The 144179-nt window shown below is 37.7% G+C and overlaps 2 long non-coding RNA genes across 2 annotated transcripts; both read left to right on the forward strand.

Annotated features, from left to right (window-relative positions):
- Positions 1-4184: 4184 nt before the first annotated feature.
- Positions 4185-89907, forward strand: LOC144377232 (uncharacterized). Its single transcript, XR_013437997.1, has 2 exons — positions 4185-4282; positions 85467-89907. It is a non-coding gene; the product is annotated as an uncharacterized LOC144377232 (long non-coding RNA).
- Positions 6250-51538, forward strand: LOC144377233 (uncharacterized). The gene is made up of 2 exons (XR_013437998.1): positions 6250-6693; positions 50339-51538. It is a non-coding gene; the product is annotated as an uncharacterized LOC144377233 (long non-coding RNA).
- Positions 89908-144179: the final 54272 nt, after the last annotated feature.

A 144179-nucleotide genomic window follows, 5' to 3' on the forward strand; every position in this document is an offset into this window, starting at 1 on the left:
GTTTTTTCAATTTTGTTTGCAAACACCCCTTATACTTATGCACATTCTTGATCCCGCTTATTTTAATCCCATGGGGTCATATTTCATGGGCCTCTTGGATTAAAAAAGTTCACCCCCTTTCTTCTGAACCACTCTCATTCACACTGAATCCCTAATTCACAGCCTACCTCACTTGTTCTCAATAATTGAAAAATACAAGTCATAAAATATGATACAGGGACAAATTTATTCTTTTAATTCTATGTACTGCATTATGAAATCAAATTTGTGTTTTGGGGTTATTTGCTAATGTCATTGCTCAAACAGTTATATATTTTGAGCATTTGCTATGTTTAGGTGCTATGATAGGTAGTTTAGGGAAATACAAATGATCCTTGTCCTCAAGACCCTTGTAGCTAATTGAGTAAATGACTACCTTGAACATAAATAGATATTTAATTATACACATCAGTATGTGATATGGTAACTTGCAAAATATTACAGGTATTCAGAGGAAGGAAAGATCATGGTTGGTTGCAAAGGTCAAGGAGAATTTAAATCTAGAAATTTTTATGTTCGTTTGGTGTGAAGCCAATTTCCTTCCACACCTTGGCCCTTCGGAATGCTGTCTGTAATGTGGCTATCCTTTTTATTTTGGCATAGAGTATATATCATTTGCATAAAACTGGTATGGTTGCCCATCTCCAGCATTCTCTATGTTGTTAGCAGCCTTTTGTCATTATAGAATTTACTTTCTAGATGTAAAGGAAAATCTTCTGGCCAATTCCAATAAAAACTGTGCCAACAAGAAGCATATTTCAGCTTGTTCTCTCATTTCCATTTCTAGTGTTGGTGCAAAAATTCTTTTTAATACAACCATCATTTATATGTGAGGCATGGTTTATAGCTAACCACTTCTAATGCAAATGGCGCAACTTTGGATGGAGGTCTCCGTTAAGCTGATTGGGAATCTCCCTTAAATCCCAGAATGTCGGTCCACATTCCACAGTATACTCCACTTCAGTGCCACTCTCCTTCCTGTGGAAAAGGAAAGAGAAGTGAACACTGACTCTCTTTCCCTTTCCAGACCATGCCATTGTTCTCAGGAACAATTAGATGATGTCAGTGATGACCTGGAGAAATATCCCTGCCACCTAGTTGAGGATTAAAATAAAAAAGAGAATGATGAAGGGTTTAATGATGCTGCTGCTGTAAAAATTGCATGGTGGCTCAGAGAGAAAGTTTACTCTGCAGCATGATCTGGAATGTTCAGGGCAATAAGGAACTGACCTTGTAAGTGGGCACTATGCCACCTGACCAGATGGTCTGGGGCACTGAAGTATCCAAGAGTGTCTTCCTGATTCTGAAGCGAATTTGATGGACATGCCAATGCACTTGTCATTTGGACAGGTCTGAGTTTCTGCCCAGGGGTCTGGGACAGTTCTGAGTCTCCAAACAGATTAATCACTGGGTAGAGGTGAGTCAGGACTGATGTTCAGTGGTGTGTGTGTGTGTGTGTGTGTGTGTGTGTGTGTGTGTGTGGAAAACTGTCTGTCTGGCCATACTGCTCAGTTTCTTGCAGAGTCCCTCCTTCTCTTATCATTTCTCAAAACATTAACAGCATAATGCCAGATTGGTAGGAATAATAAGATAAATAAGACACAGTTATTCATCTCAAGGGACTCTCAGGCTAGTTAAAAGAGAGACAAATAGAGAAATGTAATTAAGCATGATCTCAAGTTTTATGTGGTGTGCTACTATAGTTGCCAATAGAAGAATGTACAATAAAAAAGGAACTCAAAGGAGGGATGGTAAACCAGGGAATTGAATAGTTCGCAGAAAGTTTACTCATAAGTTGGTAAATGCAAGAGAAGTAAGTGTATTTTAGGAAAATGTAGGGTAGAAAGTGCAGAGGCAAAGGGTGGGTACAGCATACATGTGAGAACAGTCAGGGACAATGAGAGAAAATGGCAGTGTGACAAGAGGCCAAGCTGGAATCAGTCCATGCCACACATTAATTTTCTCTTGAAAATAGAAAACAGAGTAACCTAATGAAGAGAGTTTCAGTGATGGATCAGGTGAGTGGAGAAAAAGTGATGGTGCAGAATTATTTGCTAATAAGGATTGAGGGCAGGCTGAGATTAGAGGTCATGCTTTTGTAGTGGTGCAATATACATTGTTGAGTTGTTTTCTCCTGAGATATTTAGTGTCCTCAATATAGGAAAGATACAAGCAGGAGACTGGTAAATTACCATGTTGTGAGTATCAATGTAGATGAAGAGAAGTAAGTGGTTAGAATGTTGACATCCCCAAAGGAAAGGTGCTAAAATTGAAAATCATGGTGTCTAGGTGTCATAAAAAGGAAATAAAGCCAGGAGAAAGATGAAAAATTGTGAAAACAGGGTTTAGTGATCTGGAAGTGGAGTGAACAAGACAGAAGAACAAAGGTTTGTGGTTGGAGATTAGGCCGTTGGCTCCTATGTTAGCTTCATCTGGCTGCTCTACCAAATTGCCACCAACTAGTGACTTACAGCAACCTAAATTTATTCTCTTACAGTTCTGGAAGTCTGGAATGAGTTGTCAGAGACATGCCTCTTCTGAAGGGAAAATCTGTTTTCTTGTTCTTTCCAGCTTCTGGAGGCTACCTTTGGCTCATGTCCCCACATTACACTGATCTCTGTTGTCACATCTCTTTCTCTGACCCTGATGCTCCTGTCTCTGACCTAAAAGTTCCTTTATTATTATACTGGGTTCTCCTGTACAATCCAGTATAATTTTCACATCTCAATACCCTTAACTTAATCAAATCTACAGTTTTAGCCAAGTAAAATTACAGAGTCACAGGTGCCGAGGGTTAGGTGCAGGCAGGCAGCGCTTGGGAGGGAGCACTACAGAGCTTAGGTAGTTAGATGTTTTTGATGATTAAGTCTGGTTGTGGCCAAATAATAATCTCCCGAAGTAGGTTCCAGATAATGTGTTAGGCTTGAGCAAGGAACGTTGCGTCTGCATGTTTGAGAAGGATGGTCTTCCAGAGCCTGGAAGTCATGTTAGGGAGGATGGTGATCTTGGGACAAAGGTTCTCAACGAATGAGAACGACCAGGAGGTTGAAGGACGATGAAGTAAGCGTAAAAGATGCTGGCAATACCAACACAGTAGGAGGAAGTTTTCTATGAGTCCCAAAATGAATGATCTGAAGGAAACCCTAGGATGTTGCCAAGAGCATTTCCACATCTTGCCTTAGACACAGTGATGGGGAATAAACGGCCACCAGAGGGCAGCAGAGAGCACAGCAGCTTAAGGGGACATTTGCCTGGGGCTTGTTCCTCTGCTCCTGAATTCTTACTTTCATCTTATTCATTCGACAAGGATGAAGCTAGTTATTAGGAATTCAAAGATAGTCTTTATATAGTTTCTTTTCTGAATTCACAATCTACTATTAGAGGTAGATCTTGACACAATGAAAAAGTAGTATAATAGAAATATGCCAAAATGTTGCACAGAAGAGATGTCATTTGAATCGGCCTTGAAGGATGGGTTAAATATCCTATGAATAAGAGAGGAATGGGTCATTCTGGGAAGGAGGAAAACATTTGGAATTCTGCATAAGCTCCTGTGTTAGTTTACTAGGGCTCATAACAAAATTCTACAGACAGAGGGGTTTAAACATCAGCAATTTCTCACAGTTCTAAAGGCTGGAAGTCCAAGATCTAGGTGTTCATAGGTTTGATTCCCTCCTTGGCTTGCAGGTGATCACCCTGTCACTGTGTCCTTGCAGGGTCTTTTTTCTCTGCACAGGCATTTCTATTGTCTTTTTTCTTTCATAAAAGTCATGTGGGTTTATGCCCCGATCTTATGACCCTGTTTAACCTTAATTACTTTTTATGTGTCTCATTTCCAAATATAGTCACATTCTGTGCTGTACTGGATGTTAGGACTTCAATAAGTGAATTTTGAAGGAACAGGACTCAGTCCATAATGGTTCCTTTCTAGTTGTGGGTGTTGTGAATGACCATGTTTTGATTATCAGAGTACTGTAAAAAAAAGATGATAACTTAGTTTCCAATACTTGTTTTAAGAGATCTAGGATTAACTTTCACACTAGGCCTTATAACTTATTAAGTTCCCTGGATGACCCTCCCACTAAAGAACAACTAGGTATTAAAGATTAAACACCTTGTGATGAATTAATATATTCATGAGAGGATTCAAAGTAGGCAAGGAGTCCAAGATACACTTATCTTATCTGCAAACAAACCTGAACAAGACAGACAACCAACTCTGAGAAGAGTGGGAGAGGGAATTGTGAGTAGTGAGTAGTGGGCAGATGAAAGGGTTAAGGTGGCCCCAGGGACGGATGCCTTACCAGAACCACAATCTGCTCTGAGGCTTGCTTTAGCAGGGGGAAAGTGTAATTAAGCTCCTGAATTCTATTTTGAGCCACAACCTTGGGTTGGGGGTGTTGAAGAGATCCTAGATCGGTGGAAGCTCCTGAAATACATATAAATCATTTCTGGAAAAAAATATTATTTTAAGACCATGAAATAATACAATGTGAACTACAAATTCAAGGTCTTCAAATATATAGGAAGGCAAGCTAGGATGAGTGAGAATTAGGAAAAAAATAAATAAATAACAGATTTAGACTACCAGGACCCTGGATATAGAAATTGTCTGATACTAAATATAAAAATCTGTGTAAGAACTCCAGAGGAGTAAAACTCAAACAGGACCTAGCATTAACAGCTTGCCAAAGATAGCCAGACAGTTTCAAAATGTAGCCAGATGGAACCTCTGTAAATGAAAATATGACTACTGATATGAAAAATCTTAATAGATATTTTAAATAGTTGATTGCATATGGAGGAAGAAAAAAATTATTGACCTGGAGTTTTGGTTGAAAGAAATTACTGAGAATGTAGCTTGCAGAGCCAGGGGATAGAGTATATGAAAGACAAATTAAGATAAATGGACAATAGAATAAAAATTCTAATATATATATAAAAGAGATTCAGGGGGAGGTAATAGAATGGATAAGAAGTAAACATTTAAAATGTTTTTGGCAGAGAATTTTCTAAAATTAACATTAAAACATAAAATCACAGATTTGGAAAGCATTAACAATTTAAAGTAGATCAACAAAACCAAAAGTTGACTGGTTTTTAAGAAAAGAATTGAAATTGATTTGAAGTGAAGTGAAAAAGAAATTTGATAAAAATATTAAGTCTGAAAACATACATAATTATATATACTTAGATTAAAAACATAACTTTATGGCAGCAAATTTAAACTCTAGATAAAATATAAGTATTTTTAGAAAAGCATGTTATGAAATAATCTCAAGAAGAATTGGGACATCTGAATAAATATGTGTCAATTAAGCAATTAAATAACATTTTGAAAATTAACTGCAAAGAAAATACTAGATGGTTTTTGACAGCAAATTTTCTCCAACTAATATTAAATGGAATAAGTCATTTGAAGTTTGTACAATCTTACATAAACTCCTTAAGGGAAGAAAAAAGTAAATATTTTACAACTCATGAGCATATTGTAAACTTGAAGTCAAAACTAGACGAGAGAAAAGGAAAGAAAATTTGTTGGATACCCTTTCGCATCAATTTAGACCCCAAAATGTCTTATGTGGAGTATTAGCTAATTAAACCCAGTTTTGTGTGTGTGTGTGTGTGTGTGTGTGTGTAATAGATACTGTGAGGGTGGCTTAGCATTTAAAAATTCCATAATCATCAGCTACTACATTACAAGAGAAAATTCTTATGCTATCTCAGTAGATATAGGAAAAATATTTATTACATTCAATATCCACTCATGATTTCATTTATAAACGAACAAACCTTATAACAAATCTGTTTTAGGAGAGCATTCCTCACCTTAAATATCATTTGAATGAGAAACATTACAAGCACTTTCTCCATTCAATTAGTTTCTTACACTTACATATTTTAACAGCTCTATTATACCTCTACAGAGGTATAATTGACCCAAGATAAATTGTGAATACTTAAAGTGCAAAATTTTGTAAATTAGTAATTTTTATACATGCACGTGTACACACACACAAACTCATTAAACCAGCACAACAATAAAGATAACAAATCCATTCTCTTGATTTGCTTCAATTATTTTAATCCACTTTAAATTAATTGGTACTTTCCTATTATGGCTTGGATGTAAGGTGTCCCCCAAAAGCTCACGTGTGAGACAGTGCAAGAAGGTTTAGAGGAGAAACTATTGGATTATAAGAGCCTTAATTCAACATTGGATTAATCCCTGATGGGGATTTCCTGAGTGGTAACTGAAGGCAGCTGGAGGAGATAGGTCCTGAAAGGCCAAGGTTCGGTTGTTGAGATTAAAATGCACACACACAGATAGCAGTGACAAAGATGAAGCGCTTTGTTGCGAACTGCTGCTAGCTTATATAGAAAGTGAAAGTTACCTTAGACCAGGAAGCTCCAGGGGCCAATCATAGTAAAGGTCAGGTCATGCATATCCGCCCTGCATAAGGTTCATGGAGATCACTAACTGTTCACGAGCACGGAAGACCGGGAGGACCAATTAGTGAATTTTCAAAACAACTTGTTATCCTCCCACTGGCAATTTGCCCGCCGCCATGTTTGAAAGGCCGGGGAAGTTCTCAGGGAGACTCCCAACAGGTCCCTGCAGGGAGTGGCCTTGGGGCATATATTTTGTATTTGGTGAGTGGAGTCTCTCTCTGTTTTTTGATCATCATGTGAGCCACTTCCCTCTGCCACACTCTTCTGCCATGGCATTCAGCCTCACCCTGAGCTCTGAGGAATGAAGCCTGCTGTCTATGAATTGGGACCTCTGAAACTGTGAGCCCTAAATAAACCTCTACAGTTGTTCTGATTGGGTCTTTTAGTCACAGTGGCAAAAAAGCTGACTAAAACATTTTCAAAATGTTATGTGAATATATTTACACACAACGGACTTTCTCATGTCTGTGTCTGACTCCCTTCACGTGGTGTAAATATTTTGAGATACGTCCATATTTTTGTGTATCAATAGTTTATTCCTTTTTATATCTGAGAAACATTCTGTTGTAAAGATATGTTTATTCTTTCACCTGCTGATAGACATTGGACTTTAAAAAATTTTTTTTTGGCTATCACAAAAGCTGGTATGCACATTTTGTGTGTAAATTTCCTAAGATATTTTCTCTCGGAAAAGTACCTACCAGTAAAATGATTGTATTGTGTGGTAGTTACATCTTAAACCTCGTAAACTGTTTTTTTAATGTGATTATACCATTTTTACATTAACTCTGGGATTGAGGATTCCAGTGTCTCCATAGTATTGCTAACTGGTACCTACTCTCTCTTTCTGTCTTCTTAGTACAGCCATTTGGATTTTAAACATTACAATAGATGTGTAGGGTTCTCTGTTGTGATTTTTATTTGCATTTTTCTTAATAATAAGGATGGTAACACCTTACAACATACTTATCATATATATCTTTATAGATGTATATATTAACAATCTTTTGCTTAATTTCATTTATTTATTTTATTATATTCTTTCTTTTTTTGAGAGTTGAACCCACAGACACTTTACCATTGAGCCATATAACCAGCCATTTATTTATTTATTTATTTTAAAATTTTGAGACAGGGTCTCCCTAAGTTGTTCAGGTGGCCTCAAACTTGCAATCCTCCTGTCTCAGCTTTCTGAGGAGCTTCAAATATGTGCCCCCCATGCTCAGCTTACTATTGAATTTTTCAAAGTTCTTTTTACATATTGGTTGGAAGTGCTTTGCCAATATTTTCTCCAAATTTGTGGCTTGCTTCATAGTATCTTTTCAAGAACAAAAGTTCTTAATTTTGAAGAAGTCCAATTTATAATACCTCTTCTCAAAACTCCTTGTCACCAACTTTCCAATCATGTTCCAATCAAGTTCTTGAATCTCTACCAAATCACTGACCACAGTCCCCATGAGTTGATATATAATCATATCTGGCCATTTTCTATCTCATCAAAATGCACAACCAGGTGCACTGCTTGAAGTTCTGCCCACTGGGAAGATTTCCCTTCACCACTGTCTTTCAGGAGTGTCTCAGAGAGGGGTGCAGTGCTGTAGTTGTCCATTGGCACATGGTATTTGTACATGGTGGAGCACTATCTGTGAACCAAACTATGTTTTCTCTCCTTCTAACCACTGATTTTAAGGGACTCCACAAGAGGCAAGTGAAGGCTGGGAGAGAGACAGAAAGCAGGAGAGGAACCACAGAGATTTGAACAACTTCTTTATGTAACTTGTACCTTTAAGTTCTTCTCAGGCTCAAGTGTGTGTGTACCTCTTCTGTTTGATGATGGACTGCTGGTGTGCATGCTCAGCTTTATAGCTTGCTGAATCAGATAAACCAATTCATGGGCAGCTCAGGTTGCCTGGTAGACCATGGAAAAATATTCAGTCCCTGCAAGGACCCAACATTAAGCCAAAAGCTGTTTCTCAAAAGGACAATAGTTGTCTGCACATGATGAAAGGGCTTTGCTCCAAAATCCTAAGGCTGTACACTGTGACTTACCTATTAGAGCCAGTTAAAGGCCCCTGTCTGCACCTGTATCTGTACTGACTCTTGAACCACCTTTGGATCTAACGGATGTTTTGGTTCAAGTGGCAGAGCAGCTTGCATGTTAGTCTCCACCTGTTACAGAGCCTTCTCTTCTTCTTGGTCAACTTATAACTAGCAGCTGTTTGGATGTCTTGATAAATAGGTTAGAGTAACACATCTTCTAAATACAGAGTGCCACAGGCATTGTGCCTAAAATATCTAGAGCTATCTTGACATGTGCCACACCACTTGATCCCTAGAATATTTTAAGGATTTGAAGACTCTTGAATTTTTGTCTGATTTTTTGCCATCCTGTTATAGGCAAATGTCTTTCCAATCAATATAGTTGTATCTACCTCTTACTCACTAGGTCCAATCAATATAATGCTATGAATGTCATAAATGTAACATATCCACATGATATCTTGTGGAAGGGAAAGGTGATCAGGATCTCTGTTAACTAAATTTTATGATCTAGGTCAAGAAAGTTCATGTCCTCCTGAAATAAGACAGGGAGAGTATATTGCCAGCTGAAATAAAATGACTTCTAGTGGTCTTTAGTAACAGATATGGAGGGAAAAAAGGATTTGTCAGCTCAATAGATGCATACCAGGTACCAAGGGATATGTCAATTTGCTCAAGCAATGAAACACATCTGGAAGAGCAGGTGTGATTAGAGTCATCACCTGGTTAAGTTTATAATAATCCATTGCTTTCTCAAGACCCATCTGTTTTCAACTTTCCAAATAGAGAGATTGAACAGGGAGTGGTAGACATCATCACCCCTCCCAACTTTCAGGTCCTTAAAGTGCACCAAACCATGAAATGCTGCCAGGGATCCTGGAACTCCATCCAAAGTTGTGATATTACTTTTTGTTTAATATTTTCCTTGATATAGGCAGTTCTAGGGGTTTCCACTTGGCCTTTCCTACTCTAAGGTGACTAAACCAATTTGGGGATTATGACAGTTGCTTAGTAAGTCTATTTCAATGATACATTCCAGAGCTGGGGAAATAACCACAGTATGGGCCCATTGTAAGGTGTACCTGAGCTACAACTTCACCCTATCTCCATAAACTCTTACTCTAACTGGTGGGTCACAATGACATTTTAGGTCTCCTGGAATTAGTGACAGTTGAAAGTCTGTGTTCAATAATTCTACAGAACTCTAGTCATTTCCTTTTCCCCATTCTGTAGTCATTCTGGTAAAACTGGCTCACGTCTAGGAATTGAATAAGGAGATAGGGCTTTATTTTGGTGACTCAATTTAGACTTTTGTTCACTTGACTAAGAACTCTCCCACTTAATTTAGGAGGCTGCTCATGTATTTCTTTTTAAAGGACAGTGATCACTAGTGATATCATTGATCTCCATGAGTTAGGCTATTCTTATTGCTCCTTTTACCCTACTGTCTATCATGGTAGCAACCCCTAACTCATCTTTGGTGAATAAGTGCCACCACTTGACTCTTTCTACCATATAATCTAATTATTTCTATTGCATGTAAGTATTCTACTTCTAAGCCAGTAGTTCCCACTATAATTTCTGGCCAACAGAAAAGAGTGACCTCTTAAAAGGGTGCTAGGACTCCTTTTATAATTTATTTCTCATAGTTGTGAAAGACATGTTCCTTGGACCCTCTCAGGGTAGATGAGAAAGTCTTGTATGACAAATTAACTCTAACATTATAATCTCTTTAAGTCTTTGATAATTTCCTCTATGTATGGCAAGGCAGTTCTGGCATTTTGACCTTATTTACTATCAGCCAACTTTTGGTCCTTGCTTCAGACAACCAACCAAACTACTGTTAAAGCACTTTCCAAATCCTATATATAAAGTTATAGCTTTGCATCTACTTAGAAAGCCCATATTACCTTTGGCCTGAAGCAATTTTGTGTTTCTTACACTATTTTCCAATATGCATAATATCCACTTCTACACACATTACCCAGATTTCTAACTATATAAAATTTTAAAACCATCTAGTTCATTTGGAGTGTAGCCTACTACCTCTTCAATCATACCTTGTTCTTTACCTTTTGGGGTCTGCAGGGTCTTGGATCAAGCTACAGATCTGGAATCAAAAAAGTTAGCTGGAGTGGATCTGAGAAGAATCATCGTGTTTTTCAAGCAACTCCCTCAAGGGGTGATATTATATCCCTTAGGAAAAGTAGGGTTAATCTTTTCATGTATCATGGAAAGGCTTCTTCTATTGGCAAAGAAGATTCAGCAGAATTTTAGGGTTCAAAATCCCAAGAACTCATCAAGGTTTGCATATAAGTCCCCATTCCAACTTTTAGGATTTTATTCTTTCCCAACGTTAACAGAAGACACCTTTGAGGTTAAAAAATCAATTTGTATTGTAACTCAACCACTTGATGGATTAGACTCTGAGCTTAGTGTTCAGCAATCTCAGCTTTGTGCATACAGAAGATAAGGGGTTCTTTCAGTGATGACATAGACACTTTCAGCTTATTTATACTGCACTTGAATTAAGAATTTGCAGCCTGAAAATCAAGCTAATCTTTTTCTTTTTCTATTTTAACGGTACAGTTAACATCAACCAACTAATCTTTTTATACTTGTTAGTTTAATTAAAATATTCTAAGGATAAAATACATGGTCATACAGAATCTTGCCTCTTATAAATACAGATATGCATTTTTTAATAACAGGGATATATTCTGAGAATGTGTTGTTATGTGATTTTTGTCACTCTTCTAAGACAGCTATGATAGCACCAGGTGATACAACCTTATGAGACTGCCATCATATATGTAGTCAATCATTGACCCAAATGTTATTATGTTGCTCCTGACTGTGTTTGGTTAGAGATACCCAATGGTGATATTTTACATATTTCTATTGCCACATCATACCAAGGTCTATCTGTGCCGTTTTTATCATGGGGAATAGAGTTATTAAGTACCTCTAAATATTGTCAGATTTTAAAATCACTTCCAGAAACTCCAGAAGTGACTCAAGAAACTCACTGCTACAATTCTGTTCCTCCAGAATCATTCATTTATGTCAGTCTGGGTTCTCCAGAGATACAGAACCAATAAGTTATATATGTGAAACAGGTTCATCTGTACTGGTTAACACTTCAGCCAACTGCATCTTGGGCTGCAAGTTCTACTATTTGCACCAGTCTGGTGAGACAAAACACTCATACACCTTGAGCAAAGCAATTTTGTTACTCACAGATAGGCATCAAAGGACAGTATAAGCTTAGGACTCAGGGTATACTGTTCCTCCAAGTCTTAGGAAAGCTTTGCAGGGTGGAAGAAGTCTTGTCTGTTCAGGCCCAACTTTGTACCACGTCTGAAGGACCACAGAAAGCAGCCCATAAATGGGTTTTAAACTCTAGGGGAAATATGAAATGTAGGTTAAAGCATTTGCTTAGAAGGGATGGGAATAGAGCACAGTATGTCCTGGCCAGTTCTTCTTTATCTAGTGATTTTGCATGGCCAAAACATTCTTGAGAAATACAATAAAGATAGTGGGGAGAGAAGTGAGCAATTCTTTTCTTATAATGTCTTTGGTTTGGATATCAGGGTAATGCTGGCTTTATGGAATGAGTTGAGAAGAAGTTCCCTATTTTCAATTTTCTGCCATTATGATTTATGATGTTCCTATTGCCCCTAAATAGGCAGAGTGTCACTTTCAAATTGTGTTTGAATTTTTTTTGATTTGTGTTAGAATGGTATTTAGTTTTCCATGTGTTTACAATATTTTTTTTAAAAGAGAGAGTGAGAGAGGAGAGAGAGAGAGAGAGAATTTTTTAATATTTATTTTCTAGTTCTCGGCGGACACAACATCTTTGTTGGTATGTGGTGCTGAGGATCAAACCCGGGCCGCACGCATGCCAGGCGAGCGCGCTACCCCTGAGCCACATCCCCAGCCCTGTTTACAATATTTTTATTATCATATTTCAATTGGGTTTTTATAGGTAGCTAATAGTTTTTGCTTTTTATCTAATATGCAATTGCTGCCTTTTAATTATTATATTTAGTTCAGTTACATTTATTATGATTATTTATATGCTGTGTTTAAGTCTATCTTACTATTTGTTTTCATTTGTTCCATCTGTGCTTTTTGTCCTTTTTTTGTTTTGATTTTATTCATTTTCTTGTCAAACATTTTAATGAAAGTTTCTCCTTTGTTGTCTAATTTGCTACTTTTTTAGTATTTCCTTTAGGGTTTATAGAGTCTGTCTTTATTTTAATGGAGTCTCCTACCATATGATATCATACTGCATTATATATATAGTTTAGGAGTACTAAAACAGTTTATATTAGTTTGCTATTTCTGGTTATTATATTATTTTATATACTTAACTTATGGTTCTTTTATAAACCATAGAATACATTATTTTTTTTTTGCTTAACAGAGGTTTAAGTAATAAAGATACATTTTCTATTTTTCCTCATAGTTACCATGTCTAGTGGCTCTTGTTTTCTGTATTTGTAGATCTGTTTTGTTCACAGGACTTTCCTAACATTTTTTTGTAGAATACTTATATTGGAAATAAAATCTTATATGCCTGAAAAATCTTTACTTTATCATCAAAATATGTATTTTGGGTATAAAATTGTAGGTTGAAATTTTTTTAAAAAAAATTTTTAGTACTTTAAAGATATTACTTCACTTTTTTTCTGGCTTTTTTTGTTTCTGACTAGGAATATGCTATCATCCTTAGCTTCATTCCTCTGCATAAAATATACCTTTTATCTCTTGCTGCATTAAGAACTTCTTTTGAACTCTAGCATTAGGTAATTTGATCATGGTGTGCCTTCATGTAGTTTTCTTCATACTGCTTGTGCTTGGGGTTTATTGAGTTTTTTGGATCTGTGGATATAAAATTTTTATCAAATTTGCAAAAGATTTGACTATTATTCTTCAACTACTTTTTTCTGTCACCCCTGATCCTCTCTTTTAGCGACTTCAAAAACATATTTATGAGGCACCTTGCCAGAAAGCTCACTGATGCTCTCTTTATTCACATTCCTTTGGTCAGTGCTGGATACTACCGCCTCTAATCCTTTCAAGTGTGTTTTTCTCCTTCCCCTTCAGTAATGTCTTTCTGGACTGCCCCATTAGTACTCAGTTGAAGAATTTAGAGATATTCTCTAAAGACATTCAGAGTTATCTTTCTGACTTGTCTTCAAGTACAGAACAGAGTACCCTCTGAACTCTATCTACTCTGACATTAGACTTCCAATCTGTCTTCTCAACTCAGGGAGACCTATTTTTGCTTGCAGTGTGGACTGATAACTCTCCTCCGGCCATTAGCAAGGAAATTATAGAGTTCATTTTATTATTTATACATACAGCAATACTAGTTTCTATTTTATCCTGCTGCCCTTCCTATCCCCTCTCCTATCCCTCCCTCTCCTCCCTTCCCATCAACCATTAAATAATGCTGTGATGAGTATATTTTCCGTATAGACCTGGGGGAGAAAATGCCCAGTTACCTCTTCATGATCTCTAAGTGTTCTTGTGTCCTCTTCTTTCTACGCATAGAGAAAAACTCTTCTCTAATGACTTGAAGCAGCATTCAGTAAATGCATTTGTTTTAAAATATAGGGTATCAGGGTGATTGATGCTTGTTTGACTCCCAGGTCTTTTAGTATCTTATTATAGTTTACAGATGAACACACAGAAGGCAAATTCATCCCAATACTTTACATCCCTTCATCCCAATTCTTTACACTCAATATGAGATGATAAATTAATATGACTGCTAATTGTCTCCAACAATTCATTCTCCCTTCTTTTCTTTTCAGTAGCAAAATTTCAGATAGGGACATGACTGATCTCTATAGACCACATTTTCTAAAATTCCTTACAAGTAGGTGTGGACATATGATCAAATTTAGGTCGATGTTAGATTTGTAAAAGTGATGCATGCACAGTATGTGTTCCAACAAGATACACAGTTAGGATTTTCAGCTAACAAGAAATTGATGACAAATAGGAACCAGAAATAGAAGCCAGAGTCTGTGTTAAGTTAACTTTGGTCAGGGATGGATACTACTTCCTCTAATCCTTTCAAGTGTGTTTTTCTCCTTCCCCTTCAGTAGTGTCTTCTGGATAACAGCTTTACCCTGCCAGCATTAGACCTTGGGTGGCCTCTTGCAGTCTACAGTCATTGGAATATTAGTTCAAAATGAACTTCCATTTTGAGATCTTTTTGCTATTACATCTTAGCCTATATCTTTACTAATAAAATAATAAGTAGGTAATTATAATCAGAATCACTGTATGGAGAGAAAACAATAAAAAACATGAGGAGTCATCAAATCTTGCTTGGCCCGAACTGGGAAGACTCCCTGTTCAGGCAGTAGGGCCCTCTCCTTTCCTTGCTTAGCATACCTGGCCACCTGTGAGTCTGCTCTCTGGAATAAATCAATTGTTCATTGTTCCTTGCTGTTTCCTGCTGTGTGTTCCTGCTCTTTTCATGATTCTCCATAGATGTATCTGGAGTAGTGTTGGGAATGTGCGTTTTTAGGGGCTTAAACCTACACTTAATCCCTTAAACCTACACTTTTTGTGTAGGTTTAAGGGACTTGATTGTGACTTTAGGGATTGAGTCCAGGGTTTTTGTTTGTTTTGCACTCACATTGCACTTTACAAACTAAATTATTTTTCATTTTTCTGTTTATAATCAGTTCCTTGTAAAAGCAAACATATCCAATGATCTCTTCTGGTTGAAACTTTTACATCTATCAAAACTTTCTTTCTTTTTTTAACTGCCTTTTGTTTTCAGCTCATGACTCTTTAGTCATGGTAACTATGATGAGGTTGCTTGCAAAGATACTCTGGATGGGACAGCATCATACTTAATCTGATGTTTGCTCCATATTATCTCCCAAACTCTGGCTGGTAGGAACAGTTAATGGGAGTTGTTGAGAAAGGCTCTGATAGTAATCCCATTACCATTATGTGGCCACACAAAATCAGTTGGCTTTTCCTATATTGCCAGATTAAGTCTTAGTCAATCAGATTTCACCCATCTTTAAGGTTCTGATGTGGAAGTTTCAGTCACCATGTCTGCTTACACCCTTTCTCATCTTGGCCATTTGGTCACACTTAGTTTCAAGGTAGCAATGATCCCAGCTAAAATTCAAAGTATTCTATTACTAAAAAAGAAGAAAGAGATAAAATGTATTGAAAGAAGTTAGCAGCTTCAGTAATGCATACGGATTGGAAATACACTTATCCTTTTCAGAAAAAATTTCTTGTCGTTAATTTCATGATGAAGTATTAGAAATAATGAAAGGATTTATGTGCCAGACTAAAGAATAATACATATGCCTTTTTCACATTTTTATATATCATCAATAAAACTTTAGAAATCAAATTTATAGTAACAAAACATACACTTAGTTGCCAATCTAATCAAAAACATGTAATAACTTTGTGAAGAAGTTGATACAATTTTATTGAAAGAAATTCATGTTCAATTGTTCATGGAAAGAAAGACTCAATGCTATGAAGATAACAGATATCTGTAAATTGATTCTAATGCAATTCCAATAAAAGTTGCAGCAGTGTTTTGAGTGGAACATGACACATTGATTTTGTAATTCATATGGAAATTAGAAGGGCTAAGATTAGCCAAAATGTTGAGAGAAAAATAGGATAGAAGGACTTGCCCTACCACATATGAAGATTTATTATAGAATTGTAATGATTAAAACTATATAGTATTGGTGCTAGAATAATTTATCAAATGAAACAAGACAGAGAACCCAGAAACAGACTGTTGAATATGCATGACCTAAGAGGCTTTTAGGTCAATTGGAGGAAAGGAGCAACTATTCAATAACAGTTCTGGGACAATTGATTTTCCATACCAAATAGAAAAAGAAAGAAAGAAAGAAAAATGATATTAGATCCCTACTGTACAAAAAGCGCAAAATTCAATTCCAGATGGATTAAGGACTTACATGGGAAAGCACAACTTTAAAACTGTTGTAAGAAAATGTAGGAGAATGTATTTCAGACATCTGGTCAAGGAAATATCCCTTATGAAAGATAAAAATCACTAACCAGAGTAGAAGAATGGTTTAATTTTGTAATAGTATAACTTAGAATTTATTTTCACCAGTAGTCTTCATGAAGTAAATGAAAAGGTAAGATACATACTACCAGAAGTTATTTGCAGCATATATAATTGAAGATACATTCATATCTACAAATATAAAATCTATAAACTAATTGGAAAAAAATCCAAATAACCCAATCAAAGATTGGCAAAATAAATGAATAGGCATTGCAAGGAATAGCAAATCTAGGTGATGAATAAATATTTAAAATTATTTTCAAACTCATTAGTAAGTCCAAGAAATATAAATCAAGACTTTAATAAATCCACTTATTAAACAGGCAAAAATCAAAAAGTCTAAGAATACCCAATGTTTAGAAAAGATGTGACTTGGTAGAAACAGTTATGAACTCTGGTGGCTGTGTGAAACTTAAGCTACTTTGGAAAATAATTTGACATTGTAACATTCAACATTTATGTTATTTATTTCCCACCAATCCAACTCCTTGGTGTATATCTTAGGAAAACTCTTCACTTGTAGGAGACACATAAGATTGTTTGTAACAGTATTTTCATCATTAAAAAACTAAATTCATTTTAAGTATTCATTTACACAATTATGTTTTCATGCACAACTTGAATAATTCTCTGATAAGTCTTTAAAGCAATGTTTCCCAAACTTTAATATGCATACATATTTTTAAATGATTCTTATTTGGTGAATGTTTTGATTTGGTTATGAGATGTTCCTCAATGTATCCTGTGTTAATGTTGGAAATGTTGGGAGGTGAAAGGATTAGACTATCAGAGCTATAATCTAGGCAGTCAGTCCTGGTTTGAATGGACTGACTGGGTGGTAACTGTAGACAGGTTGGACGTTGCTGGAAGAGAGGGTCATTGGGAATGTGCCCTGGAAGTGTTCATCTGCTCTGCAGCTCCTTCCCCCTCTCTCCATTTCCTGTCTGCCATGAATGGAGCAGGGCTCCTTCACCACATCTTGTGTAATGACGTTCTATGTCGCCTTGAGCTCAGAGCAAAGACTCCAGCAACCATAAAGGCTTCCTTTAAATGTGAGCTAAAATAAACTTTTCCTCTTCTAAGCTGTTCTTGTCAGGTGTTTTGCTTATGGCAATACAGTGGATTTAAACTGATACCTTCATATTCTGCATGTCTAACAAGCTTTTGGGTGATGCCATTGCTTGAATACAATCACATTTCAACTACCAAAATCTTAAGACTATATATAGTATATTACTTCTTTATGAATCTCAAAAGAAAAAAAAATAATCTGGGGTGTATTATTTAGATGAACTATATATAAATATGACATGAACTAATAAAAATATCAATCATATTATTTAGGATGTAGTGGTTACTACTCAGGGGAATAGGACTGGGAAGAGTGATTTATATTAGATACAAGATATTGTTAAAATTATAGTTCATAATTTGTATGGTAAATCATGGATTTTGTTTTATTAACTGTCTCTTTGTCATCTTTCCTTTTTTAACACTGATTCAAATTCAGTTAAAAGACAGGATTAGATTAGTAGGCAATTTTAATTCTCATTATGCACCACAATCACCTAGAGAGTTTTAAAACACCACTGTCTAGTTTCAATCTTCAGAAATTCTGATTTAATTGGTGTAGGTTGAAACATGGATACTGGTGTTTACTGAAAGGTTGCTATGTCATGCTAATGGGAACTACTACATTTTGGGGAACCACAGTGAAAAAACACTTCTAAGGTTCCTCCTCCCAATGCCAAGTAGTCTGTGATTTGAGTATAAAAAATTGCCTTTTTTGGTCTTTTAAACTGGTTTCTTGAGAAGGACTTCTAGTTCAGTTTAAACACCATGTTCTTCTTCTTTTTTCTTTAGGAAATAAAATAGAGGCTTTTGTGAGCCTGGGGATTGAGCCATAAAGCTCACTATTGTTTTCTTGGTATCTGGCACAATGACTAGTAGATTTGTCACTTAACTGCATATAAAGGTAATCAGGAACAGTGGCTAACTGAGCTCTGATTTACTGAGTATTAGTCTTGGTCCCCTCCAGCCAGTTTTCATCTCTTCTCTGGGCTCCCACAGTGACTTACCCTTTCTCCCTTATGCCACCACTACTTTGTGCAGCCATTTGTTTGCAGGTCTGACTTCCATACTATGCTGTGAACTCTATTATTTAGGTTCTATGTTCAGGTTATATTATTTTTAGTTTCCCCAGACTCAATCCAGTGCCTCAAAAACTGTTTAGTGAAGCTGTAGGTAACTGACTTTTGGAAACTTTTCTACAATGTGTTATGACCCTTTGCTGTTTTGATTCTCGTAATAATTTAATTTCCCAGGAGTCGGGCCTTCAGAAGCATCAGTCTGCAGAGAGGTTTTCACCACTGAAGATCTGCAGATGCATATAGAATAAAAGATAGGCTTAAATTTATTTTAAAATTAAGATACAGCATAGATTTTTTCCCACAATTTAAATATACTTTATTTATTTTTTAGAACAGGATTTGTTTCATTGCAATATTTAGCAGAAAGTAGAGTTCCACTTTGCCTCCTGCTCCTACCTGCACACCTTCCCCCACTATTGACACCATCCAGTAGAGAAGTACATTTGTTGGAATGAGCTAACCTATACAGAAACACCATTAGGACCAAAAATCCATAGTATACATTAGGGTTTACTCTTGTCTTTATACATTTAAGTTTTTGACAAACATATAATCACATTTACCAATCATTATAGTTATATTAGGAGTAGTTTGAGGTCCCTTAAAATCCTTTGTGTTCTATTTATCCTCTCTCTCCAACATCTGGAAGTTCCTGATTTTGTGTTTTTACCATGTCCATAGTTTTGCCTTTTTTCGGAATGTCATGTAGTAAAATCCTACAATGTATTACATTTTCAAATGGGTTTCTTTCACTTAGTAATATGTATTTAAGATTCCTTCATGTCTTTTGATGGTTTGATAGCTCATTTCTTTTTAGTTCTGAATAGCATCCCATTGTTTGGATGTACTACAGTTAATTTATTCATTTATTCACTGAATGCCTTTGTTAGTGTTTCGCATTCTGGCTATTCTAACAGATGCAGAGTGGTATCTCACTGTTGTTTTAACTTGCATTTTCCTGATCACATATCATGTGGAGCATCTTTCCATATACTTATTTGCCATGTGCATATCATTTTTAGTGTTTGCTAGGTTATTTTCCCATTTGTCATTGGGTTGTTAGCTTCCTTATTGTTGAATTTTTAGAGTTCTTTGTGTATTTTAGATATCAGTCTTCTATCAGATTTGTCTTTAGCACATGTTCTCTTTAAAGCTGTAGCTTGCCTTTTCATTTTCTTGATATAGCATGTTTAAGTGTCATCTATAAATTAGAAACCCAAGTATTTACCTTTTTATGCAAAAAGTGGACTGAATGAAAGAAAACCAGTTAACCGAGGATTTAGGTTGATATTGTCCTTGTTGATTAAGGCTTTATTATCTTTGGCTTTGATAGACAGTGGCATGCCTATTATTTCCCCATCCCTTAAGTTTATGTTCACAAAGAGTGTCATGATCTTACAGTTGTCCCAGCTTAATGCCTAATATCACCCTATTTTACATACATGGCCAAACCATCAATGGCCAAAACCCTAGGTGAATAAGAGGGGTAACAAGACTATTTCTAGTCTCCCATAATCCCCCAGACTTCCAGCAGCTGATAACCACTGAAAACATGTACAGATAGAGATATGTAGACTCAACTCACCACAGGGACAAATTGCAATGTTTATCCATCCTTAGCATCCATCCTAACCATCCAGTGGATAAAAGACATCTTTGGAGTATACACCTTGAGACTTGGTGTTCAGCTCAAAGACAGACCGTGAACATGGAAGGCTTGGGCTGGATCAACAGGTTTCCCCTCCACCCTCCACGCAGAGCCATTTTCCTGCTGCAAACTGCTGCTCATTTTGTCTTCTTCAGCTGTCTACAGTGGGGACTTGTCAGTGGTGAAATGAAAAATTTTATCATTATTTCTAATTTTTCTGGATGTCTCAGTCATGGAAGGTTTTACATTCAGGCCATTTGGGTGTCATCAAAGCATCAGGTTTAAAAAGAAAAGATGATGAATCGTGAATGTTTATGAGGAAACGGTAGCAATTAGAATGATGGTAATGAAGAGTGAAGTGAAGAGATGGGCCTATTGGGATGCTTCCCCTGAGCCTAGAATGGTGGAGGAAAGTGGTCCAGTGGGCTTGGGTATTACCATTGTGCCAAGATGGATGGAGCGTCTTATCCAACAGCCCCTCCAGATTCATTATTTTTTTTAGAAATATGCCTTGTGGAACCAGGTTTGCAAGTTTTACATTGAGTGAACAGCCATTTCTTATGTTAAGTTATTTCAGCTGAAGAATAGAGAATTGTTGAAATAAATGGCTGGAGAATTTGTATTGCATTCATTCTTGACATTGGAACTGACAAATAGCTTCATTCCCCTACTGAAATGGAAAGCTTATTATTCTGAGACACAGGCGGGTTCGAGGGAGAGAGGGTGTCTGCATTTTATTTTACTGTAACTCTTCTAGATGCTGTGATAAGAGTAAAATAAAATGCTTTTCTGAAATCCTGCTGGGATCCATCCCTTGCCTTATTCTGTGCATTTGACTGGAAATAAAACCAATTAAAACAGATTAATCTATAGCCAGTATAAAACTCTCTTTGACAACTGGTTATTATGGTCTGAGCATGGAGTTCCCAGGTAGAACAGAGCTGGTGAGTTGTGGAGGTGACAAGAGGACAGGGTGCCCTAATGGATTGAGTTAGAACACTTGCCAGCCTGAACCCTACCCATCAGGTGCCAGCATCTCCACAGAAGAATGCTCTGTGCTGGGGATCTACTTATTGGATTTAGAGGATGTTTTTGCCAGGCCCTTAGAATGTGTTTACATGAAAATTATAGATTTCTCCTTGACATTGCCTCAGCATTGGATGCCTCTCATCCTTCTGCCAGCATGAATTACTGCAAGGAGAGATACACTGACTGTGGCCTGACACCACAAACACAGGCTGCTACAGGCTGACAGGCTGCTGGGCTGCACTCACCGGGGTGCTCCTGTTGCAGAAGTTTGATTCTTCTGATAGTGTCTTTGGAGGAAATGGGACACATCTGCTCATCCTCTATGCACCATCTCTTCTTGCTCTTAAAGTCCTTGATCTTCCCATATCCTCACCTTGTCTTCTCCAACTTGTCAGAGACCTGCACATCTAACAGGCTTCATGAATTATAACTTGTAGAGTCATACACTGGAGAACAGCCACCCCACTAACTCTGTTGATTTAATGTTGATTACTAATTTATAAAGTCTTCATGAAAGGATCTCCCGAGCCCTGGCATTGTCTGTATGGAAATAGCAGACTTCTTCTTCACACCTTCTCAGAAACATTGCCTTTCATTCTCTGGATGCCCAGTGGAAATCCTCCATGCCAAGTGTTTAGTGATCAGCACAGTCATATGTGTTACTGTTATAGATATTTTATCAGCTATGATAGCTGGACTTTAGGTTAGGAACAGAGCCAAATCTGGGAGCTGAAATCTAAGCATTAGTAGAATTTGAGCCTGACAAAACCAGCACAATATAGCCTAGGGTTTCTGGAACTCCCATTTCCACAAGACTAGAGAGGACTCTTCTGTAGACTTATGGTTCCCAAAAACACCTGATTAGAGGATGTAGGTGTGTCCAGTTTATAGAAGGAAAACCATTTCTTAGGTTAGTTTACCTCAGTCCTTCAATGACTTCAGAAATTGACTCAGTTCTGGTTTCTTACAGAAGCTTTTGAATCTTAATGGGAATATAGACTCCCCTCTTCTTTATCACATTGCAGACAGAACAAGCAATGGCTTCAGCTGGGCCCAGACTCTATCCTCTCCACTCTATGTTCATTCTGATGCTCCTCAGTACAATTTCCTTTTCCATGTTTGCCTCACATGAAACTTCATATCTTCTGATACTATCTCTTTGTATTAGTTTGCTTTTGTTACTATAATAAAATATCTGAGGCAGGGTAATAGATAAAGAAAAATGGTTTATTTAGCTCATAGTTTTGGTGGCTGAAAGTCCAAACCGTATAGCACCAGCTCTGATGAGTGCTCCCTTGGCTACATCACCTCATAGTGTATGACATCAAAGAAGGAGAATGTGCAAGAGGGAGAGATAACATGGTGAGATAAGAAGTCAGAATGTGGTCCTATGAGAACTGTGTTAACCCCTTCTGAGAGGGGATCCCTGCATGAGTTAGAGACTTACCACTAGTCTCCATCTCTTAAAGTTTCTATCGTCTCTAAATATTGCCACATCGAGGACCAAGCTTCCAACACACAAACACTTGAAGGTCACACTTAAACTATACCCATGCCTTAGCACTCTTATTAGAAGACAATTAGGAATCTGATGGCCAAAGAAATAGCAAGTAGGAAAGAGAGAACTGTCCAAGTTGGGACCAATTTGTTACTATCATTCATCTATGCTAGATAGTCCTGAGGTGTGATCCAGAGCACAAAGGCATAGTTTTATGAGACTGCAGAGTATCATGATACCATACCTCATGAGTACCAAGTATGGTTTTGCACATCAAAAAGGATCTACCAGGACAGGAATTTGGTGCAAAAGATTGAAGAAATTATGCCTCCTTCCAAGAATAGTCTAAAAGTGTTAATATTCTTTGGACTAAATGTTAAATGTTGACAGTTTGGTGATACTGAATTAGTGAGTTATTTTCCCAAGTAGCTTAGCTTGCTGCATTTAGATTGCTGCAGCAAAATATCATAAACTAGGTGGTTTATAAACAACAAAAATTTATTTCTTATAGTTCTGGAGAATGGAAAGTCCAAAATCGAGGAATCAGAAGACTTTGTGTCTGGTGAGGGCCTGCCTCCTGGTTTAAAAATTGTCATATTCTTTTTGTGTTTTCACAAGGCAAGAAGGATGACAGAATTCTCTGGTGTCTCTTTTACAAAGGTACTAATCCCTTTTCATGAAGGTTTACTCCTATGACCTAATCACATCTCAATAGCCCATTTACTTATATCATCACCTTGGGGGTTAGGATTTTAATAGATGAATTGGATAGGGTAACATAAACATTCAGACACTACACCAGTAACCTAGTTACTGTTGCTATTGTTGTTTTTAATGTTTAGTGAAAATATTTATAAGAAAAATATTCAAATATTGCTGGAACTAAAATTCTCCCAAGACCTTTAGAATTCAATACTTTAAGAAATGTTGTTAATGATAGCAGTTAAAAGTTTCGAGCTCCTATTATGTGTCAGGCAGTATAACAAGCACTTTAATATTTTGTCTTATTCAATTCTCATCTAATTTAAGTTTTCTACACCCTCATATATTCAGTGAGTGAGTCAGTTCTGCTCATTCTTTTAAATTTGGTTGACATGGCAGCCCGGGTCGTTGACTGCTGATTCCAGATTAAAGGTCAACATTGGTCTAGAATCCAGGACATTCAGAAGAGAGTAAAGAGCTTTAAACTCCTGTACTTTGTCAACAATATTGGAGACACAATCTAGCTTTGTTGACAAAGTGGAAGGAGAAAGTTTTGAGTTAGCATTCATTGTTTGTTAGATTCTGCTGCAGGACCTAGAATTACACAGCAATCTTTGTTATTTGCATTCTTCTCATTACCAGTAAACTGTGAATATGATGGGACAACTCACATGGGAAATGTGCACATGTACTTGGGCCTGGTGGAGTGGATAGAGGGGATAAGATGAGATGAAGAACAAATTCTTCAGCCTGATGGCCAAGGTCAAGGTTAATCCTGATCCAGTGCAATTCACTCCAATTTGATGGTTCTGCATCTGTCGCTGGAGTATTATTTATTTATCATTTTCATCTGTGCATTTGTGCATTGTTCTTCTATCCCTGAATGGTCTTGGTCCTTCATGTATAATTTTTGACTTCTAATCTTAGCTTTGCAAATCCTTCCTAATCTCTGAAGCCTCTCAACCCCAATTCAGACTTCCTTCCTCCTTCTCCCTCTCCTTTCCACTCCTTTTCTCGCCTCTCCTCTCTTCTCTCCTACCTTCTCTCTCTTTGATTTTTATCTGTATCATTAAAATTTTGGTCATCACACTGCCAGAGGCAGTTCAACATAGCAATGAAGTATGAAAGCTTGTGGGTTTCCAATCACAGTGTGAAAACGTGAGTTCCGATGTCATCTCCTCCATTTATGACCATGGGAAAGGCCCTTAACTTCTTTGTACCTCAGTTTCTTCCTCTCTATGTAGGACTGCCACTAAACCTATTTCACAGGATTGATGTTAGCAATAAAGAACTTGCTTGGCAAGTGGTAAACTCTTAATACATTAGCTATTATAATTATGCCACCATTATCTTTTAATGTTTATGCAGTAATGAAAAGAATTTCGTTTCGGTCACAGTAACAAAAGGAATTTTTTTGTAAAGATGCAAGGGGATGGACCCTGACAAGGCATCAGTGTGGAGAAAAGCTTCAGCACTGCTTCTCTTTTCATCTTGGTCTCATGGACTCCAGAACTTCTCAGTTAAGGTATCTGCCTTTTCTCTTTGACTCACATGATCATTAACTAAAGTTCTCTGTATTCTCTAGTGCAAACTTTAGGAAAAGACAGTCTGATTGGTTTGTCTAATTGCTATTACTGCTTCTGGGTAGACCTCTTCAATGCAGGCTATCTCAGGACCACCTGGGATCAAGTGACATGTCTTATGGAGACTCATACATCTCAGAGACCTATGAGAGCATGTGCAGTCTGTCAAATTGCAGTAATGAAGGTGTTGTGTCAGACACTGAGGCCCTAATTGAAGTAAGCTTCTATGGAAAATTCCATTAAAGTGCTTCTGATATTTGGAAGGTATGAGACAGTTCCCATTTGCCTGGTGGGAATCGTTTCTCAACTTTTCCTGATCTAGCTAAATGCAGACATGTTGTTCATTATAACAATTCATAACATAGTACTTACTATACCTACCTGATAACATTGCTACTTATGGAGCAAGACAAACAACACACAGCAATAGACTAGTGGGGTTTTATAATTCCTGTTTTTAAAACACCCTGAAGGGGACACTTCAATCCAAGCACTGCAAAAAAGTCATGTGCAATGTAATGTGTGTCTAGGGAGCTATGTATAGATTAAGATGTCAGATCTGTCCATGATGGCAATGAATTTCCAATGGGTTCAAATTCAAAGTTTGTGCTGGGCATCAACATGGCCTCACTGAAATTCTTGTGTATTTGAGAGTAGTAAGATATCTAAATTGGCTCTAGGACTCCAATATGGAAATTCTATTGGATTTTGAATGGTCATATTATCAAGGAATTTTCTTGAGCACTGAGAGTTCTAAGGCAAAATCTTGAGGCCAAAGTTCTTATAGAACTAGAAAATTCATAGTTGCTTATGGCACAATGACCAGAATACCTAGCTATCAATATGTTTGCACTTTTATGTCATGCATAACTATTAATGTGGTTAATTTGGACATTTCATAAATGAACATTCTGAGGTTCTCTCACTTTCCTGAGGTATACATTGACTTCAAAACTTTTCCATATTCAGACTTGAAATTATAACTAGAAAAGGACATATTGTCTCAAAAGAAATCAAACAATAACACTGTCATGAAGCTGCAAATTTAAAACTTTAAAGGGTAAAATAAAACAGTGTATTGGAATCCCCATTTCTAATAGAAATTTTATAAGGTATGGTGGGATTGTTAGTCAGTGGTTGCCTTTCTTTCTATCCAAAGAAATACATGTAAGAAGGGATTGCTGTGGCCTTCTAATAAAAGTTTATATTTTGCCATTTTGAGTTTTGGCTGTGAAAATAGACTGAAGGCAGATTCCCTACTGGCTGATGGGTAAAGCCGCTGGAGGTGTTCAGGAGTGAAAAGAAGAAGAAAGGAGCTAGGATAGGGGCCACAAGTGTGTACTTACTCAACGAAGATGAAAAAATAAAAAAAAAAAAACAAGGAAAGCAGGGAAATCAAATTTTTAGGGGTGTTAGAATTAATTTTGGGGAGAATTTTATACACACCAGACCCTTCCAAGGCACTGGTAGATTTCTATTTAGATTAAGGCCACAGGAATCGTTGGGTGAAAAAATTATGGAAAAGAAAAATTCAGACAGATTGAACTAGAATTTTTCAGTATATCCAAGATGTTTTCTGTAACAAGTAGCATATTAAATTCCATTAAAAGTTAAAGTTATTTGTTCATATGTGATTGACAACATTGGTGTGTGAATCTACTCAGAATTTTGTAATAGGCTAAGGGTAGTTCTTGAGATTATAAGAAAGAAGTATATAGTCCATGCTTATGAGTCTATGTTGTTTTTCCTCCATTGGTGGAAATAGTGACATAGAACGTGGCTTCATCAGAGCAGATTCCCTCCTGTCTACTTGCTGCACATACCCTGGAGTTTTTGAAGCAAAATTGTTTTCCCGTGGTGTTATATAGTCTGGAACTGGAATGTCCCCCAAAGTATCATCTGCTCAGAGGTAGGGATTTTGGGAAGTGATTAGGGCTCTGACCCTAATTAGGACCAATATCACTGATAGCTTGATGGACCACTAGGAGACAGGACCCAGTTGGAGGAAGTAGGTAACTGAAGGCCTGACTTGGAAGGGTTTATCTTCTTCCTGGCCCCTTCCTCTCTCTGTCTTTCTATGAAGAGTTGAGCAGCTTTCCTCCTTCATGTCTATTTACTATGATGTTTCTGCCTTGGAGCTAGTTGCCCATGGACTGAATCCTGTGAAACTGTAAGCCAAAAATGATGAATCTTTCCTTTTCTAAGTTTTTTTTTTTTGGTACTAGGAATTGAACCCAGAGGCATTTTACCACTGAACCACATCCCCGACCCTTTTTATTTATTTTTTTTTATTTTGAGATAGGGTCTCACTAAGTTGCACAAGGCCTCACTAAGTTTCCGAGGCTGGCCTTAGACTTCCAAGCCTCCTTCCTTAAATTGCTGGGATTATAAGTGTGTGCCACCATTCCTGGCTTCTAAGTTATTCTTGTCAGGTATTTTGGTCATAGTAATGTAAGGCTGATCAACACACATGGGGATACATGTGTTTTATCAGGACTTTGGAAGAAAAGCATTTGAAGATGATTCTTACTTGTGGCCTGTCTTCCTGTCCTTTCCCCATCACACCTAAAGGATCATCCTCATTTTCTACCAGCATTTCATCCCAGCCTTCTGCAGCCTGGGACTCAGAGTACTTAGGAAAGGATCTTCAACAAAAGCCTTTTTAAATTATATACTCTTTTCAAGAGAATTAAAGGCTCTGAAGAAGAAAGACTACAGAGAGAACACTGATGAAAATGCTAAAAATTTAGCATTGTGCATTTACCCACAGAGGGGCTTTTAACTGAGGTATACAGATTTAGCTGAACTGAAGAAATCATTCAACTCAAGTCTGCAGGGAACACTACAGGTAGATTAAGAAATGATTGATAAATTAAGTGGGTAATTATTTCTATTTTTTAAAATCTTTGCTCTAATTGCATTTCCCTTTAAATAGGTAGGATAGAAGTCTTATGCTGAGTTCAGACAAGTTATTGGTTGTTTGGCAAACTAATAAAAAATCTTTAAGGTATAACATGGGAGTGAGAAAATGCAGACTCCCAGGAAGGTTCTCATCCTTAGGGAAAAGAAGCCTGGCTGACCAGCTTGACCTATATTAAAAGAGAGACTTGGGGCCTGAAAGGAGAATAATTCTGAGTCCACTGTGGTGACTGCCATTCAGGTCTGTATTTGCACAACTTTATGCCTTTTGACTCTAATTCCTGTTCTGGGCCCTCAGAAGATGAGGGCATAGAAGTAAATGCAAAAAGAGTCATCTCCTCCCAGTTCTTCAAGCACTTGCTGCAAGGCTTGCATATCACTGACCAACTGTACTCCAAAGTGAAAGTGGAGGCACTCTCGCTATATAGCCTCAGATCACTTTGCAGCATCATTATTGCTTTTTTGAAAAGCAGCTTCATTGAGACATAATTGACAGAGTGAACTGCACATTTCAATTTGAGAATATTATAACTATGAACCTATCATTACAATAAAGATAATGAACATGCCTACACCCCCAAACTTTCCTTGCGCTCCATTATAATTCCTTCCCTATGCCCCTCACAGACCTCCCTTTCCTCAGACAACCATCAATCTGCTTTCTTCAATTGTAGGTGATTTGTATTTTCTATATTGTATTTATTCTATCTCTTGTGGGTTTTTTTTTTTGTGTGTGTGTGTATGGTACTGGGGATTGAACCCAGTGGCACTTTACCACTGAGCTACACCCCTAGACCTTTTACTTTTTTGTTCTGAGACAGGTCTCACTAAGTTGCACAGGCTGGCCTGGAGCTTGTGATCCTCCTGTCTCAGCTTCCTGAGTCATTTGGATTACAGGAGTGTGTCACCATGCTCAGCCTGGCATAATTATTTTGAGATTTATCTAAGTTGTATTATGTATGAAAAGTATATTTCTTTTTCTTGTTGAGTAATATCCCATTGTATGGATGTCCCACAGTTTGTTCAGGTAATCATGTTAAGGAATATCTAGATGATTTGTTGAGGGTAGATATCACAAATAAAGCTATAGCAAGCATTATTTTTAAAATTTTTTATTTGCTTTAATTAATTATACATGACAGTAGAATGTACTTAATGCACTTTGATATAGCATACATAGATGGGATATAATTTCTCATTTTTCCGAGTGTACATGTTAAGAATCATATTGGTCATGTAGTCATATATATACATACAGTAATGTCTGTTTCATTCTACTATCTTTCCTATCCTCACATCCCCTCTCCTGTCCCCTCCCATCACTTCCTTATACCTAATCTAAGGTAACGCTATTCTTCCCTAGTGCCCCCCACCTTAGTGAGAATTAGTATTCACATATTAGAGAAAACATTTGGCTTTTGGTTTTGTGGGATTGTCTTATTTAGGTTAGCATGATATTCTCCAGCTCCAACTATTTACTGGCAAATGCCATAATTTCGCTTTTTTAAAGCTGATCAATATTCCATTGTGTATATACACCACATTTTCTTTATCCATTCATCTATTGAGGGACACCTAGGTTGGTTCCATAGTCTAGCTATTGTGAATTGAGCTGCTATAAACTTTGATGTGGCTCCATTTCCGTACTATGCTGATTTTAAATTCTTTGGGTATAAACCATGGAGTGGGACAGCTGGCTTAAATAGTGGTTTCATTCCAAGTTTTCTGAGGAATCTCCATACTGCTCTCCATGGTGGTTGCACCAATTTTCAGGCCCACCAGCAATGTATGAGTGTACCTTTTTCACCACATCTTCGTCAACATTTATTGTTGCCTGTATTCTTGATGATTACTATTCTGACAGGAATGAGATGAAATTTTAGAGTAGTTTTGATTTGCATTTCTCTAATTGCTAGAGATGTTGAACACTTTTTCATATATTTGTTGATCAATTGTATTTCTTCTTTTGTAAAGTGAAGTGTCTGTTTAGTTCCTTAGTATGGCAAGCATTTAATGTCTGGTACACAGGCTGTATTAATTCAAGTCTTTGTATGGACATATAGTCTCTTTTTTCTTTTGTGTTGTGAAACTTTATTTGATTGAATTTTTTTAAAAAGTCACACTGGATACTGGGAGGCTAGGTATCTAAGGTAACTTGCCCAGGACCCAAGGGACAGAGTTGGGTGGGTAATCTGGCACCAGGACCCATATATATGGCTACTCTCTGATACATGATAAACACATATTGGCTGCCCCTTTAGAGAAGGAATGAGTTCTCCAGTTTGCAAGGTTCACTTCCACTCCTTTGGTCTAGAATGACAATAGATGCAGGGAGAAGTAGTGAGGTCCTTTACACTTGGCCCCATTCACTCCCAAACATAATGTGTCTTCCTACCTCAGCAATATATGTCATCATGGGGTCACTATCTTCCATGGAATCACCCATGCTCACACTTTCCCTAAACTCCCTTTTCCAAACTGAAGAAGTCCAAAAAAGAAGGAACCCTGTTTTTCACCCTTCAAAGAGGTGCACTACAGAGGAGATGGGAGAATCTCCTTTACCATTATTTGAATATATGTTTTCATATGCTTTGGATACATAGTTAGTAGTGGAATGTCAGAGTTACATGATAGGTATATGTTTCACATTGGTTATAATCTGTCAAACTGGTTTCTAAAGCAATTGTGTCTGTTATGGTTTGGATATGAGGTGTCCCCCAAAAGCTCACATGTCAGACGATGCAAGAAGGTTTAGAGGAAAAATGATTGAGTTGTGAGAGTCTTAACCCAATCAGTGAATTAATCCCCTGATAGGGATTAATCGAGTAGTAATTGAAGTAATTGAAGTCCAAGGTGTGGCTGGAGGAGATGGGAATTGAGGGTGTGGCTTTGAGGTATGTATTTTATATCTGGAGAGTGGACTCCATCTCTGCTTTCTGATCACTATGAGAGCTTCTTCCCTTGGCCATACTCTTCTGCCACAATGGAGCTGTATATGATCTGAGATCTCTGAAACTGGGAGCCCTCAAATAAACTTTTCCTTCTCTACAGTTATTCTGATAGGGTCTTTTAGTCACACCAGAGAAAAGCTGACTAAACCAGTACCTTTTTGTATTCCCACCAGCAGTGTATAAGAGTTTTATTTGCTTCATAGCCCCACCAGCACTTAGTACTGTATGTTATTTTGAACTTACATATTTTAATAGATGTATGGCGTGTGGCTTAGTTTGCATTTCCCTAATTACTAATTCCATGAGCATCATTTTCAGAGTTATCAAAATATCATTTTGGGTGAAATTCCTCTTCAAGTCCTCTGCCTTTTAATTATTGAGTTGTATGTTTCTTTATTTGTTCTTCATTTATGATTGAATTTTAAGAGTTCTTTACATATTCTAGATACACGTGCTTAATTAGAAATGTAATTTACCAGTTTTTTTCTCTCAGTATAAATTTTGTCTTATCTTTTCATTTGTTGAATGTATCTTCTGCAGAACAAAAGTTCTTAATTTTAATTAAGTTCAATTTCTTTCTTTCTTATATGGATCACTTTTTTGGTGTTGTATCTAAGAAATCTTTGCCCAAGTCAAGGTAACAAAGATTTTATTCTGTTGTCTTCTAAAAGTTTTATGGTTCAAATTTTATATTTAGTTGCATTATTTATCTTTAATTGAGTTTCACATATAGAGCAAAATATGTTTTGAAATTTATTTTATCCATATGTTATCCAGTTGTTTCAACAAATCATTTGAAAAGTCAATGCTTTTGCATCTTCATTAAAAATTAATTGACAAGGGCTGAGGATGTGGCTCAAGCAGCTGCGCGCTCGCCTGGCATGCGTGCGGCCCGGGTTCGATCCTCAGCACCACATACCAACAAAGATGTTGTGTCCGCTGAGAAATAAAAAAAAAAAAAATATTAAAAATTCTCTCTCTCTCTCTCTCTCTCTCTCTCTCTCTCTCTCTCTCTCTCTCCCTCCTCTCTCTCTCTTTAAAAAAAATTAATTGACAAGATGTGCATGGGTCTGTTCCTAGATATACTCTTCTATTATCTTTATCTATTTGTGTTTTTTTATGACAATAACACACAATCTTGATTAATGTGGGTTTAAAATAACTAACTCCTAAAGACAGCATAAGTTTTCCAACTTTGCCCTTTTTCAAAGTTTTTTGGTTATTCAGGACCTTTGCTTTCCACATGATTTTTGGAGTCAGCTTGTCAATTTCTTCAAAATAATGCCTAGTAGAATTTTAATTATTATTGATTTAAATTCATGGGTAAGCTTGGGGAGAACTGACATCTGAATATTCTTTAGTATTATGGTTCACTAACATTGTATATATCTGTCAATTTTTTCAGGCTTTCTTTAATTTCTACCAGCAATGTTTTATAGTTTTCAGTATATGGGTCTTGCACATCTTTTGATAAATTTATCCTTAAGTATTTCTTATTTCTGAATCTATTGTAAATGGTAATTTTTTGTGTGATATAGTGTGACTAGAGTCCAGCAATAAAAAATTGCAACTAAAATTTTAGTATGTATATGGTTGATGTGTGTGTGTGTGTGTGTGTGTGTGTGTGTGTGTGTGTGTGTAGCTATAGATTGAACTCAGGGCCTTCCACATGCTGGGAAGCATTCTATCGCATACCCTTCACTCCTAGTGTCCATTCCCAATCTTTGATTTCTGTTTTAACCTTGTATCTCATAACATTGATAAATTCTATTATTGCTTTTACCAGTTCTAGTAGATTTTTAAAAATTCCATCAGATTATCAATTTGTTCTTTTTCTGGTCTCATGACACCTTCTGGTGATTCCAGCTGATTAATATGGTGATTATATCTATGGACTCAGATTCTAGCTGATGATATACACATATAATTCTTGTCTTGTATCTGATTCAGGGTAAAGCATCAGTCTTTCACCATTAAATGCAGTGTTGCCTTTAGCTTTATTGTGGATGTCCTTTCTCAGGTTAAGGATGCACCTTGCTATCCCTAGTGTGTTGAAAATTTTTACCAGAAAGGTATGCTGTATTTTTTCAAATATCTCTCTTTTTTCTTTTTTTAGATAATCTATTTTTTATTACATTAATGTGATGAATTAAATTAATTGATTTTTAAATGACCCAATGTGGCCATGATGTTCTGTCCTTTCTTATAAAGAGTTGAATTCAGTTTGCTGAACCACTGTAAGAGTTTGCTAAAATTTTGTTAAAAATTAATGAGCAAAATTGCTACATAGGTTTATTTTGTTGCTATGTTGGTCTAGTTTAGTGTCAGAATAGTATTGGATGAAGATGGAGTTAGAAAATATTTACCACTCTTGGATTCTCTAGAAGAAATTTTATAATTCATATTTTTTGTTTCGTATATGTTTGTCAGAATTCTCCAGGGAAGTCACCTGGGTCTGAAGTGGGATGGTTTAGGCAAGGATTTGAAATTATGCATTCAGTTCTCTAATACACATAAGGTTATTTGGTTTTCCTTGAGAGAGTTTTGGTACTTTGTGTTTTTAGAAGAATTTTTCCATTTCATCTGAGTTGTTGAATTCATTTAGATAAAATTGCACATAATATCACCTATTGTCATTTTAATATACATTTACAGTTTGTTAGTCTGCTTTCCTTCACCATGAAAAAAATAACTGACAAAATAAACTTAAAGAAAGAAAGATTTTGTTGCATGATTCAGAGGTTTCAGTCCATGGTCATTTGTTCCCATTGCTTGGAGTTTTTCAACTTTCCTGTCTAACAGTGTTTTCATTTCATCCTTACTTTTGACAGATATTTTAACTGATACAAGAATCACAATTTCACGTTTTTTTTTTTCAGTACTTAAGATCTTTTTTTTTTTTGCATTGTTTTTAATCAAAACTATGTCCTTATCCTTCATTTTGTTCCCTTCTGTAATATATGTGTCTTGGGCTGTCATTAAGATCCTCTATTTATCATTGGCTTTAAGAAATTTAGCTTACAAGTTTCTTTCTATTTTATTGTGCTTGAGATTTGTTGAGATTCATGGATCTGTGGCATTATGGCTTTTATAAAATTCGGAAAAACTCAAACACAGTTTCTTCAAATATTTTTGTCTGTCTCTTTCATCTCTCCTATGTTGGTAGCTCCAACTATACATATATCAGATTATTTATAAATTTCTTCCAGCTCACTGATGTTCATTTTCCCCCAATATTCTGTATATCTCACTTGGGATAGTTTTGTGGCAATATATTCAATTCTACTATTATTTCACACATTATCTTTTTCTAATCTCTAGAAGTTCATTTTGGGTTTAAAAAAAATTATCCTCCATGTCCCTATTTAACATGTTACATTTTCATCTTGTTTCTTAAACATATGGGGTATAGTACAAAAAACTGTTTTAATGCCTTTGTCTACTAATTCTATCATATTTTTCATTTCTGAGTCAGTTAAGATTTATTAAATTTTCTTATTATAGATTGTATTATTATTCTGCTTCTTTTCATGCCTGATAATTTTTACCTAGATGTCAGACATTACAAATATTACATTGTTGGGTGCTTGATACTTTTGTATTCCTATCAATATACTTGATTTTTGTTCTGAGATACTTTTAAGTTACTTGGAAACTGTTTGATCTCCTCAGGTCTTATTTTTTAAGCTCTGTTAAGCAGATCAAAGAAGCATTTAATCTATGACTGATATTTTTTCACCACTACTTAGGCAAAAAACTTCTGAGTATTATACTTAATGCACTGTGAATTATAAGTTTTCCATTATTACTGGGGGGAAATAGCCATTATTCCCAGTCATATGTAAAGCACATGTTCTGTTTTTTCCTAAACCATTTGGTTGATTCTCTTGCATAGCTTCTTTACTTGCATTTGATGATCATGCTGCTTAATACTTCAGAGGAACCCTGTGCAGATTTCTGGAGTTCCTTCTGTACAACCCTTTCCTTGCTGGTACTCTGCCTGTCTGAATTCTGGTTGCCATGATCTCTCTATGATCTTAACTCCATCTCCTTAATTCAGGGTGAGTGCTGCACCCTGCTGGGATTCCCTGCTGTGCTGTGACTGGATACTTTCTCCAGGCAGTAGCCTGAGGCAATGACAAAAATAATTTTATTAATTTCTTTTTCTCAGAAACCATTGTCTCTTGAATTTTGACATCTAATGTCTTTTAAGACATTATTTCACTTATTTGTATTTTTAAGATGTTTTAGATGGGAGATTTTATCTAGTTTCTTCTACTTCCTCTAGTCTCAATGTTCATGCTTTGAGTGTTCTGGAACACTGATAAAAGGACAGAGCAGAACATCACTCTCCTGGAATGTACTATGTCCCATGCTTACTGAGGACGCTATTCCACATACTGTTTATCTAATTAAATTTAATTAAAATTTATTACATCTCAGTCCACACACGACTCATAGGAAGCCTGTCCTATGAACATCTGTCCTCTTTATCTTCCCCTTTTAGATGGTTCCATGGTATTCTGTTCTGCATGCTAATTTATAGTTATAATTTCTCTTCAATATCTTTCTTCACTGCAGATTATAAACTCTCTGAGGACAGAGCCACGTATTATTCCCTAAAGAATCAAAGTAGGTGCTCAACAAAAGTTTGATGAAGGAATAAATAGGAGGAAATTAAAACTAATGTGTATGGCAGGGGCAGCGGTGCCTGGTGAATGATGGGTACTTAGGACAAACATTAATCATTGCTGATGTGAACCACATAGTAGTTTACCAAACTTACTAACTAGAACATATCTAACTAACTAAGCATTTCTCAAATATGCCCTAAAAATTCCACTAATAGTTCAGGTGTGGAGAAAGGAAAAACTCTATAGAGGATTGATGTCCTTCATACATAGATTGGTGGAATAGAGGGAATCAGTAACATCTGGTTGTTATTACTGTGACTTTATCTGTCTTTATAGGCTGGTGATACTTGGGGATGGTCAGGTTACAGATATTTTACTTATCATAACACATAAAGTAATATAGGGTGAACATGTATTTTTATTTGTTTATAATTTTCCTCACACCCCAAGACATAGACTCTATGACTTTAGATACCTGGTTTATTTAGTTCTCTTTCCTATTTCTATTTGTAGAGCAGTCTTTTTCATATAGTAGCCATTCAATAAATATTGGTCAATCATCTGAATAAACTTTATAGTACTCTATTTTAGTTCTTGTTAAGTAGTATGCTAAACTACTATTTTTTCCTCCTGTTTATTTATTAAAACAGGATTAAGTAGAAATCAAACTACATTCTCTCTTAATTTATCATGCCTGTAGGGATTCTAGCCACAGAGATTAAAATGGTTTAACTAAGACTCCAATGTCCACCTGGTGGCAGCTTAACTTAATCATAGTCAAATTACCTCAGAGGCAATTAGCAGCTTTCCTGCAGCCGAGCTTGACAACTCAAATGTACAGAAGCTTGTAGGCTCTGGGGACAAAGAAATACCATATTAATCAGTGGGGAGACAATCTTAAGGTCATAATAAAGTTATCCTGTAGGACAAGAGACACCCTGCTGAGAGAATGCCAGAGTCCTATCAGAAACATCACCACTTTATCACTTACTCCAAATTTCTAGTACTTATTCTTCCCCAATCAAAAATACCAAGAGGAAGTCTTACTGCTCCATTATGGAGGTTGAAGGGATAAACAGTAGCATGTACAGTGCTGGGTGTGATGGAAACAGAATGGACAAGGATTCATGTTCCACATGAGATCGAGATGTAGACCCTGCCAGGGTCTACACAACCTATAGAGTAGACTGTTCAGGAGGACAAGTTGAGACATGACTGTGGGAGTCCTGCAAGAAATGGCTGAACAAGCAAACCAAGGGCAGGTAGTTTGGGAAAGCATCTGCAGCGCTGATGATGAGAGCAGAGAGAATAGTTTGACATAGGCCAATAGGATGACTTTTTACTAAATTCTACCGAGCAGAAAAGTGAAGCACATGTTAGCTTTTGCTGCCTAGGTATGGGCATCATCTGGCCGCTCCCTAAGGACTATCTTGGCTCATGATAACAGAGAGTGTTCTGGAGGGGGAAGGCTAGACTCTATCTTGTCATCATGGCATTTGATGTGTAAAGAGAAAAAGCCAAATATCAGTGTCATTTGTTAGCCATGGTTGCTATCAGTTTTCAGAATGAAACAGGAACCGCCCTGTGTATATTAAGCATGGAGAAAACTTGTTATAGAAAATTTGATGCTTCAAAATGATTGGAATTATTTACAGAGTAGAGGATTAGCATCATCAAGTCCAAAGGCACAATACCAGACCAGGCATCAATACCAATACCAATACTTTCTGGCATTAGAAAGCCAATGTCTCTGCCCAAATACCTCCTGACATTAAGCTGGGGCTGGGCAGTGGAATGCCACATGTGGCTGCCATTCATGCATCCTGATCTTCACATTTTTAGGTTTTAACCTTCCAGTATAAACAGCAACATGAAGATGGCCTCTGCTCACATCCATCTTCTGTGTCATTCAAGTGTATCCAATTGCCAAAACCTAAACTGGATGCAGAATCTGAGGGACTAGTTTTTTGAGGAACCTCCATAATTCTTTTTAGGTAGTTGCATTAATTTGTAGTCCTACCAGCGATGTATGAGTGTACTTTTTTTCCCCACACTCTCCCCAACATTTATTGTTATTTGTATTCTTGATAATTGCCATTCTGACTAAAATGAGATGAAATCTCAAAAATACTTATCTTAAGGGAAAAAATTGATGTTAATGTATTAGGCAGCTTTCCATTGTTGTGACAAAAATATCTGAGAAAAATCAACTTAAGGAGTAAAGGACAAGTGTCATTGTTCTTCATTGTCCCTCAGAGGTCCATGTGTCCACTTGGCACTTTTGGGATATGGTGGAAACCTAAAGAGATGGGGCTCAATGGGAAGCCTTTAGGTCACTGGGGACATACTCTGACAGGAGACAGTGAGATCACACTCTCTATTTATTTAAATTATGTATATATGACAGAAGAATGCATTTTGATTCATTGCACACAATTGCAGCTCAACTTTACATTTCTATGGTTGTACATGATGTAGCCTTGTACCATTTATGTAGTCATACATGTACCTAGGGTAATGATGTCCATCTCATTCCACCATCTTTCCTACCCCCATGCCCCCTCCCAGCCCTTCCTTCCCTTTGCCCCATCAAAGTTCATCCATTTTTCCATGCCCCCTTCTGCCCCAATTATGAATCAGAATCAACATATCAGAAAGAACATTACACCTTTGGTCTTTTGGGACTGGCTTACTTCACTTAGCATGATATTATCCAACTCCATCCAGTTACCTGCAAATGCCATAATTTTATTCTCTTTTAATGCTGAGTAATATTCCATTGTGTATATATACCACAGTTTCTTTATCCATTCATCTATTGAAGGGCATGTAGGTTGCTTCCACAGTTTAGCTATTGTGAATTGAGCTGCTATAAAATTGATGTGGCTGAGTTATTCTTTTTCTTTCCTTTCCTGACCAAGAGGTGAAAGGTTTTCTCCTCCACACACTCCCCCATAATGTGCTACCACAGCTCCAAAGCAAAGGAGTCAATTTATTATGGGCTGAAGCCTATAAGTCTGTGAGCCAAAATGAACCTTTCTCTTTAATAATTTGATTATTTCAGGTGTTTGATATATAATAGAAAACTGCCACAATAAGTGATTTAGTATAGGTATTCATTATAGGTATTTACCTTCTGAGAAGGTGCTAATGTTTTATTTTTGTCTTGGGTTGTCATATGTATATGTTCTCTTTATTATATATCATTAAGCTGAAGATTTATGGTCTATTCTATCTATATTCTAAATTTTCAGTAAAAATATAAGAAAAACAAAAACATCAAAGAAAATCTAAGAAAAAACATCCAAAATGGAAAAGAAAGAAAATTAAATATTTGGCCATTAGAAATAATTTTATTTCATATATTAAAATTTAACAACACTTACAAGATTTGAGGATCATAGTAAAGCTATTTTAATTATTAAAAATTGGGATTTATGCATAGCTTTTTAATTTTTGCTCCAGTAACTTATTCTTTTCTTGAAGAAATCCCTGAATCACAACTATAAGTATGTCAAATGAGTGATAATGTATAAATATGTATACATATATATAAGATAGATACATATATACTGTCCACACACACACATACACAAAACACATATGTATTTAAATAACTCACCTTGAAGTTTTCTTTTTCTTTATTTCCTTTTTTCTTCTGATGCTGAGTATTGAACCCAGGACTTCATGCAGGCCAAGCAAGTGCCCTAGTGCAGTTTCAATTTGTCTAGTGTCACTCCACAAATTAATGCAAATTTTTGTCTACAATGCATTAAAAACTGACAAAATATATCTGTGTACACATGCTATTTTCTTTTTTTTAAAAACCTTCCTCCTATAAATACATATGATAGATATAAACAATACACACATACATAATCATAAATGGTGCTATTTTCTTTTTTTAAAAAGCCTTCCTCCTATAAATACATATGATAGATATAAACAATACACACATACATAATCGTAAATGGTGCACATTTATATGTGTGTTCCTGAGGAGTAGGCTGTTTCCCTAGGCAGTATGTTTCTAAGGATTAGCCTGGCAAGAAGGCCACCAAAGTTTTATTATCTTTGGGGTAAAATTTCCCATTTTATCTTATGTGTAGAAGGAAATGGCAGATCTTTTTTATTTGTGTTTTGTAAACTGCTCCTGAGGTAGGGTGGGGATTCTGGCAGTCGTGGAATAGGAAAATTTGCTCATTGGGGAAACGGGGAAAGCATTGCCTCTTACTGTTTTGTGCTCACTTTGTGCCCACCATACAGATGGACAGGAATAGGAATACCTCTACAGACTCTCCAAATTGAAAAGATTGAATGGAACTCATGCCAAAATTTGACACAAATGACCAAGGTCCTCTTCTGAAACATTTTTGACATCTGTAACATTGTAGACTCTCTCTACAAAAATGACTCTACAAAAATGTCATTGTTTGATCTTTTTGCCTCCCTGGCTCTTGATTTCCTTGTTATTCCCTAATCTTTGAATATTAGAATTCCTCTAAAAGCTAACAAAAATCATCTTCTTGTTTCACTCCATATGTCCTTTTTCCCCCTAGTGACTCCATGTAGTCCCATGATTTTAAAAGTGTGTGTGTGTGTGTGTGTGTGTGTGTGTGTGTGTGTTTATGTGTGTGTGCACTCAAGTTGTATACAGGTCAAATTATAGCTTTAAGTTTAGTATCTTCGTCTAAGCATTCAGGGCAACTGATTCAGTCAGAGGAGTATAAACTCACAAAAATATGAAAATGAATATGAAGTATCTGAATTACATAAGAATTAATGAGAGATGCACATTATAGTATTTACTCCAGAAAAATACTTAATGGAGCAGAGCAGAGAAAAATTTTAAATAAGCATAAGAAGTATTTTCAAAGAGATAAAAGAAAGATATTGGAAACATAAAGTAGAAGTAAGCTATTAAGAAAAGCCAGATTGATATCAGTGAAAATGTTGAAGTAAGGAAAAAGAAAAGTATACTCTCCATAAAAGCAATAAGTAAACTGGGAAAATTATCAGAACAAACTTTTTATGAACTACGAAAATTAACCAGAGGCTTGCAACAACAAAGGATCAAAAAAGATGACTGAATCTCATAAAAAACTTATGGTGTGTTAATGTCCCATAGTGTTATCCCCTGTTCTTCCTCTTAATGGTAGCCTGTATTTCCAGAAGGGGCATAATAGAACTGGGGTTCTTTCTTTTTTTTTTTTTTGAACTGGGGTTCTTTCAAACATTCATTTCCAAAGAAGTGTTTGATCTGCTAGTGTTTCCTTGGAAGACCCCATTTATCTGACTTCACTGGAACTTTCCCAGGGCTAAAAGTTTCTCCTATAGGGGTGTTTGTTAGATGGTTGAATGGCTGTCTGGGGTGATATATAGAAGCTAAGGAAAATAATAAACAGATGATAACACCTAAAAGGAAAAGCTGAGGCATGAGATGCTCATACAAACTTTGAAGTAAGCTTCTACATTGGGCTCATCTTAAGGACTGTGTGTATGCATCAGGCTGTGTACATGCTTGGGAAAGACTTGAGAAATCTCTTAGCTGTTATCTCTTACCTTGAGACTCAGAGTAAACAGGAAGTGAAGATCGAGGTATCTACAAAGTGTTGAAGGTGGTTCCTAAGCTTGCACACAGAGCACTTAAGTGCATCAATTTCCTTTTCTTCACCCTACTGGTGGTGGAGAAACTTTTATTGTGGGGTTATGTGGTTGAATGAAGATGTAATACCAGACGCTGGACAGCTGAGATTGATGGTAGCTTATTAGTCACATATACACTCAGCCTGAGAGAAGAAAACACCACACGCGACTCAGGACTTGACAGTGGTTGAAACTGAGAATGGAATAAACAAGTTAGGACTGTGGAATCAAGCTCAGTAGAACTCCTGGTTCCTGCAGGAGTTTGTGAATGGCCTTTTGAGTAAGTCAGCGGACTAGTTGGAAACTGAATCCTGCATCTCAGTGATGAGCAGGCATTGCACCTGGTCTGATGAACAGAAGGTTGTTTATGCAAGGGACTTATATATGAGAGTACAATAGTCAGAGGAATTTGAAATTAGACCATTTGAAGTTCCCTCATTTTTCTTCAGATGTCAAGGCACACACAATATTGTGCCTTAATTTTGGCTTTATACTAGACCTGACAAAAACTGAAAGATTTATTGGTTTCAGGCATTTAAAGAAATCTTTGTTCAACTACTTGCTTATCATCAATTTAACAACTAAGCATGACAGATAGCACACTTTTAAAAAATCAGTTCAAAAGACTGCTACTAAACAAATTAATAATAACTAAAACAACAATGAATAAACCCTGGGAGGCTGAGAATCTGATTTCCAGAGTTACCACATTATATTGTTTGAAATTTCTACTTAAAAAAATCATAAGGTAGGAAAGGAATAAGAAAATATGACTCATACACAAATCTGGGTGTCAAATCATCAATGGCATCTGCTGGTGAGGCTGTAGTAAGTGAAGAGTAGGAAGGAGGTGCTAGAGAGAGATAAGCAGAACCTGAGTGTGTTAAAATGTACCCATCTTCGTTTTGGAAGAGGAGATATAGCTGTTGATACACTTAAAAATATTGTAAAGAAAATAAGCATAAAGATGGGTCTTGATAACTAAAGAACTCTCCTTTTATCCAATAAAAGAAAATTTAATTTATCTGATGGAAGACAGGAAAGAAAGTTAAAAAAAGGAAGAAAGAGTAAGCATAGAAGAAAATGTGAAATGATATGGCAGAAATAAGTCCTTATATAACAGTAATTATAATAAATGTAAAAATACTACACTCACTGATAAAAAACACAGATTCTTAGACTACTGTGTAGCAAAATAATATCTAACTATGTGTTTTTTTCTTATAAAAGATAGTTCAAATAAATAATATAGAAGTATGGGGATAGAACAATATTAACATGTACAATACATCCAATGGGAGCTGGGCTTTAGCAGTGAGAAAATGTGAAAGAATATAATGTAGTAAAAAAATTAAGTAAACAACAGCTGAACATCTATGTACAATAATATAACTTCAAATTGTGAAAGCTATATAATGAAACGGTTTAACATTATAGATATATTAGTTCTCCTCTAAATAATATATAAATTATATTAATGAAAATAAAAGTTTTGTTTTTTTAAAAAATAAAATTGATCCTAAAATTTAAGCACAGACCTTTAAGAAACTTTTGAAAAAGAAAAGAACTTTCAACAGATATTATTAATACCACAAAAATAAGATATTAAAAACAGTGTCATAACAATAGGCAATAGAGAAAAAGAGAATTGCAAAATAATCAATAATCAATGTATATGTGGAAAATATGCACAAAGTCAAGATGGCTTTACAGTGCAGATGGAAATATGGGTGCATAGAACATGGTATGTGAGAAACTGGTTCACTATGAAAAGAAATTTTTTTTGATGGATTTGGTTGATGGATTCTTTACTTGTCTTATTGTTACTTAGTCACTCCACCACATGATTCTAACATGATGTGCTGCCTCACCACAGGCCTAAAGCAATGGGCCAATTGATCGTGGACTAAAAGTTCCAAAAGTGTGAGCCAAAATAAACCTTTTCCCATTATAAGTTAACTTATCTCAGTATTTATTTTAGTGATAAAAAGTTGAGTAATGTAAGGTGGGAGTAATATTCCTCTAGTATGTGCTCAATTAAGTGCAAAGTGCTAATTGACATATTTCCTTCTACCCTGGCTAACAAATGAAGCAGGGATTATAAGAGAGAGAGTGTCAGGTGGTAATTTATTGAAGACTGAGAGATTAAATAATGCTGTTTCTTGATAGAAACTCAAAATCTATCTTTTGAAGAGACTGAAGCAATTTGATGGCATCTTTCCAACCAAGATATAAGAAAGGAAAGGTTGAGAGGGAGGGAAGGAGAGAAGAAGGGAGGGAAGGAGGGGAAGAGACAGAGAGAAACAAGAAGAGGGAGGAGGAGAAGGAGAAGAATAATGTGTGTGTTTGGTGTACAGGATATTTTCAAGCCCTGAGTATATTGTGTGGGGGTTGATGTGTCCATACTGAACTCATATCCTGTGAAATCTGGAGAGTTATAATTGAGTGCAGGGACTTGTTTCTGAAGATGGAAATTATGTTGGTGTGGATAATGTCAACAGAGTTTGAAGGTATTGTGGATAATAATGCCTAGGGAGATAACCCTGAGGCATATGCGGAGGGGAAGAGAATCCTGGTAATTCCTGAGGCTCTGTTTAGCGGAATACAGAGACTTGGTTATGGCTCAGAGCCACAGGCTTGCCCAGTTGGAGTCTAGAGGCAATACTGCTTATCTGAATGATGGAACTCCACAAGAGGAGGGACTGAAGTCTATTCTGGTAATAGGGGCTAACAATATGATTATCTTTCTAGAAGATGTAGGGAAGACACTGAAGAATCTCCTTCATGGTGGAGGGGGCCAAGATGAAGGAAAACCTGTCTCAATACAATTTTTTAAAACAGGATCACCTCAACAACAAAGACCACAGACAGCATGAAAAGTAGATATTTGAATCTACTTTCAATTGAAAATTGCATAGTTAGAACCTCCTCTCTCCCTACTGCTGTGTCTTCTGTTCTAAAATGAGATGATAGTTATACTTTCTCAAGTTCAGGCTCTGATGGAGAAGGTGAGGGTAGGATACTGGATACACAGCAATAAAGAGTGGCGGGCAGGAAGACAGATAGACAGACAGATTCAAGAGTGAAGGTTCTAGCTTGAAACCATACATGGTAACTATAAGAATAATATTTGTACTTGACAGACTATTTTCCTGAATCATTCTAACATTTTAATAAGTGGATAATATTATACAGATCATTTGACTGGACCAAAATTTAAACAGGAATACAATAGGAAGAAAATTAAAATATGTGCTTTAGGCATATTGAGTTTCAAGACCAAGAAAAATACAAGTCATTTTGAGAACAAAATATACTTTGTTATGTTTAAATGAATTGAGAACTCTGAATTTACCAAGAAATTACTTCCAGACCAGGCATTAGAAACAGAGCACTGTATAAGTGTGACGAAAATCACTTCCCTCACGGAGCTTACTTTCTAGTGGCCACCAGGGCAGTTGCACATGTTGCATACCTATGTGCCAAAGCCAGGCAGCCTGTGTCTCAGTCTCTAGAGCAGCTTTTCAAATAGAGTCTACTGCAAGGAAGGACATGTGCCGTCTTTTGCTGCCAGCAGAAATGGGTAGCTTGACTGTGGAAGTGAATTTTAAATTTTATTTAACTAATTTAAATTTAAATAGTCATCTGTGTCTAATAGATACCACATTGGACCAACTAACTCTTGAGTTTTAGTGACACTACATAATCAACTTTTATTTAATACTTCCTTACTCTAAGGGACTCAGACACCAATCTACATGATGGTTCAATGGACACTTGAAAAATGAAGTGCATCCTCTCTTTTCAGAGCAGAGAGATTGATAAACATCAGTAATAGCTACTCTAAGATTTATGTTACTTAGAACACCAGTATTGTTACTGATTATATTAAGTCACTTGACCTGTCATGGACTAAGAGGAGCTAATCAAAATTTCTTTTACTTACAGTCTCTGTCAATGTTTTAGCTTCCAAAGTTCAATAACTTTGTTCTCAATAAAACTCTGCTTTCCCATTAATGGCTGCTTATTTAAAAATGAGGGTTATAGGAAAATGTCTCATTTATAATTTTACACTTAATGTATGAAATAATAAGGAAAGAGATGTTTTCCCTTATCTCCTTACAAGGTACCACACGGCCTTGGCCCTTACAGGGCTTTCTAGCTTTGGTAGAGAATACGATAACAAAACAGTAGTAATTCCTTGAAGATAAGACCATAGCATCTGTCTAGAATTCATGTACATACTTTATTTTCTCCATGGGTGAGGCTTGTATAGTATTAGAAATAAATGTCTGATGGAAGTATTGACTGGTTTGATAGAGTCTGGTCACATATCTAATCTCCTGTTCTTCCCTTCACACTTGTTACTTCATGATTAGAGGATGGCTACGAAGATCCAGTCATTATGTCCACATTCAAGGAAGAAAGGTATGGGAAAGTGTAGAAGAAAGGCCTTTTCAGAAGTACCCATCCATTTTACTACAGAAGCATCCTGCATATGTGTTGCCATGAATGTCTGTCATATGGATATTCTGAGCTTTCGGGGTAGAAGGAGAAGCAAGCATTTAGCTTGATAAGTGACACTTCAGACAGAATCCAAGTTCACTAAGCCAAGGGAAGAGGAAAATGGATATTGGATAAGTGAATAGTAGTATTTAACACAGTAGGGATCCAACTTAGTTTTTTTTTTTATATATAGTGAACCAGTTTTCCCAGAAGAGAAAAGGAAATTACTGATTTTACACAGCAATCTTTAAATTCACAGATCTCTCAGCCCATGGAATTGGAGTGTGACAAATGCTAGTGACAGACCCAAGCTCTGCTCAGAATCAGTCTTTTGTTTCAATGAATAGTGTTAATGGGTTGAGCTCATTTCAGTACCTGTAATCTTCCTACCCTAATAGGAGTATTCTCTCAGGAGGCTGCTCAGCTACTCATGCAAATTCATGTCTGTCAAACTCTAACATCAATTTGGCATAGATGTTTCAACATGGCTGAATCCCTGTGGAAATTTTTCAGGTGAAGAGTAGGGCAGAAGGAATGGCATCTCATGAATGTGGGAAAGAGCTGAAAACAGCCAAGAAGTAAAAACCCAGCTCTTTCTCACATTTGTGTGATGGAGAGATTGGTTGGAGAGAGTGGAGGGGGCTGGGTCAAGTAAAGTCCTGCAGTTCAGTGGTAAAGATTGGGGATTTTATCTTAGGTGCAGTAACAAATTGTCGAGATGCTTAGTTCATACACAGGGCATGTTTGGTCTATGAAGTTCACTACAGCAATTATCCACAAGTAGAAGTAACTTGGAGGTGTTCAGATATCTCTTAAGTTGAATATGCAATTAGTCAGCTTCAATCTTTATCAAAGATACTTTGATAAGCATCTTCTCTACGCATCTAAGGAGAAATATGAAGCTGTATGTATCAGAGAAGGTTTTCAGTAGACTTCTTTCTTCCAATTGCACAGTCTTGTAGAATTCTTTGACAGGTAAATATCCTCTTTGAGAGCTCTAATTTATCTTCTGTTTTCTTACGGCTTTAGATACATCTTCATTATCAGTGTGTTATTCAAATACCTGAGCCTGTCATGTCTGTTAAAGAAATTATTGGAGATTCTTGGTCTTGGAACTAATTTTGATTGACTTTTTTTAAAAAAAGAAAATGATATTTATGTATTGAATTCATTAGGATTCTAACTTTAATGTTCTTCAACTAGTTCTGTTACCTTGAGCATACACAGGAAATAAAACTTGAGCAAAGGCTGATTTGGAAGGAAACAGCATGATTTGTGGGCAGTAAGAAAATAGTTTTGACCCATTTTTATGTTGGATTTCACAGAAGACAAGTTTTTTTTACTTTATAAATTTTTTTATTTGTTTTAATCAGTTATACATGATAGTAGAATGCATTTATGCCCTTTGATATATCATTACATAAATGAGGTTTAATTTCTCATTTTGCTGATTGTACATGTTGTAGAATCACATCAGTCATGCAGTCATATTATGTACATAAGGTAATAATGCCCATTTTATTCTACTATCCTTTCTATCCCCATATCCCTCCCTTCCCTCACTCCTCTTTACCTAATCTACAGTAATTATTCTTCCCTAGTGCCACTGCCCTTATTGTGAATTAGCTTCCACATATCAGAGAAAACATTCGGCTTTTGGCTTTTGCTTAGCATGATATTCTCCAACTCCATCTATGTACAATAAAATGCCATAATTTCATTCTTCTTTAAAGCTCAGTAACAGTTCATCAAATATATATATATATATATATATATATATATATATATATACATATATATATATATATAAAACGCATTTTTTTTATTCATTCATCTATTGAAGGGCACCTAGGTTGATTACACAGTGTAGCTATTGTGAATTGTGCTGCTATAAACATTGAAGAGGCCACATTGCTGTAGTATGCTGTTTTTAAGTCCTTTGGGTATAGACTGAGGAGTGGGATAGCTGAGTCAAATGGTGGTTCCATTCTGAGTTTTCCAAGAAATCTACATACTGCTTTCCCGATTGTTTGCACCAATTTGCAGTCCCATGAATGTGCTTTCCCCCCCAAATCCTTACCAACATTTATTGTTTCCTGTATTCTTGATGATTGCTATTTGTACTGGAGTGAGATGAAATCTTAGAGTAGTTTTGATTTGCATTTCTCAAATTGCTAGAGGTATTGAACATTTTTTCATATATTTGTTGATTGATTGTACTTCTTCTTGTGAGAAGAGTCTGTTCAGTTCCTTTACTGGGTTTTTATTTTGTTTGTTTGTTTGTTTGTTTGTTTTTTTGGTACTAGGGATTGAACTCAGGAGCACTCAACCACTGTGCCACATCCTAGACCTGTTTTATAAATTTATTTAGAGACAGGGTCTTGCTGAGTTGCTTAGTACCTTGTTTTACTGAGATTGAGCTCGAGATCCTCCTACCTCAGCCTCCAGAGTCTCTGGAATTACAGGCATGTGCCATGTGCCTGACCCTGGTGTTAAATTTTTTGAGTTCTTTTTATATACTAGATATTAATTCTTTATTTGAGGTGCATGTGGTAAAGATTTTCTTCCAATCTGCAGGCTCTTTCTTCACATTATTGATTGTTTCTTTCGCTGAGAAGAAGCTTTTTAGTTTGAATCCATCCCATTTATTGATTCTTGATTTTGCTTCTTGTGCTTTAGGAGTCTTGTTAAGGAAGTCAGATCCTAGGCTGACAAGGTGAAGATTTGGGCCTATTTTTTCTCTATTAGGTGCAGAAAAGTCTTTGATCCACTTTGAGTTGAGTTTCATGCAGAGTGAGGGATAGTGGTTTAATTTCATTTTGTTACATGTGGCTTTCCATTTTTCCCAGGACCATTTATTGAATAGGCTATCTTTTCTCAGTGAATGTTTTTGGCACCTTTGTCTAGTATGAGATAACTGTCTTTGTCTGGGTTTGTCTCTGTGTCTTCTATTCTGTACTATTGGTCTATGTGTCTATTTTGGTGCCAATACCATGCTGTTTTTGTTAGTATAGCTTTGTAGTGTAGTTTAAGGTCTGGTATAGTGATGCCTTCTGCTTTACTTTTCTTGCTAAGGATTGTTTTGGCTATTTTGGGTCTTTTATTTTTCCAAATGTCTTTCATGATTGCTTTTTCTATTTATTTTTTAAAAAATATGTATATTTTTAGTTTTAGGTGGACACAATACTTTTGTTTTATTTTTATGTGATGCTGAGGATCCAACCCAGTGCCTTATGCCTGCTAGGTGAGCACTCTATCACTGAGCCACAACCGCAACCTGCTTTTTCTATTTCTATGAAGAATGTTATTGGGATTTTAATAGAAACTGCATTAATCTGTATAATGCTTTTGGAAGTATGGTCATTTTGACAATATTAATTCTGACTATCTAAGTACATGGGAGGACTTTCCATTTTCTAAGGTCTTCTTCAATTCCTTTCTTTAGTGTTCTGTAGTTTTCACTGTAGAAGTATTTCATCTCTTTTGTTAGATTGATTCCCAAGTATTTTATTTTATTTGAGGTTATTGTGAAAGGGGTAGTTTTCCTAACGTCTCTTTCAGTGGATTCATTGCTGATATATAGAATTGTTGTTGAGTTATGATCATTGATTTTATATCCTGCTACTTTGCTGAATTCATTTATTAGTTCTAGAAGTTTTCTAGTGAAATTTTTTGAATCTTCTAAATATAGAATCATGTCATCAGCAAACAGTGATAGTTTGAGTTCTTCTTTTCCTATTTGAATCTTTTAAATTTCTTTCTTCTTCTGTCTAATTGCTCTGGGCTAGTTTCAAGTAGATGTTATATAAAAGTGGTGAAAGAGAACATCCTTGTAGAAGACAAGGTTTGGCAGAAGGCCTTGAAAACAGTGTACATAGGAATTCATATTAGGCAGATATTTTGGTAAATTATTTCTCTCTCCCACTGAAAGAGATTTTAGAAAATTATTAAGATAATAGAAAATATTCATATTTCCATCAATGAGGAAAAAAACAATTTTTCTAATCTTCTATTATGGGAGCTTATGTAGATACATATATAAACATTATAATATGATTAATAGTTGAAATAATCCTGTAAAAAATCATTTTATATTGGTATTAACTCTTCCTTGAAAGTCTTGTAGAACTCAGCTGTGTATCCATCTGGTCCTGGGCTTTTCTTTGTTGGTAGGCTTTTGATGGGGTCTTCTATTTCCTTGCTTGAAATTGATCTGTTTAAATTGTGTATGTCCTCCTGGTTAGATCATATGCCTGGGTAGATCATATGCCTCTAGAAATCTGTGTTTTTGAGATTTTTCTATTTTACTGGAGTATAAATTTTCAAAAATAGTTTCTAATCGTCGTCTGCATTTCAACAATATCTGTTGTGATATTTCCTCTTTCATCATGAATTTTAATAATTTGAGTTTTCTCTCTCCTTCTTTTCATTAGGGTGGCTAAGTGTTTGTCAAGAGACTCTATACCTAACAGAAGAAAAAGTAGGCCCAAATCTTCATCACGTTATATTAGGTCTCGACTTCCTTAGGAAAACTCTTAAAGTGCAAAAACAAAATCAAGAATCAATAAATGGGATGGATTCAAACTAAAAAGCTGCTTCTCAGTAAAATAAACAACTAATGAGGTGAAGAGAGAGCCTAATTTTGGGAGCAAATTTTTGCCACACACATGTCAGATAGAGCACTAATCTCCAGGACATATAAAGAACTCAAAAAAGAAAAGAAAAGAAAACAAGAAACAACCCAATCAAAAATGGGCTAAGGACCTGAACAGACATTTCTCAGAAGAAGATATACAATCAATCAATAAATATATGAAAAAGTGTCCAGCATCTCTAGAAATTAGAGAAATGCAAATCAAAATAATTAAGATTTCATCTCACTCCAGTCAGAATGGCAATTTTCAAGAATACAAACAGCAATAATTGTTAGCGAGGATGTGGGGGAAGAGGCACACTCATACATTGCTAGGACTGCACAACTGGTGCAACCAGTATAGAAAGCAGTATGGAGATTCCTTAGAAAACTTGTAATTGAACCACCATTTGACCCAGCTATCCCACTCCTCCATCTATACCCAAAGGACGTCAAAACAGTATACTACAGTGATGCAGCCACTTCAATATTTATAGCAATAGGTAAATTCACAATAGGTAAACTGTGGAAGCAACCTAGATACTCTTCAATAGATTAATGGATAAAGAAACTGTGGTACATATATACAATGGAATATTACTTAGCATTAAAAGAGAATAAAATTATGGCATTTTCAGGTAAATGGATGGAGAATATCATGCTAAGTGAAATAAGCCAATCCCCAAAATACAGGGGCTGAATATTTTCTCTGATGAATGGATACTAATCCATAATGGGGGGGGGCATGGAATGAGTGGAGGAACTTTGGATAGGGCAAAGTGGGGAGAAGGAGGCAAGGAGGTAGGAAAGATGGTGGAATGAGATGGACATCATTACCATAGGTATATGTATGATTGCACGAATGGTGTATCTCTACTTCATGTACAACCAGAGAAGTGAAAAATTCTGATCCATTTGTGTACAATGAACAAAGAGCTTTCTACTGTTATATATAACTGATTAGAATTGATAAAAACATTTTATTAAATATTTAAAGTGATCTGTGAATACTGCTCTTAAATATTCTTCAGAAGATAATTTTTGACAACAGCAAGGTAGTTTATCACAGGGGTATACCATGAATTACTTAACCATATTTTTGATGTTTATTTTAGCTATTTTTTCATTCCCCTAAGGGATTTTATTATTTGCTACTTCTTTTGTGCTATTATAAACTCATGGTCATTAATGTTCATGTACTAAATCTGTAACTGAGAAATTTTCTAGAATTAGAATTATTGATCAAAAGTAATGAACACTTTTGGAACTATTTTGGTAGATATTGCCTGATGGCCCTCAAGATTTGGATTTTTTAATATTCCTTTAAGCAAGTGATTAGATTTTTCTATTTCATTGCCTCCTCTGTAATATTGGAATTAACTTTCAAAACATGAATAATGATATCTCATGACTTTAATTTGCACGTGCTTGGTTACTAGTAAGGTCAACAATTTTTATGTATTTTTTTGGCATTTTTCTCTTAAAAATTAAATCCATTGTTTAGTTTATATTTCTGTTCTATCTTTATCATTTAAGTCATTTTGGACCCTATACAGGGATATAACTAAATAAATGTTTTACAACTGATTGAAAGCCCATATGGTCTTCCACCCAGGAGCCTGTAATGCACACACTTTTCTGTCCCTTTTCTGGTAATGCTCCCAAATTTAACAATGTCTCCTGTGAAAAGTAGTATTCAGAGAAAATGTGATTTTTTCTTCTACTTTTTATAGTCCTAAGAGACTATAAGTTTTTCAGTTGAAACTTTTCTCTCTTCATTTTCACTGTTCTTCATACATCATGAGTAGGAAGTTCTGGGTTACAGGAGGGCAATGTATGGACTGCATATTTATTGAGCTCTAATTGTGTGTCTAAATGAATGCATCAGCCATGGAACTACAAATGTTAAGTCTTAAAAATAATAATTTGCATAATTAGCTGACAGGAAGGCCTGAGCTATTATTTAAGTTCATATGTAACATTATATCATCAAGTGTTAATTTATGCTCTGTTCTTTCCAGAATGATTGAGCTGTTTGGTAGTTTTATTTATGACTCATGCTTAGATTCATTTTGCAGTGCTGATAATGTTGAGATAATGGGAATTTATAGTTAGCTCTGACAAGGGGCCATAAAACAAATGACTGGATGTTTTCTCTATTGCCACAGGCTCAATTTGCAACATAAAGTACTTAATAATTGTTATTAATGAATCCGCTGTGGTTGGTATATAGACACAGCTGGAAATCACATCTGTTATCAGGCAGCCTGGGTTGAGTGAAACACATAAACTGCAGGGAACTAATAACTACAAAAGGAAATGACATCATAGAGCCATAGGAAGTACCCATGGATGTTAGCTGTATGAAGAGACCTGGGACAGAAATGCTTAGAGAAGCTGGTTCTTTGTCTTTACCCTGCATACTGAGCCCACGTGTCTTCAGCTATGAACCATAGTTCCAGGATTAACTCATGCATTAAATATTAGTAAGCTTATATCTTATATTTTAGATAAAAAGAAATAAAAATATACCAAATTTAGACAATCAACTTATTTCCTAGGCTTATTTTCTGCTATTTCTCTTGAAGCACTCTATTGTTCCCTTGAAATTGGTTTGTTTGTTTTTGTCTCACAGACTTATGTTTTCTTGCCTACATGCTTTTCCTTATGCTGTTACCTCCATTTGAGGCCATCTAGCTCAAGCTATTTAAAAAGGGAAAGAGCTATTCGTATTCATTCATTCATTTACTTCATTTATTCCCTTTTGTGTCTGTCTCAACTTCATTCTTGTCACTTACATTGGCAACCAGTCTGAGACATTTGATAGGTACCATTTGTAGTTCTCTGAAGTATGTTTTGTTTTGTATGTCTGTAATTTTAATTTTTGGAAATTAACTGTAAATCTCATTTTATTTCATTTTCTGAGCACTAAAGTTCCAGCCTTGGTACTCGAAACATTCTAGTCCAATTTTCCTGAATGCTTCATCAAATTTGGGGTGTTAAGTAACTCGTCTGTCAGTTTTTCCAATCAATGGTGGACACTCACATTGCTCTGAGCTCTGTCATCATAAACTAGGTTACAAGGACGTTTCTACTGTGTCCCTTGTGGAACTGTGGGAGAAATTATTTAGACTACACAAGGAGCCATAAAGGACATGCAAGTCTGATTTTGACCTAGTGCCCCCAGATAGCTCTCCAGAAGGTCTGCACCATTCTCCCATCAGGAGAGCTTATAGCTTCCTGCGTTCTACCAGTAGTTGAGATCGCTAGTTCTCTATTTTAACCAAATTAGCAAGGATAAGATGATAATTTCATTATTGATTTCATTTGCTTCTGTGATTACTACCGAGTTTGTGCATCTCTTGATTTGCTTATTTGCTGTTAATGTTTGTTCTATTTTAATTACTTATTTATATTTTGCCTTCTTATTCTCTTGGGTTATCTGTTTCTGGTTTACTTAAAAGAATTCCTTGTATAAATTGGTAAATTGTCAGTTTTAGATATTGCTGATATTTTCTTAGAGTCTATTGTTACTCTGTTAACATTATGCTTTCTCTATTAAACAAAAATAGCTAATTTGATGTAATCATATTTAACACATTTTTAACCTTAGGATTTATTCTTCTCAAGTATTTAGAAAATTAACTCTTTCTTAACTCAAGAATATGTATTCTGACATTTTGTTCTGTTGATTTTTTATTTTATCTTCCATTAATCCATCTGGATTCAAGCTTTATATATATTGCTTAAGGACCCAAATCTATTTTCTTTCTAACCCCATAAATAAAACAAAGCAACCTGTTCTATCATCTTTGATTTTGCTATGTATTTTGTATGAATTAAATTCTCACTTTGGTGGCTTCATATATTACTGAATGTGAAAGTAAAAACTTACTAAGGCATAGAAGACCACATACCTTCCTAACGTTCCTGTTGTTGTTGTTGTTGTTATTATTATCATCTGTTATTCTTCCTCCCTGATGCTGAAATATGAAGGACATGTTCCTACATTGAAGCTTTTGTACCTACTTTATCATTGATGTTAAATGTTCTCTTTGTATCTACATGGCTTGCTCCTCCTCACCGAAGCCTATTTAAAATTGTACTCTTTTCCATCCTCTGATTCTTCCTGTCTTGATCCCTTCCTCCAAATTTCTTCTTAGTGTTTATCACCTTCTAATTGTCTATGAAATTTACTAGTTTTGCTTCTTTTCTTTTGTTTTTCCTTATTGAAAGAGATATTGATCTTGAAGATGGAAGAAATATTTGCCTGTTGTATTTATTATGTAATGACCAGTGCTCAACACTTTTGGGTGATTGACTGGAGTCACATAGAGTAATTACCAGTTCTTGATTATTGAGGAAAAATTATAGACATCTTGTATGACTCAGTTGATATGCTAAAACCTGATCTGCCATCTGCCTCAGAAGTAAGGTGACAGCCCTTTTAAAACTACATGAAGATGGCTTTTAAGCGTATACTATGAAATGGATCATAACTCTAAATTATATGTGATCTTATTCCTGGATTTCCAAATGTGGTATGAGTGAGTTCTGGATGGAAGAGTCTGTGTGTGCTGCTTTATAATAAATAGATGAGGAAAAACACGCAGGATCATTATTGGGGCAGGTGAAACCTCTGGCCCCCAGCATAAAGTTTTTTTTAAATATGTAAAAGAAAGATTTTAAAAACTTGATTAGATTAATGACATATTACCATTGCAATAAATTCCATCAGTTCATAAAATATTAAGGAGAAAGTAAAGATCACACTGAAATATCCACCATTAACATTTAGGCAACCATTTCTACTTGCTGTTCTTTTCATAATATATATTATGTGTTATTTTAAAAAACAGACATCATGTTCACATTTTATTGTGGATAAATTTTAATGCTCCTTCCTGCCCTGCATTCTCTTTCTTCCCCTAGCCTGCTCACACTCCCTGAAAATAATGATTGAAAGTAGAACTTTCATGCATAGCTGTCTCCATGTTTATGCAGTCATGTGCAACTAAAATGATGTACACAGTTTTGGTCTTCTTTGTATTTGTCCTCATTAGATGTCTTTGATCATCTTGGATTTATAAGTTAATTCTTTCTAAAAACTACGTATAGGATATTTTTGGTCATTATTTTTCAAATATGTTTTTCTTTCTTTATCACCTCTTCTTTTGGTCTGTATCCCTGTACCTATATGTTATACCAGTAAATGTTTTCCTACATATAATTTAGGCATTTTATTTAATTCTTTTTTCATGACTCAGAATGAAAGTGTTTCATATTTCTGTCTTTAATTGATCCTTTCTTCTGTAGTCTTTGGCCTAGTGTTAAGCACAACTAGCATTTTGTTATTGTTGTTTTTCAAGACACTGTATTTCTCAGTCTTAGTTTCTGTTTGGTTCTTTTTATAGTTTCAGTTTCTGTAATACATGTCTCTATTTGTTGATTGATGATGTTCATCTTTTTCTTTAAATTCTTGTCCTTATTATCTATCTTTAGCATCTAGTCATCTTGGGATGTTTTTCTATTTACTTCTTTTATACTGGGTCTCATTTTCTGTTTATTTCAATGTTTAATACATTTTCCATTGCACTTTGCATAGTGTGAATGCTGTGTTGTAGAGACTTTGGATTTATTTATGTTCCTATGAAGAGTAATGATTTATCTTCTAATAGGCAGATAAATTACTGACTGATCACCTTAAATTTTTGGAGGCTTGATTTTATACTTTGTTAGGAAAAATATGTTTCATGTTTGCTCTTGATCTTAGGGGTACACTCTTAGTTCTGGGATGTAATCATTACTCCTAAAATGGTAATTATGGAATTTCAATTATGGGGTGTTTCTGAGTACTTGTAATTTAATGTGATTCAAACTTAAAATTCTCATTTAAAAAAGACTTTTTATTTTGATGTCACCATTAACTTTCACTACAGGGGTCAGCCGCAGAATTCTCTCCTTGTTTTTTGTCCTCTCCTGGTGCTTTCTGCTGGATTCTTTGAAGTCTCCTTCATGTCCTAGCAGTTCTCGGATCTGCCAAGATTTGAGAGGGATTTATGCACAGGCTTTGGAACTTCCTCCTCTGTGATTCTCTCTATTCTTAGATCTCCTTCCCCCCCCCTTTTTTCTATTGGTTCTTTTTTGTTGTACATGACAGAAAAATTCATTTTGTTATAATTATACAAGCATGGAATATATCTTTTTCTGATTAAGATCCCATTCTTATGGATGTACATCATGGTGGGATTCACTATATTGTATTTATAAATGGACACAAAAAATTATTTCAGATTCATTCCACTCTCTTTTATTTTCCTATACCCTCCGTTCCCTTTATTCCCCTTTGTTTAATGTACTGAATATGTATTCTTCCCCTCTACCTCCCTGCCATTCCACAATGTTATCTAGCTTTCTACATATCAGCAAAAACATTCGACTTTTGGCTTTTGGGGACTGGTTTATTTCACTTAATATGATAATCTCCAGATCCATCCATTACTGGCAAATGCCGCAATTTCATTCTTTTTTATGGCTGAGTAATATTCCATTGTTTATATGTACCACATTTTCTTTATTTATTTATCTGTTGAAGGGCACCTAGGTTAATTTCGTAACTTAACTATTGTGAATTGAGCTGCTATAAACCTCGATATAGCTGTGCAACTGTAGTATGCTGATTTCAACTCCTTTGGATATAGACTAAGGAGTAGGATAGCTGGTTCCAATGGTGGTTTCATTCCTAATTTTCTGAGGAATCTTCACACTGCTTTTCAGAGTGGTTTCATCAATTTTCAACCCCACTAGCAATGTATGGAGTGTACCTTTCCCCCCACATCCTCACCAACTTTTATTGTTACTTGTATTCTTGAAAATTGCCATTCTGACTGGAGTGGGATGAAATCTCAGTGTAGTTTTAATGTGAATTTCTCTATTGCTTAGAGATATTAAACTTTGTTTTTCATAAATTTGTCAAGGATTTGTATTTCTTCTTCTGAGAGTTTAGACCTCCCTTTTAAATTTCTGGTTTCTCTGGTAGCCTTGGATTTTGTCCCTTGATTCTTCATATTGAAAAGATTGTGCTTCTCTGAGTACCAAGTGCTACACACTACATGGTTAGTGCCTGCAGAGGCAAATCCATTGGTAATGGTTAGTTTTATGTGTTCACTTGGCTAGTCTATGGTACTCAGTTACCCAATCAAGTACTAGTGCCAGGGTTGCCATGGAGATATTTTGTAGACATGGTTAACATCTATAGTCAGTTTAAGTAAAAGAGATTATCCTCTATGATAGGGATGGGTCTCATTCAATCAGTTGAAAAGCAAAACAAGTTTCGCTGAGGAAGAACTTTTGCCTCCAGACTGTAACATTAAACACTGCCTCAGGGTTTTCAGTCTCATCCTTAAGGTTTCAGCTTCAGTTGCCACAATCACCTGATCCAATTCTTTGAAGGATTATCATGTGTATTTATTTACATTTATGTAATTATTTATACATAATTTATGTATTATACATATATGTGTGTCTATGTGTATATAATATGCACATGTGTGCTTATGTATACATAATTTATACTATTGCTTCTGTAATTTACACTAAGGTTCTGATTGAACCTTGATCAATATGCCATTTGAACTTGTGTCTCTGTTACACATTTCTCTTCTTTCAAAAAAAAAATTTGATTTCTTCAGTTTCTGCTTGGTTTTTTCTCTCTTTATAACTTTAAATGGTTTTAATATATTTCTTCTAGATTATATAATTATTAGATACATAATGGTTAACCTGATGTGAGCTATTCTGACATTTGAAAAATATGAATTTTTACAATAATATTGGGCTGACCAAGTATTTCTGAGATAAGTCTAATTTGGCTCTTACTATAATATTGCATGTTATTTGTCTTGGTTTGCTAACATTTGCTTTAGGATTTTTACATTGAGGTGCAAAATTAAAATTTATAATTTTTCCTTTTTATATCAACCTTGTAAGATTTGTGAATACAGTACATGCTAATTGTTTAAAATAAGTTGGTGTTTTCCCCCTTTTAAAATAATGTGGAAATATTTGTCTACAATTTTTTTTTCCTTTTCCTTTAATGCTAAGTAGACCTTGCCTGTAAATATGTCTGGTGGTTTCATTGACAAAACATTAGTGACTTTTCCAATTAAAATTGGTTGTAGAACCATTTGTATTTTCTATTTCTTCTTCAGTATTCATGATCTATGTTTTTCTTAGAATGGGTGTCTTTTACTTATGCTTCATAATTTAGTGGCATGAAGTTTTTCATAATGTTTATAGTTATTTTAACATCTATTTCTAACTAGATATCTAATACTTTTTTGTCTTATTTTATTGTTTTTGGTGTTAGTGGTGGGAGTTCACTTTATCTTCTCATTTCATCTTGTTCTAAGTTTGTAAATTTTATTAGTTGTTTTCTGGATTTGCCTTTTAAGCTTTGATGGTCTCCATTATTCTTTGTTTCCTATTTCATTAATGATTGCTTTTAAGCTTAGTATGGCCTTACTTCAACTTGGTTCATATTTATTCTGATGTTCTTTTCTAACTTATTAAAATGGGTGCTTATTTCATGTTTTTAGTCTTTATTCATTTCTGATACAAGGATTTAAAGCCACAATTTTATTCTAAGTACCACTTTAGCTATATCCCACGTTTTGATATGAAGTATCTTTATTATCTTTCAGTCTTAAGTATTTTCAAGTCTCCATTAAAATCTCTTATTTGATCTTGAGTTATCTAGAAATGTTTTATTTTTGAATTTCAAAAATGAATTTGAAAATATAATTTTCTTTTACTTATTGATTTCTTTTGAGTGCTTTTTTTTTAGTTAAAGAAGAACAGGTTTTGCATGTTACTGACTCCTTGAAGTTTGTTGAGACTAATTTTATTTTAATAAAAACTATTTGGGAATTTCAACAAACGTCTCATGGAAATTAGAATTTTTAAAAACCCTTTTTTACTTATTATTAAGTTTTCAGAGGTCAGCCAATAATTATATACTTGACTTATATACCAGAGGTAGCCTCAAGAAGTGAATTAAAATGTTGATGAATGGAACCAAAAAAGTTGCTTTTATTATTAATCAAGATGATTTTAGAGAGTGTGACTGTATTCCTGAGCAATCCAATGTCTTCACACTAAACTTCAAATCAGGGTAGAATTTCCCATCTGGTCTCACAGAGTATTGGGCTGAGGTGCCCTTTATAATAGTGGAGGGTGGCTGCTAAGGTCAAATTATGACATGGGCACTGAATCACATTATATTGTCCCTATCAGAAGTTTCTTTCCAGGAAGAAAAGAAGAGGAAAAGTCTGGTATCTATATTCCGCTACCTGTCCCTGCCCCATGCTGAAAGATCAGATTAATCTCTTGGGAAAGAGTATGTTAGGAATGAAGAGGGGCAAACTGTGTCAGCTGAGTGGAATCCCCACCCCATGAAAAGACATCACATGTGTTCCACTAGCATTACTTTTTATAGGTTCATTAGCTGAATTTTCTAATTGCAGTGTTCATCTTTCAAATATTTATTTCACTTCAGCTCAGCCAAATACATGAAAGATATATATGATGTATATTAAATTATATATGTATTATATATCTTATGTATATGAAAAATTTGTGTATATATACATGTATATGTATATATATTTAAATTTTGAGACAGCATCTCACTAAGTTGTTTAGGTTGGTCTCATCTTTGTAATACTTATACCTCAGTCTCCCGAATAGCTGGAATTGCAGATATGTGCCACCACACCTGGATACATATATAATATTAGTGTTTAGAGGTGTAGCACATAATATTTCACAAAACAAATGTTCACAATTTTATTGTGTAGATTTTGGTCTTTTATTTTGAAATAACTGCCTTGTCTTCTAAAATAGTTTTCATTATATTTTCTGAAATCAACAGGATTCATAAATTCCTTTCATTTTTAGTTTTCCTTAATAATAAGAACATTTTATAATTTCTTCTGAGTACAGTTTCTACCTTTTCTTAAGATTTTGTGTATTTTATTTTACTTTGGGTACATTTTAAAAGGGGAGATGAGGTTAAAATGAACACCAAGGATAGTCTCTAAGACAGAAGAATCGTTGAAGGACAAGGAGCAGTTGGAGAGTTACACTTGAAAGCAACCTCATTCTATTAATTCAGGTAACAGTAGGGATAAAACAATGGAGTCCAGGCTGGGTATATTGATGTGCCACTTTTTGTTTTAGTTTACTTGAATACATTCTTCTCCTGGAACCCTCGTTAGTTCACTTTTTAGATTCTCAGTTCCTGAACAATGACACAGTTCTCTCCGCTCTTCACAACTGTCCTTTGCCTATCCTGCAGGCACAGTGCCACTGAAGAAGACAGGGCTCACATGGTAAACACTTACGTGTTGGTATCTGGAGATATAATTTTGATGGAGGTAGATCTCTTCTCCTGTGTATTCTGTCACTAGAAATGATGGGCCTATTTATCAGGCAATGAGGAAGGGGAAGTGGCCCTATCTCTTTTGGTTCCTAGAAAAGCAAGAACATCAGTTGAGGGAAGATAGAGTTGTACATCTCTAAGAAGTCCTAGGGGGTGAAGTGGACTCTCCACTTCAGGTTATACCTCACACCTTATCATATTTTATGACTCTTAATTAAGTAGGTAAGTGTAGTTTCAGGGATTCAAATATATCTTAAAATAGTTTGGTATATTTTCTGATAATTACTACTAAATAAAACTGGAAATCCTAGGACATTGCAAACAACTCAAATAGTAGAAGAAGGACTTTGAAAGGTAGAAAGATGCCTAACTGGCTTGGGTCTGAGAAATGATATGGTGATGAGTTCCCTGGACTTTCTCCTTCCTCACCTTTATCGCTGGATCACACTTATTTCTAGAGGAACCAGCAATGCAGAAATGCTAGTGTCCACAGAGGGGAAAAAAGTCATAAAGTTAGACACTGCCTAGCGAAAAGACCTAGAAAGGAGAGCCTAGTAAGACAGGAGACTTTTTAGATAGTAACTGCTCTATTTTGGCCAAACAACAAAGAATGAACTGTGGCAGGATCCTTATCTCTACCAGCAAAGGCTGAGTCGGGAGACTAGATACCCACACCGTAAGATGATCATGAAGCACCCAATGCCCCATGGAGGATAGTGTTCGAGAAGACTAAGAAGGGTGCTGAGACACTCATCCATACTGGGTGGTAATGAGATGGCTTCACCATGGTGTCAGTGGTGGCCCTATCTGGAGCCTTGAACTCCAACCCTACTTGGCAGTGGAGGATACTCCTTCATATCCATACTGGGTAGCATCAAAGGAGGACTAGCAGAGAGTCAGGACTTTTATACCACTCACTATCAATAAAGCCATTCTCAGAACAGCACTAATGGATATTATATGAGGTGCCAGAATTATAATACCTGCCAATGCAGATCAAGAGGAAAATGTGGACTTTCACCTCTAACTGCATTGTTATTTGTTATTGTCATTGCTCTAACTGGCAATAACAAGTTGGTGCATAGGTTATTCCCTCACCAGAGCAGAACCAGAGAAAGCCAGTCAAACTGAAGGCTTAAACGAGATCTATCCTCCCATGTAATACAGATATATTAAGGTTTTAATTAAAAAACACCTGTCATTCTAAGAACTAGGAAGTCAATAAGTTCAAATTGAACAAAAAGGCAATTAATATATGCCAACATCAAGATTACAGATATGTTAAAATTATATCTCCAAGATTTTAATATAGTTATGCCAAAAGTGCTTTAATAAGCAATTATAGACTTGCTTGTCATGAATGAAAATATTAAAAAAATTAACAAAATACACAGTAAAGCAAAACAAAGAAATAGAAGATATAAAGTCAAAATGGAAATTTAAAATTGAAAAAATATAATAATCAAAATAAAAATCTCAATGAATGTGTCCAATAGCATAGTGGAGGGGACAGAGGAAGTGAACTTGAAGATATAACTATAAATTGCCTTGAATAACAGATAGAAAATAGTTTAAAAGGAAACAAAGGAAAGCTATAAGTGGAGCCTGAGAGACATGTAGAACTTTATAACAAAAGATCTAAACTTCAAGTGTTTAGAATTCTGAAAAAGAAAGGAGAAAATTACTCCACTGAAGAATTACCTTAATAAATAATGGCTGAAAACTTGGCAAGAGATGTAAGCCTACAGATTTGAGAAGCTTTGATTTTTTTGAGTTCATTGTCATATAGGATGAACTCAAAGAAATCTATTCCAAGACACATTGTAATTATGAAGTCCTAAGAACTAATTCATAGGATTTTGTTGTTGTTGTTGTTGTTTGTTTTTCTTTTTTTAAGTGGGGGTCTCACTGTGTTGCCAGACTGATCTTTAACTCCTGGGCTCAAGTGGTCCTCCAAACCAGCTTCCCAAATGCTAGAACAATAGGAATGAGCTATGATGCCTAGTGAAATAAAAGATTTAAAAATCTTGAGAACAATCATAGAAAAATAAAACTCTAGCTGTGAAACACTTTAAGTTACTACAGATTGCTTTTCAAAAACTATGTTGTTCACAAGGAAGTGGCACAATATTTTTCAAGTGATGAAACCCAAGAACTGTCCACCAGGATCCTATTTTGAACAAAATTATCTTTCAGGAATGAATGCAAAATCAATTAATTACTTTTTAAAAAATATTTATTTATTTTTTAGTTGCAGTTTGACACAACACCTTTATTTATTTATTTTTATATGGTGCTGAGGATTGAACCCAGGGCCTCACATGTGCTAGGCAAGCATTTTACTTCTGAGCCACAACCCCACCCCCATCAATTAATTATTAGGTGAAGAAAAATTAAGAGAGTGTGTCACAAGGGGACTTATCCCTAAAAACTGCTGTCAAAGGAAGTTTTCTAAACAGAAATGAAATGGCAGAAGAGGGAACCCTGGAACATCAGGAAGACAAACAAAGCAAAACAAAACAACAACAACAAATAAACATAATAAGCAAAAATATGAGCAAATATATTGTATTTTTTTCTCTAAAGTTTTCTAAATTTTGTTTTATTATTGAAATATAAATTATAATATTGTTTGATATAGTTCAAAGTATAGAAAATAGAAGTGTTTAAGACAATTGTATTAACAATAGGAGAGATTAAAGGGACATAAAATGAGTTAAGATTTTCAAATGGAAAAATGACAAGTGGATTGTGAAAAGTTATGCATATATAATGAAATATTCACAGAAACCTCTAGAAAACCTATACAAAGAGGTATACTTGAAATGCTGTAGATAAATAAAAATCTGATTCTAAAAACTGTTCAAGTAACTTATGGGGAAAAGGAAACTGAGAAATTTTAAAAAAAGAATCAACACAACACAAAAACAAAATGACAAATTTAATCATTAGTGTTCATAATTATATTAAATGTAAATGATCTAAATCCACAAACTGAAAAACAGAGATGGGTAGAATGAATTAGAAAACTGTGAGCCAACCATCTGCTGTGTGCAAGAAACTCAGATACTATATGTAGATTGAAAATAAAATGGCAGGAAAAGATAAAACACACAAATGTTAATTGAAGGAAGGCAGAAGTAGATATACTAATATCAGATAGAGTAGACCATAGGGCACAGAAAATTATCAGAGAGAAATATTATGTAATAACAATCCCAAGTATATGTGTACCAGACAAAAGAGCTGCAAAATACGACACAAACATTGATATAGAGAAATAAAAATTGACAAAACTAAAAGTAAAAAATGGATAAATTTACAGTTATAGCTGGAGACTACAATGCTTCTCTTTCAATGGTAATATATCTGATAATAGTTATCAGATATAGAATAATTCAATACCCTAACAGCCAATAGGATCTAATTAACTTTATCAAACAGCTAACTCAACAACTGTAACTAAAAAGTTTTTTTTAAAAAACTGCCTGTGGAACACATACCAAGATAGATAATATTTTAGCCATAAAACAAACCTAAAATAATTGTAATTATACAAAAGTTACTCTTTGAACTAAATGGAATAAAAGTGGACATCAAAAGCAGAAATATAGCAGGAACATTTCTAATCACTAGGAGACTAAATAGCATACTTCTAAATGATCCATGGGTCATAAAAACCCTTAAGGAAATAAACACAGACTTTGAACCGAATGAAGATAAAAATATAACGTATAAAAATTTATAGGTCACAGTTAAATTAATGTGGAGAAAACTGAAAGTACTAACATCATACATTAGAAAAAAGGGAAAGTACCAAATCAATAGTACAACCCTCCACCAGAAGAGCCTAGAAAGACAAGAAAATAGACCCAAAGTAAGTAGAAGGAAGAAAATAATAAGGGTGAGGAAACAACTAGCAAATTGAAATCAGAAAAATAATAGAGACAATCAGTGAAACATTCTTTTGAGTTTAAAAGAAATCCCTTCCCTTCCAAAGTGAGTTGCAAGACTGACAAATTAAAAAAAAAAAAGGACAATAACCAGCAACAGTAATGAAACAGAATCTCATTAAAGACCCTAAAGATATTAAAAGGGCAATAAGGAAATGATGAAAACAACTCTACATCTAAAAATTTGACAGTGCAAACTACTACATCTCACCCAAATATGAAATGGGTAATTTGAACAGCTGTATATAACTATTAAGAAAATTGAGTTCATGATTTTAAAACTCCCAATGCATGGGAAATCTGAGGGCTTATATTGTTTCAGTGAATAATTCTGCCTAACATTTAAAGAAAAATGAATACCTTTGTTATTAATTAACTCCTCTGAAGCTCTTTGAAAGAGTTATATAATCTATTTTAGAAAATAAAAGAGAAAGAAACATTTTAAATTCACTTCATGAATCTAATATTACCCGGATACAAAATAAGACCGATATAGTATCAAATAACTACAGATCTGTATAGGTCATGAACACAGATGCAAAAATCCTTAGTAAAATATTCACAAATAAAACTCAGCTACATTTAATAAGAATTCTATATTATAGACAAATATTTATGCACCTCCAAAATTTGCAAGTTGGAATTTAATTGCCAGTGTGATATTAGTAAGAGGTGGGGCCTATAGCAAATTATAAATCAGGAGGGATACATCCTCTTGAATGGAAATGGAATTAGTTCCCAGAGGGCTGGTTTTCCCTTCTATCATGCCAGGATGCAGTGAGGAAGGCACCATCTATGAACCAAGAAATAGGCCTTTACCAAATCCAAACATTCCAACACCTTGATCTTGGATTTTCAGCCTCTAAAACTGTTAGAAATAAATTTATATTGTTTATAAACTACTTAGTTTATTGTATTTTATAGCATCTTGGACACATAAGATACCATGGCTAAGTGTTTATTCCAGGGATGCAAGCTTGTTCAATATTTAAAAATCAATCCATACTTTCCATTATGTTAGTAGGTTTAAAAAAATACATGATCATATTTATTGATGTTTAAAAATTTAATAAAATTCAATTTTCATTCATGATAAAATTCTCAGATAAGAGTGGAGAGGAACTTTTTCAACTTTATAAAGAGCATATACAAACAAAACAAAACCATTATACTCACTCTTGAAAGATAATGCATTCTCTCTAAGATCAACAGCCAAGCACAAGGTTGGGGATGTAGCTCAGTGGTAGAGTACTTGAGTACTCACCTAACAATAAAGACCCAGTTCAATTATCAGTTTAAAAAAAAAAAAAAGAAGGCAACGGATGTTTTCTCTCTATATTTTTATTTAACATTGTGCTTTCTTCTAGCCAGTGAAATAAAGCAAGAAAAGGAAATAAAATGCATACGTATCAGAAAGGAAAAAAATAAAACTCTTCCTATTTGTAGACAACATAATTGACTACATAGGGGGTTCCAAGGAATTTTAAAAATTCTCCTAAAAACTATAAAAATTGATTGTTTTGATATACTAAAAATGTACTAAAAATGAACACTGGATTTGACAATACAATGCTCAAAAAACAGAGAGAAGTGCTTAGGTGTAAATCTAGAAAATCATGTATGGGACTGAAATGTAAACACTTCACAACACTGGGGAACAATCAAAGAAGGCATAAACAAATGGAGATAAACATTATTTTCAAGCATTGGAAGACTCAACAGAGTAAGATGTCAGTTCTTTTCAAAGGGTCATACAGTTTTAATGCAATTCTTATAACAAGCAAGATTTGTTATCAGACTAGACAATAGTATTCTGAAATTTACATACAAAGGCAAAGGAACACTTCTGAAAAGGAATATAATTGATAAAGGTAAACATGTCGTTGAATATAAAAGCCAGTGTCATTTTGTTTGTTGTTCCATTTAAAAACACATTTCTGTACGATTTGAAATACAAGTTCATAAAATAATTACATATTTGTGCTTTAGAGTGCCTATGTTTAAATACGTAGTTTGTGACATCAGTATCACAAAAGAAGGATAGATCTTTATCGGGATAAAGTTCTTACAAATGATGAGAGTAAGTTGCTATCAGTTAAAAATAAACAGAATTATAAGATGGCATAGGTAAGGCCCAAGATAACCACAAATAGAAAACACAAAATACATACAAAATATATGCCATATGCAAAAATTAACTTGAAACAGATAAAAAACTATAAGAGTAAAAAATATAAAACAGATGAAAGCACATTGTTATGACTTTATGATATGGGAGGTGGTGACTTATTGGATATGACAACAAAGCATGGAAAACCAAAGAGAAAAACATGACTGAATCTTTTGTGCACTGAAGGATATTATTAGCCAGAGTGAAAAGGCAATTTAAATAGAAGAACATATTTTCAAATCATATCTCTGAAAAGGCATACTATGTAGAACATATAATAAGTCCATATAATTCCACAAGACCAAGCAACCCAATTAAAAATGGACCAATATCTTAAATAAGCATTTCTCCAAAGCGAAGATGTATTCATTCCCAATAAGCTTTTGAGAGGATGCTCAACATCAGTAGTCATTAAAAAAATGAAAATAAAAAATGAGTCACTTCACACTCATTGGAATGGCTAATATGTATATTCAAATAATACATAAACACACCCCCAAACAGCAAATGTTTCAATGACAATGAAACTAGAATCCCTTTGTTAGTGGGACTATGAAATGATGCAGTTTCTTGGAAAACAGCACAGTGGTTCCCAAAGAACTTAAACATGGGGTTCCCATAGGATTCAGAAGTTCCACTTGAAGGTGTATACTCAAAGGAACTGGAAGCTTATACTCAAAAAGATGCTTGTATGCCAATGTTCTTAGCAGCATTATTAATAGTGAACTCAAGACAGAAATTATACAGATGTCCATCAGCATAAGAATGGATAGACAAAATATGGCATATACACTAAATGGATAAGATTCACCCTTAAAAGGAGTGGCATTCCAACACAGGCTATCATGTGAATGAACCGAGAACATTACGATAAGTGAAATGAGCAATGAACAAAAGGACAAACATGTATATTTCTGGTTATTTGAGGTTTCTTGAGTAGCAAAATTTAAAGACAAAAAGTGTAATTGACACTAACAGGGGCCGGAGAAGGCGAAGACTTTTGAATGGGTACAGAGGTTCTGTTTGGGGTGATGAAAGAGTTGGAAATGGATATGGTGATGGCTGTAAAACAACCCTGTGAATGCACTTAAGGCCACTGAATTGTACACTCAGAATGGTTACAATGACAAATACTATGTTATATAAATATTTTACAATAATTAAAAATCAAAAGATTGGTAACTCATATAGTTCTTTATATGCTTTTGCACTCCTTTTATTGGATTCTATAGGTTATGCCCTCTTGCCACGCCCTTCAAGACCACACCTTAGATTTACCCTTTTATGCCTCCAATCCTGGGGAGCTGTAGTGTTTGCTTATGTTGCCTTTGTCACTAGACTGCAAATTTTGAGAAGGAAGACTTTCTTTATCTTCTTCATTCTTGCCAGAATCTATTATGGTTTCTGGCAAACAGTAGATGTTCAAATATTTCTTGAATGCACTAACCAGTCTCACAGATGTATAAAATGATAGTTAGAGATCTCAGGTCTTCTGGATCTAAATCAAATCCCCATTTATTGAGACAACTAGATATTTCTTAATGGTCTACTTCTAGTACCACTTGCAGTATTCCTACGATTTGAGCCTTATCTCCCTATAGGTATGGATGGTTGTTTTGAAACAGCCTTTGCAATGGGCACATTGCTTTATGTATTAATAGTAAATGCAACTACAATCTTTGGAGCTTTCTTCCCTTTTCACCTACCAGAATATTTAGAATTTCCCAGGGAAAAAAATAGAATTGACTTGTAGTAATACTCCTTCTGAATACTTAGGAAATTATTCACCCATAATCATATTTCTTCTGTAATGTTTTCTCTTACTCTTTATATTGTCTAGTGACACAAAAAATTTCCAGGGGACAATATACCCAAGAGCTAGGTCAACTTAATACCAAAAGCAGCTGTACGTTTCCAAATAAAGCTGCTAATGCCTTCTTTGTAAACATTTTTTCTATTTTGACCTTTAAAGGAATATAAAATTAAAATATAGCTAAGAAGCAAAAAAAAAATTCTGTCCTGGATCCTTGATGATAGAGGGAGAGGCTTAAGAGGTGAGGATATTTGTCCTGTGAACACAAGATGTAGTGGGTGGGTAAGCTATTGGAAATGCCATACAATCACCTCTGTGCTGTTTGGGCTTGTGCCCAGCAGAGGGCGCTGTGGGTCTGTGTGAAGCTTCCTGGGTCCTCCCAGCATCCTTTGATCCTTGCAGTTTTGAATTCTTGCCATTACTTTTGAGATCCAGCTTTGGTGACCTTAGGAAAGCATGGGGATCTGAGATTTGGGCAGTGGTTCAAGGTTTATTTGGAAAAATTGTATTCATCCTCTCAGGATGGAGGTAGCTCTATCCAGTTTTAACCAAAGACCTGGGGACAAGGACCCAAGCTAAAATTAACAAGAAAGCTTTCAAGGCAAACAGCTCCATTTATTCTCCCAGACCCAGCTTCCTGTTCTCTTTGAACACTTGGCTTTGAAATCAGACCTATTTTCTGCAGTTTTCAAAGAAATGTGGAAGCAGGCAAGCCCTGTTTAAGTATGACTTGTCCTGGAGAACTGTGCTTCTCAGACTAAATTAGCTGAGCATGTGAGGAGATGACAGCAGAGAAAGACAGGAGAGTAATATATTTTTCATTCTACAGAAAGCTAAGGGAGATTATTGTAGCTCACAGGAGAACCCTGGGAAATGCCGGGCAGTCATGAATGCTAAAGCCTTTGGGATTCCTGCCAAGGGGAGGTGACTTACATGCTCCAGGCCATAACAACTTCATAGCCAACACCGAAAGTGACAGGTTGGCTTACACTGGAGGTTTTACACTTTGTAAGCTTGAAGGCACTACTTAGCCACCACCTCTTCACTCTTGTAACCATCTCCAGCTCCACAAAGCTTCAAAGTGCTGATATTCAGTTACCCATGTGAGTGCAAAATGGGAGTTTGTGGAAAGAAAGACTATGGTTTCCTATCATAGACAGCTGCTAGGAGGTATTAAATCTTGCATTTCTTGCTTTAAAAGGTCAAGTCTCTTATTAATAATAGATTGCATGGGAATCAGGCTCTCTGGCTGAGAGCTGGGGGATAAAGAGGAAGAATATTAACATTTGCTAACTCTGAATTGTGCCAAGTACTTTTTCCTCCTTTAGCAACTATATTTGTGGTGTTCTTTAGAGAAATGAAGCTAATAGAATATGTAGATATATATTTAATATATAATTTTTAAAAAATTCTGAGATGACTTATTAGATTTGTTTACTTGATCAGAGACCAGATAGTCCCACAATGTCCATCTGCAGGTCACAGAGCAAGAGAAACCAGATGCTCAGTCCAAAAAGCTGGGAGCCTCAGAACAAGAGAGACCAAAGATTTAGCCCCAGTACAAGGCAGAAGTCCTGGGCATTCCATGCAGAGACTTTGGTCAGAGTCTATACTGAAGGGTTGAGGAGGTGGACTCTGATGTCTATCAACAATGGCAGCAGCAAAAGATGTACCGATGCAAGAGGAATGGAGCTCACCCGTGCTGAAGGGCTTCACCCTCTTTCTGCTTTTATTCCAGCTGAACCCTAAGCCTACTGAATGGTGCAGCCTGTATTCAGAATGGGTCTTTCCCCCTCAGTTTGCTGTCCCACATGCCAATCATCTCTGCAAACACTCTCACAGACACACCCACAAGTGTTCTTTACTAATTTCTATGTGTCTCTCAATCCAGTCAGGTTGACTCTCAAGATTAATCATCACAGCAATCTTATAGCTCTGTAACATTAGGACTATTATCTCACCTTTTTCCATATGCTAAACTTAAGAAGATTTAAGTAATCTATCTGAGATCACACTTAGGATCAGAGCCAGGATTATACCAAGGCCTACCTGCCAACAAATTCCTGACTTATTCCACCTGTCAATATTTTACTTGTTGGGACTTTGGAGGATCAAAATATTCCCATATGTGTAGATTAGTTTCCTTTCTAAAAAAATACATACTGTCTGTGAAATGGAAAGGAAATTGTGATTGGGAAAAGGGAGCATGGGAATTACATGCAATTGTATTGCACTGTTTTCCAAGTGTCAAGGGTGAGGCATGGATCAGTTCCCTAAACTCCTTCTCCTGTGGAAGGTATAGACCAAGCCAATGTGGTAGATTAGAATCTATAGAATCTCTGCACCCCATGTGGAAGGTTTTGTGGTTTCTGGAGAGAAAACACTCCCTTGAAGAGTCTTATCATAGTTTTATTCAACTCCCTAGGGAGGAGAACAACTTAGGAACGGTAAGAAATCAATGGGTCAATAGAGCTTAATGTATGGTATTCAACGGTGTCCAACTGACCAGCTTTTCTCAGCATGGATTTAGAGGACATGATTGTGATAATGACAATGATAATTATGGTGCTCTCTAAATAATGGACATACACATGGAGGAGATTTGGATGTTGTTCATAGAAACCAGATGTTCTCCTGGAATGGAGTAAAGTGAGAACTAAAGAGGTGGATAGGTAAGACGCAGGAGGCAGAACCTAGGAAACAGGAGAACCACAGAAGAGAGGTGGGCCTCTGGGTCATGAGCTGCTTATTGTCCCTAAAGTCATTTATGAGGTAGCACCAGAGCCCAGAACTCCTCAGTCATCGGCGAGAGGCTTACTAAGACTCTGTACAGGGAGAAGGTGAAAGTGTTCCCTCACATAGGGTGCAGTTAAAACCTCATAATGGGACTGGCACCTTTTCAAGTCTGCCTTTCTTTGCTCAACTATTGTCACCTCTTGGAACTTTTCTGTGTTAACCTTTGGATCTAGAATGTCTTCCAAAAGCTCATGTGTTGAAGGATTGGTTCTCCATACGGCAAAGCTCAGAGGTGGGGCTTTTGGGAAGTGATTGGATAGTGAAGTGCTAGACCTCGTCAGTGGATTAGTGCATGGATGGGTGAATGGACTACTGGCACGTTGTGGAAATGGCAAGCAAGTGGGGCATGGTTGGAAGAAGTAGGTGACTGGGGGTGTGCCTTGGAGGGTATTTCTTATCCCTGGTGTCTGTCTGTCTGTCTTTCTCTTTTGGATTCCCAGCTGCCATGAGCTGAGCAGCTTTCCTTCACCATACCCTTCCACTGTAATGGTCTGTCTCAGTCCTGAATCAATGGAGCTAGTTGACCATAGACTGAAATACTTCTGACTATGAGCTAAAATGGAACATTTTTCCCTTTAAGTTTTTTTTGTGTCAGGTATTTTGGTCACAGTGACACAGAGCTGACTAACACATTTCCTGTCTTCCATAGCCAGCCAAGTGCTAGTCATTTTTTGTGATCTGCTTGTCACCTTACCTCTCATTCTTCCTCCTCATTGTCAAACACTAGCACTGAAATCACTTACTGACAAAATACAAGCTGAGTTTATTGCTACTGTGGAAAGGAAGAGCACTTTGTTAGCTGGTATGGTCACTTGTTAAGGTGACAGAGTTTTTGTACTGTGTCGAAAGACTGGGGCAAAAACAGGATACTTATGAGGTTGAGAAGTGGAATGCAGAAGTTGGATTACAATTGGGTAAAGATCATGATTGGTAGGCACAGGAAGATAAGGGCCTCGAGGTGTTTAGAACTGATTTGGAACATAAACCATCAGTTGTGGCTATCTGTTGAAAACTTGAGCAATTTTAGTGGATTTTCAAGAATGTTCAGTTGTATCTTCCTGAAATACTCAAGTTGTGTTAGTGAAGACAGTGGATTAGCCAGACCATGTGGGTGAGAGTTGTGTGGGTGTAGAAAGTTTTAGTTCTCACTACTCCTAGAAAAACTACTTCTCCCTTCATAGCAGACAAGAATGTGTTTATTCAAATTCTATTACAGCACCGTCCTAGAGAATTCTAATTATAAATCCCTCTGCCTGCCCTTGTGAGTGAGTTCCTTGAGGGCTACAGCAGAGATTACAAATGTTCAAACATATAGACCTTGAAAATGTTCTAGAACAAATGAAAGAAAACTTTCTGAATGTGTTTGCTATACCAGCAATAGGCTGTGTTACCAATTAACAGACAAATCCTTCAATGTATATTCAATTATACTTCTCCCTTATCTCCCTCTTTCTGTCTTCTATCCTACCTTTTGCTCTCAAAAAAGACAGGATTTTCTTTTATAGTATAGGATTTGGTTTTCATAGTATAGGGGTTATTATCAATTTGGAAAGAGAGAAGAAAAAACTATGAAATTACAACCCCTTGTATCTAACCTCTAATCAGAAATGTGGTTATGTATTTCTGAGATGGGAAAAAGGTCAACTTGATATAATTTAGGTAACCTAGCATGAAATGCTGGCAACATGCTTTTTTCTTCTGAATCGGTGCATGAATTTAAAGCCAGGTTACTCTTTGGCTACAAAATCATGGTGGCTTCATTTTCTTACTTCAGTCTTCCAGATTCCATTAGAATTCAGTGTCTGAGCTTTGCTCTGGTAAATTGCCTGGGAGGGAGATTGGCCAAAATACTAAGGGCATCTCATGATTTTTCTTCTGGGTGCATGGCAGACGTTCGAAAAGAAACATGGCTGCACCCTGCTTCCTCTGCCATTTTTGTATTCAGGCAACAGAGAGCAAGCATTTGCCAGCTGTTTCTCACCTATCCAGGAACCCATGTAGTGATATAATCTGCAGTGTTTCTCCTAAAACAATCAGTGAAAGGAAAAGAGAAGGCGGGTGGGGGTGGGAGCTGAAGCAGGGCAGGATTGCAGTAGTTCCAGATAATAAGAATGTCAATAATGCACTCTGATAGATTCACACTTGCATAACAGCCTCGTCAATAAAGCTCTTTCTGTTCTCACTGAAAAAATTAAAAGGTGACAATAAATTCACTGTTCCCATCAGTTACTTATCTGGGTCGTCTCTTCTCTCCATATGGGATGCTGCTGACCAAACAGCAGGGGTCTATTTCAGCATGAGGAGCCCTGAGAAAGGGGAGAGGGAAATAAACACAAGCTCCCTACACTGACCCTCTGCTGTTGGGAAGAGCAGTTCTAGATGGGAGGTGATGCCCACTGAATAAAGGGTCAGGTGAGGGACTGGGTGAGGCTGGGCAATATCTTGAAGAAGGCAGAAAGGGGTTGCTGGTATGAAGTCATAGCTGAAAAGAATAACATTTACTTAAATAACCTGTATCCATCATCTCACAACGGAATATCACAGAAGTGAAAATACGGGGATCTAGATGTACACAACGGGGATAAATCTACCCAACACAGCTTGGAAAGGAAAAAAGCAAGTCATAAAAGACACAAAGTCACATTGCACCCTGTTTATAAAATTTTTAAAGAACCTAAAACTGAACAATAAATGATTAGGCACATATATTTTAAAAAGAATAATATGAAAAATCTGGAAGATGATTCATACATCATAGTATAAGGGTTATGTCTTTGGGAGAGGGAGGGAAATGAGATGGGTAGGAGCTTGAAGGTGGATGGATATTGGATTTTTATTATATTACAAAGAAGTACATAAAATAAAGAAGACTGCTGCACAGACAAATGATGGAAGTGTGTCACGGACTAACAGTTATCATTAGTTTCAATTCTATTTACCTGAGGCCAAAACAGACCCATACCATAGACAAATATAAAACAAACAGCTGAACAAAACAAATTTGATATTAAGCACTTACCACGGGCAGACACTGGGCTCAGCATGTTGTCGTGTCATCTCATTTATCCTTACGACCACTTTATAACGTAGGTAACCTTGTCAATGCCATTTTACGCATCAGACATTTAGGCACAGAGAGGTAAATTCATTTGCCTGAAGCTCTTCAGACATGAAGTGGCAGAGCCTGGATTTGAACTAAGTCCAGCAGCCAATATCTATTGTTCAAAATTCCTAGTCAGCATCTTCCTGAACCTTGATGATGGTTGAAGGGGCACACTTTAGTCAGCACCCACTGCCTTAGAACCTAGTATGCATATAGCATGGGTCAGACTGCAGGTAGATGGCACCCCATATCTCCTTTAGGCTGATGCTGACTACCTGTGGCCCTGCCTAGGTTAATTGTGACAGGTAGTTGCTGGCTAGATTTGAACACCCACCCACAGTGGTCTAGGCATAGTTGCTGCTGTTCAAAGTAGTCTATGGTGAAGAACTTGACCTAGGAGTAGATAAGAATTAAGCTCATCAGACTTGATCTCTAGAATTTGAATAGTGGAGTATGGAGAAGTCAGGCTAGTGGTTGGAGAATGGAGAAGGCATGCATAGAAGATGTCATGAGAAACCACTCAGACCCTGAGATAGACCATTTTTGAGGGTGCTATTTGCATGGGGCCATAAAACATTCCCTCGCTCTGCAGTTCTCTAGATGTGTATAGACACACTTGCCTAAAATATCATTCATTCTAGTAACAGGTTAGAAAAATTAAGGAGGAGTAATTAAGGATGAGATACAATAAATTCCTTTTTCTTTACAATGTGTGCAAAAAGTTGGTTTTAAATGCATTTGTTTTATCTCAGAGGAAAAACTTCCTTTTAGCCACCCTTTCTTGGGGCTGACTTAGAGGCCACAGACACAAAGGGCCTCTGGAGGGCCCAAGGAAGAAACTAGCAGGAGGAATGAAATTAAGTTGAAAACCTCCTTTGACATTTAAGAAAAGTCAACAACCATCTAAGTGATGAGAGAGACCAGAAATATAACTGGCTGAATGTCAATTTTAAAACTAGAAAGATAGCTGCTACTTTATCTCGCTGAGCAGGTGTTTCTGAGCAGTAAATAACTCACGGTTGGTCTATTAAACTTTAATGCTTGTGATAACGGCAAAGAGCATGTTGACGCCCTCCTAAAAATACATATATATATATATAAAAACAAACAGCAATTTTCAACATTTATGCTTTGCACCATTTTCTTTTCACAGTTGTTTTACTGCATTATCTTTTGCTATTATCTTGGCCACAAGTCCCTGCTGTATGAAGCTGATTTGCAATCGTGGGCAGAACAACCTAATGTAATTAACTATCTGGCAAGTGTACAATGATCATTCCCACATAAAAAAGATTCTCTCCTTCAATGAACACCCTCCAAATAAGGCACTGATTTTACTGCTTGTAAAGCAGGGAATGAAATTTTAGCTTTTCTTTAGGGGGGGTGAAGGGGGGGGAGAAGGCATGCTTCCTCCCTGTTTTCTTCATTTAGTTAAAACTCATCATCTTTGTGAGATTTTTATTGGAATAGTAATTATGGCACTTCAAAGTGACTTTAAAAAATATCCAGGAGAAAAAAATGAAGCAACGTAATTGGAAAAAGCTTAGACACTAAGAGATGTGCAATTTGAATCAGCGAGATGAGAATTATTACCTAATAATGAGGCTTTGCACTCCTATTACACTGGCTTTTGTATCTAAGCCTTTAAAAACCATGAGCTAATGAAGCTTTCTGCCTCCACTGTGACTGGGGTCGCTGTTGTGGCCCTCTGATGAATGGAGAAAATAAGACCAGGTGAACTTGCCTTGTCTTCAGTTCAAACCATTTATTAATGCCATGGTTTGGGGAAGAAAAAAAAAAAACTTGGAAACTTCCACTCCCAGGTTCTCTTGTTTATTTACTTCCTTTCCCTAAAATGCCAAGATTCTTATTCCTTGCCTTACACAATGAGGACTCCAAGTATGGGGAGAGTGGGGCACAGTGGTTATCAGGTTGGGGAGCTGGAATTAAGAGTCTATTCCCAATGAGGCTTAATGGGCCTAGAGGTGGACACTAAATCCGCTTATGGAAATGAGAAGGAGGGAAGGAGAGGGACACAGCTGTGTGTAAGAGCCAATTATTAAACATGCAAGAATTTGCTAGCAGGTTGCTAAACCTATGGTGGGTTGAAGTCAGTCATGGTGGGAATATTTACACCACAGATATCAGTAAACTCTTCGAATCAGGGCTCCCCCACTGCTAAGCTCATTCACCAGCACTGAGAGTGATATAGGAAACTATGTTCTAAGGTGTTGCATAAGCCCTTGAAATCTGTTTTGTGTCCTGCATGGAGAGTAGTGTTTTATAATCATACACCAGAAGGTGAAATGGAGGGAAAGAGAACGTCCTTGGTAGTACAGTAAACTGAGGTTCATGTTGTATTTGTCAATTAATGCTTAAGTTGGTTGTGGGAAAATCAGTCATTGAAACCAAGAAGTGTCTTTCCCTTCGCTGAGTATTTGGATTTTATTTTTATGCCCCCTCCTGGCTTCCTTCAATCTCAACTATCAATAGTTCATTCATTCTGCCAAGAAGTACTTCCTCCCCAAAGAAGTACTTTTAACTGGAGAAGCTGGGAAAAGAGGCCAAAACAGTAAGCTAACATTCAGTCTAACATGTCATGTAGACATTTTCCTTTATAATATTATTTAATCCTCAAAAAACTCCAATAAGTGAATATTGCCACCATCTCTGTTTTATAGATAAGGAAACCTAGGTTCAGCAAGTTTCCGGTAATATGTCTCTGTTTTGGCGGTGCCTGGATAAGAGCTTGCTCAATTAGATTTTAGACAGTAATCTGACAAGGCATTAGGGCACTAATGAAAGTCATTTAAGATACCCTTTCAGATTCTACAGAGGAATGAACACTGAATTATAATTCTGAAGACCTGCCATTCTAGTATTCTTTTTCTGCTACTTCCCACACCTCCCAGACACTATTTTCTTATGGAAATGCAGATAATATCTGCTATTATGTTTTCTTTATATATTTTGGTGAGGACCAAAGTAACAACAAATGGAAAAGCATTTTGGCTAATGGTGAATTGTTTTGCAACTATAAAACCAATTCTATTTACTTCCTACTTGAACCATGCCTTCATCCCTTTTTTTCTTCCTGTCTCTTTTTCCCTAGGGTCTCCATCAATCTCAGAGATTAATTTCTCTTCCAAAGAAGGTGATCTTTTAAGTCATTTCCTTAAAACTGGCTAAGAACCTTGAACTGACAAGCTGTATTTTATGAAAATGCTGAGTTGTCATACCGATGTCCATATTTATGCCTAATTCCTGGGAGAGGGGTCTCAGATTCTCGGAGCAAGTACAGACTCCTTAATTCTGCAGCTCTCCAGGCATACAGGCACATAAACCTATAGATGGAGTACATTCATTTAAACTGATATGGGAAATGCAGAGATAGTTGAGATCAGCCATATGGCAACTGACTCATGCAGCTCTGATGGCAAACTGCAAGTCATCACCTCCTCTGCTGCTCTAGCTTACCGCAGAGAGCAAGGTCACCTCAGTGCAGCGCTCTTCAGTGCCTTGTCTCCCTTACTTTCTTTTGCTCCACCCACTCACCTCTGTCTCTTCAGAGCATCACTGTCCTTGCAACTGCACTTTTTCAAACCAGATTCTAAATCTAATCATCCTCTCGTTCCAGGAGAAGAGCCATCTCCCCTCATTTTGCTGCTCCTATTGCTACCTTGACTATTAGCAGCTGCTCTAAAGGAAAAGTGTCTTTTCCACAAAGCAGACTGAACCAGTAGGGGACAGACAACTTAGGGTGGCAGGACCAGGCTCAGCAAGCACAATGGGTCACTGATGGTCTAAACTTGACTATTGGCTCTTGAGTTTTAACTTTGGCTTTGCCTCTTATTTGTTGAGTGATGTTGGTTTAAAGAACTCAGGCTCAGAACATACATTGTTCCAAATATGGCAAAGAGGAACATGTTGATTAGGTTAATATTTCCTGAGCATTCATTGAATGACAGGCATTCTCCTAGAGGTTTTACAAACATGATCTTCCCCCAATCCATGAAGTCATTATGGTTGTGATTCCCATTTTAGAGTGGGAATAACTAAAACTTAGGTTTAGAAATGTTCCCAAAGTCACAGCCTTCATAAAATTGAAGAGCTGGGACTTAAATTCTCCATGTCTGATGGAGTCCATGTTCTTAAAATCTCTTTTTCTTCCAAAAGTGATTTTGTATATTATTTTTTGTCCCAATGATAATTATAGGACTATGGAAGGCTGAATTCTAAGATGTCTTAATGATGTCCATCCCCTGGTGTCATGACCTCTCTGCTTTAGTGTTGTTGGGACCTGTGACTTGCTTTTAGCCAATGCAATATGGCAAAGGTGGGATAACAATTCCATGATTTTGTTACATTATATAATATTTGTCTTAGCAGTTTAGAAACGGTGACCCTGCTCCTGTCCTGGAAGAAGCAGATAACAGTAAGCTGTCTATGGAGAGCACCATGAGGCAGGGGACTTCCATTGGATTACATTAATCTTGGAATTGGATTCTTTCTCAGTCAGTCCTGCAGATAAGAACACATAGTTTGGCTGACACCTTGATTCCAGCTTCTTGAGACCCTGAGTAGAGGATGTGTTTAAGCAATGCTGATTAAACCACAAGAAACTACATATGAGTTGTTTCAGCCGCTACGTTTGTGGTAATTTGCTATACACTAATGGAAAACTGATAAGGATTAGAGAGTTTGTCCAAGTTCACACCTTGGTAAATTTAGAGCTGGTAATTAAACCCAGGTATATCTGACATAGGAGTCTGCATTCTTAGGTACTTCTCTGTTCTACCTTGTGTTAGTCAAATTTTTGTTGCTGTGACAAATACCTGAGTAAAACAACCTAGAGGAGGTAAGATATATTTATTTGGTTTCAGATCTTTCAGTATATGGTCAGCTGGTTCCATTGTTTTGGGCCTGAAACAAGGCAGAACATCATGGTGGGAGGGAATGGCAGAGAAAAACTGCTCAGTTTATGGTAGCTGGAAAGCTGTGGGGGTAGGGGTCGGGGGGAAGGCAGCAATCACAAGAAATAACTTTCCAGGACATGATGTTGTTGACCTATTTTCTCCTACAGTTTCTATCACCTCCCAGTAGTCCATCCAGCTACCAATCAATTAATTCACTGTTGAAGTCAGAGCCCTCATGATCCAACTGCTTTTTCCCAAAGCCCCAACTCTGGACATGGCTGTGTTGAAGGACTAACCCTTTAACACATGAGTCTTTGGGGACATTCCAGATCCAAACTGTACATATCTCTTTTGAAAGTGTTTTTAAAGATGATTTTATTGTTCAAGTTTATTATTATCTCTTGAATTTTCTTATCCTTGAACAACAGAAACCCATGTCATTCTCGACAAAAAGAGCATTGGAGGAGGCTTCTGATGTTCCTTTCTGAGAGTTCATCTCCTCTTTGACTGTGTTTTTAACAATACCACCAATTGCATATATCATAGTGCCTAGTAATTTTAGAACTGGTAATGTTTTTAACACAATAGTATTTTCAAATTTCAGCATCCACACCCCACAAATCTTAAATTACATAATTTTATATCATGGGTAGGAAAATGAGATCTTTAGGAGGAAGGCCATAAAGATTTTAGATGTAACAAGGACATTTGAAATATTTAACTGGGGAAGGAGAATCAAACACATCAAAGAAAACTAACCAGTAGAAAGGATTCAGCCTTGGATTAGGTGTCAGATTCTTTGCAAAGACTGGATCTTATAACCCTTGCCCTTGAGTCTAGCATATACTTTGCAAGTCCCCTAGTTTAAAAATGAAGGATTTCAAGGCAATGACAGCAGAATATTAAGGACTTGCAGAGTGTGGGCTTGTGGTTGACCACACAGGTTGCCTACTGTGAAGCCAACTCCAAGTCCAGTCCATTTCCACTCTGAGGACCTGGGGGCCTTAGGGTACTTCTGGTTAGACATTATTATTAATAATAATGTTATTATTACATTAACCGTTTTGCTCTCTGTCTTCTTACCTAACCATGTATTCAAAAGAGATTTCAAGCTAATGCCTAGAGACTACTTTGCCTGCCATCCCATCCCTACTGCCATTAGTCACATTGGACTATCTGAGCTGTGGGGTAGGGAGGTTGTAGAGATCAGGAAGTTAAGCAAACAGGGTCAATGCCTGGATCACAGCCACACGGGAGATGGCATTCCCTTAGACTTGCATCATGTTCTGATAGGGTCATAAAGCTAGAGCAGGGAAGATCTCTCGCTCTTTCCTTAGTTTTATGACCCACACCAGCCCTGCCACTCTGGCTAGCACAGTGTTGTGCACAGTGGGGTGGCTCAGGGCACACTGATTGTGTAAAACATGGGTTGGAAGGGACTTTCATGGGGAGAGAGGGGAAGCTGAGCCTTCAGTGAAATTAGCTCTTTTGGGGAGGTGACTTGTGTTAGAAGAGACCAATATTTAGGACCTGACTCCCACCCCAGATTCCGGTCTTTTTCAATTATTGGTTTCTGTCTTCTGTCTCAGGACTGCATGTTTTTATGGTAAGAGTTTATGTCCCTAAGTCCTGGGACAGCTACTTCTTTGAAAATCTCCAAAGGAATTTGGGGATTTAAACTGTGTGGTCGAGGGTATCCGATCTTCACCATTCCATCGGATCACCTATTGTCTGGGTACACTCTACCATGCAGCTGTCCAGGCAATTGTGGACTCGCCTTGAAAGAGTCAGGCAGTCCTTCTCAAATGTGGGCTGCCTTTGTTTTTCGTTAGTCTTTTCTAATTCCTCCGTCCACTATCAGCATGGTAATGTTTTTACAACTCCATTTGGGCATCTTTTTGATTTATGCTCATATTTGCATGGTTATGGTCACCTGTGTGATAAAGTCCAGTTATGAAGTTTTAGCGTTATGAGGAACATTGGAATAATTTAACCCAATATTCTCCTTTCCTCACTAGAAAGAGCAAGATGGTACAGTTTTCAGAGTAATATCCATAACCAGGCCTCTTATTTTCTAATTGTACATTCCCTTCTCTTTCCTGCAAACTAAGCAACTCTTTTCTCCTCTGAGTCATCTGTTATGACTGATTATGACCTCAGGAGCCACCAAAAGCTTTTTTTAATGCAAAAATTTATATCCTCGGATATAAATATCATTCCTTTCTAGTTGTGCTAATCATCTCCAAACAGCATGAGTACAATCTTCCATGTTGGGTTCATTCTCTTTTTCCTCTTCCCTTATTAACCTCATTCTTTATTTACAGGTAGTAGGGGTTGACTGTGGTGGTATATGCTAACCACTTCCAATTCATTCATTCCTTCTCAATATTTCATTTTCATTGACATTCAACCATTAATATCACCAACATTATTTCTTGAACAGTTTCAAATACTTCAGGACCAGTATATCTAAAAAAACCACAAACAACCATTCTCTTCCTGTATTCCCTCTCACCTTCTCTGTCCACTGCTTTCAGGTGACTCTTTGTCCTTGCTTGTTGAGCATCAGTAATGGATTCTGTTCTCTGAGTTTACCTCAAAGTCATTTCCTTTTCTGGTGGAATTTCAAAAGAATGAGACTCCCATTATCTATGAGTTAGATACACTATTGATAGGAATTAAATTAAGTCTTCCAGCTTCTAGTCTATAAGTTTTTTTCCATTTTTTTCCTCCTGTTTCCTTCAAAATCAGGTCTTTGAATGAGAAGGATGCAGAAATATGAAATTGGTACATCACGTTAGATTTCCTGGAGTTCTGTGCACAGGGCACCACAGGCTGCAGATTGAGGGAGAGTCATCTTAGGAAAAGAATGTATATGACTGTCTCTTTTTTCTCCCTCCTAGCTCAGCTAGGACCCTTCTGGGGATTTAGCTCTGCAATTTTATCATCTCGTAGGGTATAATAATATCCCAAGATAGACTTGCCTGGTCAAATGAGTAGCTGTCCCCAGCCAAGGCTGGTCATGTTTACGTATGAAGACTGTATACCAGCAACTAGAAAGGGAAGCATCAATATCACAACTGCCACCTAGATGATGCCTGAAGGAGTAAGATTCTAGGGATCGAGCAAGAGTTGAAGTCAAGGGCCAATGACCAATGAAACAGCTCAATAACTGCTAGAGACTTGTGCACAGAGGCATACCAATCACAACTGGGACCAATAAGAAGGGACTATTTATTCAATGATATATCAGAAAGCTATTCAGAAGTGGCTGATAGGCATTATGCAAACCTTAGTGGTGATATCCTAAATGTTATTGTCTTTAGCTTCCCTATCTGTTGTGACTTAGACCTGAAATGGTCCCCCAAAAGCTCCTGTGCTGAAGGCTTGGTCCCAAGACAGCACTATCAAAAGGTATAGCCCTTAGAAGGGAATTAGATCATGAAAGCTCTGAGATTATCAGAGCATTAATTCATTGATAGATTCATAGCTGAATTAATAGGGTAGTGGTGGAAACTTTAGCACGTAGGGCCTAGTTTGAGGAAATAGATCACAAGGGGTATGCATTTCCTTGAGGAGGACATTTCATTTCTCGCTCCTCTCTCTTTCTCTCTCTCCTTGTTTCTCAGTTTCCATGAGGTGAATGGTTCTGCTCTACTGCACAGTCCCCACCATGATGTTCTGCCTCACCACAAGCCCAAAAACAATGGAGTCAAGTGACCATGGACTGAAACCTCTGAAATTCTGAGCTTAACATAAACCTTTCTTCCTTTAAGTTGATTGATCTCAGGTATTTTATCACAGTGAAAGAAAGTTGACTAATACACTATCATTTTGCATAATCAACCCAAGTTCCTAACTGATTCATCCATATTTTTATTTTCTACCCTACTTCTTTTATTCCTTTTGTATGACTATTGGTCAATGAGTCAACTGGGTGGGACTAGTCACATCTGAAACTTTATTGGGCTGAATATCAATGTGTCCATGGCTTTACTCTGTTTGAACCAAGCAGGCCAGAGCTTGATTCTATAGACTTGCAATATATGAATATATATATATTCATACACACACACACACACACACACACAGACTGCAGTGCAGGATTGGCTGCAAGCCTTTGATAACAAATAGAATAATACTGTTTATATTCACATGGGGAAAGACTTGACTATCAGAGCTGAGCTCTTCACAGCATAATTACAACTTGCTGAGTGCTGTGGCTCTGGTGAACAATGAAGATATAATCAGTGCACCTATTTGTCCTCCTGGATTCCAGCTGCTAAAGCAATTTCTTTTTCACAGAACCGACAATTTTGCGGTTCTTGTGAAAATCCACCGTTTCCCCCCTGAAATCCTGTGAAATGGAGCTCGCCAGTGGAAACACTGAGAAAGCAGCCTGGCTCTTGCATCATCTCCATGAAATTAGGCAGATCATATTTCCAGCACTGCTACCCTGATTGCATGTTTGTTTAAAATGACAGTTGATGTTGTGTATCTCTTTCATTAGGGAGGCTCAACGATCTTGACATTATTAACTAACTGCAGCACTTGCTGCATATAAACACTAATCCGCAGAGACAGCTCAGATAGTACTTGAAGAAAAATAAGGCTCTTTGAATGTGAGGAACCAGCAGAAGGATCTCAGCCATAGGTGGAATTTGGCAGGTGTATTATCAGCCATTCATCACCAAGTTGTTTTCCCTGAGGTTACAACACCAAGATTTTGAGGGCAAACATTGACATCTAGGTTCAAGCACTTAGGAACTGTGCCCAGATCAGGTGGAGGGGAAACTGGGGCCTACTGTTGAAAGAAGGAAGTCCAGAGGAAGATTGATTGGCTTTCTTTGCTCTTGTTCTTTGCTCCTGTGTTGTATTAGGCACCTAACGCCAGATAATGAATCAGATTAGGGCAGGAGTTCTTCTTTGTTTTTGAGATGCTTTAATTGTGTAGGCACACGGAAGTCTTGATGCTAAATGATCAGCGTTTGGTGGACCGGGAGACCCAGGTATGATTTTAGATCTGGGTATGATTTTCTCTAACTACGTAGCCTATTGTTCCTTGAGGGGTTTCTGTCTTTAATGACTGGAGGTGCTAGGTGGAGGTGACAGGATACTCTCCATTGAAGGGCTTTCTGATGGTGAAAGATTCTGTTGACATTTATTTCTCTTCCTCAGTCAAACTCATCTGTGGTTATTCTGACCTGACCTCCTGCCTTATGGCTCTTATTTGTTGACCCTCTGAAGCCCTGCCTTGCTGCTGATGAGATTCCAACTATGTTCTGCTCCTGCTCAGCCCTGCCTTGCTCTCTTCTTACTCAGCTCTTTTTTAGATGAAGCCACTTAGTCCGCACACTGCCTTCCTGACTTCTAGCCACCTGTCTGACCTCTAGTGCTTCCCTGAGAAGCTTACAAGCTTTCTGGATCCTCAAAGAGTTAATCCAAAATTCACTCTTTGCCCACCCCATGTGATCCATTGTGGTTCCATGCAGGTGTGTGTCTGGCACAAGCTTCAATCCCCAATCCATTTCTTGTGTTGGTAATGGAACCATGAGCCAGATCATAATGACTCTTATGACAAGAAAGGGATGAGGCACAGGAATAAAATTACTTTTAGGTCTACCAACAATGGTAGTGATTGTAGGATATCAACATCACTGCTTTCACCTCCCCTTTTTTTTCATTTCCCTCTTTCCCACAGAGGTCATTAATTGCATGTTTTTGATTCTTCTCCAGAATGAGGAATGGGAGAATTTTCTTGCCCAAACAAAAGTTCTTGAAAGGTACATTGCTGGTAGAACTGAAAATTGGTGCAACCACTCTGAAAAGAAGTATGGAGATTCTTCAAAAAGCTAGCAATGGAACCACCATTGGACGCAGCTATCCCACCACTTGGTATATATCCAAAGGATTTAAAATCAGCACCTTACAGTGATGCAGCCACAACAATGTTGAAAGCAGCTCAATTCACAATAGCTAAGCTATGGAGCCCTTGGAGGTCCCCTTTAATAGAAGAATGAATAAAGAAAATGTGATACACACACACACACACACACAATGGAGTATTACTCAGCCATAAAGAAGAATAACTTTATGACATTCAAGTAAATGGATGGATCTGGAGACCAGCAGGCTAAGTGAAATAAACAACCAGTTCCAAAAATTTGGTTTTGCTTGTATGTGAAAACTAATCCCCAATGGGAGAAAGACAGTGGAATGGATGTGAAATAATTTTCCTCTGTACTTATATGAATACAACATCGTGAATTCCACCATCATGTACATCTATAAGAATGGAGTCCTAATTAAAATAAGATATATTATTACATGCTTGTATAATTATATCAAAATGAAATCAACTGTCGTATATAACTAAAGAAGACCGATAAAAAAGAAAATACACCACATGGGGGCAGCAGAGAGTTTATTATAGATGAAGGTGACTAGAGATTTCAATACATTTTATACTGACCACTTCTGGGGGCTTGAATGCACACTTTACTGAGCTGCCTCAAATTCTAATCCAAAGTCAGTATGGGACTAGGAGAACTCAGTTGCAGAGAATTTGCACTATATTATTGATTCACACTGGAGATAGTAGTATCAATCTCCATATAGGAGGGTGACAATATTTTCTGGTTTGCTCAGGGATATTCAAAGTCTCTCTTCACATTCAAATGTATTCTGATTTGGGTGATTTTACTGGTAACCCTTCCCTTACCCCTGGTTGTCTTGGTGTTTTTAATTGTCTTAAATCCCAGATGAGCCCTGCTGTGGAGTGGACATGGATGAGCAACACTCAGGAGCTTAAGGAAAATAATTTTTGCATCTAAATGAAATGGTTTTGGAAAGTGCGTTTGGCCAGAAAACAGGTAAAAATTCCACACACATCCCATCCCCTGCAAAACAACAACAACAACCCCAAAAGTATTAACTGAAGCAAAATGCCTGAGGAAGAAAAGTGAAACAAACCAGAATTTATCGGAAAAAAAACTTGGAAAGATCTCTAGAGGAGTCAATAAATGAGGAAAAGATATTATCTCAGGCTTCTGGCCCTTGGATGAGATATCACTTGGAGGAGGGGTTTGGAAATTATGGTATTCAGGAATCAGGAGCCTTTGATCCTTCTTCCCAGATCCTTGTCCCTTAAGCTGTCTTAGGGTCTTAAAGGTACAGAATCAACCAGGACCTTTGCCAAAGGAGATGAAAATATATTTTTTCTTGTTTTCCAAAGTGCTCTTGTGGGAAGTGTTAATTTCTGAAACCTAAGAGTTGAACTGGTGTTCGATCAGACAAGGGAAATCCACCATCTGCCAGAGGCCCTTTGTCCTTCTAAAAAATGACTGAACTGTGGTATATCAAAACTATACACAAACAAAAAATCAATTGCTTGAGATTCCAATTCTGACCACAAAGTCAATAAGAATGACAAGGATAAATTTGTTTTTCCCCTAAATGCTCTAGGAACACAAATGGAATGAAACTCAAATATGTAGATATGTGTAGAGGGACAGTTGAAGATGGAGGGATTAGATAAAGAAGGAGGGCCCCAAACATGAAGGTCTGTGCAATGGAAGAAAAGAAATAGGACAGAAGTAGATACGATGGAAATTACTAGAAAAAAGCTGTGAAACCCTCTTCTTCTCTGAAAATAGTATAAGCTCTTACTATTTTCTATAACTTTTCATGTATCTCAAGGGTAAACAGGAAAGAGCAGTAACTGCTAATAGCTCCATGATACTTGCCAGAAGGTGGAAAAACGGGAGAGTACAGCCTTATAGGAAACGGTGCAGAATCAGCATGTTTAGGCAAAGTGGCCATACTGGTAAAAATGATCAAAAAGCAATAACACCTAATTTTTGTTGAGCTCTTAAGAGATGACAGATATTTTTCAAAGTATATTATGTTCATCGATGCATTTATTAGCATGAAGTAGGTCCTGTTCTTCTTTTGTCAATAAGAAAACTGAGGCCCAGACTGGCTAATTTAATTACTCAAGTCACACTAAGTGGAAGATTTTTAGTTTTCAGACAATTGACTAGGAATGGAAATGAGAGAAAGTTGTTGGCTATGTCCAAAGTTCAATGCATGGAGTGAGGAACATTCCAGAAAATCTCTATAAGGTGAATATAGAAACAAGGGCACCTCCATCTCAAAAATTTTTCAGGAAGGAAAACCAAATAACCATGACTTTGAGACAAATGGGATTGCAGATATCTGTTCTCCAAGATATGTTTGTTGCTAATACAATCTACTTCTTAAATGCTGATTACATATCTATTTCATAACTGAGCTCATTATGTTATTATTGTAGATTTTTTAATAACCATACTTGCCTAATATTTTAGCATGGGGACTGGGGGCTTTAGGGACAGGTCAGACAGTAAGTAACATTTACTGAAGCTAATACCTGGAGAAAGTTTGCAAAATATGATATGAATGATGGAAACCTATAAGGGAAAAAAATCTGAATCTTACCAGAATAAGAGAAATTTATCTAAGCTTTGGAAGCAAAAGTATAGAGTGAAACTAGGGCAGATAATTACAGGTAAATTTGCTGAAGTTAAGCTCATCACATTCATCCTGATTTTTTTTTTCTGCCCTTGTTTATCATGTATAAAGCAACTCTCTTTAAAGGTCTTTTTTCTCAATTAGTTTATAATTTAACTGGGAAGACTGGACTACATAAAAATGTATAAGCTAATATTCAATCCAGTTTGACTGCAAGGTCAAGAACTGTATCATTTCAAGTAAAAGGAAATACAGCTAAAAATGGCTTGACCAATAAGACATTTATTGTCCCACAGAACAAGGAGTTCCAAGACAGGGTATGACCATGTTGATAAGTAGCTCCTGGCTTTTTTTCTCATGGTTGCCAGAAGGCTACTGCAGCTTCAGGAATCACAGATGTTGTCAATGTCTAGAGTCACAAAGAAAATACCTGTGTCTTTGTTTCTTTTTCAAGTGAGACCTTCCAAGAAGTCTCTCAACATATCAGTTACAGGACAAAGTCTCCTCATAAGCACAGGGCAGGACAAAGTCTCCTCATCAGCACCGAGCAGGACTAAACAAATAGATTGCTAAAGCAATGGCAAGTACAATTGCCAGCTTCTTAGCATGGATCAAGGCAGTGGCACCCCATTGTATCAGTGCTCACAGGTTCTTGCTCACTGCCACTTGCTCACAGGAAAGAAACATGCCAGTTTCAGTTTAAAGTGTCCTTGATGAAGCAATAAAAGTTACTAATTTTATTGTCTTGGCACTTAAAGACGTGTTTTTTTAGCATTCTCTGCTACTCCTGAGAAGTATAAATGAAGCAGTGTATGACGGTTGTCTGGTTATCTTGAAGCAAAGAACTTGCATGATTTTGAGTTATAAACTGAAAAATTCACTGTTTTCATAGTACACCATTTTTCCTGGAAAGAACAACAGACAAATGATGGTTATTCAGACTTGGGTATTTGGCAGGCATTTTCTCAAAAATGAATGGAGTGAGTCACTTCAAGGAAAACAGCTAACATTTGTTGCCAATAACAAAATTTGGGCTTTCAAATGAAAATTAGAATTTTGGAAAAATTGTATCTGTGTCAGCTTGACTTTTTTCAATACCTAAAAGATTTTTTTTCCTGATGAAATTAGTGGTGATGTTAATAAGTGTTGTTTTTTGATACTGTATAGTGAAATAACTCAACATTTGGGAGATCTGCATAATTCAGTGAACCAATATTTTCTAAATGACCAAGGCATGCTGTTACAAAATCATACAGGAGTAAATGATCCATTTAAATAACAAGATAAATCAACATAAGTTCCAGATATGGAAAGTTCATTGACTTAGCTTAAGATTTTACATTGCAAGTAGGCTAAACTACCACTTGTCAAGTTTTGTAATATCAAAGAAGAATATCCATAATCACCTGCCTTGGAAATGCTCTTCTCTCTCTCTTTTTAGAATTACATACCTGTGTAATTAAAGGCTCAGTTTTCTTTATCTACTTCAACCAAAACAAATATCACAACAGATTGACTGGAGAAGCAGTGAGGGGGATCCAGCTGTCTTCTATTAAGCCATACGTTAAAGAGATTTACAAAGTGTAAACCAATGCTGCTTATCTCACCAAATTGTTTTGGAACATGTAGTTCTTTTTTTTCATTAAAAATATGTTGTTTATGTTAACATACACTGGGTTTACCATTGTTCTCATAAAATGAATTTACAAATATTTTAAAAATTTCTTGATTTTCAGTTCTAATATGGTAAATACCATTAGGTGTAACTCACATAAACAACATCTTCTTGAGGTTCTCCAATTATTGTGAAGAGTGTTCAGAGCACCTGAGACCAAGAGTTTGGGAACTGCTGCTTAGAGGAACAAGAGTCAGTGCTGGGCCTGGGAGAGACCCAGTTTGCCTTGAAACAGGTGGGCTACTGAATCCTGGCTTGGGTAGGAATTCTGTTAGAAAGGAACAGGTGGAGGCTGGGTAGTGAACAGGTGGTAAAAGCAGGCCTCCCTAGCTTGTGTCATGGTAACTGTTTCCCCGGGTAGGGCTGGAGTGAGGAAAGGCTGAGGCATTGGTCCACAGACAGCAGAGAGCTGTGATCCAAGTGAGGACAGTAGTGTCATAGGAGCGGAGGATAGGATGGAAGCAAGCAGGCCCAGTGGAAGCAAGCAAACACAGTGTTTGTCATGGAGACCATTATTTGAGGAATAAAAATGGGAATATCAAGTACTCTTCAAGGAGAGAAGACCACAGCTTAATTGAGGAAACAAGGCCCATAGAATGTCAACTCCTTCTCCTCTTGCCTTATTTTATATTAGAAAAGAGTACCTCAAACAATGTATTAGGCAAGAAGGGCAAATGTCAGAACAGTATACAGTCATCCTCAACATCCTTCAGGGACTGGCTCTTGGATCCTCCATTGATACCAAACATCTGTGGATGCTTACAACCTATTCTCTCTTAGACTTTAAATCAACTCTTGATTACTTATAATACTGAAAATAAGGAAAATGCTAGGTAAATAGTTGTTGTAGTGTGTTGTTTAGGAAATAATGACAAGAAAAATATCTGCACATATTTAGTATGTTTTCAGGTCACATATCTCTGATTGGTTGAATCCAGGTGGAGGCTGACTATTCAAAGTACAGAAACACTTGGAAATACAATCAAAACCAGTTGGTCTCAAACGTTGAATAACTTTCTAGTTTTCCTTAATACATACTTAGACACACTCATAGGCATATAAGAATTTTGAAATACATCCATGTATTTTTCTAAAAGTTGCTTTCTAGTGAGAACTGGAACATGCATCCTTTGGCCACAACTTACCATACACTGTCCACATATGCTGAAAAACCTTTGAGGAAAAGGGTTATGTTTTAATATTAGTTTTTAGTTTTTCTTTTGGGGGTTTCTGAGAAGAGGAAGTGGAAAAAAGTAAGATTAAATTTTGTTCTATATTATTAAGCCAGATAAAGACAAGATTAACAATATTATATTTTTAAAAATTTTTTTTAGTTGTAGATGAACACACAATATCTTTATTTATTCTTATATGGTGTTGAGGATCAAACCCAGTGCCTCATACATGTTAGGCAAGTGCTTTACCACTGAGCTATAGCCCCAGCCCAACAATATTATAATTTTTAAAAAAGAGACTTGAGTCTTCTGACTTTGACCACCATATATCTCTTTATGGAGCTGAAGGTATAGAGTTTGGCTTAAGCAGGTACAAATCTCCACACTAACAACAATAAATAAGCAAGATGATAATTTAAACTGCATAAAGCCACCTGCAGATTCTTGAGGCCCCCTTCCTATGCTGTTACCTCTAGATCATTGTCATTCCTTGACCTGCCATAACCTCCACACTAAAAATAAGCAGTTTTGCTTCTCTGTCTTTGGCCTAGATCCTAAGCTACTAGCAATTCTTGTTAATTCCTTTGTTGTTTTCTTAGATTTTGCAGACCCAGGTGCATTGAATGCTTGGTATATATTAAGGACTTCGTAAATATTTGTTCCACAAACCTGTACTTCTCAGGGCAGTCGTGACCTGCAGCTATTTTGTGCTACTGGAGTAAGACAGATACACCCTGGTGTAATAGAGCACAGCTTGGCAGTCAGGGTCCATAGGACACTGAAGACTGAGCTGTCACTCAGGGTTCTCGAGTCACCTGTAAATGTCTTATTCCTGCCTTTGTTCTAACTCCTTGATATCCTATTATTTGCCTTCATTGCTGTTCCTTTCCTTCTAAATTGGGATTTTCTTTATTTTCTCTGGGCCTCTGACTATGACAGTCTAATTTTTTATGTTGCTCCTAATTCTACCTAATGTACTCCTTTTGAATATTCTGTTCTCTCAATAAAATGTCCTCTTCTGGTTTTCATCTGGCAAACATCTATGCATCAAAACCCAGATCCAAGTTTTCATGTTCCATAAAGTTTTCCTGGGATTCCCAGGAAGAATTAACGATTTCCTTTCTTCCCTATCTTTTAATTTGCATTTTGGCTATAGCCCTTCTTACAATGGATAAAGTCTTGCTGGTTCCATGTGTTTTCCAAGCTATGCTGGGAGCTCCTGGGGCAGACGTTTTACCCTATTTATCAATAGATATGTAGTACTTATAGAAGGAATTGCATATGGTATAAGTTTCGCAGATACTATGGATTCACGCTTTTTAGTGTGGGCAGCCTCTGAGGTCTGCTTTCTGGACCACTTGTCTAACCAAACCTTTCCTTTGTACACAGTCTACCCCATTACTCATTCTCATTTTTTCTTCTTCGCCTTCAACCAGAAACTTGAGCCTTTCATCTGGTGTTCTGGGAGCCTACATCTCACCCAGAGCCCAGCTGCTGAATAATCAATACCAATTAGAATACACAGCTATTGTCATTTAGCCTAAATTTTCACAAGGTAGTGTTCTGCTCATACTAAATAGATAACCATGAGAGTACGCTGGACTCTTTTCCAAACAGTGCATATTAACTAGTACGTACTGAGCGCCTACAATGTGCTTTAGCACTAGCAACACTGGTGGTGGGGGGGAGATTGGTTAGCTAGATTTTTATAAAATTGCCTCTAATTTCCTAAGAAATTTATTGCCTAACAAAATTCCTTCTGAACTCAAGGAGCTTTTTGTATAGCTGGAGTTGCTTAGTGGCCATGCATTGAAAAAGCAGAGATAAAAAAAGAATGATTGTAACCACCAGAGGATTTAGGAAGGAGGAGAAATGGTGGCTAAGGTTGTTAGGAGGTTGGGGAGCAGGTACTGAAAGTGGATAATAGTAGTATGCTGGAGACCCAAGTGCTGGAGGACAAAGTAAGCTTGGAATGTTTGGAATAGACTGGTGAGAAAAGAATGGAGAACTTGCGCTGGGTCTGTAGTGAAGGGTCCAATAGAGGAATAGGGCCAAAACCTATTGAGTAGAGAGACATAGGGACAGATCTTTAGGCCACAAAGGGATAGGATCAGATCATGTAGGGTGTAGAGGGATAGGGCCAGATCACATAAGGTGAAGAAAGATAGCAACAGATGATATAGGGTCTGGAGAAAAAGAGTTGGATCCTATTGAGGCAGCTCAGACTAAGCCTTGGAATGCTTTCTTGATTTGACTGTTGTAGATTTTGGACAGGCTGGCAATCCCACAAAGTTGTGATTTGTAAGGATTAGACAAATGATGTTCTAGACACATTTGGAAATCTCCTTTGCTTAGTAAGTTCCCCTATTAAGATTTCCTTTTTTTTTTTCACCCAAGGATACTAATTAGCAATGAGGATATGTTAGATTTGCTAATTTCCTCTAAAGGATATCTCTTTTAAAGATCACCAGGCCTCACATAAAAAGGAGTTGAGAATAAGCTCCTCATTCTGCTTAAAATTCTCAAGGTATCTTCTGAAGCATCTTCCAGCTCTTCTCTTAGCACTCTCCTCTCGGGTGAGATGACTTGGTGCTGGTCTTCCCAAGTTGAAAGGTGTCTGGCGTATGCTCTTTCCTGATTAGGACTCTCATCTGGAGGCTTGTCACAGCTCATCACTGTATCTCAGAAGTCCATACGCCTAACATCTCTAGAAATACAAGGAAGCCTTTTACCTAAACACACACACACACACACACACACACACACACACACACACACACGTCTTACATTTGATTCATTGACTGAAGCAGACATGGCCCCAGCAATTATCTGCAGTGGGTTATCTGAAACCATTGGGAGAAACATTGAATCTATAAAACAAACAATGAACAAACTATAAACAACACTGTTGCCTCATAGCAGAAGGTGACACCCTGTTGAAATTCTTAGATAAACTCAGACCATGTTCTAAAGAAAAACATGGATTGCCATGTTGCATCATGAACTTGCAATGAAACCTCCACTTAGATCGTTGTTTTTGCGTGAAAACCCACTTTATAAAAACAATATATATATATTTTTTAGTTGTAGATGGACATAATACCTTTATTTTTGTTTATTTATTTATTTTATGTGGAGCTGGGGATCAACCCCAGTGCCTGGCACATGCTGGGCAGGCGCTCTACCCTGAGCCACAACCCATCCCTGAAAACCCACTTTGAATTTCAAATTACTCATGTTTTCTCTAGAGCAACTTTGGGAAAGGTGTAAGGGACTCTTTACCTTTTCACATTGAGGAAATATCCTTACGAGTAGGACTTGGGGGCAGGGTGATAGGGGCAGTTGAGGTTTATGGTTGCTGTCCTTGTGTACCCATGCTTACAGGCTCCTATAATTCTCAGAAATGCCCAGTTTAGACCATACAATGAAATACATGGCATGTATAGTCACCTGAATGCCCTACTCAGTAGGCCTTAAGAACCCTAAGGGGGAAGGGGGGGCAGGCAGGAGGGGAGAGATCCCGGGGATCCAAGGTGTCTTCCTGGGCTGGGAGGAGAGTGTGATCTGCGAGTGCAAGCCCCCATAGCTGTCCTGAGACAACAGCAACTGAAAAGGGTTCTTAGGAAGGTCTCTGCCCACGGGGGATTATTTCTGCTTTAGGAAAAGTTTCTGAAGAGAAAAAGAGAAAGAAAACAAATGAGGGGAACCCCGAGAAGCTCAGCTGGAATGGAGATTCATCTGTGCCTGTCTGCCCGCCAACTCTTCTCCCTCCTGGTCTGAGAGAAGAGGCAGTAAGTAGTTTTTGTTCAGGAAAGATTCTGATGACCATGGAAGGGATCAAACGCAGCCAGGTTCACAGAGCTGTGTTTGGCAGGTGGCTGCCTTCTCATTCTGGGCTGAGGCTGTTTCCTGCTGAACAAAAAAAAAAATGGTTGTGAATGTCAGCTTGGGAAGGGGTTGCTAGTTCTGGTCGGCTGGAGCTCCTCCTCCTGGGGGTCTAGCTCCTGGCAGAACAATCCTATCCGTTCTGCCAGTGATTCCTCCTGCTGTCAATAGGGGCTATCATATAAATAAACCCACAAATAATTGCCTCTACCAACGACTCCATTTTCCAGAGAAGCTAATCCCTAAGGAGAGAGGGAGGCAGTGAGAATGAGAGGGAGGGAGAAGGGGAGGGAGGGAGAGAGAGAGAGAGAGAGAGAGAGAAAGAGAGAGAGAGAGAGAGAGAGAGAGAGAGAGAGAGAGAGAGAGAGAGAGAGAGAGAGAGAGAGAGAGAGAGAGAGAGAGAGAGAGAGAGAGAGAGAGAGAGACTGAGACTAATGAATCACATCAGAAGGGGAAGCACAAGAGAACCTCTCCTAGGAAGGTGAGAGACAGGGAATGCCTCTCCATGAGATGATAAGGCAACAGGGTATGTGAGTTGGAAAGAATCTTTAGCTGCAAACTAGACTGAGGAAGCCGTGGTGGTGGGGGTGGTGTGGAAAAGAAGGGATGAACAGAATCGGCTTTTTACCCTGTGCGCCTCATAAAATGAATGATCAAAAGTAAATTACAGACTTGCAAATGGGTGGTTAACGACTGAGACAATATGAGTGCAGAGAGAAGCTCATCAAAACACACTGGGCAAGAGCGAGCTGAGGAAAGGGCTGAATACAAATGACATTCTATAAAGCAGGAGCATCAAAGCAAACGGCCCCCAGCGGAGGGAAGGGGTCATTCCCCACACCTGTCAGGGGGCGAGGGGCGAACGTGCATGCAGAGGCCTCTTTCAAAGGAGGAGGAGATGAAGAGACTGTGCACAGAGGGAAAGAATGGTGGAGAGGAGGAATAACAATGGCACAGGAGCCCCAAGAACCCTGGGAGCTGATGAGAGCAACCCTCTCTTCCCCAGACACTGGGCTGGGACATCAGTAGACTGTGGGCCCTGGTGTGAAGCTATTCTTAGCTGAGGCTGGAGGAGGGTAGGAAAGACTGAGGGGGAAGGTTTACTCTTTGTAGCAATTCAGAGCCTCCAGGCCTGCAAGCCCCCTGAATTGCCCTGCCAGGGAGCCCCAGATTTACTTAGGATCCATTGGAAACTCAGCTACTTTCACTCCCTAGAAACTGAAAAAAAAAAAAAAAAAAGGAACACTCAAGTTTGAGGGATGTTTTAGTTGGAAGGAGGATGCTGAGGCAGAACCGTGTGTCTGCAGTGGTGCAGGGATCATTTGTGTTTCCAAAGGGAGCATCACACAGTAGCACACCCTCGGGTTTGGGACCGAGCAAGGGATCTGAGTTGACTGATCTAAGAAAGGCAGCTGCTGCGGCCCAATGCAAAACCACACACGCTCATTGGATCATAGTTAATCACAAAATGAGTGAGTTTTAGCCTGTGGGAAGTACCAGGCACTGTGCTACATGCTGGAAGGGTCCACACGGGGTTAAAATTGGCCCCTGCATTTAAAAAGTACAGTAGGAAACGTGTATACAAATAAATATTTTCAACAACAATTACATTAAGACAGAAGAACCGCAAATGCAGTTCTCAGAGGAAAAGAGAAAAGCTAATCCTTACTGAGCACTGTGGCAGGCCCCATAAAGGAGTTGATGTAAGATCTGGGTGTTAAAGTGCCATGCAGAGAACACAGGGTGTGCAAAGGTACATAAGTAGGAAAATAAATATGATGTATTTAGAAAATGGCAAGCAATGAAGTGTGGCTTGAGAGTCGGAGATGTGTATGGGAGTTGAATCTGGAAAATTAGGCAGAAGATAGATTGGGGAGGGTCTTTATGTCATGCTAGAGATTGGGTTTTATCCTCTAGGGCAGCCACCTGAGGTTCCTAAGTAGGAGAAGGACATGATGCGATTTGCATTTGGAAAGCCCTCTCTGGCAGCTGTGTGGAGGACGAACTCACAGAGAGATGCCTGGGGACATCTGTACTATGGCCATTGGGTACATCTGCTGTGCCAGGTGCCTACCTGCACATGGACAGAGACAAAGCCCAGCAGGTCAGAGCCGGGGAGGAGCAGAATTGGCAGGGGTTAGCAAAGGGTATCAGCCTTCTGCATCCCACACAGGGGGAGAGCCACCTGCTCTGTGCAAATTAAAGCCAAGCCACACAGTAGGCTGCTTTGCTGCATGCCCTTCAGGCTTAGGTGGTAAATGCCCAGTGCAAAGGACATTCAAGTGCAGAGCCCAAGAGGGCTATAGACAACCCAAAGCACAGAATTGGCATCTGCCCAGAAATAGCTTTAAGCGGCCAGGATATCACAAAGCTTTCCAATAGGTTTGAATTTCTGATAAATTAGCAAAGACAACCAAGATGGTCTCTTTGCTCCTCTTATCACTTAAGCATGGCATTTGCCCTGATTTAATTTTCATGTGTTGACATTTGCAAAGGATGTTGGGAGTTGAATCTTCTTGCTCTTCTTCCACTCTGTTATTTAATTGAATCCCATTGATCCTATAGGTCAAGGCTTAGTGTCACTTCTTCAGAAGAACCTTTCTCAGCTCTGCAGACTGACTTTGGCTCTCTTGTTTGTGTCTCTCCTATCTCCTCTGCAAGAGAAATTTCCACTTCAAAACATAGTTGCCTCAAGATACATAACTCATAGGATTGAGGACCTGTTAAATGAACCCACCAACACATACATTCAAAATATAACATTAGAAATGAGCATGGCTATGGGTGTTGCTTAAACTAAAGCTGATGGTTCAGTCTTTGAATTGGTTGTGAATTATGGAAAGCCTTTATCTTCCAATAGAAAGGACAACTTGATAGAAAGAGAAAGAATGTAGGTATTTTTGACCTGGTAGATCTTTTTCATCATCTCTCAAACTTTGTCCTATTATTATTTAAGTCTCTTATTAAAGAGACTCTTATCTCTAATACTTCTATCACTTCTAAGGCATTCGTTGGAATATGAGCCTCCATCCCAAAGAAAAGACACTACTGGTTGCAGGCAGCTCCACTCTCCCCTTCTTCCTTACAAACATGAGTGAGTTAGGGGCATCATTATATTCAGCTACAAAGAAATCATCTTGTCTTCTTTGTACTCTAGGTACAATGGACCAGACAGGTGACACTGTTATGGCCAATAAGATGTCAGTGGAGAATTCACTGGGTGACACTCTTAAAGTGTTAAACAAAAACCATTGAAAAGGTCCAGACTCACCTGCCGTGTGCACTTTTTGTGCTTTCCTCCTCCTGGAATGGAGATGTGGTGACTAGCGCTGGAGTCTTAGAACATGAAGCAAAGACTGAGTGGATTCCACAGATTCTTGCTTTGACATCCAATGATAGCAGCTGTCCACATCTGGATTTCTCATTAAGTGGGGGGAAAAAAAAAAACACCCACTGATCTTGTTTAGGCTACCATATCGTGGAGTTTTCTGTTAGAAGCAGTAAAATTTCATCCTGAACTGACAGGATGAACACCCATGTGAGTGAATCAGTGTTCGTTAAGTGTCTGCTGTGTATGACTCTTTTTGGCACTAGGAGACATTTCTGCCCTCAAGACATATGAATACCAATAAATAAGTGCATTTACCTGACTTGGTTCAGTAATATATAGTTTTTGCCTCCCTTTCTGATACCTACTTCATTTTATACCATCTCTCTTTCTCTGCAAGGAGCTTCAGTCCCACTGGTCAAATTCGTGGAACACACCTTGCCTGGGGTGGCACCTTTTTATGATTATTATTTTTTGTGCTTGGATGCATCCAAAGAGAAACAGTTCACCTTAATTACTGTATTCATGGATTGGCTTTTGTGAATTAAAATTTATTTGTAACTCCCCAGATCGATACCCATGGTGCTTTTATAGTTATTCATGGACACGGGCAGAAATGCAAAAAATTTTAGTGACTCAATGTGCACATTTTCAGCTGAGTGGAAAAAGGTGATGCTCTGCCTGTTTCATTTCTCATATTTAAACAAGAGTTCCTTGTGCAGACTGTTTAGTACCGTGTTTTCTCATATTTGTGTGTTTTTCTTGGTGTCTTTCTGTTTAAAATGGTCCCCAGAATAAAGCTGAAGTGGTCTCCTATGTGCAAGAAGGCTTTGATATGCCTTATGGTCAAATACCTGTGTCAGAAAAGCTTCATTCAGACATGTTACAGCATCATTGTGAAAGAGTTCAAAGTTAATGAATCAATGGTATTTATTAAATAAAACATATCTTAGGAGAAGCATATATGAAACAAGGTAGCCAAAGCCTTGCCTGATCCACTCCTTCTCCCTCAGTGCAAGGTTTTTATATTTGCTAGTTCAGTGTTTGCGATGACTCCACCGAACAGTGTTTATTGAAAAAAAACGAGAATCAGCCATATTGGTTGATGAAAAGTATGGTTGTGCAGGGTATCTTAGGGACACAGGGAAGAGAGTAGGGATCCCCAGCATCCCAGCCAATGCACAGCCAGTCTGAGTTAACTCCTCTATCAGGGTGGCAGTTATTGGGTTGTTTATTGTGAGAAGAAGGAAGTATCTCTAATTCTCTTGGCACTATCCTGCAGGGCTGCAGTGAGATGCCTGGGAATCCACAAGGTGCCCTGAGGTGGAGATGTTTTTGGAAAGGGAATTAAGAGCCAGCACCTCTCCATGGCTGTCTGTGTCAGACGATTAAGGAGAAGAAGAATGACAAGAGAAAATGAAAAGGAAATGGGCTGACAGCCTGCAGAGTGGTTTTTCAACTCCAACACAAAACATTCAGTAGTAATTATAGAATAACCTTCATTTAAATGCAAATAAGCCTGTAATTAAGATAAGGGACCTACCATTTGCCAGCATTTTTGTTGTTTCTTTTTATTTTTTAAATTTTGGGGGGTGACAATTATGGTTTCTCAGACATTCCTCTGTTTTATTGATGAGTAGTCATTATGTTTATGGATTGTGTTGTGAGTGCAATATTTGGATAACTGCAGAATAGAAATTAGTGTCACTTACTTTTAGCTGCCCCCAGCAAAAGAAAAAAATGTGTGCAGCGCATAATGTTGACATAAGCAAAACTTCCTAAGTGGCATGGCCCTGGACGGCATCAGATAATGTGCTGTCCCAGATCACCAGGAGCCTGAGACAAATGCATTGAGTCCAGAATTACAGGAGGAAACGAACAGCTTTCTTGATGACTTTCAGCAGAGCTGCTGAGCCCTTGCAAAGCGTTCTACAGTCGCATCAAGTGCTTCTCCTTGCTAGGAAATGAACGAAATCAAGGATACAATTTTTAGCGTCTTCTAAATAGGAACCTCTCGAGAGAGAAGATGTTGACCTGCACATTAGTTTGTGACACAGGGCAGGTCTCTTGACCTCTTTTGCTGGGTTAATATCGATCACATTACTGTTACCCTGCTATTGATTCTGGTTGACTTACACTTGGGATAAGGAAAAGCCAGACCCTCAAGGGAGACTAAAAACAAAAGGACTATTTTGGCCTGGTAAGCACCTATTCATTCCCTCAGTCATTCAACATATATAAACATGTATGCTTATATGTGTACATTTCTCTCTCTTCATATATATATATATATATCTGAGTATGTCCTAGGGCCAGAGCTGTTTTACATGCTTGGCAATACAGCAGCAGGCAAATAGGCATAAACCTAAAATGATCCATCCATCTAAGCACTTCAGAAACCCTACCTTAGGGCCTGGTCCAGCCACCCCTATAGACCCTCTGACACTTTTCCTTAACTCTCTGACATAGCTTATGATGGAAACCTTTTCAGCCTTATTCAAAATAGGGATTCAAATGAGCTGAGATGTCTAGCAAGTTCAATTTATTCTTTTCATTAGTAAAGGAATTGTCTTAATAGCTGTCTTTTAATTAAAGAAAACTTTTTTCCACTAATATATGCAGAATTCATACTTCTCAATTCTTATTTTTTTCCCCACTGGTTTGTTAGTGGTCTGGGTGCCTTCTAATGTCCTTCAGGAAGTAATCAGCAGCTGCCTTTGGGTTGTTCTGTTTCTTTAATTACAGTTTTTTAGGATACAGTATATGTCTAGGCTTCTTTGCTGAATTGGAGTTTGGGATAATTAACTAGGTAAGTCAAGGAAAGATATATTCAGATCACAATCTAACAAGCTCTCATACTCTTTCTCCTCTGCACCTTCCTTCCCAACACCAAGAGGGTTCCACAAAAGAAAAAAAAACAACACATCATGTTCTTTAAATGAATACACCTTGCTGAAAGGTGATTCCATAGCTTTCCTTGGACTCTCTTTATCTCTATTAAGTGTTATCTGTTTGTCTGGCTATAGATGTTTCCTAGGGAACCTCAGATGCCCTTGATAGAGTTTACACACTGCTTCCTAAGACTGAAATGTGTTTGATGGATTAACTGGGGAACTTACAAAACTTAAATGTCTTTTTTTTTAAAGTGTCTAACTTTGTATCCTCTGGGGTGATTGTTAACTTCAAAAGCCATTTCAAGGTTCAATAAAACTAATGGAGGTGAGATGGGCCTAAAAGGGCATTCTGATTCCTGTTCTTACCATTCTTTATCACCCACAGGATGAATTGACTAGCAGCTTTGTGGTTTCCAGAGAGAATGTAAACTCATCCCTCATTTTAGCTCAGATGACACCTCTTGCAAGGAGCTTTCTCTAATCTTCCCTAAGAATACTAACTAATTAGATATATGTTCTTTCATGTTCTCTATAAGGGAGATTCCCCCCCCCCCACCTCAGATGCTATTTGAATATTTTCTATTTCTTGAGGTAGAAAATGAATCTTAAAATAGTTGAAATTTAACATTTGGGGAATCATGTGCAGTTTCAACATTGTAAGGTAGAAGCTTGAGCTCATTCTGTGAGGCTTCCATGTACTGGAAGTGACAATCTTTTAAAGCATCATATTAATGCAACTTTGAAGAAGAGACCACCCATTTTTCTTAAGAAGTCTTTAAATGAGAGAAATTGTCCATATTTATATACCTCAGACTAAGATGTTGGATATTCTGTTTAATAAATAAGGCGGTCTTCATATATGTCTTTGGAGAGAATATCATAAACTGCATGAGTTTTGATTCCTTTGATTGGAGCCAGAGAGTCAGAATGGGTCACGTGAACTTGAAGGAGGGTGGACACACTGAAGAGGCTCCTGTCTGTGAGTGGTCAGTGAGCCTTGATCACACATAGAAAAAAAATTGAGAAAAGAAAAGACCATTTGAAGCTCTAATGGAGAGATTGGCCAGTGATTTTGGAAGACTTATTTATCATAATATGATCTTAATTTAACTTTTTACTACTTACAGTTTCCTTTTTCCTCAACTTCAGTCAAAATATTGAAAACACTACACCTTTGTGTTGGGCATGATTAGAACTATGAATGGAGGTATTTATGCTCACACTTTGGGAGAAAGATGCAGAGGGGATTGACAGCAGAATTGAGAAGGAGAAATCTGAAGTAATGGGCGGGAAAAACTTGAAGCAATGACTTGGAGAAAAAGCTGATGAATGACAGTGAAGATGGGTTTGTGCAAGGTTTCAGTACTCCTACTTGGGGAAGGGACTAGATTTCTTGTAGTTATACAGATGAGGGTCAATACAGTAATTGGACTCTATAATTTTATATCCACCATCCTTGGAAATTTGGGGGTGAATTTACTCATTCCTCCTGTTCTCTGGATTTTAACCAATTAAAGATGAACTTACTATCTCCAGGAAGGTAAAAATGCAGCATTTAAAAAAAATTATTATTGGTAAATCTAGATTGGAGAATATGGGAGAATTCTGTTATTTTAAACCCTGGGAACTATTTAATCCTTTCATGAAACACCAGCTTGCAGCAGGATAAAGTACAGATAAACATAAAGGCCATTTTCAGATATACACAATAGATAATATTTCTAGAGTTTGTTGTATGCATTCAGATTATTGGGAAGTTCTCCCTTTCAATCATGCATATCTGTAATCTGAGATAATGGCCCCCTGAATTCTATCCTGGGATTCCTTAAGGGCTTGTCAATCCCCAAATTAAGAAGTCCTTTCCCAGGAAGAAACTTAATGAATGAGAAAAACAGCAGCAAACATGATTTTAGTAACTGAGGAGGCTGTGACTCTCCTAGCCTTGACCATGTGTATCACTGGGAGATTATAGTTTACCAAAGAGAAGGAAGGAAAGTGTCTCTCTGGCCCCATGTGCTCTGCTCTGCTCCTGGTACCCTGACTTGGGATCTTTTACCTCCTTCGCTAGCTCAACCTGGCCTCAGTGTCCTTCTTCGGCTTGCCATGTTCTGAATTTCACATTGCTCCTAACAGAGAAAAGCTCATTGAATTTCCCCTCACTCTCCTGAAGGGAAAGCAAAACAAACACAGGAGAAATGACGGATATCTTTTCAGACGCAGACAAATTCATCTCTTTCCAGGACATTTTATTTTCACTTTTGACAGCAGTCATAACACTTGGTCAGCACTCCCCCAAGGATGGTTCATTAGGGATGGGCAAAGCAACATTTGTGACAGTCACCATCCTAACTTGTCGACTGCTGTGAAAACCACAAGGCACGGAACACAGCCAGAAAAACACATAATTGTTAGCACGCACTTTTTGTCGACCTTCTTGACAAACACACTAGGAAAAAGGACCCCCTCTGCGACTTTGTTGTCGTTTTTTTTGAACCAACTGTATTTGGACGGGTCAGAAACTGTGAATGTTATCATGAATCATTTAGCTGAGCAGCTACTATACATTGGTCACTATACAGGGTGCTGTGTTGGCTGCAAAGAAGAATTTAATGATAATAGCAAATAGTAGCCTGTAGAACCTTCAGAGGATGAAGAAGTATAAATAAATGTGATGTTTACACATGTTGACTTGGCGTGTCATGGTACCTAGATATGTGGTCAAACATTACTCTGTGATATTTCTGTGAGGGTGAATTTGGATGAGATTAACATTTAAATTGGTAGACACTGCAGAAAGCGAACTGCCCTCCATATCATGGTTGGGCCTTATCCAGAAAGTTGAAGGCCTGAAAGGACCAAAAAGCTGCCTTTCCTTGAGTAAGAAAGAATCATGCCAGCAAATGTCTTTGGTCTTGAACTGTAATATCACTCCTCCCTGGGTCTCCAGGCTTGTGGCCCACACAGCAGATTGAATTTTTCCAGCCTCCATATTATGTGAGCCAAATACTTAAAATAAATCTTTCTCTTTTTATAGGTACACTTCCTAGTGGTTTGGTTTCTCTGGAGATCCCTGACTAATACAGACATCTTACATTGTTCTCTTCCATCTGTTTAGTTGCTTTTAGGGCTCTTTTTCCTCTAGGGAAGCTGCTGTGACCAGGCTCTCCCATAACATCATTGTTCCTGTTTCCTTAGGGACTTGGTGGAGAAATTTATATATATGTCTAAAGGCCGTGGGTTTCTGCAAAGAGAGTCTAAACTTGCAGTGCAGTTTTTGACTTAGCCAAATGAAAATGATTATAGAGAACAGTAGTTTCCCCTTCTCCACAATTTTATTTCCAATAATATTAAATGGAGAAATACAGAAATAAATAACTTATAAGTTTTAAATTATGAACTTTTGAGAGTAGCATGACAAGTTTTCATACTGTCTTGTTTACTGTTTGGGGTATACACATCCACACTGTTTATGCTGCTTGCCCTTAGTAGCCTTCTTGATTATCAGCTTGATTGGCACAGTATGGGGTACTTGCCATCAAGTTACCCTCATTTTACTTAATAATGGCCCTGAAGCAAAAGCATATCCATGGCAATATGGATATGCCCAAAGAAGCCAGCCATATTGCGAAGGGGTGAAAGTTCTTGACTTAGGAAATAAGACACTATTTTATGCTGAGGTCTCTAAGATTTATGGTAAGAACTAATAATAATAAAAAAATCATCTATGTAGGGTTTGGTACTATTTGTATCCCCTGGAGATCTTAGAATGGCTCCCCCATGGATGGGAAGGGAACTACTATAGCAAAAGATTTTCTTTTTGCCTTATATATTTGGGGTAAAGAGTGATTTTCTCATATGACTTTGCAATTGTTATAAGTCTTGGCTTCAGAGAAGGGGCCAAATCCCTCATATTTTGTTTAGGTTGAAAGAAATGGGGAACACCTAGTAAGCAGGCTTTCACCCTGTTCGTTTCCTTCTATTTCTACTCCATACACTCCCCTCAGGGGTCTCATCCTAATCTGTGGTTTCAATTACCAATGAAGTCAGGATGATTCTTACGGCCTGACCAGCTCTGAGGCCAAGGCCCGTATATCCATTATCTCTTTATATCTTCTCTTGTGTGTCTCATGGGCTCTTAAACTTAACTTGTTCAAATCTAAGTATATCATCTTTGCTTTTCAAATTCTATCCTTTTCTTCTACTCTTTTTCTCAAGGAATATACCTCTGCTTTCCTAATTGTCTAAGACAGAAACCTAGTCTCCTTGAGTGAGCTAAAGTTTTCCCTCTCCTTCTTTTCCTTTCTTTTCCATTGTTTTAGTGCAGTTCTTTGCCTCTTCAGGACTAGATTATTTCAGTTTCCCTTTCTCTTCTTCACTTTACCCTCTAAACTGCTAATCCAATGACCTTTCCTACATGCAAATTGTTGTTGACCCCTTTAAATCCCATAACGGCTTTCTATCAATTTCAGGATAATGTTCAAACTTCTTGGTATGGACTATTAGCCATCTATTGCTGCATAACAAATAACTTCAACACTTAGCAGCTTCAGGCACAAACATAGTTTCTGAGCATCAGGACTCTGGTAGAGGCTTGACTGGTTCAGAATTTCTCATGAAGTTATAGTCAAGCTGTTGGCATGGGCTGCAGTCTCTGGGGGCCTGACTGGGGGTACGGGTTATACTCACAAGCTCACTCACATGACTATTGGCAGGAATATCAAATTTTTTACTCCACGGATGTCTGCATTAGAACATGCTTCTTCCAGAGTCAGTGATCCAAAAGACAGAGAAAGCTCAAGATTGAAGTCTCAGACTTTCATGATCTAATCATGGACATGACATACCATCACCTCTGCCCTATATTATTGGCATGCAGACCAACCTTGGTAGAATGGAAAACAGGACTACACAAATGTCTGAATACCAGAACATAAGGTTGACTGTTGGGCCATCTTGGAGAGTAACTAACTACTATATGTGACATTTAGTAACTCTCAAAGATCTTACTCTTGCTTATCCAACTTTAATCTCACTGCATAAACCTCCATTATCAATATTAACTACTACCTTGTACTCTGGACTTCAGTCTTATGAAACTTCCAAAGCACTGTCTTTCAAAACTCTGTCATTACATACTGTTCCCTTCTGAAAAATCTGTATATCTTCTTTATTTTGACCTAGTCAACTCTGTCTTGTTCTATATGGCCCTGACATCCCTAGTCAACTCTGTCTTGTCCTATATGGCTCTGACATCCCTTTTCCCCAACTTTAGATTTTTCTCTGTATTTCCATAGAACTAAAACTTCACCTGTACCTACTAGAAGAAAAAGTAGGCACAGATCTTCACCATGTCTGCCTAGGATCTGACTTCCTTAACAAGACTTCTAAAGTGCAAGAAGTATAATCAAGAATCAATAAATGGGATGAATCTAAACTAAAAAGCTTCTTCTCAGCAAAGGAAACAATCAAGAACATGAAGAGAGAGTCTACAGAATGGGAGAAAACCTCTACCACATGCATCTCAGATACAACATTGATTCCCAGGATATATAATGAACTTGAAAAACTTAATACAAAAAAATAATAAATTGACTAAGGAACTGAACAGACACTTCAGAAAAGAAGAAATGTAACTGATCAACAAATATATGAGAAAATGTTCAACATCTCTAGCAATTAGAGGAATGTAAATGAAAACTACTCCAAGATTTCATCTCACTCCAGTCAGAATGACAATTATCAAGAATACAAGCAACAATAAATGTTGGTAAGGTTGTGGGGAAAGAGATACACTTATACATTGTTGTGAGACTGAAAATTGGTGCAACCCTTATGAAAAGTGATATGAAGATTCCTCAGAAAACTCAGAATGGAACCACCATTTGACCCAGCTATCCCACTTCTTGGTTTATACCCAAAGGATCTAAAATCAGCATACTACAATGACACAGCCACATCAATGTTTATAGCAGCTCAACTCACAATAGCTAAACTGTGGAACCAACCTAGGTGCCCTTCAAAAGATGAATGGATAAAGAAAATGTGGTATATACACAATGGAATATTACTCAGCCTTAAAGAACTACAAAATTATGGCATTTGCCAGTAAATGGAGGGATTTGGAGAGTTTTATGCTAAATGGAATAAGCCAATCTCAAAGAACCAAAGGCCAAGTGTTTTCTCTGATATGCAGATGCTAATTCATAATAAGGGGAGGTAGGGAAGAACAGAGTTACTTTGGATTAGGTAGAGGGAAGTGAAGGGAGGGGAGAGGTATGGGGGTAGGAAGGATAGTAGAATGAATCTAATATTGGTACCCTATGTACATATATGACTACATTACCAGTGCAATTCTACATCATATACAACCAGTAGAATGAGAAATATTATTCCATTTATGTATGATGTCTCAAAATGCATTCTACTATCATGTATAACTAATTAGAATAAATAAACAATTTACCTATCTTATTCTACCTTGAATTTTATTATAATTATTGGCTTATAAGTCTCCTACTATGATCTTGCTGAATTCAGAGATAGTGGATTATTTATTACCTATCTTATTTCTAATGTCAAAGTGCTAGAACACAATAGGAGTTTAATAAATGTGTAATGAATGAGTGAATAAATGAATCCAGATTTTACTGTAGAATATGAATTTTAGGAAGAAAGGAACACAGGCTCTTCTGTCAAGTTTTATTGTATCTTACAATTTTGTGGGTCTGAGACATGGGAAGGAATATGCCAATTTCTCCTGACAACTCTTCTGCTCCATGTGGCATCAAGTGGGGTTACCCAATGGATTCAGCTTGTGGATAAGCTTATCTGCAAAATTAGAGATCGCTGCACTTGTGACAGGCACCTCATTAGCCATAACTGGAAGATCAGGCTCAACTGTGAGTGCCTATACAGGTGCTCACCAGAAGAGCAGCTCAAGGCAGCCAGACTTGCTTATGGCTTTATGGATGCTCAGGGAGAGTGTTTGAAGAAAGCAAGGCAGAAGCTTTAAGGCTTCTCCTGGCCTCAACTTGGAAGCATCATTTGAATGGCATTTTATTGTTTCAAACATGTCACAGTGTCAGCTCTCATATTCAAGGACAGCAGACTAGAAGATTATAAATAACAGGTAGCATGATTTGTTGGGGAGATAGCGCTGGAGATTAGCTCCCACAACTTTAACCAACTATTATCAAATTTGGACTATGCTACTTTATCATTCTGAATATGTAGTTTTAAAATCATTTTGTCTTTTCTTTATGGATGAGAAGAAATGTTCATCTACTACTATTGCACATTTAAGTTATGTTTACCATAAATAGATGTCAACCTTAAAGGAAGTCTTTACTGGCATAATAAAGGGCTCTGTTCTTTGTACTGTGATGTGCCAGTAGGTAATTTGATCAGAATTCTCAACTACAGTGGGCTATCTCTTCTAAGTGTCTTTTGGAGGTGTGTAGCTATTTTTATGGTCACAATGGCAAATATATGTAGTTCCTCATATTTAATTGCATCTTGCAGCATGTGAGAGAATCCTATACAACTAAGAATTTTCTCCAAAGTTTTATTAGCAATCCTGTTGAGAAACATTGAATTATAAAGATTTATTTTTCATATTCACAAATGCCACAACCTAATATAATTATGATAGGAGAGAACTGGCACAATGACAGATTATGCGTCAAAAATAGATGTTTTAGCTTGATGCAAACCCAACAAAAGCCAACACCATGATGTGTCTGCCAAAAAATACTGTTGTCTTAAGTTATATTAATAGAAATTTCAGTCCAGAATATAGAAAACTCTATTCAAAGAAATTTCAGTCTCTTAAATACTAGTCAGGATACTCTTGAAGTTTCATGGTCACTCCTAGGCACTTGGTTTTAAAAATTGCATAGAATGGCCACCAGGAGAACAAGGAGTCTAGAAATCATGTCTGTTTATGAGAAACATGGAAACTACCCTCACATGTTTAAAATATTTCATGGAAAAAGTATTATGTATAGTCTTTGAGATTCTAGAAGGTAGAATTAGGATAAATGAGGAAAAACTTTTCCAACAATTAAAATAGTAACTGGAGTGTTCTGCCTTGTGTGATAATAACCTTGCTTAAGGGAATCCCTATAGAAAATGGATGGCCATGGGCTAGGAGTGATTTTAAATGAATTGAACGTATGGAGTGGTACCCCTGAGTTACCTCCTATTATTAGTATTTATTTTATGAGTCATAGACTCATATTCATGAGATACTTTTGGACACCACCTTTATTATACTATCTTAGCTCTTAATACCTTCCTCTAGCTTTAAGCTAAGATTTTATTCCTTCAATCATAAAACAAGAAGTCACAGTTTTTGGCATAGTCTTAACAGGTTATCTATGATAATCCAATTATGTAATAGTTTTAAACTGTGAAGTTCATGAAGATACGAGAAATTATTTATCTTGTTTTCCACAAAAGCTATAGACAGTCAATATGCACTCCAAGAACTGTTTTATTTCTGGGAGAAATGTTTTACAATACTTTTTAAAGGCCATTATAATGACTTGTAATTGTTTTCTGGCTTTCTGACAAGGGGTGAAGGTCTATAATGGCTGTCAACAAAGTGTCATGTGGAGTGATTTAATTAGCACTTACTGTTCTCTTATTGGTTGGCCTTTATTTGGTCCAAAACAAAGTCCAACTTTTGAAGCAAGGAAGGAGATGAGAAAAGGTGAAGGAGATATCTGTTAGATAAGCTTTTACTTAAATGATGTTTATTTGGGGGGAAATGTCATTATCATTATCTTTAAAACACAGATTATTAAATGTGCATTGGCTTTTCCTCTCTTTCTTTGAGATGGCTCCAGTTTTTGGAGCAACCCAAACTCCTCTGCTTTTTATAAGAATTTAGCAAAGGAAGAAGTAACACATTAACTTAAGCTGATTTTTGTGTTGTTTATAAAAGATCCAAAGCAGACAAATTATTCTCAACAAGCCCTTCTACATTACTGTTCGTTTAATGTTTAATTAAATTTATTACAGCCAGTACACTGATTTTAGGGTGAATTTATAGTACACTAATGTGAGAGTTTTATGTATTCCATGTACACTTTATAGCACATTGGGGTCTCTTGTATAATCAACATGTACAATATACTAATGCCCATTTTATGTAAGTTGGAGCACAATTTTACTATTTCAAATGATTGTAGAAGTTTACAGTTATACTTATCCCCTTATATCATGTTATTAGTGATGCTTATGATTTATTTGATGCCAAGCTCTTGATGTGGAATACAAGTCCCAACTTAGCAATCTTTCTATGGGGAAAATGTTATTTGGTTCGTAACAATTCACTTTTGCATGGCATCTGTAGGAATTTACAAAATGAGGCAACTGTATACATCTTCACTAGAGGTAAATGATGTTTTTTCCTCCTTAACTAAAGATATAGATGATGGGCCTTCACAATGGAACTACAAATAAGACCCATGGAAGCAAGAGTAGTTACTGATCTCCCAGTGGACGATACCAGTGTTGGTCTTCAGAGGCAGTATGTAGACTTACTTCTTCTCACCTCCAAAAATAGAGCAGAAAGGAATTTCAAGAGGCTCTTGTCCCAGTCTAACCTTACATGTATTGAGAAGAACACTAGGATATGGGTGCTCCCTATAGAGACTTTTCCTGGGCTATAAAACTTGGAAAGGTGGAGGCTGGACTTAAACTCCGATCTGAATTTGAACCCATTACTATTTTTACTATTCACTTTCCCCCTTACTATTGTTATTAAGTTGTTGCTGAAGCAGGTAGGAAACACCATTATTTATCTGATATCAAGTGCCCGCTATAGAAATGCCTTAAGCTCGTTACTCCTTTCCAAGTGTTCTGTTTATAATCGATAGTCTTCCAGTCCTATGGACAAAGCCTGGGAAGTTCTAAACCTCTGTTGAGGAAAGAAACATGCCATTTGATGTGCCAGAGGAAAATAAATGTGACTGATTCCCTTACCTCTAAGATATGCCCCTGGTGATGATTACCCCTTATTCTCTCTGACCCTTCTGGGTCCAAGGCCTCCCATACCTAGATTAACTGGCTGCTATATACTTATTTATGTTCCATCAGCCAATATCCTTCAGCAATAGTAGCAGCAACCTTGATTTGTTTTCCTCTTTTACAGCTATGTTGCTGGAAGAGGTAGATGGAACATTTAATTTGGCATTAAATTCTATTCTGGGGCATCGTCCCCTGTGGCAAAGGTGATGTGGATGGTTTGCATTTATGATTTTGCTCAGGCTCATTTTTGCCCAGGGAAAGTTTCTGCTCAGGTTTTTCTTGCTTCTCTTGCAGTTTTATTTCTGATTTCATATAGAGGATTTCATAGAGTGAAACAGTCTGCTTTCCCTTTGTATTCAGATTCCCATTTTCCATTAGAAGTGTTGGCAACAACCTTGTTTCTGCATATACGTGCAAAAGAGGAGAGAGAGAGAGAGAGAGAGAGAGAGAGAGAGAGAGAGAGAGAGAGAGAGAGAGAACATTTGAATTTTGAGTGGAGTTCTATTCTTGAGGGATGTGGTCTGTGTCAGAAGCAGACATGATGGGGATACTTTGCATCTGTGAGTCTCTTCCATCCAAAGCGCCTGTGAGGGAAAGGGATTCGTCTCAGCTCTTCCTTTCCTTTTTGCATTTTTACCTCTAATTTCATAGTGGATGTTGCAGTGGAGGATCTACTCTTCCCCCTTCTTTATCCTTGAATCACCTTCATCGGGGTTGACAACCAGCTTGCTCTGAGCATTAGTTTATTAGAGTCAAAATGCATTGGAAATTGTGATCATCTCCTACAGGGAAGTCTTGTAAAGCTTCAAAGCTTTGCTGAAGAGCTGCCAGTCCCCATCTTCTCAAGACCCAGCGATTTTGAATATCATCCACAAAACAATAGAAAAGTCCACCTGTAATTTCCTTGCTCTGCCCAAGCACTGGTCACATTAGCCCTGGCTTCTGTCTTGTCTCTTATTTCACAGTGTGCTAGGAGCAGCGTGTGTGTGTGTGTGTGTGTGTGTGTGTGTGTGTGTGTGTGTAAACAAACTGAAAGGAAAAAAACCAAAGACAAGTAATCCTAGAGAGGATGCAGAGGAAAGGGGGCTTCTTTAGAGATCTGAGCCTCACTGCCTTCCTCTTGCCCCTTCCCAGGCTTCTTGATCATTAATTATTTTTTTTCCAGGTTGATATTTGCAAATGGTAAGGAACTTTATTTCTGAAGAAGCCTTTTTTTCCTCATGTTCCGGAGAGAAAATGGAATAAAAATGAGAGAAAAACCACAATTAAACTGCTAACCCCACAAAGAGCCGGAGGCTGTGGAAGACAAAAGGGATGGTGCAAATTAAATTGCAAAAGAGAAGCAAGAAAAGAAAAAAAAAAAAAACTCTGTAGTTGTTCTCTATGTCTAGTCTAATTCTACAATTCCATTGTTAATGAATATTCGATTTTTTTTTCTACCAGTAGCTCAAGACATGATTAACCAGGAATCATCTCTCTACACAGCTTTCCACAGTAGAACACTCTGGTTTTGTGTCACTAGGATAGAAGCCTTATGATCCACAGGATGAGACACTACAAGTGCTCCTGGCATCCACCACTAGATGGAGCCCGTGCTATGCACAAATCCAGCCCCAAGGGTCCTGGGGTAGCCAGTGAAGCCTTGAGCTGGAGGGCAGCATTTTTAAAGAGTGGGTACTTGGTTAAGAAAATCTATTTCTCCTCCAGTTAGGCCAGAAGCCCAGCTGCTATTGCAGGTGCTCAAAGATCCTCACTCTGTGGATTCCTAGTATCCTTATACGTTGTGTCTCTTGCGTTCTCTTTATCAACTATTTATCAGCAGTCTGGTTGTGTCCCATCGGCAGCCTTGGTTCCTCCAGGCATCTCTGCAATTGCTGGAAGCCCTACATTTTGGGGTGAGACTCTGGCTTCATGCACACACAGCTTCAGTATAATTAGCTGTCTAATTGCTCGCCCACACTGAGCCCATGTGTGTGTAACTAATTATGATTTATTTAAAAACCCTCTGTTTGCCATTCTTTGTTCTCCATTTCCTCTCTTTTGAAGGGCCAAGGGAGGAATTTGATTCGGAAACTGTTCTGAATGGTGGGTTTTACTTTCTTCAGAATTATACGGACTTCTCCTTCCAGTTTTCAAACCTAGGTATCTAATTCCCAGCATGCCCACCTGCTACTTGTTACGTCTCCCATCTATAGCAAAATGTATAAGGACAGGTGTGGCTGCTGTATCTGGAAGGAACTCACGCATGGAGTGTCATGTCAATATATCTACTGACCCCCCTAATTTTGTGTTTCTAACACCAATTTTATTTAGAGTTTTAAGCTCATACTTCATGGTTTGGCTCTGGAATGTCAACCCAAAAGCTTATGTTTGAAAGCGTGGTCCACAATGTAGCCAGGTTCAGAGGTGGAGCTTCTAGGCACCACCTGATTGGATCAGGGAGGATGTAACCTCATTGGTGGATTAATTCATTTGATGGATTAATAATTTGAATGGATAATTGGGTGGTGATCATAGAAAGGTGGGCATGGCTGGAGAAACAAGGTCACTGGTAGCATGCCCTTGGGGAATATTTCTTGTTCCTGTCTCCTCTCTCTCTTCCTCCTTTCCAGCTGCCTTGAGCCGAGCAGCTATCCTCTGCCATGCTTTTCTGCCATGCTTTCCCTGCCTTGGAGCTAGCTGACCATGAACTGAGACCTTTGAAACCCTGATCCAGAATAAATCTTTTCTCTTCTAGTTGTTCTTGTTAGGTATTTTGATCACAGTGACGAAAGGCTGGCTAACAAGCTATAATACAATTGCCTACTGAATGTCTCCACCTAATTGTACACAGGCATTTCCAACTCAATATGTGCAAGGCTGAACCCCCAAACTTAGAAATCTGAGAATTCTCAAGTGCTTATTCTCCCTCATGGCCAATTTCTACCTTCAAGTTTGATCAACTTCTCTTCCTCCTACCTCTCTTCCTATCATGTCCTTTCTGTTCCGATTACTGCTGTTTCAGCCAAAACCTGCCACTCGTACCTAATGTGTGGGAAAGGCTTCCTCTGTTCAATTTGGAGACTCATACTCCGTCAACTCTATGTGCTCATGTCCCTCTCCTGTTTAAAAGCCCTTAAAGACCCTTAGCACACCTGATCAGACCTTTCCCCAGGTGTACTCTTCATCCTGCTCCCACCAGGTTCATCTCCTGAGGCTTCTCCCCGCCTCTCAGTGGTGCAGCTCCTTTAGGCCACGCTGCCCATGCCTGATTGGACCCCACTTTCTTTGCTCCTCAGCTTAAGCCTTGCTGATTCCCACGGGAACATAATGACTGCCCTTAACATAGTCCCCAGGCAGCTTTCTGAGAGTCCTTATCACATGTCCTTGCAATTGCCTTTCTTGTATGTTTTCCCCAAGGAAGTGCAAGTTCCATGGGGCCAGGACTGGGCCTTTTAACCCTTCAGGTATCCCCAGGGACTTGACTGCACCTAATAGCAGCTGCCTAAATAATGAATGAGAGAAGCCACAGTCGTGTTAGCACTGTAGCACTTGATTGTGCCGATCCAGTGCCCGCTGGAGAGACTGGGGTGTGTGTGTGTGTGTGTGTGTGTGTGTGTGTGTGAGAGAGAGAGAGAGAGAGAGAGAGAAAGGAAAAGAGAGAGAGAGCTTGACTAATTCTGGGGTTCACAGCAGGTTTTCATTCTCTCCCTTTTAGTTAATTATTATCTAAATGAAGACCCGCAGGGCACATGGCATTTTGCTTACAGCCTGGGGGAGGCTACCTACAAAGTGAAATATTCATAGAGTATACAGATGTCATACACAACAAATACATGCCCTGAAGGTGAGAAGAACATTTGATAAGGAGGGACTGGAGCTAGCATAATCAGAGAGTAATAATCAAGGGCCCTGAATTCTGGACGTAACTTAACTATTCGCCGTCCTGTGAGTTCCTGTCAGTGATGGATGAGGAGAGGGAAAAAGGGAGAAAGGAAATGGAGATGCTGTGGTGGGCCCCTTTTAGCTCTGAGACTGTGCACGATTGGAATGTGGATACAGTGCTTTCCAAGTATGGTGAACACGAGAAAGAGCTACCCAGGTCCCTAGAACCGGCTGTGCTGCTAGGGAGTGTGCCCTGAGCCTTCAGCCTGGAGCCTTCAGCCCCTCCCGTCTGTCTCATCTGCAGAGCACTGCCTCAGCACTGTCTCACTCTTCCTAGGATAGGTCACATCTGGGACCAAGCCAAATGGAGGTCCTGAGGCCCAGCTACCCTAGCCTGAACAGAGACAAGATAGAGGGGAAATAGTTATTCCCAGAGCTCCTCCCAAGTTGGTGAGGCTTTATCAGGTGTACATCACACTTCCTCCTTCTTTTTTTATTTCTCCCAGTCTTCTCAGTTATTGATCTCTAACTATAGGTTCTAACTCAGATTCCATGCATCTGCTTTAGAAAACCCATCCTCTGATGATATTAACCTGTGATGGTACTGAGACGTGGTCTGAGATGAAGTTTTAGAACTGGATCACTCAATTCCTGACTGGCAAGAGGACCCCTTTCCTGGAGGTGGGTGGACTGCAGAAAGCATCTGGCACAAAGTGGGGGGTCTAGTGGTTAACACTAACTGGTAGTGTACTGGCAGAAGGGAAGGATTAAGGGCGCTATATATCAGGCATTTGAAAGGTACAGAGAAAATATTGACTGTAAGTATAACAGATTGGATGGCTGCTGTTAAAGGTTATTGACGCTTTACAGGACAAAAATAAACACCTGAGAATAATAGGCCATGGAAAGCCAGGTGTGAAAGCCAGAGGCATCTTTGGTTGAAAATATAGAAAGTCAAGTAGTTGGGCAAAGAAAGCTGAGGACTAAGCCCAAAATGTACCAGGTGGATTAGGTAAGTTGCCATTACTCAGCTAACTACCAAAAAGGTGGGTTTGTATGCCAAGAATAGGACTTTGATCAGGAGTTTCTGGGATCCTGGCTGAATGGCCAGGGATCTGGAAAGGCAAAGATTAAAAGAACAGGATCTAGGAGTTCTAGGGTAGTGGTATGTTAATGGACACATGGAAGGAGCCATGTGTGAAGATCTTTATGCTGCATGTTGTTATGATTTGGATATGAGGTGTCCCCCAAAAGCTCATGTGTGAGACAATGTGAGAGGGTTCAAAGGGGAATGATTGGGTTGTGAGAGTCTTCACCCAATCAGTGAAGTAATCAAATTATGGGATTAATTGAGTGGTAATTGAAAGCAGGTGTGACTGGAGGAGGTGGGGCAGTGGGGCCGTGGCTTTGGTGTATATATTTGTATCTGGCAAGTGGAATCACCATGTGAGCTGCTTCCCTCTGCCGTGAAGTTCTACCTCACCTGGAGCCCCGAGGAATAGAGGCAGCTGTCTGTGGACCTAGACTTCTGAAACCATGTGCCCCTAAATAAACTTTTCCTCCTTTACAATTGTTCTGGTATGGTCCTTTAGTCACAGCAGCAAAAAAAAAAGCTGACTAAAACACATGTTGATGGTTGCTAAAGACCATCCCCCAGGAAGAGGCATCTCAACAACCAGGAAGACAAAATGTCCTAGCAAGTTGACATTAGCCATGGTCACGGATGAAGTGACCAGAGCCAAGATCATGGGTCCTACAATATGGAATCCTCATGGAAGCTGATTTTGAAGCTTCCAGCAACAGAGATCAATGCTGAGACTCCAAAATGGCGTGATTTCTCAAGGAGGCCAACTGGACAACTGATGGCAAGTTGACTACCCTGAAAAGGTATGGGTTTCATTTTCAGAAGTATAGATACACATTTTAGGTATGAATTTGCCTTTCTGACTGTCTGATTTCAGCCAGTCTGTCAGAGAGCATCTAGAGGGTTTGATCTAGTGACTCAGTATCCCACATTTCATTGTGACAGACAGGGAAGCCAGTTCACAGTAAGAGATGCAGTATTCTCACTGAATTGAAAACCTTTTTTAGCATTGTTTATTCAATGAAAAACAAACACATGAGTCTGGTAAGCAAGGGGTGAAAGCAAGATTGACCCCACTAGGATACTCCTAATGGTTCATTGGAGCAGTCTATAGGGTTAGAGATCCTGGTGCTTTTAAAGGGAACACAGCAAGATTCCCTTTTAATTTTGAACTATAATTGTGACCTTGACACTTCAGACATATTGAGTTCATGTGTTTAATACATAAGAAGAGGAGTCACCTGATTGGCTGAGAAGTAACTCATCCTGATAATCTGGAGTGGGTAAACTGTTGAACACAATGAAGTCAAGGAGCAATATACATAGGTGCTTCTTGGTATGGCTGCCTTGTCTAATTGTGTCTGGAAATGGGTCAGTCCAGCAACCTAGCCCTGAGAATCACATAGTGACCAGATGGCCAGGATCCTCTTGAATTAGAGTCATGTCACTTGAAAAGCCATTGTGGCTAGCAGAGAGGTGCTAGCCAATGGTGAGGGAAATCTGGACTGGGTTATGGAGGCTGGAAACTAGGAGTATCAATTATAACCCAAGACTAATGGGGCAATGGGTCATCCCAACAGCTTCCCTGTTCCATTTCCCTGGGGAGACAAACCCACTGACATTCTGGAGGACCTCTCCATGGATGTTGATAAAGAAATGACTCCAGGTGGCAAACGGGTAGATGCTAGAGGATAGGGAGATGTCATCCAGATTCCCTTCAGGGAGGGACCTTCTTCTCAGATGTGAGCCAGGCATCTTCCTGTTCTCAGTTCCATGGCCTATTTCAGTTGTTGATTCCTAATAGACATCTTGCATTCATGCTCTGTCTCACAGTCTGCTTCCAGAAAACCCAGACTGTGGCACTGTCCATTGGTATGAGACTTTCTGGCTCTGGCTTGGATGTTTCCAGGTTCTTACATGGAGCTTTGGCTGGTCAGTATTAAAAGTCTGGAATTGAAGGTAGTTGAAGGTAGCCTGAATTCTCCTTTGTGGACCTCTTCTCAAACTTGAATTCAGTTCTGAAACACAGTGTATAGAAAGCCTAAGCAGGGTAGATTCTATCTTTAGTTTCAAAGTGAAAATTTCCCATTAATCTTGACCACACATCTGGCTCCTGGCCACAAATCTATTTCTTCCCATAGATTCACTGTGGTCCTTTCAGGGAATTGAAATTCAATTCAGTGAAGAAAGCTTTAATCTAGCGTTCCCATGATTGGAGCAGAAAATAGGAGAGAAACTTCTGTTTAAGACCAGGTAGTTAACCTAGAAGCTCCATTGGCAGAAAAGGCTGAATCAGGATCATACATGTTTGAAAAGAACAGTTTGGGAGAATAATAATAATAACTGTAGCCAACCAAATTTATATCAGATCTATTGGGCCACATCTGCCACCCTGTCCTCAGTGACCTAGACATTTTCCCAATGAAACTTCTGGGCTGTATCAGGCTGAAAGAGATGCATAGAGACTCTGGAATCTCCAGAGTGACATGGAGGAATCTGGTTACACAATTCAGGACAGAGGAGTGATGCTTTATGAGGTGAACTATAACTGGAAAAAAAGATGGGAGATGCAAAGGAGACAGGAGATAAATTGTTCAGGCCTTTTCTTCTTAATGGATGGTTCTTCAATGAAGTAGTTCTCTGTGAACTCTCTGGAGATGACTACTGGGATGATGACTAGCCAGCAGAGTTAGCTTGTGAAGCCCTGGCATCTTGTTAACACAAGACCTTGGACCTTTCCCTTCTATACCATTTCCCTTTTCCCCCTCATTCCTGTTTCCTGGGATTTTACCTTTTCCCTCTTTCTAGCAAGTGTCATACATGAGCACTACCCCAGTTTTCCAGGGAGCCCAGGATAAGACCATAACTATTAACAGAGTTCTTACTGAGTGCCAGACATTGTTCCTAGTGCTAAATGGGTGTTAGGTCATTTCTTCTCCATAATTACACTATGAACTAGGGACTGTTATTATCTTCACTTTATAGATAAAGAAAATGAAATATAGTCAAGGTCACCATGCTAGTAAGTCTGAGAGCCAAAAGTTAGACTGGACATTCTGGTTTCTGAATTTGTGCTTCTGTTTCTTGAAGAATGGCTACTGTCAGGGCATTGGCTAAGATATCCATGTTTCAAATACCACGTGGGCTGGCACCTTCATAAAGTCTTTGCTGATGAATGAAGGAGAGGTGCTGCTTCTTTCTGAAATGAAACTCTAATAACATCATCTGGGTTGAAAGACCACCATTTTATTCAGTGTCCACTATTGTTGCAGACTGGAGTCTGAATATGGATCTTTTCACAGGTTTATTTATTTCTGTCCTTATAGTTTGATTTTTGGCTGTCAACTCTGCCTGTCCATGAAGACTCTTAAAAAGTAAGGACCTTTTTCTTTCCTCCCTTCTATATACAACATTGCTGCAGGTATTGATAAGCTACTGTCCACTGATGTTCTAACACAAAACATCAAAATGAAGCTCATGGTAGGGTGTGTGACTTTGTGTGAGATCTCAGCAAAAGGTACACCTGGTGAGAAGAAGCAGCCTGCTAGAAGATACAGGGCTTCTTAATATGGCTCTGTGAACCCTAACATCCTGTTCCCACAGGGATCCCCAGACACACTTGATGTCCATGAAAAGCCTGAAATCTATAAAAACTTTGTAAGTCATTGCCTGCCTTTTTGGGGGGTGGGGAGTTAGGAAAGGTGTCAGGGGAAGACATATACGTTATATCAGACTCTAAAAAAAACGTTGCTAATATGAGAATGAAATTTTAAGCCTTACTATTTTTCTAATTTGTGCAGGCTTGTGTAAATCATTTAATAATTGGAGTCTCAATTGCTTCGTGTGAAAATGAGACACAAATATTTCCTTATGGGAAAGATTGTTGTGAATATTAGATGAAATGTCTGCTGAGGAATGTCATAATCACTAAAGCCTCTTATCAATATGGGATGGATGATCATTGTCATTTCTCATCTTCTGAATCTGAGACTACAGGGTATAGAAGGGGAGGGACTCTAACAAAGACTAAATATGTATGTCTCTTAGGCTTGGTTCATCTGGAAGTTGACTCTGAGAAAAGGATTTGGAGTGTAAGTGGTTTCTTTGGGGTGTGATGTCATGATGGATTGGTAGAGGACTATTGGAGTGAGGCAGGGAAGGAGGGACACAAGCCCATCAGCCTGCAAGAATGAGTAGACTGGTTTTGTGAACAACTAGGATTCAGTACTCCTATGTAGGAAGCACCTCCTAGTTTTTTTGTTTTGTTTTGTTTTTTGTTTTTATCTGAGGGATATGTAGCTATGCTCCTGCAGCCAAAGTGCCCAGGCAGAGTCACAGGTGTGTGCACCAGGAGGCCACCTGCATGTACTAGGGTGGAAATTCACAAGAGATACTTTGTGTTGGGGGGAGCATCTGTAGCTGACAGTGTCTGCGATAGCAAAATTATGAGCTAGATCAGCCACATGCATTATCTGTATTAAATTCTAAGTCATTCTAATAGTTCCTAAACATAGCTTCTCACTAGAATTACCTAGGAAGTATAAAAAAGAAAATCAGACTTCTGGGACCCACATTTAGGAAATTTTAATTCAGTATGTCTAGGCTAAGGTCTGGGAATTGACATTTTTCAAAGTTCTCCAAGTAATTCTGATGATCAGTCATTTTGGCAAACACAGCATTTAAAACCCATTTAATGCAGGCATTGTAATGAAACTGAGACTTGAGGTGTTCCGTATTTTATACTGTATTACATCTAGATTGTGGTGGAGGCAGAATTTCAATGTAGTGCTCGTCTGTCTTCACCTCAATGTCACACTGTCTCTTCAAGGACCTATTTCTCTCACACAGTAAGGGACCATATCTCCTGAACCTCAAGGGAGAGAATGGAGCATAGACCACAGATGGGTGCAGAGTACTAAGCCTGCTCCTGTTGAGGCATCTGTGCCCACAAAGAGAACAGAGCTTCTGAACGGTCTCTCAAGTATGTTCCTTTCCATCTTTTCCTTTGCTGCGGCTAGGTTGTTACCATCCCGTGTCACCATTGTTGAGTTAGTTGTCCTCCTAGCTTATCTCCTGGCCTTAATCTCCACTTCTCATCCTGTTGCTGAAGACCAACACAACCTTCATCACCCCACTCTTTCTAGAAACCTTCAGGGCTTCCCCATTTCTTGTTTATAAAATAGAGCCAGACACTCTTTTTCTTTTTGAGAGAAACACACATTTATTAAGAAATATCTCTGCTGTCCCAGAGGCATGGGAGAAAAGATGGAGAAGAACAGGGCAGGGGGAAGTGTTCCAGGGAATACAGTCTCATCTGATGTCTCTTGCAGGTGGGGGCAGAGGAGACTCCTAATGTCCAGATAGATCCAGATGTGCTCCTGGATGGAACCCATGTGGAGAAGCCTGAGCCAGTGTGCACATTCAGTCCTGCAGCTGTTTGAGTCCACATGACCAATGCGACGCAGTAACAACAGCATCAACAGAAGGAAGGGTCCTCCGGCTGGCTCTTCATTGGTTAGGTCCATCTCAGCTCTCCTGTTTCTGAACTCAGCATGTTTCCGTTCTCCTTGCATGGGAGCCATGTTTGTTTGTTTGTTTTGGTACCAGATATTGAACTCAGGGGTACTCAACTGCTGGACCACATCCCCAGCCCTAGTTTGTATTTTATTTAGAGACAGGGTCTCACTGAATTGCTTAGTGTCTCACCTTTGCTGAGGCTGGCTTTGAACTTGTAAACCTCCTTCCTCAGCCTCCTGAGCTGCTGGGATTACAGGCATGCACCACCATGCCTGGCTGGGAGTCAAGATTTTGCTAATACACAGTATGCAACAGCAAAGTAGCAGAAAGCAGGCAGCAATCTGCTAAGTCACCTGCTTCCAGCCCTTGCTGTGACCATGGGGATGTGCCATGATGATATCTTGGGAGAAATTGCCCTCTGTTGATGCAATGCAGGGTTGAAGCATGTTGAACACAGAGTCATGCTGGGAGGCAAGGCTAGGAGTAGAGGTCTTCTCATGCAGGAAGTGGAGCCTAATGGCAGGCATGCTGGTTCTTCTGATGCCCTTCTGCACTGACTGTTTGGCCTCCTCAGGTATATGATGTTCAGAGGGAAAGGGGAAGGTGTAAAGGGAATCTCACTTGTACTACCCTTCAGGAGGACAAGGACATTGGAAGGATCCATCGGGCATGGATAAGGTACAACCCTCCGTGGCACAGGCTTCACCTATAACATGAAGCCTGCCCCTGGATTATCTGGTGCTGGACTATCAGGTGTGTAGCCATCAAATCTTTGAACATTTTTTTGGACAGACACACCCAGGTATTGTATGGGTCATAACCCATGTCAAAGAGGATTTCAAATAATGTGGGGTCTTAGAGGTTGGGGAAGGACACATTATGATAGGATAAATCCTCCTTACCCTGATTTATCCATAGGTCCTCAAAGATTCCCCCTACCAAGACCCTTGTTATGATGTCCACTGTCAGTATTTTATTGATGAGTCTTTGTGCTTCCAAGGAAACAGGCTGGGTAAATTCCAATTTGGGGAACAAGATCTGTCTCCTCAGCTCCTTATTGCTGGCTACTCTAAGTGGGCAGTTCCCTGTCAACATACAATACAAAATGACATCCAGGCTCTGGCTGTCCACTTGGGGTGAGGAGCTGGTGTTCTTACTTTCAGACAACTTCTAGGGTAAAATATCTAGAGTGCCCTAGAACTTGTTCAGCTTCTGTCCAGCCTTGAACCTGGTGCTTCAACTAAAGTCGATGAGTCTGATGTTGCCTCTGGCATCCAGCACAATGTTTTTTCCCTTCAGGTCTCTGTATAAGATATGCATCTATTGGTAGTAGCATGCACGTGATCTGCCTGAAAGTTTCTGGGCCTCTTCCTCCTGCATGCCCCCAGGTGGGATGAGGTGAAATGGCGATCTCCTACCTGTGTGCTCCACCCCAATGTAGACATTTTTGCAGATTTCCATAACCTGAAACAGCTGGATCACATTCAGGTGGTTCAGGGTCATCATCGCCAGTATTTCAGAGTGAACCAAACTGTTCCCTTTGGCAGGACTTTCACCATCATCTCTGCCCCAGTGCAGAGATAGTGGGCTAGTTTCACATGACCAAACCTCCCATGCTCGATGTCCTTTAAGACCTTGTAATGGTCTGTAAAGGCCTTCTCATGATAGGAGCGGGGCCTCTTTGGCACTACACTAGTTTGACTATTTTTAAAAAAATGTTGTGCAATATTTATTAGTTTTTCTAGTTTTCAGCACCCATCTATAGAATATGATTGTTTAATACATACATTTTTATATTTTTATTTGTTCTCTTTGGTTATACATGATAGAAGAATGTATTTGACATATTCTACATACAAGGAGTATAACTTCTCATTCTTCTGGTTGTACATGATGTAGATTTACATTGGTCATGCAATCATATGCATATGGACAGTAATGTCTGATTTTTCTACTACCTTTCCTATTCCCATTCCCCTCCCTTCCCTTCATTCCCCTTTAACTAATACAAAGTACTTTTATTCTTCCCTATATCAAGCCCCTCCTTATTGTGAGTTAGCTTCCACATGTCAGAGCAAACCTTTGGCCTTTGGTCTTTTGGGATTGGTTTATTTCACTTAACATGGTATTCTCCAGTTCTATCTATATACCAGAAAATGCCAAAATTTCATTCTTCTTTATGACTTGAGTAATATTCCATGTGAATATATATCACATTTTCTTTATCCATTCTTACTATGCATCCTAAACAGGAATACCACCTAAGTATGCTAGCTAAAAATAATAACAAACCAAAACAACAAACAAAACAAAACACCTAAATCAAAGAACCAATTTCCAAAAACCTCAACCACCCACAAACCACCAAACGTGCTAACTCTCTGGGAGTCCAACAGGTCACCACCAAGAGCTTCTTGTACTTACAGGCAAAAACCCAGCCACCAGCCACAGCCACCCTCTTACATACTCTGTGTTTGAAATTTCCTCACAATGGCTTCTTGTGAGGTCAGAGCAAGAAATGGCCAAGTCATGCCTGGCCATCACCCCCAGTGGCTATCTCTCTTTGGGCCTATAGGACTTTTTACACTTTCAGAATAAGAAAGGACTCCAGAAGCTTTTGTTTCAATAGATTATGAAAACTAATTATTTTTTAAAAATTAAAATTGGTGCAGTACTTTAATGGACTTTTTATTTTAATTCTAGAAGTCTGTAATAACTTTGGCTTTGAAAGACCTTGCTTCCTTACAAGGAGAGCAGGGTGGGATGTTGGTACCGTTGAACTTTGGTCCTTAGGAGGAGAGCAGAGTGGGCTACTGGTTCAATGTTACTTGTGACCTTACAAGGAGAGCAGGGTGGGTGGGACTGGAGAACTGGGCCTGCTCTTGAATCACTGTGCCTTTCATCCTTCTATCATTATCTTCTCTTCTATCTAGTTGTTTTTTATAGTGAAACATTTAAATTATCATCCTTTTGATTTGGGGTATGTTCTTCAGGTATTTCTTTGTGGTTCCAATGAGGGTCCCTTTAATATGAGAAAGAGAAACCTGGCTGATGTGAACATATAGCAGCATAACTTTAGTAACATGGAGGATGCTGCTTCTGTACATCTGCACATCTTCTGTACATCTCCTTTGGTTCCTGTGTGTGGAATCAAGGCTTAAGTTACCCCTGAGGGCCTGTGTACCCTAGCATGAGGAAACAACATTTTGTGTACCTTGGAGCTGCCCTTAGTGGTTATGGTCTTGGAAATTCCTGAGGTTACCCTCAAGGCATCTTCCCTATTGTATTTGTGCAAAGAACCTAGCATCTCTTTAGGATCTGTAATCTCTTCAACAAGAACATCTTCCTTAGCCTCAGCTTTGCATGTGCTTTTCTGTCCAAATTGCAAGTTTTGAAAATCCTTAAATTCTGTTTGCTGTTCCCAATTCTCACACTAAATTGGGCTGAAAGCTGCCAGCAACATCCATGTCAGTGACTGAATATTTGCTGTCTTGAAATTTCCTCCCCCAGATTATTTAGTCCATTGCTTTAAAATTTAGCCTAAAACAGTCTCAGGAAATGGGAAAAATGTAATCAAGTTCTTTGACAGAAAATAGCACAAGTGGCCTCTGGTCCAATTCCACACAGAGTCTTCCTTTCCTTCTGAAACTCATTAGCATGGTCTATATTCCTGTTTGTATTCTGGTCTTCTGAACTCCTGTCAGAATCGCTCAGTAAGTGCTGCTTACTACATTTAGAAACTTTTCAGGCTTGTATCTCTAAGCTGTTAAAATTTCTTTCTGCAAATCAGCTCCAAAATTTTTGATCCATGTGGTCCAGTTAGTCACAGCAATGACCCCACTTCTCAGTACCAATTTGTTTGTTAGATTAATTTAGAGCTGTAATCACACAACAAGAACAACTTAGGAATGAAAACTTTACCTAGAGCTCATAATTTCAGAGTTCTCAGTCCATAGATGGCTGAAAACATTGCTGTGGGCCCAGCATGAGGCAGTACATCATGGGGCAAGGGCCAAGCAAAGGAATCCTGCTCCCCTCATGGCAACAAGGGAGCAGAAGGAGGGGAACAGACGCAGGGAAAAAGCACCCTTTCAGGGTGACCCACCTCTCCCAATCACATTCCACCTGCCTACAGTTAACACCCAGTTAGTCATTGAAGCTAGGAGGGTCTGACAAGGTAAAGCTCTCACAATCTAGTCATTTCCCCTTTGCCTATTCCTGCATTAGCACAGCAGCTTTGGGGGAACAACTCAATTTTAAACCACAAGAGGTTGTAAGCCTCTTTGCTTGGGACACTGAGGCAGGGGGACCACATGTTGAATCCCAGCCTGAGCAGCTTACTAACACATTGTCCCACAATAAAAAGCCATGGCAGAGCATTTGCTTAAAGTGTGTGAGGCTCTGGGTTCATGGGTTGAGCTGCCTTTGTTAGAGAGAGAGAGAGAGAGAGAGAGAGAGAGAGAGAGAGAGAGAGAGAGAGAGAGAGAGAGAGGTGGGGGGTTCTTGAGGAAATGAATTACCTTCTGCTCTTCCATTATGTGAGGACACAGCATCAAAGTGCTTTGACCTTGAACTTGCTAGTCTACAGAACTGGGACTATTTAATAAATTACCCAATCTAAGGTATTATCCAGCATGAAGGGACCCAGTCACCTGAGAATGTCTCCATTTCTTCCTCCTCTGGGAAGGATACTTCTTCTGGTTCTAGGATTCTTGGCTTCCAGGGTTTGTCCTTTATCACTCTGAATATTTCAACCCACTGTGTTTTGTGCTCCAGTGTTTCTAATGAGAAATCTGATAAGGACCTTATGGGGAAATTATGATGAACCCTTCCTTCCTCCCTCTCTACCCTGTAGGTGTGCAAACCATGCTTTATAGTGTCTTAGGAACAGCATTTTGTTATAGTATCATGATGTGAGTTGCTGCTATCCTTTGGACACTCATTATTTAGTTGAAAGAAAAATAAGTCAAGTACCTTGAGTGCAGACATGAGCCAAACACTCTTGAGGGTGTATAAAGCCCTCCACAATCCCATCCCTATTTCTCCAGACTTCATCTTTTGGCAGGAGGATAGAAAATGCTCTAAGTACTTAAACAGGGAAAATTTCACCTGGGAATTGATTAGACAGGCGTTGGAGGACTGACGACACAAAAAGGAAACAACTACATATTGCAAAGGTTACAACCACAGGGCATAGCTTCCTAAATCATAAATCAAGGGGTCTAAATGAAAGATATTGGGATTATTAGAATTTAGGAGTTCAGAAGGAGCTCTGTGGAGATGAGCACAGAAGTCTGAGGAGGGAGAGAGACTCGGGCTGCGGGGACTCAGGAACCCAGAGGAGGGGTGTTTCAGGGGAGGAACTGATTCCTTTGAAGAGGAGAAGCTTCCTCAGCTTCTGCTACACTTCAAGAGTTTGGAGAAAAGCTCTAAGGGAACCAGGCTTAGATATCTGATGAGGGGGAACTGTACTACTGGGGATTGTAGTTCTGAGGGGGCACACTAATGCTAGAATCAAAGAATCCTAGATGCTGGAGTCAATTGAGACTGCCAAAAGAGAGATCCATTAATGGGGCAATGCTGACAGGAAGAACAAACCAATGGGAAGGAGCCAATCCTATATTTTATCCTCCTTTCCAATCTCTCTAGTGGAGAAAGTAGTGGGCACTACTTTGTGGGACCTACTAGCGAGCCAGCTGACAAAGGGAATGGGCCTGATCTGCAAATCCCAGCCCCCATACCACTGAGATGATGAGTAGAAGGGTGATTTGGAGCTGAGAGACAATAGCTTAGTAACTGGAAGGATGCCTGCATCACCAAGTTTGCTTGGCCCTTATACATCTTAGCTTGGGAGCAATGCCTTTCTATCTCTTTGGAATTATCTTCCTATCCACTGATTATTTGGCCCACATCAACACTTAAATGTTTCCTCTCTGTGAAACCTTCCAGATCTCCTTCTATTCCCCAAACTCCAAGCCAGAAAATAAATAAGCCTTTCCTTCTCTGTTTTCTCCTAGTATTTTGGCTTCTATAAAACAATGATCACATTGTTTTATGGTTATTAAAGTCTTTTGTACCTTCTGGTTGACCATGAACTCTTTAAGGCAAAGATGTTGCTCTATCTCCAATTGTTCAATAATCATTTCTGTTGAATGGCAAAAGACCAGGTATATGGAAAAAAAGCAAAAGGAATAACGAACACAGGTACAGATTGCCTATCTTATGAACACAGGCCCAGAGGAATCCACAGATGAAGGAGAAGGTGGTGAGTCTTGACCTCCTTCTCCATCAACCGTGTTAGCTGTTGCAAATCATGGAAACAAGAAAATAGAACATTGATTTTAGGATTGTTTTAGAATTTAGGAATACCATTAGATTTTTAGCTCCATATCTCTTTGGCCCAAAGAAAATCAAGAATTGGACAGATGTTTGGTACCCTTCTGCACAATTTGCTTCCCTGTTTCCCTCCCTATTATCTTCCTTTCCTCATTTCTGCAGTACTTGGACTGTTTCCACTCCCTCCAGCAATTAATTCCAGCTGAGATGTCAGTGATATTGGTTTGAGGTTCTGGAGTGTCTTTATTTTAATGGAAATTTCCAAAGATTGGCAATCCTCTGGAATCTAAGGACTGTAATGCTACTGGTAGAATTTAAAATATTTTTACAAGAGGCTATGAGTGAAGGTATATTTGGAAACTTTCATATTCATACTTGTGTTCCTAAAAATTCATTTAAATTCAGATCCAGCACATGCTTATCCAGCATTAGTATATTCTAAGCATTCTATTAGGTACTTTTGCATTCATTGTATCATCCCATTTAATCTTTATAGAAACTCTGTGGTAGATATTATTATCTCATATTTATACCTCAGGAAGCTAGGGATCAGAGGGATCAAATGACTTGCTTATGACAGGGCTAGAATTTGCATCCAGGTCTATTGAACTGCTTGCTCACTGCTCTTTTCCCATGAATTCTGCTTACAGACAGATTCAGCTGCAAACTGGATTTGGTTTGCAGTGTACCCTGAGATTTGAAGGTATTATGATAAAAGGGAATTGTATGTCAGTGTCCAGAAATGGACCCTGATGCAGAAGGAAAGTCTAGGTCCCTGTGGTGAAGTCCTTTCCTTTTCAGGAGGGCAAGGATTTTGGGGTACATATTCCTCTCAAGTATCAGCCCCAGGTGATGCTTGAATCTCTTACTTTAGTGAAAGATTAATTGGAGGTGTGTGGACCAGCAGCAAGATTCTTGGCCCAGAACCCAGAGGCTTTTTTACCTGAGTCACTTGATTCCTTTGACCTTGGTTTTCAAGTTGCAAATTAGAGGTTTGTGTGAAATGACCTCTAAGTCTCCTTTGACTATAATGTAGCATGAATACTCCATTTTGGGATATATATCTCTTTGACCTTGAAGGTCAAAGCCTCTATTGAGTCTTTTAAGTCCTCTCAGAAGATGATGAAAAGTCAAAATCTTGAATTTCTAATTTAAAAGACAGCTTTTCTTAGGTAGGAGCCTCAATTTCCAGTCTATAACCTTTGTGGGAGTTGACTTAGCAGGTCACAGCTCCCACCATTGACAAGTGTCCCCAGTATCAACTTTAGTGTTCTAGGCAATACACTCATGACAAATCTGTACAATTAACTCAACCATCGCTTGCTCAATATTGGGAACCTATCTGGAGCAGCTGTGGTTAAATGCTAAATAATTCATTACACTCTCTTTTCCTGCTATTGTTGCCTTGAACAGCTCTTGACTCTGCCCTTTGCTGCTGCTTCCTGGAGCTCATGTGAATTATGGTTTGGGGAGGAAGACATATGAAGCTCGGAGGATACCGGTCCCTGGGGAATGCAGACAAACCATAGTCATGGTTTCTATGGCACCCCCAAGACCCTAAACTGCCGAGTCTCCCACATCTCTTATCGTAACATTAAGAGCCGCCTTGTAGTTCATCCGAGGACATGTTCCAGGGAAATCATAGAATATTTATTAGTGTTATTACATTTTCTCCAGCACCTTTCATCCCAGAGGATCCCAAAATGCTTTGCTAACAAAATATCCAGAGAGATTTTACCCATTCCTAAACTCAAACTGCTGTTCTTCACTTTTTCTCTCCCCACATCCCTTCTATTTCCTTCCCTCCAAATTCATTCCCCACCTGCATTGTTATGACCCTTCATGGCTTAATAAGCAACACTCACAGTGTCTTAACTGGGTTGTATTAGTTTTCTATGGTGGATATAACAAATTGCTGTGAACTTGGTGGCTTAAAATAGCACACATTTATTTCCATTCTGAGGTCAGAAATCATAAATGAGTTCCACTTGACTGAAACCCAGGTGTTGGCAGTGCCATGCTCCCTGCAGATACTTTGGGGGGGAATCCATTCCCATGTCTTTTCCTACTTCTTGTCCTGTGTTTCCTGCAATCCTTGGCTCATGCCCCTTCTACCATCTCTAAGGCTAGCAGATGAGCACCTTTAATTCTTTCTGTCTAGTCTTCTCATGTTTTCTCCTTCACTGTCAAACGTCTCCTGCTTCATTTTTATAAGGTCATTTGTGATTACATTTAGGATCCATCTGCATATGAGTAGTTTCCATGACTCATCTGTAAAGTCACATAGGCCACACAGGGTAACATTACCAGGTTTCAGGAATTAGGACAACATTACCAGGTTTCAGGGATTAGGACAATTAGGTAATGAAAGTGTTCTCATCTGTCCAAGATCAACATCTTATTTCCTACTACTTCAGGGCAATTGTGCCACACCCAACCTGGGATGCTCAGTTCTGTTAAAAAAAAATTTGTATGTTCTTGCTTTTGTATGTTTGCTTAACAGTTTCTTTTCTTTTTCTTGGACCAGAAATGCTTTCTTTTCTCCATAGTGCTCTGCTTCATCACAGCTGTTACAGATTCCCCTGATATGTGTGTCCTTCCTGCAGTGTCTCTTGCTTCTTCCATAGGGTGCTGACTGGCTTCCCAGCTCAGTGGCCCACTCCTGTCAGAAATCTCTATCTCACACAGGGTCCACTGCACTGTCTTTGCATGAAGAGTCTTTAGGAAATGCCACATGAGTTATTTCCATGGCATAAGAGCATGGGGGCAGGGTAGTTTCCAGATTGATTCCACAACCTATACTTTTGACATTCCACAAATATTTATGCATTTAAAAATATGTATTAAATTCTTCCTTTGATTTCAATCCAACTCAAAGTGATGAAGAGGTATGTCTTGGCCAGTAAGGATTTTAAAGTCCAGAGGGCACTTTGGGCATCAAACAAGCAATTGCCAGTACGACCTCTGCTCAATGAAAAGGAGGCTACAGATACTGTAAGATCACACAGCAGAGGGTTGATCTGTACTCATGGTGAGAATTGATGGAAATTAATTCAGCAATTAGAGATTCTGCCAAAAGGACAATCATAATATTATTATTCATAACAAAGATCCAACTTCTATTTGCATACTGCTTTTATGAGGTGTGACCATGGTGTAATAGAGTGATTTTTTTAAACAAACATAACAAATTATATTATAGGCAATGTTGATGTTGGAAAGAACCTGAAAAGTCATACTGTTCAACTCTCTTTTTTAATGAAGTATTTTCCTCTACAATGTGCCCAATGAGTACTTGCTTGAATTCTACTTGAAAATCTCCAAGGAGTGTTGCTTTTCAAAAAAAGTCACCTTAGAGTCTATGTATACATTAGAGTACATAGAGGAAAGAGGACACCTTATACCTGCCATCTATATACATACTTATCAATGTATGAAGTTTGTATATGTATGTATATTGTATATATAGGTCTCTCTGTGTGTATGTGTGTGTGTAAAGCAATAGTGCTGCAATTCTCAGGAGTTTCCGGATATATTTTGGAAAAAAGCTTTATTGTTGGAATCCTTTGGTGTATATGTACACTTTCTCAAAGTGACTAACTCAACCAGGGACATACAAAGACATGAAAAGGTCTGGAGATATTTAAAGCTTATGTTATTTATGATTATTTTAAAATGACTTCATGGGGAAAACATCTACACAACAGTTATTTTCTTCTTTCATAAGACATAGGTTCATGCTGCACATGAGGATGGTTTCACTGAAAGACTCTGAATCTCATATGGATATAAGTGCAAATCATGGCTCTCCTTCATAGAGGCTGTAAGGCCTTAATTAAATCACTTAGCATCCCTGAGTCTTGAGTTCATCTGTAAAATTAGGTCAATAACAATTTCTTCAAAGGATAGTTAAAAAGTAAATCTGCTCAGCACATAGCAGAAAATCAACTTATTTCTCTTCCTTTATGAAGAAATTGAGCATCTTATACCTAGTTTTGTGGTTAATAAAATAAAGAATAGGAATGTGTGATGTTTTTTCTTTTAGGTTCCATATTTTTCTAAACACCAAAACTGGGTTAGTTTTTCATGATGTAATGCATATATATTTGTTTCCAAAGTGTACATTGTTTTCTTTTCTTTTTTTAAATGGAGAAATATAAATGTCAAATATATGCCTCTATGCATCTTTATCACCTCCCCACATTTCTGACTTTTTAATTATATATATTGGCCTCCTCAAAGGCCTAAGATGGGATGTAGGAGGACCCTCTTTATTGAAATTACATTTTAAAAATTCAGATGACTTTAGAGAGAAGTCTATTTTAATACAAGGTGCATCTTATGATTTTTAGGATGCCCTGATGGTGCATGAAAAAGCTCAACTAAATGCCATCTCTTGGACTTCTGTCCCCACAGTAGTTTGTTATACTGCAGGGCCATATCCCACTCTTCCATATGCATACAATTCACTGATCCCACATCACCTTTGGCTTCAGCCTTAGAGATGAAAGAGTCACTCTGTCATAAGTCAGATTTCAGTTAGGGAATCAGGGTCACTGTAAATGTGGAATAAGAGACTTATGATGGCAATTAGAACTTACACAATTGGAAAGGTCTGCAACTTCAGAGAATATTCTTTACTGGTTCACTTCTACCTTTCAAATATTGTGCTTATTCTTCCTTTGGCTAATTCTAACATGGAAATATATGGAAAAGAAATTCTTGGATAAGTTGTTTTAGTTTAAGCAGGTCAACACTGAACAATCCACCTGCATTGCTTACTAAAGAAGAGAGAAAGAAAAGGGTGTCTGTGGAGTATGCGGTTGTCTGTTCTTACCTATACTCACCTGAAATCCCCTTACCTTCTTGTAATGTAGTCAGTCTACTGGTGGGACATTGCAATCTAGTATGTTCTTTTTATAGTTGTAAAGTTTACCCAGTTAAAAGTCCAAATCTCAAGAGCAATGCAATGTGTTTTGAAAAACATACATATCATCTAATCAGGACCCAGGTGAAATCTTGTAACCCTTGAAATCAGGTAATGTAAACTTTCCAAATTTGTTCTTTTTAAGATTGTTTAGGCTATTCTAGGTCTTTGTGTTGACATATAAATGCTAGAATCAACTAGTTAATTTCTGTAAAGTGCTTGGTTGGAGTTACAGAGATTGCATTAACTCTTAAGAGAGAGTTGACACTTTAAAAATATTGAGCCTTTTTATCTGTGAACATCTTAAATCTCATTTATTTATGTTTTCTAAAGTCGCTCAGCAATATATTTTAGTCTTCAAGTTAGAGTTCTGACACATCTTTTGTTAATTTTATTCCTAAATATTGCTTATCTCATGATACCGTTGTAAATAGTATTAAATTGTCATTATACAAATTTTACCTACTAGTATTTATATAGTGACTTTGTATTCTGTGACTTATTTTATTCCCTTCTAACTTCTGATTTATTTTGTTACTTCCTTAGGAATTTTCAATATAAATCATCATAATATCTATAAATAAACACCATTTTTTCCCTTTCTAATATTTAGACTTTTTATTTATATTTCAAGCATTATTTTGCTGGCTAATACCTCTTTTCAAATACCAAATAGAAGTAGTTAAGAGGAACACTTTAATTTTTTTCCTGAAATAAAAGGGAATGAATTTAATATTTGGCTTCTTGTTGGAATCCTTTGGTGTATATGTGTACTTTCTCAAAGTGACTAACTCAACCAGGGACATACTGTTCTCTTAACTGACGTATGTAGCCCATTTGCTTTTAATACAACCATAGGACTTTTTTGTAGATGACCTTTATCAGATTAAGGAGTATGTATTTCTACTTTGCTCCAAATTTTAATCACAAATGGTTATTATATTATGACAAATGATTTCTCAATTAAATTGATCATATGTTGCCAACTATCATATAGAGTTTCTCTCCCATAATTTGTAAATATTGGTTTTTGAATGTTAAACAAATTTGTATTCCTAATAAAAACCATGTTTGGTTATTATTTGAAATTCTTGTATATATTTAATTATATATTCTTTGAAATTCTTGGCTGGGTTTAATTTGCTAATATTTTTTGAAGAAAGTTTCTGTTTGTGTTCAGATATCTGGACATGATTTTCTTTAACTAAAATATCTTTGTCAAGTTTTGATATGAGGATTTTTCTGGTTACAGAAACTAAGAAGTGGAATGGTTCAAAGAACATTCTATTCTCTCTCTTGGGAAATGGTCTTCTCTATTTTCTGAAGTAGTCTATGATTGATTATATTATTACTTCCTTAAGTATGTCATAGAATTACTAGAAAAACCATGTAGATTTTATTTGTGCTTATAAATTTTACTTTTTTAAAAAATACTAAATATAGACTATTTTCATTTTATGTATTTTTGTGTCAGTTTTATAAAATTGTGTTTTTAAGGATATTGTTGATTTTATCTAACTTGTTAAACTGATTAGCATACAGTTAATGATACAGTGATTTTAATATTTCCATTATGTTTCTTCTGTCTGTAGGATCTGTAGTGATATTCTCTTATTTATTTCTGATGCTAATTAGTACATTTCTTATTTTTTTTCTGATTATTCTTGCTCAGGTTTTCTCAGTTTTATTAACCTTTCAAAGAACTGTCTTTTGTTCTACATTTTTTCTTATGATGAAAACTTTGATTATCTATTTTCAAAATAATAAATTTCCATTCTGATTTGGAGACATCACAAAAATTTTGCAATTTTTTGTCTGTTTATCTTCTAGTTCAATGTATTTTCTCATTAGCCTTATTGATTATACTTTGATCCATGAATTATTTAGAAGCATGTTGCTTAATTTCCAAATATTTGAACACTTCTACATATCTTATTATTAATATTTTCCTATCTAATCTTTTGGTGTTAGAACATATGAGTAAGATTTCAATCTTCTAAAGGGTATTGGAACTTAGGTCCAATATATGGTTTATATGTACTATATACTGCATATCTGTGAAAATATGTGTTCTATGGTTTTGGATTTGTCATGTTGTAAAGATTTTCAGTTAGCTTAAGACAGTTTATAATATTGTTCAAATCTTTATATATACTTATTGATTTTTTTGTAGTTATTCTAACAATTTCCGAGTGAGGGAGTTTAAATCTTCAATTATAACTGCATGTTTTTCTGTTTCTCCCTTTATTCCTGTCATTTCCAGCTTTGTGTATTTTGAAGCTCAATTATTACAAACACCCACAGATATGATTGTTATATCGTCTAGAGGAATCGATCTCCTTTACATTGTGATATTTCTCTTTGTTGCTGGCACGATTGCTTGTCAAGATATCTATTTTATCTTATATCACTGTAGTCACATAAAGTTTTTTATGATTACTGTTTGTGTGATTAACCTTATTCTATTATTTTACTTTCAAACTATCAGGGTCTTTGTGTTTATAGTGCATCGCTTGTAGACAGCATATAACTTAGTCTAATATTTTCAACCAGTTTGAAAAATCTGTTCTCTTAACTGAAGTATGTAGTTCATTTGCTTTTAATACAATAATTGATGCTCCTGGATTTAATTTACCATCTTACCAATTATTTTCCACTTTCCTCTCTTTATTTTTATTTCTTCTTGAATTCATCAAATGACTGTAGCATCCAATTTCATTTATTCTATTGTCTTTTTAGCTAGTGTCTCTTTGTGCTTTCTTCAGAGCTACCAAGGAATTGCAATATGATCCTCAGTTTTTCAGTTTACTAGAGTTAATATTACACCTTATCACATACATAGAATATCCTACCAAAGTATACTTTCATTTACTCATATTCTTCATGCTATTATATTCATCTGTTTTATTTTAAAATGTGTTAAGCCATAAAATAATCCTAATTTTTATTTTAAAAAGTCAACTGTTTTTAAAAGAAAGAGGAGAAATAATACTATTTATCTCGTCTTGTGCTCTTGATTCCTTCATGCATATTTGAAATTCTATTCTTTAGCTATGAAATATTTCTTTTAGAATAACTTCTAGTGAAAATCTGCTGAACTTTTAGAAAATTTTCTAGTGAAATATGAATGAATTTATTCAACTTCCACATTTAAAAGATTATTTTAGCTGGAAATACAGTTCTGAGCAATCGCATTTTGTTTTTATTTATTTATTCCTTAACACTTGGAAGAATTTTCTTTTTTGTCTTCTGGCACTCACTGTTTCCTAAAAGACATCACCCATCATTCATGAAGTTGTTCTATTATATTGTGTGTCATTTTCACTGACCTCTTTTAAGATTTTCTGTTTCTATTTGAGTTTCAGCAATTTAAGTATGATGTACTTTGGATTTTTAAAAAATAATTCTCCGTTGACTTCACTGACCTTGAATTTGAAGGTTAAATTCTTGACTTATTTGGGAAAATCTTACTTATTTAAAAATTATTTTTTCTCCTATTTCTCTCTTCTTCAAAAAATTAACCATAGATAACACATGAGATCTTTTTTTCATGGAATCCTAAATATCTGTTACTTTTTTTATAAAAATATTTTTCTTTCTCTTCTTTAGTTTGAATAATAAATAGGGATCTAAGCTCATGGTCCATCTCCTGTTGTTAATCTGCTCTTAGTCAATTCAGCCCATTTTATTTCAGATATCTTAGATTTTCCATTTAGTTTTGTAAATCTCTTGGCTCTATTTATGTTACATTTAATACCACACTATCTTTGAACATATTTATAGATGTTTTAATGCTCTCCTTTGCTAATTCTAATAGTTTAATCTTAGGGTCTGTTTGTATTGGCTTTTTATTTTCTTGATTAGACGTCATATTACACGTGTAGTATTTTTTGTTTTTGTATGCTGGACACTGTGGGTAATATATTGCAAGGAGTTTGAGTTATGTTGTTCTTATTTTATGTTTTCTTTTTAAAAGAAAAAACCACATTTTTTTTCTGGTAGGCAGTTAAATTATTGATGAGTACTTTTGTTTCTTTTATGATTTTGTTTATTCTTTGGATAGGTCCAGTTCAATTTTATCTCTAGTTCTAAGGTATAAATCTTCAGTTAGAGCATGTTCCTTATTCCTAAGAGGTATTTTTTATGATATTTCAACTGAATGTTCAAGGTTCTCATTGAGGTCTCTATACCCTGCCTCCTAGAATTACGCAACATCTGCTATCTCCATGTAGTTGTAAGTCTCAGAGAATCCATTCTCTTCTAGGCCTTGTGGGCTATAGGTCATCCTTCTGTGCAGCTCTCTTCTCCTTTATCTTATCAAGAAAATTCAAGGGGTTTTAGTAGTTCTGAATAATGTTTCTCTTTCCAGATCTCAAAGAGACTAATATCTTCAGCCTGAGCGCCTGTGTCACTGCCTGAAAAATGTCTCTAGTCACAAAGCTTACTACTTCCTCTGAATGCTGGTGACATTCATTAAAAAAAACAAACAAATACAACTCTCAAACTAGATCACACTCTAATTCAACTACTTTAAATCCCATGTGAAAAAGAAGTGTTGATCATTTCAATTATTGTTTTATTATATCATATTTCATCTTGAATTGTTTTAATGCTACATGTCTCGTATTTACTTGTTTGCTTGTTTGTTTGTTGTTTTTACTGTAATGATAAGGTCCATTGAATAGGATCTATCTTCAAGTGAGAGTTAGTGAGTATTTTGAATGACAGTTTCTACAGGACCAGAGAAATTACGATGGAATCTTATATAATAAGTAATTTATTTGAGGAGCTAAGAACTATGTTTCTCAACTGGTTGCATCCCATGAGGTCAGAAAACATGTGAACTCTGAAAGAATGAATGTTAGAAGAGATCTTTTCACCTAATATATATCTGAGTATTGTACTATTTCTAAAAAACTATTAAGTTTTGGAACTGTAATGGAATCTGCTTAAATAATTAGGATAGAAAAGTCAATTCATTCCTTTGAATAGCAACTCATCAAGTGGCAAATGAATTCCAACAATAGACTCTATATTTTTAAACCTATTCTCTGATAGATTGGATAGATTCCATTTCTATTTCAGTTATTTCCAAATTCTTCAATAGATTTTGGTCACCATCCCAAACTCAGTGCTAAATCTCTTGGTCAACACAGGCTACCCATGGGCAAATGCAATATTCACCAGAGAAGAAAAATTTAGATTCAGAGCTCTAGGTTGTTACAAATACAACTCTCAAACTAGTTCACACTTCTAATTCAGCTACTTAACTCCCATGTGAAAAAGAAATGTTGAGCACTTCAATTTTTCTCCATTATATTATATCACATTTCATCTTGTATTGTTTTAATGTTATATGTCTCATTTACTTATTTGTTTATTGTTTTCTTTACTGTAATGAGAAGGTCCATTGAATAGAATTCTTGAATGTATTATCCATTGCTCTCTATGTGCTCAGAAAACATTTTACACACGTCTTATCTCTTCTTGCTAGGTTACAAATACTTGAAGATAGAGTCTTGCCCATCTCTAACACTTATTTGTCGGTGGAAGACCCTCAAGTAATAATGACTGAATGATTTCATAAATAAACAAAACCTCAGAATATTTCACCTAATGTCACTAAGTATTAAAATTGAAATTGTGTTTGAATATTCAATGATGGGAGAAGGAGACAAGATCCGGATCCTGCTGAGGAAAGGAAGTGTGTTTGATTTTGTGAAGATTCCTTCCTGGCTATGGCCAGCAGCCATACAATTCCCTCTGGTATTTTTTACAGAAACACTGACACTGATTCCAGACACAGCACCATTGCATTATGGAGGTCGGTGACTGGAAGTTAGGATTTCACAATCTTTTCTTGGCTCTGTTATGCTGTCTTTGCACAGGGTGACCTTGGAGAATCTCAGCCTCTTTGTGCTACTCTGTCCCTATGGAGATGAGAGAGCAGAAGAGAAGAGCTTTTTTCCCCCTTCCCACATAAGTGTTTGTTTTTAGCCTCATGAATTTGCCAGAGTGCTTAGATACCAAGGTGACAGACGTCAGAGAAAATGTGACAGCAAAATAACTTGTTAGGAAGACATATAGAAGTGGAGTGTATTCCTAAAGGAGTGTGGAGCATGAGGTCTGGAATAACTTAGTGAAAAGTTTAGAGATCTTTTTATGAATTTAGTAGATGAGCAGGTTAGTTCTGCTTCTGATTGGATCTTGGCTAAAGTCAAGGGAATGAGGTAGTTCTAATGGGCATTGATGGAAGTCACCCCATAGGGTGATAGGTAAGGCATGAATGGCAGACACAGAAGCCAGAAAGAATTAGAATTGAATGTGCCACCTGTCTTCCCCTAACACATTTGGCCTTCTGTGGTGATTGCTATTCCAAAACTGAGAAACTGCCTCTGAAGCTACCACAAATCACAATACGCTACTCTAGCTGGAGCCTTCCACACTCCCTTTTTGTTATGATAGTTAATAGTACTGCTGTGGACAGCAAAAGAGACTCAGTCTTTATTTATTTACTTTTGGGCTTCTTTGTTACCTTGTAGGATTGGGTAGTGGTGGTCAGGGAGTGTTGAATAGAAATGATAATGAGATTAAAGGAAATACTTAGGTTAGAGATGGGGAGAGTAAAACCTGTCTTCATTTTTCTAACATCTTCATTTGCAGCCACATCACGAGAAAGAGGTACTGGGAGCAACACAGAGTTGCCATAACAACTAATAAACTGTAATTAGTGAAAGAAGGGGGAATAGAGTCAAGAGTAGCAAAAAAATAAAAGCAAAAAACAAGGAAGAGAGAAAAGGAGAGAGAGGGGCTTAAAGGAAGGAAACAATGAGTTCCGTGCACATTGATGTGAATAGAAAAATGTGTTTTAATGATTGTAGTAAGAGGCATAAAATAATGAACCAAAATATGGAGGGGAAGATGAAGAAAATGACAGCCATTCCTATAAGCTTTATATTTTTCCTACCAAGGGTTGAGCCCAGGGGTGCTTAACCACTGAGTCCCATCCCCAGCCCTTTTTTATGTTTTATTTAGAGACAAGGTCTCTCTATGTTGCTTAGGGCCTAAGTTACTCAGGATGGCTTTGAACTCATGATCTTCCTGCCTCAGCCTCCTGAGCCACTCAGATTACAGTAGGTGCCACTGTACCCAGCAAACATATTTATTTTTAAAAATGGAAGTTATAAAAGTGAAAGAGCTGATTTGAGATAATAATCTACAGGATTAACAGAGAGAGTGTGTGTGGGGGACGGACAACTTGGAATCATCATGCAAGGCCAACTTGAACTTGATGATTTTTGAAGAGATTTCTGTTGAGATTTCCAGGGGTGCTCTTCCATAATTAAGTTGATGCATTACATATGGGAGTAGTAGCATTATGTCCCCATGGGTCAAATGCCTTTTCATGCCCTTTCCTCCACCTCACAGACAATAGTTCTACACCATAGTCACAGCTCTTTCAGCTGCCAGAAAAATTGTACTAGCAAGACTCACAGAGGACTGATACCGGGAAGATGGAGGGGAGGCGGCAAAGTACCTGATGGCTTCCTTCAGATCCTGGGTTGCCAGGTTCATGAGAAGTGAGTTCAGTCATTTGGCAGATATTGTTTAAGGTGCTGGAGAATGTTAGTGACAATGGTGAAGTTGCAGTTGTGCTGGTGTCCATAATTGACAGTTACACCTAAGGAGCTAGGCCAGGAAAGAAACTTATTGTCTCTGAATTCTATTCCCAATGCTACTGGAAGTCAGGGAGGGAGTGACCCCAGGAGGGCAGAAGAGGAAGCTGAGGACATGCTCCTCTGTAAGAAGAGTAATAGGCATATTACAGGCAGAAAAAAGATGAAGCTGTCCAGTTGGGGATGTAGCTCAGGGGCAGAGCATTTGTCTAGAATATGCAAAGCCCTGGGTTCAGTCCTCAGCACTGCCAAAGAGGGGGGGAAAGAGTTAAAGGATTAAGCTGTCTGAAAATCGGGAGATTAAAATTCCCAGTGATTAAAAATCTACTTCTCTCATCTTCGGTTTCAATCACATGGGTCCTTTTTGCTGCAGCATTTAGCTCACCTTCTCCCTTGTGGGCAAGAGGCTCTTGGTTCCCTCCATGGGCTTGACAACTGTGTCTTAGAGCAGAAGGAGCCTGATGAAGTATGGTTGTGCCTGTTTTCAGTTCGAAACATTAGCAAACTCAGCTACAAAAGGCCACCTCACAGAACAAAGAACTTGAGATGTGCAAAGTACAATGGAAATCTCCCGGCTGCAAACAGAAGTGTCTTTGGCTGCCAAGACAGAGGAACCTTGCAGAAGATAGAGCATGAAAGGGATTCTGCACAAAACAAAAGTCAGAACACAATGGTATATATTTCAGGCACATGAAAGGATATGTGGCAGCAATACTAAAGAGACATGATTTTCCTACAGAATGGGGGCAGAGGGAGAGCAGAAACCCAATCAGCCAATACAATTGTGGTAGAGAAACAGATCTGGTCCTGCAAAGGGAGAGGGGGAAAAGCTTATTTTTTATGAATTAATCTCTAGTTGGTTTTCATAAGTTGTTCAGAAACAAGCGAGCCTATGAATAATACATACAGTACACAGGCCCAAAAACACAGAGCTATCTCCATTTAAGATTGTGAAAATGAAGGCATTTTTTGAGAAAGATAATTGAGTAAAGGGACCAGGGAAAAGGCATCTTAAAGTGGGGGGTGTGAACAGTAGCAGGGAACAGATATCCCAGGAGGGAATTGTATATTTCTAATTTCTCCAATTAGGCTGCAAATTCCTGGAGAAATGGAATAATCCTTTCATCTTTTAAAAATATTATATGATCCCAGGTTACATAATACTTTGCATGTAGAAGATGCCCAAAAATATTATAGTTAATTTGATGTTGCTGTGACTGTGAATTTGACTGATTGTTAGACTGGTAATTATAGATATAGAAAAGGAAACCTATGTTCTTGGGACCAACATTAATAGAGATGAGGCAGTCTTTGGCTGCCTAGATGGAGAAATAAATCCAGGGAAGCTGTGTCTCCATGATGTTTTATATGGTGGTACAATTCATCGATTAGCCAATCAACCTCAAAGTGGCATACTTGCTTTATATAAAGACTGCAATAGTGAGCTGAAGCTAGAGGTCCTGATCAGTGCTTCCACAGAAACAATAGTCCCACAAGCATTTCTGGGCAAAGAGAACTCTGTGGACAATTAAGCTTGGGAAGCACTGCTTTCTATATTTCCCTCATTATCATTTAAACAACAGAGAAATCCTACAGTAAATTTCTCTTTTGAATCTTGTTAATCCAATGTTTTCCAAACCAAATTGACCATGTAAGTTTTCTTTCTTTCTTTCTTTTTGTATCTATTTATCTTCTTTTAAAATTCCTATTAGCATTTTTCAGGGCTAGTTTTCCATGAAGTGAACTGTGATGGTTAATTTTATTTGTCATCTTGCCTAATCTAAGAGATGCCCAGATAGCCAGTTAAACAGTATTTCTGGGTGTGTCTATGAGGGTGTGACCAGAAGGGATTAACATATGAATTAGTAGATTGGGTGAAGAAGATCTGCCTTCACCAATGTGGGCTGGCATCATCTAATTCATTGAGGTCCTGGATAGAACAAAAATGAATTCACTCTTCTCTTGAGCTAAAACATTCATCTTCTCCTGTGTTGGACATGAGAATTCCTCTGATTTCTCAGGATTTTAGTCTCTGGCATTTATATTAAGCTGACCCCTCCCTCCATTCCCAGGCCTTTGCTTACTCCATCAACTTAGTTGGTTCTCAACCCAAGCTTTTGGAATCAGGATGAATCTCACCATCAACATTGGAAATTCTCCAGCTTGTTCATGGCATTTCATGGGATTTCTTGGTCATCATAATCCCAAAAGTCAATTCTCATAATAAATCTCCTCATATATCTCTATATGTCCTATTGGTTCTTCATCCGTAGAACGGACTAACAGGAGGAACACTGTCTTCATTGTTACATCAGAGCATTTACCAAGTGCCTTCCATGTCCTGGGAACAGAGGAGAGGCTGGAAGGAGTACCTAACACATAGCTCTTTCTTTTAGGAAACTTTTGCTCCAGTGGAGGAGACAAACCATTCACAATCAAGCTCTGCTCCTCTAATCCTAACCATGGGCTGAATTCCTGGGAGTAGACCCTAGATGTGATTCAGCAGATCTCACGCTATTCACCACAACCATCTAGTGTGCCTGGATCATGACCTCCATTCCTAACCCAAATAGTTGTGGACTCCAACCTTGGCTACCCTGAGTGTCTGAGTGAAGATGTGAGAGCACCCTTCCTCCATAAAAGCCTCGGAAATAACACTCTCAGAGTCCACATGAAATCCAAAGGCCACACTACACACCAGAATCCCATGCAAGAGATTTATTATTGGTGACATGAGGTATACCGACAAGGCTGTCCCTCCAAGGAGAGCAACAGCCTGTTGGCACTCACAGAGCAGCTTTACAGCCCACAAGAGGACTCTCATAAACTGCTTAGGAGTTTAAGCTGGGGTGGGGTTGATTATAAACTGTTTAAGCTGGGGTCCGGTTGATTGTTTTATCAGGTCCATGTTCTTATGGGAAGTTAAGCAGCATTGCCTCTGAATAAAAAATTGGGAACCTCTAGATAAAATGGCTTCCGATCTAACATGGCAAATCTGATGCCAATAGCCTCCTTCTATAAACCACAGCCACTCAGTGGCCTCAGAACTTGGTGTTACTATTCATGGTCTCTCAAATTTGGTCCACATCACAACTGCTTGGAAGACTGACACAAAGAATTTTTCTGCTATTCAGAGAGGACATGCAGGGCTGCTCCAGGAATCTCTGGATGCTGGAGCTTTCTCTGACGACCCCACTGCGTAGCTATTTTCCTACCAACACCTCACAGAGGCTGAGACCTACATTCTTGTCTTTCTACCTGAAACCTAGCCTACAACAGAGGGAGCTGCTCTCATTTTCCTAATGGAAGAGTTTCTCCTGAGCTGCAGTAAAGAGTGCTGAGCCTATTGAGTATCTGCAGGACCTCTGTGGTGATGGATTTTCAGGCAGTAAGAGGATATGATTTTAATAGTGCACTTGTTAACCATCACTTGGAAATGTGGTCTTAATGGCTGTTCACTGTTTGCTTCCATATGAAACAAAACTTATATATCTATAAGGAGGGAAGCTATTGCTTTTCTCCTTGAAGGTAGGTGGTGAAGG

The sequence above is a fragment of the Ictidomys tridecemlineatus genome, chromosome 4 (assembly GCF_052094955.1).
Source record: "Ictidomys tridecemlineatus isolate mIctTri1 chromosome 4, mIctTri1.hap1, whole genome shotgun sequence".
NCBI classification, from domain to species: Eukaryota; Metazoa; Chordata; class Mammalia; order Rodentia; family Sciuridae; genus Ictidomys; species Ictidomys tridecemlineatus.